This window comes from Tiliqua scincoides, chromosome 1 (assembly GCF_035046505.1).
Source record: "Tiliqua scincoides isolate rTilSci1 chromosome 1, rTilSci1.hap2, whole genome shotgun sequence".
In the NCBI taxonomy this organism is placed as follows: Eukaryota; Metazoa; Chordata; class Lepidosauria; order Squamata; family Scincidae; genus Tiliqua; species Tiliqua scincoides.
In genome coordinates, this window is record NC_089821.1 from 102382315 (window position 1) to 102526493 (window position 144179).

At 43.6% G+C, this 144179-nt stretch overlaps 1 protein-coding gene and 1 pseudogene across 8 annotated transcripts; one reads left to right on the forward strand and one right to left on the reverse strand.

Moving 5' to 3' along the window:
* Positions 1-39569: 39569 nt before the first annotated feature.
* LOC136657639 (sodium channel protein type 3 subunit alpha) lies at positions 39570-108562 on the reverse strand. Of its 8 annotated transcripts, none has more exons than XM_066634663.1 (27): positions 108296-108562; positions 105589-105707; positions 102927-103016; positions 97732-97860; positions 96941-97032; positions 95886-96064; positions 95455-95482; positions 94808-94871; positions 89931-90072; positions 89021-89230; positions 86436-86708; positions 84241-84591; positions 81900-82032; positions 79292-79530; positions 75964-76137; positions 71978-72334; positions 70315-70800; positions 58682-58802; positions 56738-56892; positions 55984-56157; positions 50845-50967; positions 48015-48296; positions 45558-45611; positions 45099-45236; positions 43706-43810; positions 42562-42832; positions 39570-40762 (listed from the first exon to the last, which is right to left on the reverse strand). In XM_066634663.1, exons 1-27 carry the CDS (start codon positions 108560-108562, stop codon positions 39570-39572), a joined length of 5949 nt encoding a protein of 1982 aa, XP_066490760.1. The 8 variants fall into 8 exon arrangements, with proteins under 8 accessions (XP_066490760.1, XP_066490715.1, XP_066490769.1 ...); XM_066634618.1 differs by lacking the exon at positions 95455-95482 and adding an exon at positions 86226-86249 and having other exon boundaries at positions 89024-89230; positions 95789-96064; positions 102927-103020; positions 105584-105707; XM_066634672.1 differs by lacking the exon at positions 95455-95482 and having other exon boundaries at positions 45099-45232; positions 45554-45611; positions 84388-84591; positions 89024-89230; positions 95789-96064.
* LOC136637134 (5S ribosomal RNA) lies at positions 65788-65904 on the forward strand (annotated as a pseudogene).
* Positions 108563-144179: the final 35617 nt, after the last annotated feature.

Here is a 144179-nt window from a genome sequence, read left to right on the forward strand (position 1 = left end):
CTAAAAGTGAGAGATCACCAGAAGTGATGTCATGACTGGAAGTGACATCACCGAGTACAAAAATTTTTAATAATCCTAGGCTGCAATCCTACCCACACTTACCCAGGAGTCAGTTCCATTTACTATCATTGTTAAAAGCATATACATAGTAGCCTGTTAAAAGTACAGAGCTGTAACATTTCCCCAAATGCAGTCACATACCATGGCAGCATCAAGTCTAAAATATTAAAAATAAAATATTGAAATGAATGGGGACCCACCTGAAGTTGGCTCGCGACCCAACTAGTGGGTCCTGACCCACAGTTTGAGAAACACTGGTGTACATAGTTCCTCCCCCCTTTTGCCTTCACAACAATCCTGTGAGGTAGGTGAGGCCAAGAGAGCAACTGGTCCAGGGACACCCAGGAAGCTTCATGGCTAAGCAGGGATTTCAACCTGGATCTTCCAGTCCAGCTCCTGAACTGTAATACCTCACTACCTCATACACCATCCTGGCTCTCATACCTTCATAACAATCTGATCATTGGTCTGAACATATACTGTACATATTTCAGTGCTTCTTTCTCACCTTCTGTTTTTATTTAGTCTTTCCTCTTTTTTATGATCGCTCTTCTCATGTGCTGTATAAAATCACCCTGATTTTATCATGGATTTCATCTCCTTCCCTCCCCAAAACAGGGCTCTGCTCTGCCCCACAGGTAAATGGGGGATTCCTTGGTGCTCAGTACAGCTATCAGTGCAGCCATGCATTAAATGTGGGGCCCTTGATACTTACAAATACAGAGAGAACAATCTATGAGCAGATTGCCTCCCTGGATTGGGGCCTATATCACATCCCCCCCCCCTCCCAGTAACCTAACTATAAACAGGTCAGATCCTAATCAGCTCAATTCAAAGGAACACACTATGTGTGACCAGTCAGCTGACAGGCTAAGACTCTAAGGAAAACTTTTCACTTGGCAGCAACTTTTCCCCCCAAAGCACATAAAGATTCCCACTGTTATTATACATGGTTGACATATGTCCGACTACAGAGGTCAAGATGGAATTGCTTCACACAAATCAAATGGCTTTAAAGTAGCGTGAAGCAAAGATTCCAAACTGATTTTCTGATTTAGAAAACCTGAGCTTGGTGTGTTTTGCAGTAAGTGTGATGCTGCTGCCTAATTGTGATGTCTGCTGTGTTTTCATCACAAAGGTCCCCTGAGCCAATCAGGGCTAGGCCCTTTGTTGTGTCAGAGGGTTCTTCCTTGGAAAGGTGAATTTGGCAACAGCCGGAAAACTCTTTGGAGCCCAGGTCTACCTGCCTGTGCAGCATTGGCAGCTCCAGTAATATTTATTTATTTATTTATTTATATCCCACCTTTCTCCCACACCAAAGGGACTAACAATGTGGCTGACAATGCAAAAACATAAAACCAATACAGAAAACCAAACACACTCCTAAGTCTCTCTAAATTCTTTTAAATATAGAAAATCATTGCAGAGAATAAGCATCATCATACTTAGGCTCACACTAGAATGGGAAGTGTTTACACCAAAACATCTGCAGAAGCTGTAGTCCTGCAGCAGTGCCCCTGAGCTCCTATACACTTCTTCATGGCAAGTGGATCTACATGCCAAAGAGTTACTGTAGTAGGCTGGATTCCTCCCAGACTTGACACACATTCCTTGGCCCAGCGCATATGGCTTTTGGTAGCAGCAACAGCCATGCACCCAGCATCCCATGCGGGCAGTGAGTCCAGGTGAGGTAGGAAAATATAAGATTTCAGGTAATGTCTGGGCCCCCATCTTTGGCTCCTGGGCCCCCTTTTTGACCCTGGGCCCAGGTACAAATTACCCCCTTTACCACCTTCTCATGGGCTCTGCATTTTACTTCTGGTTGAAGAGTGGCAGCTGCTGGAGACAGATAACCTCTGTTAAATCCCACAGACTTCCAAAAGACTCTTCTGTTTCTAAGTTACCACTTGCTTACTGCATTAGTCACTTCTGCCAGCTGCCCACTCTACTGATATTTTTATTTCTGGTATGTGTGTGTGCATGTGTGTCTTTTCCATTGTTCTCCATTGGTTCCATTTCTGAAACTGGAAAGGAAGTGCTATACTCCAGGCATTGCGGCCCACACAATGATCAAAAATACTGTAGTTTTCAGATTCTGTCTTTTCTATTTTACCATCTTTCAGGCACCCCCCCCCCCCCGGCAAGGCACTTTTGCCAGTTGTTATTTTGAGCACCCAATTAAATTAGGTGGTTTGTTGTGACTGAAGAATGAAAAACAAAATACTGAGGAATTCAGCATTTACATTCAAGTAACGAATTATGTTCAAGTTAACAAGCAGGTTGAAGAGTAGAATTCTGCCTGGTGCTGGAGCAGAGATGGAGAGGGAACTCTTAGCTTCATTTTTATTCAAGAACAGTCAAACAGCGCCAAGGACAAACTGGTTGGCTGAGACGTCCTGGTCCATCATCTGTTATCATGTCTTATCACCAGTTTCATGGGCGTTAGGACACCAAGAACATTGTTGCTCGTGCCTAACCTTCCCTTGGTTTCTCCAAAAACATTTTATGATGTTTATGCTACAGTCAACAGACAGTGCAGTTCTGTTCACTTCAAGTAGTAACTTAACCACAACAATTATAATATCAGTATTTATATACCACCTTTCTTGTTATTGGATTTCTCCTCCGACTTTAATCCAAGGCTGTTTACATAGGCAGGTTTTCTAAATCCCCATATAGGGATTTTTACAATTACACGTTCTAATCTTTCATAGAACACCTTCATTCCAGGTGGAATTCTTCATAGTCTTGTATCTTTCTGGCTGCGTTCTCCTCCACGCTGATGGCACTCCTTCACTCTCACTGAAGGCTGGGGTCATCCTCTCACCAGCTGGGATGACTCATCTTTAGAGTATATGGGTTAAGGTAGGAGCAGTACCATAGCCAGGGGGGTTAGTGCAGTACGCACTGCAGGTACCTCAATGTAGCACGTAAATAGCCCCTTCCATTCACTGTAAGAGCCATTTGGGGCAGCCATGACAAAGGCTTGAGTGTCTGCGCATTGCCACAGCTGCCCCGAATGGCTCCACCTTTGAGTGAGAGGAGCTGCTTACACATCACATAGCAGCACCTGCTGTATTTACTGCGCCACTGCTTCCTTTGGCTATGTTACTGGGCAGAAGTATATGAGCATCCCCAAAAAAGTCCACGTGGACTGTTGCACACATTACATGAAGCCTGAGTTGGCCATTCAATGTATGCTCTACTGGGAGCCACAGCCAATATGGTGTGAAGTCTCTGTTTTCAAACCCTTTTCACACTTTATATTGTTAGCTCTTACCCCTCACACTCTTACCCCTGCTAATTGGGTAAGAGGCACTTTTTCGAGTGGGTGCTCCTTTTTTTAGCAGGGGGAGAGTAACTGGCCCATCTCACTCCAGCAGTGTCTGTTCTGGTGGCTGTCTGCTGGTATTCTTTTGCCTCTTTAGATTGTGAGCCCTTTTGGGACAGGGAGCCATTTAGTTATTTGATTTTTCTCTGTAAACCGCTTTGTGAACTTTTAGTTGAAAAGCGGTATATAAATACTGTTAATAATAATAATAATAATAATAATAATAATAATAATAATAATAATAATAATAATAATAATAATAATAGGTATATGCACCTACAAACAGGATGTGTGGAAAAGACCCTGAGAGTAGAGATGAGCCATTTTGGGTTTCTCTTCCCCACTGAGCCTGCTGCCAATTCAGCTGGCAAGAAGCACTGAAGAAGTGCTTTCCACAGGGTAGCACAGGATCTAAAGAGCCCACCTTCTTCCAATGCACTCCCACCTTTCTGCCTGAATATTACACACCATCTAAATGGGACCATCTGAAACGGCCAATGTTCATGACTTATGTTGCCCTCCAGCATAGGACCAGTTGGTTGCTTTCTCCACATATCCCAAACTGTTCGTGTGTGTGTGTGTGACGGCATCAACAGAAGGTGACTTGACATGTAGGAATTAAGGGGAAATGGCAAAGAAATTTGGTCATTTGTATATGAAATGCTGCATTACTGGAAATACATTGGAAAGGTGCCATAAAATGGAATTTATTTATTTTATTTATTTGAAAAATTTATATCCTGCCTTTCCCATGCTAAAACACATGCCCAAGGAAGCTTACAAAGCCCCACAATAAAAGTACAGTATAATGTATCACTACAGTAAGTAGAAAACATCCCAAAGGTGGCATAGATCTGAAGAGTTCCATAGTGGGCCATGTAGTAGCAATACAGAGGTAATACAGAGGTAACTTATTCACGCTTTCTTCCCCTGCTCAGCCTCTACCCCCAAGGTATGCTGGCAGCCCTTTATCCCTCACGTCATCCCAGGATATGATTAGGCCATAAAATCCATTTCCTATGCAAGCACCATTTACTTTGGTTATATTTTAGTTAAGAAGACCCATTAAGGAATATACTCCCCTCCAAAATTGTGTGTCATAATGGCACACACTATATTAACAACATGTGCTATGTTCTAATTATTTCTGTGTCATTCACTACCAAAAGCAGGTGAGAAAGAAACAAAAATCTCCTTCTCTCTTCTCTCATCACATGGCTTGGCATCTCATGAGTTACATTCAGAGGCCACTTGTATCTTGTCATCTTCCTTCCTTACATTACCCTTAATGTCTCATGCCTTCAGACTTTCAGATCTTCTGCGTGATGTTATATAAACAACTCCATTATTGATTTTGACCCATTTTTTTAAAGTTCCCTTCGTCCTGCTATCCTGCACCTTGCTCTCAGTGAACAAATTAATTGCTTGTGATATGATAGTCTTTTATGTGACACACTCAGAAATCCCAACCACATGCTGAGTAAAAATGCCCCAGCTGCCATGTTATTTGCTAACGATACATGTTAATGATACACCTTAGAAAAGATACACTGTCTTCTGGGGGGATACGATGGCTAAGGTATAACTCTGTTTTGGCTTTATTTACTGGATTTTTCTCACATACAGAGTAGCACCTCACTCTTACCATTGGTATATTGACTTTTGGATACAAAAAGGAAACTCGCACAAACACTGACTCTTAAGAGATGCCAAACTATGAATTTCTCCCTGTTCCTAGATCCAGCAGAGCAGCTTGATCCGTAGATATTAGCAGATGATTTCTCTGTGCACAAACATCATCTGCTGTTTTCTGTGGATCAAACTGCAGTCATAGGCCCAGAAGCAGGTCAGGCCTAGTCCTTCTAGTCAGGTGGCCTGTATATCCTGCTCTGCGGCGATGTTTTCCCCTCCGGCAAAGCATCAAAGTCTGCAGTGATTTTAAAAGAAGGTACCGGCTGCTACCTTCTTTGAAGTTCAAACTCCAGACCTTCAGATGATGGCACTGATGTGCTGTCCGTCACAGAAGCAGGGCATCACACCTTCACTCTGGTAAAAGTCTTCTCTGACTGGGAACTCAATCCAGGGTGCAGAGATGAATAATGCTGACTGCCGACCACCAGACTACTTAGAGCTGGCCCATCCATGTGGCCAATTGAAGCCTCAGGCAGCAGGTTGGTGGGCAGTACCCATCTCTATTCACAGCTTCTCCTTCTCCTTTTCCTGGAATGAAAAAGGAAGAGAGGGACAGAGAGGAACAGGAAAGGTGAAGATAAGGAAAGTGTTGAGTGACCTTGGAGAGTGGGGAGGCTGGCACTTCATCAGGTGGGGGGGGCAGCATGCCACCTCAGGTGCCAGGAAGCCTCAGGTAATTCCCCTTACCCTATGTCACGTTGCAGCAGCCCCAATGGGTTTACCTGGATCTGTGCCACCTGAAGAGGTGGCGCAAATTTGAGCAGCCCCCAGCTGCCCCAGACTGTCCAGGAACAGGGCTAGGATTCAGCATAAGTGCCTGATCTTGACTCCGCCCCCACTTCACTGCCCCCACCCATGGGACCGCCTACTGCCCGCCCTCCCTGCCTCGAAATGCCTGATTTCCCCATGGCCCGTGTCCTGCACTACTCCCCCGACTCACAAGTTGGCGCAAACTTATGGCATGTTTGTGATAGTCCCAACCCAAGGACACATTTGGATTGCACTCTTATATTTTTAAGTCATGTGCCCTAAGCCTGTGGATGTGGGACACCATAACAAATAGTGCAACCAGTGGATACCTCCTGGTTTTGCTTACAATATGTTACCTTAGGGCCTAATACTACCCAACTTTCCAGCACCGATACAGCTGTGCCAATGGGGCATACAAGGCCTCCTCAAGGTAAGGGAATGTTTTTCCCTTACCTCAGGGCTGCATTGTGGCTGCAAAGGTTGGATAGGATAGGGCACTTAATCTACGTGTCTGCTGAAGGTTCTAGCAGAGATATGAGCAATGGTGTGCTCTCTCTCTTCCTCCCCACCCCCATTAAATAATGATAATGACATGTTGGAAGAACTTGAGTAAGGAATCTGTGCTCCTTTTCTTTTGAGTCACTAGAGGGCAACGTTTGCTTTCTTTTCTTCCTCAGCAGCAAGTTCAAGTTAACAGATCCATCTAAGCCCCCAAGATCAGCTTGCTTTTATTTAATCCCCACTCTCTACATCAGTGAAAAGATTTCCGTATGTACAATTGAGTGCTGAAAAAGATCTTCTTTAGGCAGACGAGCACAAATGCAAATGAAAACTGAAATTAAAAAAGAATCTGAGAAACAAATCCTATGTTGTCTCATATATTGATGATGAAATAAGTTCAATAATCCATTTTGGGATTTTTGCACTGAAGTGTCCCGGGGTGGTATTGTCAGCTCTTTTGTCTCTAACACAGTGTTTCTCAAACTGTGGGTTGGGACCCACTAGGTGGGTCATGGGCCAATTTAAGGTGGGTCCCCATTCATTTTAATATTTTATTTTTAATATGTTGGACTCATTGCTACCATAGTTCGTGACTGCATTTGGGGAAGAGACCTGTACTTTTATCAAGCTACTATATATATATAGAATATATATTCTTTTAACAATTATAGTAAATGGGACTTACTTCTGGGTAAGTGTGGGTAGGATTGCAGCCTAGGAAAAATTTTCCTGCTTGATGATGTCACTTCTGGTCATGACATTACTTCTGGTGGGTCCTGATAGATTCTCATTCTAAAAAGTGGGTCCTGATGCTAAATGTGTGAGAACCACTGCTCTAGCAAGTCTTGACTTGAGTCTGTTCGAGTCTTTTTATTTTTAGGATAAAACCCCCAAGTCCTGAGTCAGTGCCCAAGTTTTTGACACATGTGACTCGAGTTCAGACAAGTCACAAAAATGTGTGCTTTCATGACTGAAGTCTGAGTCATCCAAGTCTTGGCTCTTCCCTGGAAGAAGATCATCCATGCCAAAGGGGCAAGGGACATGTAAAGAACATTTGGGAGTGTTTCAGAATGGTCCCAAAACTGTACACTTCCAGAGGCTGATGAGAACTTAAAATCAAGGAACGGGCACACATCCCATGGAAGAGAGGGAACCAGCCACATTAATCAACAAAGCTCAACAAAGTGACACTGCGGCAGTGTCACCCAGGGACTTAACCTGGGCAGCGATCCACAGTGGGGAAAAAGGAGGCCAAAGGAGGGGGAGATGAAGGAGGGGGAGCACAGCCCCAGGGAACTGGCAGGGGAATACCCTGGGAGGACAAGGGGCCAGCCAGAGAGGGTAAGGCCCCTGGGCCATCACTACAGCCACCTACTCACCCATTGGGCGGGGCAGGGGCCTCCCCCGAAACATGGCAGCCCGGTTGCAGCTACCCCTTTTAACAGGTAGGGTCGGGCCTGCAGGAGGAGGACTTGAGATCTCATAAGATTTCAGACCCAGGCGGGGCCAGGAAGAGGCGGGGCTAGAAGGGCTGCCCAGGAGGATAAGAGGAGACCAGGCAGCCAAAGGAGGAGAAAGCACCTTCCTGAGCTCTAGGAGGGAGGAGCTAGAGAAGGCAAAAGAGAGGAGGAAGGCCGTGCCTCTTGCAGCTTCGAGGCAGACACAGCCGGGAGGCAGCCACAGGCCGGCCGAGGCCAGGGACTACGGCTCAGAGACGGCAGAGTCTCCCCAGGGCTATGGGAGAACCCCAACAGCAGAGGACCCCAGGAGCATATCTAGGCTGACCCCACTTACCTGGAGGGAGGACTATTCCCCATCTGGCCGGACAAGGAACCTTGAGACCCCTAGGCTAGAAACTACCTGGGAGATCGAGAATGAGAGGAAAATGCAATCCCGACCCTTCTCGTTCCAAGGAGACTGCCCTGGCGCACGGACCTTCTAGCAGGGAGCACAATGTACCCGGCACAACTCTTGGTGAGGATTGCTGGAGAGGGGGTCCATGAGGTAACTGGCCCCCTTTTCGGGGATTGTTATGGACTGTAACTGACACTGTACGGGGGATGCCTCGGAGGTTCCTGTGAGGAAACAGGGCCCCTCAGATGAAGGTAAAAAACACCACCAAAGTGAAAAAGGTCAACAAACCCCTTTTTGCGGCTCCCCGTTCTTTGCACCGGCCAGGGAGAGACTGGGCAGGCCTGAGCTGCACAGTAGACACAGCACCCTTGACTCCGCCCCCAAGATGGACATCACAGGCTGAAACGGTGCTGCTGAAAGGGCTGCACACACAATAATTAGGCTGTCCCATATCTTGAAAATATGATCAAGACTTGCACATTTTCTCTTCTGTCATTTGCAGTTAATGGGTCCATCTGACTGGATGGTTTATGAGCATTTGGGCGTCCTTCCACACCCTTCAACCTGCTCAGGTGTGCTTGGTTGGCCAATCAGCTGTTGCATTCCAATCCCAGCTGGTGGACTGAACCAGGCTGTGTTGTGTTAGCTGGATTCAGGCAACGGAGACAAGCAATTGCAACATTGAGGCGCTTCGGAAAACAGGCCACATTGCCACAAGATCAGTCTAGCTTTCAACTGTCCAGATGGCAATCTTATGCTGGTGTCACAAAGCATTCACAGAACTCCCACTGACTGGCCTTGAGGTGCTGATGTAGTAGCAACATCTGCACCTTTCTTTCCCTCAAAGGCCTGGCCCAGCCCTGCTGTTGCCTCTTCTTCTCCCTTCTACCGCTACTGCTGGACTTAAGTTGCTCTCTCTCACCCCCTACAGTTCTTCTCCCAGCCACCCACTCTGCTGAAAAGGCTGAGGATCAGGGACCAGGGATAGAGTAGTGGCTAAGGCCTCCACTCCTTCCAGTCCCCATTTTGCCCTCTGTTCAAAACAGAACAAATAGCTAGGAATGAGGAAAGGAGCCTGGTGCCAGTAATGGCCACCGCTGAAAGAAAAGAAGAAAGGAACCAGAAATGAAAAGCAGGTGAACCTATCGGGGCTTGAGTCTTAGTGTGCACCAAGGACAACAAAACATTGGGGTTCGGGTGCACTCCATGCAGTGGTACCACTGACAGAGGCGTAGCTAGGTCATTTGACACCCGGAGCCCATAAAATTTTGTCACCCCACACAATGTAATCAATCAATCAATCAATCAATCAATCAATCAATTATGTTATATTAATTAATTCACATTTTTATACCACCCTCCTCTAAGCAGCTCAGGGTGGTGTACATGGTTCCTCCCCTTACTTGTCCTCACAACAACCCTGTGAGGTAGGTGAGAGTGAGAGATAGTAACAGTGATGATATGAAATTTATAATAATAATTGCCAGAAAATAAATGCAGTGAATATTTCCCCACAAGCAATGGATGAAATTCTGCATAAAATGTTATATAACATTAGAAGCCTCCTGAAATGCACAAGGGTAAAAAAAAATTCTGTTCTAGGTTTGCTTTATTTAAATCGCAATCCTTGACTCTAAGAAAAGCACTCTTCATAATTATAGGTGACATTTTTCATAATTATGGGGCCACCCAGCCCTGCTTGATCGCTTTGGATGGCTTGTTTTTCAAATGCGTCATTTTCCCTCATATTTTTGCAGGTCTATCAGAATGATGAAAGCCCTCTCAACACTGTCAAGGGATGGCTTTGATTATTTAATCATTTTATGCAGTCTGACAACACGATATAAGCCAACAATGGATATTGCACAGCTGCTATGCTAACTTTGTAATTATACATTAAGTAGGTAGCTTACATTCAAAAGGAGGCAAATAAAGCCAAGAGGCAGGAGTTACTGTTGTGTTGTCAGTGCTTCCCAAGGGCCTGCATAATTCCCTTGTTCTTTTGTGTGGCTTCACTATGTACAATGGCAGAAACGCCTGATATTGACAGGGAGCTGTTAATAATTTGGAAGCCAGAGATGGTTGGCTTGTTTAACACTGATGAAATCATGAAACTTAAAAATGTAAGTATGTCAAACATGAAAAAGCATTTAGAATGTTTTGCCAAGATACTGGTATAATGAACATATGAATGGCCTTTGAAATATCTATGGGCCTTGACTAATAACAGGGAGTGACATTCTTGTTTTAGCCATACCTGCATTTGTTCTGGAGCCAATAGGAGCCTGTAATGGAAGATCAGAAGATCATCAGGTGGATGATGTGGTGTTGACAGCGATTCCATGTTTTGACAGCTGGTTGACAGCTCTGGGAAGGGCAGGGCTGGCTCCACAGCTGTAATCAATCAAGGCCAATGGAGACCTGGTTGGACACATGAGCTTCATTTGACCTGGATGGGACCCGAGCTAACGAGGTAGCTCACAGCCGAGCTGCATTTGGACTTAACAAGGGGCTGCAGGATAAAAGGCAGCTTCAGAAGGAGCAAAGGGCTGACCAGAGCGGGATGCTGACCCAGCCAGGAGCGGGACACTGACCCGGAGGGAGGACCCTGACCCGGAGGGACACCCGGACGGACTCACACTGGGAGAAGGGGACTGCCAGAACTCTGCTGGAGGACACGCAGAGGAGAGGACTGCCAGGACCCTGCTGGAGGAGACACTCTTCTGGAGAAGATAGAGGAAGGGACTGCTGAGACTCTGCTGGACACACACTCTGCTGCATTGGACTGCTACTGGGAAGATTTGACTGGGAATACTGGACTGGGAAGATTGGACTGCTTTGGAGATTGAACTGGGGACTTGGACTGGAGGCGTCAAACCTTCACCCACTGAGTTAAGTGGAGTTTTGGGGAGGGAAAGCCTCTGGACAAGAGGACTTGCAGGGAGTGTCTGTGTTTGTAGCAATAAATTCTTGTTAATTGCTATAGATAAGGAGTTCTGTGTTCATTCCTTTGCACATCACAGCTGTTGTTTCTTGGAAAAGGAGGGTGTTAATTAGCCAAAAAGCAGGCATTAGAAGGGAGTTGGGATATTTGGACGGGACAAATTGGCGTAGTCGGCAGGAGTCAAAAATTAGGATAGGACAGAGCCTATTTCAAAAATCATTACTGTGGCCTTTTGGAACACCCCATCTTCTCTGATGCTAACTAGATTTTCAGAATATGAGATCCAAGCATTGTCTAGGACACACTAATACTATTCAAAAGCAATCTGCCTGGACATGTGGATGAGCAAATGATGATGGGACAAATAGACACTCCATAACAGTATATTTGTAGACCTCTCAACAGGATAAAAATAAACCCTCTGCTGTTAGTGTGACCAGGAATTGAATCACAGCTTGGGACACTGAGCAGGCTGAATTTGGAAGAATTAGCAGTAGGGAAAAGATCCATCAGGTACCTCTTTAGACCCTGACTTCTATTCAGTCATTTCATATATTTATCTCCTACCCTATGGCCACAAGAGGTCTTAGGCCCCAATACTGCTGGCAATGTTCTCACAGTGCAAGGTCTTTTCCTAGTAGTCCAGCAGCACAAGGCCTTTCTGGTAGCACAAAAGCTGGGTTGATGCTATAAACTGCTGTACCTTGGAGGGCAAGGGTTGCAAATGCCCCAAATGGCACAGGGGAGGGAGTACCAACTCCATCCACTCTCCACCCCTCCCCACATTCTGTATGGAGACCATGTTCAGAGGCCTAGGGAAGACTGGGGGAAGACGTGTGTGGCCTCTGTGTTGCAGGGTGAACCAGGATCAAGGCAGACACCACAGAGGTCAAGGAGCAAACTTGATTCCCATTGCTATTCCCATTGATTCCCATTGATGATCACATTCCAAGACCAAGTGGTCCTGCTGCCTTATTTGAAAAATAAAATTTATTTTCAACATGGGAGTGTGTAATAGATTCCTCATTAGATTTTAATAGCTGTTCCAATTTCATTTTAGTCCTGTTCCTTTGGGAGAAAACCTTGCGTGGGAAACTATCTGAGCAAAGTTAGAACTTGTTGATGTAGGGCCTGGATGTAGTTTCTAAAAAAGAAGGCTATGTAGGAAGAGCCTGTAATTTTCAGTGCTATCTTTGGGCTTGGAGGAATGCCCAGGATAGTGACAAACTCAATTGTCACTCTGAGAAATTCACTACTAACATGGGTCTCATTTTTGATAGCGACTTTAAAATAACTTTAAAATTCTTGTAGCTATTAAAAATATTTTTTATCTTTTTTCTTGCTATATTTTTCTTGCCTCCAAATACGAAAAGGGGATTTTTTTTTCCTGCACTGAAAAGAGTTATTAAGGTTTGAGACTTATTAACCTCCTGCTAACATTTGTAGCCTTTTCCCATTTTAATATGGAGCTGTCAAAAGGTATGAAATCCCCTCTAAAAATGATAAAGAGCAGCCAGGATGGTGCAGTGGTCCTGGAGTCAGATTTGGAAGATGCAGGTTCAAAGCCCTGCTCAGCCACGAAACTTCCTGAGTGACATTCAACCAGTCACTTTCTCTCAGCACCTACCTCACAGGGTTGTTGTGAGGACAAAAGGTGGGGAGGAACTATGTACACCACCCTGATCTCCTTGGAGGAAGGGCGGTTTAAAAATGTGGAAAATAAATAGGGATCCCCTTCCTGTCTGTGATTCACATTCCCAGATCATGTAAATGAAACATTTTTGGATGATTTTTTGAGTATAATCCGGAGGACATGGTGTGGGCAAAGTTAGGCATGCACTTCCGAAGTGTGGAGAAGCACACAAAAGACAGACAGCAGAGTTTACTCTTGCCAACAGACTACTCCCTGGTTGCAACAAATGCATCATGTCCTCACTTTTTACCATTGGGCAAGAGCACTGGTCTCAGAGTTGCGTCACCTGGGGTGGAGGAACAGACTGGCTTTTCCCAATAGTGCTGCTGTCAAGCCACCCAGATGCTATGTTAGCTCCACCCTACAGAGCCAGTCCCTTGGTCCTTGTGGTGCCCCTTCCCCCTCTGGGTCATCTCAAGGGGCAGCCCTGCTGCGTTTGGTGAGGGATATCACATGACAAGCTTGGGGTTGACTTCCTGACATAATGATTACTTCAAGGAGACACAAAAAATGCAGCTTAAGGAAAGGAGAAGCTTAAGGGCAACTGTGGGAACAGGACAATTCTTCATTAAGAGTCGTTTTATACATTTTCACATTATGATTATCCCTCAATAGTGGTGTAGCCAGAGGGGGGCACAGTAAGTACTGCACTTACAATGCAGTAACGTGCGCTTACTGCAATGTGCAATGTAAGTGGCTCCTCTTACTCACTGTTGGAGCCATTCCAGGCAGTGATAGCAACATGCAGGTGTTCACTGAACCAAACGGCATCTCCTGTGCATTGCCTTTACCATCCGGAATGGCTCTGACACTGAGTCGGAGGGCGACTTACACAGTGTGTTGCAGCGCCTGCAGCACTTACCGGGTCACCCCCCCCGTAGCTACACCACTGTCCCTCAATGGCAAAAGGATATTACAGCCGTATGCTCATGATTGCTAGTGATACCAGATATTCCAGAATGGCTAAACAGATGGAAATTTGTTATACTACCATAAAGGTACATTCTGCATTAGTTACTGTCTTTTTGAAGTTTTCCAAAACAAAGTCATCACATAATTTGTTTAGGTATAGCAGTATTTCTCAAGGTTTGTCCTCCGCTGTACCACTTCACCTACAGCACTAATCCACCTAAAGTGCAATCCTGAGCTGCACTTGGGCCAGCGCAAGTCCCTTGCGCCAGTCCAGGAAGGTTTGCACCTCCCTGTGAGTTGGCAAGGCTGGTGCGCAGAGGTTTGCCAGCCTGCAGAGGCTGGAATAAGCCTCCGCACCGACGGAGGCTCCGAGTCTTACGTCGGCCAAGCTCGGCCGATGCAAGACTCTGGGGTGGGTGGGGAGGATGTGGGAGGGAAGCGTTCTGGGGCGGGAGGTGGGCAGGCAGGCGGCAGCCCTGGGGGCAGGCTGGTGGGGAGGAGGAGGCATGGCTGGGATCCGGCAGTTAAGCTGGATCCCAACTCCCGTTCCCAGGGAGTTCGGAGCTGCTTCAAGCACCACCTCAGGAGGTGGAACAAGTCCGAGGAGACCCATAGGTGCAAGGGTGGCTTACGTGTGGCAAGGGTGGCTTTTCCTTTACCTCTGGCTGAGCTGCTTTGGGCACCAATCCTGCGCTGGATACACCGCAAGCCTCTTGGCTTGCCTGTTCCAGCACAGTATAGGATTGTGCTCTTAATTTAAGTACCACCTGAAGTAACTGGCGTTGACATCATTGCCAGTTACTTCCTGGTTGGGAGGCCAGATGCAACACAATAAACACCAGTAAGAGGCTTAGAGTGGACAGGTGGGCTTTTTCAAGCACAAAAAAGCATGCTTTGGAGCTCTGCCCTCCAAGCCGAACCTCTGACTGCTGTTTGTTGTGTTGCGTTCTTGGTCTTGCTACCGGGTGGCAAGGATCCATGGGTCCTGCAAGTACCACCAGACACCACCTCAACTACCACCAGTGGTACATGTACCACTGGTTGAAAAACACTGAGGTATAGGGTTATGTACTATATACTCTTGTGCATGCAGTACCTTTTTACCATAATCTATTTTTCTCCTTTAACTGAAAAACAGCAGTTCCCAAACTTAACATGGTCACAGCGCCCTTCATTCATGGCAGCCTCTTCTTCCAGGCTCTCTCAGGTGCCACCGTCTTAGATCTTGCGAGATCTCATGTGATCCAAGACGGTGGCATGAGGGAAAGCTGGCAAAAGAGGCTGCCAAGGACATCCCGCAGCACCCCTGTGAATGCAGGTGCTGACAAAGGTTCCTCTGCAGGGGGCCTGCCTATCTTGGCCCACTCATCCCATCAGCTCACCCACTCTGAAGCTGCTGGAACACTTGGCTAACACCATGGCACGGATGGCTGCAGCTGGTGGGTAGAATAGAAGGGTGGAGTGGCCTGCAGGTGCAGATGGCTTCCCTTCTCTGTTCGGTGCACAATAGGAGTCACAGGTTCCCATCTTCTCATCTAACTACACCACTCCCATGAATGCATAGTTGACCTGAACGATGCCAGGACCAGATGGCTAAGCCATGGACTGCCCTTGTTATTCTGACCAGGCAGGGAGCTTCACTGAGCCACTATATGCCACTGGCATGCTCATGCCTTGTGATGGGATGACTGGGCACTGAACAGCACCACTTTCGGGGGGCACCAGGCACCACTGTCAAATATGATCTGAGTAGTCCGAACAAGATAGAAAGTTAAATAGACAGCACCTCCATTGCCTTAGGCACTTATTCTGTATTAACTCCCAAGTTATTCTCATCTGAAGGAACGCCGTGAAACAAACTAGCAACATTCTTAAAATATAAAATTTCAGTGATAAATGGGAACATAATGAATTGTTCCAGACATTAACTAATTTTGTTTGTAGTGCAAAGTACCAGGCTCAAGCTGATTGTTGACACAGATTCCTCCATGGTGGTAATAAAAACCTATTTGCAAGATAAAGCAGCTGGAAAAGATAACAGTTCTCTCTAGTACCTGGCACTGCTGCAGATGCAAGGCTTGGCGCTGGAGTCTTCTTTGTGAAGTGAGGAAGAATGAATAATATACCTGTGACTAATTATTAATGCTTTTGGGGGGAGAGAAATAGCACACTGTGTTGGGAGATGGAAGGTAGAATCATTTTAGTGTTGACAGCAAAGAGTCAAGCCCTGAAGAGATACAAAAGCTTTAGAAATCAAGTGGGTGGAAATACAAATAGAGGGGAGGTAAGGAGGTGGATCTGGAAAGAGGAACACCACGTAGAGAAATGGAATCCTTGGAAAAAAAAACTGCAATATTAAAAATTAAGGGTATAGATCTGTTCTGGGTGCTCGTATCTTCTTTGTAGTGCTATTGATGTAACAAGACTAGACTGACTTTTACAGAAATTACCTATATAAAGGCACTTGGGTCTAGAGACATAACCAAATCCTGGATTTGATGATACATTTGTGGTGTGTTGCTCCTTGAGTCCATTTTGGCCCAGACACTGGAACTGCTAGAATCTGTCAAAGTCTAAAATTGATCAAGGTTTTGCCAGGACTTGCTCAAAGATCTCTAGGTCCTGACATGTCCCAATAAGACCATGGCAGACACTAGGGTCAAGAAACTTCGGGGCTGTAGTTCACACTCACAGTAAGGAAGTAGCTCTTCCTGTGTCTCTGCAGAATCATTTAGGATTGGGGTATCAAACTTGTTTCACATACACTGAATCCTCCTTATCTACAGGCTTGGCATCCACGGATGCCGAGCCTGTGGCTGGAAAGCCTCAGAAGACCTCCTGGATGCAACTGGAAGTGCCTTCCAGTTCACACTGGTAACTTCTGGTTATGTCTTGAAGTGTTCTGAGGACACTGAGAGGATGCACATGATCTCTGGAGGGCCAGGCGCAGGCCCCAGGTAAGTTATTGCAGTGCCACACGAGCCCCCCCATGGGTTTAATTATCTGTGAATTTTGTTATCCATGGAAGGTCCTGGAATGAATTCCCCGTGAACACCAAGGGCTACTGTAGTGGGCTGAACAGCATCATGGCACCTGCTGAGGGCTGTAAGTGACATCATTAAGCAGGAAGTGATGTCATTAAGCAGATGATGGCCAGAAATAGGTACTCATGTCATACTATTTTGTTCATACCATTTTATTAATGATGTTCATAATGTTGACATACCATGCTGCTTGCAGCTCCCCTGCCATGTAAACAACAGGCTTGCCAGATCCTGAGAGGCCGATTTCAACAGAGACAACGTGCAAACATTTAGTGCAGGACCCTCAAAAATGTGAGGCCAATAGGCAGAGCCGTTGCTGGAGGCAGCAACACCTGGGTACAACAATGTTATGACGTCATTTCCAAGTTCCACTTGGAGGCACTTGCAGCAGCAAGACTGAGAACCTCAATGAGAGTCTCCAAAGGGATGGGGGCAGCGGCCAGACCACAGAGCCCCTGAAACACAAAGAGAAAGAGGAGGCAGCAGCCCCGCGATCCAGCCCTTCAAGGGCCACTAAGGCATGTATCCTACCTGCACGTTCCTAGATATACCTCTGCCCATAGCATATGCTACTTTTACTACTAGGTTAATTGGTAGTTGGTGCAGTCAAAGTGGACAGTGCTGATCAATTACTGGACAGTTAAGTGCCTGCAGACAATACTATCAGTTATACTCTGGCTTTCAAGGTATTAACAGATCTTAATTTCCTGGCAAATAAAATACAATACCCATTTCTTCATCATGAGAAGGCATGTTCTGCTCATAGGTAAGATATTCAAAGACTTATTTTGTCAAAATAATTTTTCCCCCCTATAGATAACATTTCTAACAAGTCAGCATGTTTGGGGCAAGAGTATTTCAGGCAGAGAGAAAAAAAAGAATACCGCGCTCTACTTTTATTGCTGCAAAGCATTTGCGATACACATTGAAGAGCGCATCAAATGTACATGAAGCCAGACACAGCAACATTCTTTCATCTTTTCTTGTGAAGTCTGTTTTGAAAGCTTGCTTCTTAAAACTGCTTATGAAACGGCAGAGCCCTCCAAAGCGTGCAGACCCTGAATCTTTTCATCATTTGCTAGCATTATTCTAGACATTTTCGACCCATTGATTTGAGTTCTCTGTGGAGCGATAGGGACGCAGCAGGATGCGTGACCAAGTTTCAGTGTTATTTCATGTGGTGTGTTAAAATCCCTTATCACAACCATGGGCCCCAACAACTATATATAAACCATGGATGCACCACTTCTTTAGCCAACATTAATAGCTGAGGGAGTCTTGAATTTGAGATGATTCTCTGAGTCCCACATGAGGCTTGATGACAATGCTTTCATTTGAGCCCAGTTTTCTATTGTCCAGGCAGAGGCAGCAGAACCTAGTGATGGGTCTCTATCCACCTTCTTCCCCTTTTGGAGGCTCAACAAGAGCCCCCAAAGAAGAAGGAACAGGGCAGCAGCTAGATTGCAAAGAAGTCTCCCCTCTTCCTCACGTTTCAGGGCGGCTTCTTTGCGATCAGGTGACATTGACAGGGGTGTGACCATGAAGGTGAGCATGTGTGTTGGGCTGGCTGCAGTGGACCTGCCTGCCCTGGTGCGCCTGCCTTCAGCTATTGGCTGGAGAGTGGAGCCTCAGCCATCCAAAGGCAGGCCTGCTGCAGCCAGCCTGATGCACAATCCCTACCTCCACAGTCACATCCCCTCAAAGATGCTGTTGCCTCATTTCCTGCTGGGGCACGCGCATGGCCTCACCTCGTGCCCCTCCTTCCTGCTGAGCCCCTTCCTGCTGGTGGCAGTGGCAGCTCCAAAGTGACTCGGCCAATCTTGGCTCCAATGAGCCTAGTCAACTCAGCCAAGTTGCTTTGCAGCTGCTACTTCTTCTGAGTCCTGCTTCTGTCATCTTGGTTGGTCCTCACATGGCACTTCCTTGAAGCCTTGTACCCATGCCAGACTGCACCCTTTGCCACACCACTGTGTCCAGGCTCAACATTATTACTATCAGTGCATATGGCTAATGTGTAGGTTGTATTGTATTTACATTCTTACAGGCTGCAATAGCTATGAAGAAGGAAAGTCAAACTACCCCCAAGCAGGGCCTGGGGGGGGGGTAAATGGGGTAATCCCAGGGTCAAAAAGGAGGCCCAGAAATCTCCTGGGATCTTACATTTTCCTATTTACTCAGACTTGTTGCTTGCACAGGATGCTGAAGATACTACCATGAGCAAGTTGCTGCAGCTACTGCAGCTACTGGCAAGCTATATATGCTGGGCTGAGGAATACATTCATGATACTGCTCAAAACAGTGTCAAATCTGGGAGGAAACTGGTTGGCTGCAGTACTTCTTTGCAGTGGTGTAGCTAACGAATGTGTAGCCTGGTGCAGAGCTCAAAATGATGCCCCGGAAGTGATGTCACAACCGGAAGTGACATCATGCCCAGGCTTTGCAAATTGGGGGGAGCCTGCTTCCTCCCCCCCCTGCAGTTTACCACCCACTTGATCTGTCACCTCTTCCTAGGCAGTGGTATAGCTAAGGCATCTATCTGCTACCTGGGATCAAAGAAGATTTTGTAGCCCCGCCCCATGACAAAAAATCAAATTTAAGTAAGTAAAAAAATAAATAAAAAGTGTGCCCCTTATTGGTTAGAGACACTGTGCTGGGGTGAAGAGGGACTGTTATTCTCTCCCTGCTACATATAAAAGGAGCACTACTTGAAAAAGTGCCTTTTTACAAGTTAGCAGAGTAGCTGTATTACGATACATGGAAATGAGAGCTGTCTCATATTAACACCTTATTGGTTCCATGCTGTATCATAGTAACATCTCATAGGCTATCAGAACAATCTGTCTTATAGGTTGGTTTTGAGTTACGAAAATCCACTTTTTGTTGCTTAAGGCAGTTGTGTTTTCGTTTGCTGGTTAATTGACCATAACGTTTGATAGAAAACAGATATCCTAATGTGGTTTGTTTCATTGCATTCTGCATTAAATTACCTTTCCAATGATATAGAACATGATGGTATTATTCATACATACCAAGATTTTCACAATTTTGGCCACTAGTGTCAAGCTCAGCTTGTTGCCCCCCTAAAGCTTGTTGCCCCCCTAAAGCTTGTTGCCCCCCTAAAGCTTGTTGCCCGGTGCGACTGCTACCCCCTGCACCCCCTTAGCTATGCCACTGGTTCTTTGACTTGTGGATCTGCTTACTGTGAAGGAGTGTATAGGAGCTCTGGGACACAATTGCAAAACTACAGCTGCTGCAGAAGCAAGTTTTGTTTCGCAGAAGACACTTTCCATTCTAGTGTGAGTCTAAATATGATGATGTTAATTTTCTGCATGATTTTCTGTATTTAGAAGATTTTAGAGAGACTGAGGAGTGTGTATGGTTTTCTATATGGGTGTCAGCCACATGGGTGGGTACACCTGAGCTCAAAAACTTTTCCAGCTGTTTCCACCCTACTCCACCCCGTTTTGCCCCTCCCTTCCCCCATTCTGCTCACCCGTCACCACCATACCCCACTCTTTCATTCCTCCCCCTTTGCAAAGGGGCCCAAAAGAAACTTTGATAAAGTTCCTCTCAGAGGCCGTGCCCCCAAGTTCCTAAGTCTTGTTCAAATGCACGCATAGCAGGATAGGGAGTATGAGTGCACAGCCTTCATATGTGTGTGTCATAACAGGTAAGGCAGTGGTTAGGTCCACTCGTAATTACACATGTAGGCCTGATTCTAGAACTCCATTAAATAAAGAGGCGGAGGAAATGTGGAAATTGAGCTTATGCATGTATGTAGTACAAGCAAGGAACCTACCTGACATGTTAAGTCAAGTGCACATGCTAGTCAAACACACATACAAGACTTGCAGATAGAATCCCCACAAGGAGTCCTAGATTGGAACCACGTGAACCACAGGCCACAATGCACAACAACAGTTCAGTGGCAGAGCAAACACTGTGCATGCAGAAAGTCCCAGTTTCAATTCTTGGCATTTCCAGCTAGTGGATCTCAGATAATCAAGTCACCTTTCTGAGACTTTGGAGAGCCACTGACAGTCAGAATTGACAGCATTGGATTTGATCAACCAGTGGTCTGACTCGGTAAAAGACTTTAAAGGTACCCTACAGACCAATCTAGGGTGGCGAGGGATCATAGCATTCAATCCTATTTTCAGATCTGCTGCAGTTCAAAATGCATGATATAATCTGAATAGAAATGATTTGGACCATGTGTGCTCAGTCATGATACAAGCTGTAGACTTCCATCCTCTGCTGCAGTGGTTCTCAAACTTTTCAGTCTCTGGAACCCTTTAACAGCCTCAACAGAGTCTTGGGGAGCCCCACCGCTCCATGTGTGGAGTCTCAGGGAGCAGACAGGCACAGCACTGAGCAGGTGGAAGACGCTTTGGGAAATGCTGCTCTGCTGTAATACTTGAAGCACTACTGAGAACTACTCCCTCCCTTATGGCTTTTCAGCAACGGCTCAAAACACACCTGTTTCTTCTGGCATTTGGTTGCCGAGTGGATATCTGTGCTCTGAAATACTGCAGTGGCTTGGCTGTTTCCTTGGACCAGTGGCGTTCCCTGGACTGCTTCCCTGGACCAGCCGCTAGGGCTTGAGTCACCTGATGTGAGAGGCCAGCATCCATAATGGACCTCCTCCCATGCAGGCAATGCCCTGGGCGATGGGCATGGTGACATATCATTGCCTTACCCCTCATGGTTTTTTGGCTATATCTTTTGATTTTGGCCAGTAGTAGTGACACCCCCCTCCGTGTGTGTCACCCAGTGAGGCTCGCACCCCCCCCCACCACTGCCCTGGACTAATTTGATCCCCCAATGGCTCAATGTTAGGTGTTAGGTTTTGCTTTGTTCTGTTTTAATGTTTCACTGTTTAATGTTAAAATTAATGCTTTAATGCTTTGTTTGATGTTTTCTACCTGTTGTGATAGTTTGTACATTTATTATGGAGCTTTGTAAGCCACCTTGGGCATTTGCTTCACCCTGCAAAAGGCAGGATATAAATTTCTCAATAAAATTTTCTCAATAGATTTCTCAATAAAATAAAATAAATACTCATGAACTCTGGTGCAAAAATGTGGGTTTTGGAAAGGGGAATTCCTGCCTCAATTGCCTAGAATCAGAGCTGTGGCATTCATAAATACTTGTTGAAATGTAAACTATTGATTTCTTGAAAAATAGCGTAGGATTTTAAAATGCCTTTTATTTGTGGCTGTGAATGTGACTTGACTGTAAACGGTACAGAACTTTTCTAGTTCACTTCTTGTCATATTTTATCTTGATCCTATAGCATAAGCAAACTTTGTTTTAAAACATTCTTTAGTTATAACTCTTCTTTAGTGAGGAAATAGAGAGGTGACTGAGCACAAAGTTGATTACCCTTGGGAAAATGACATCATGTACACTTACCCCAAGAGGGTTTTCTAGCTTGAAACATCCCCTTGTTCTTACACATCTCTTATTTGAGCACGTGAACTAAGGGTTAATTTGATGCAGAAGTTAGTTGAAAACAGTTGACTGACTGTTGTTTCATGTAGAGACAAAAAGCAAGGCATATGCATGTGTGTATGTATGTTGTGTGTATACATGTGTGTGTGTGTGTGTGTGTAAATTGTCTCAGATATGCCAATTTGGTTGAATTCAACAACTTTTACACACAGGTATTGGATATTGCCCCCAAAAGGTGCAATTAATGCCCTAGGATACCAAAGTGTGTAAACAAGGGCTCTTAATTCAAAATAACAACCCTGAATCAACAGAATATATGTGATAATATCAATAAGTGGTATTAAATCAATGGAGATGTTTATTAAATGGTCTTAATTTTTCCTGATGAAATGTTCTGATAACCTAAACAGCTTCATCAAATCACCTTACCTGTGATTGGGAGAGTAAATTTTTTAAAAAGTCTATAGGATAAAGGCAGGTTGATTGCTATGAGTGCAAAAATAATAAGCACTGAATAAAAAAAATTGCATCAACATCAAAGGATTTACATTGAGAATTAGTTACCAGATTTTGTGCTTGAGAGCCGACCAGCCAAAAGGGTAAAATCGAAAGCTTAAAAAGTTCAAATATTCACATGTGTATTATGTTCATGACAATGTCTTTATTAAATCAGGGATTTTTAAAATCTCGTGGTAAGTATATATAAAGCATCAGTTTTCTGCAAGACTAACTATACATTTTCTACGCTTGTTATCTGCTGCCAGTGGTTGAGCCACTGGCTGTAGATAATGGTTTAAGCATTTGCATCAGTGAGCACATTTCACAAGCACTTAGAACTATTCGACCATACAGCCATTCATTCGTTCAAGAGGAATGTTGCATCTGTTTTGACCACACACTGAATTTACTGGCGCCGAATTTACTCTTCATTTTATTTTATTTTATTTTTTTAAAGAACATCGAAGGGCATCTGCCAGATTCAGGGTTTTAGGATTGGCAAAATTTCTCATGTCAGGAAAAGCAGGGAGCTATTTCATTTCATAAAATCTCTCCCCTGAAACACAGTCTTTTCTTTCTTTTTTTAAAGCTGCAGTAACATTGCTTTCAAGTGGAGTGCTTGTGTGCAGTATGTCAGGCTTCAGCCTCAGGTTAATTTAGCACCAAGCTTTTAGTCTTGCAAAATATATTCTGCATTGAAAATGGCAATTAAGCCTCATCACCCCATCCACTGAGTCATAATGTAAGCAAGACAGCAATATATAGAACATACGACAGGGCTATGTTGTTGCTGTATACATTTACAGCTGCGCAACAGAACACGCGTTCCACCAGCGCATACTGTTGCCAAAGCTGTGCTTTGCAACAGTGCAGAACCTTCCCATATGTCCCAATGCCTGTCAGGACACCTGCCTGACCAGGTCAGTCCAGTAAAGGGGGCGAGGGTGCGGAGGGGGCTGTACGCAAGATCCACTATCATGAAGGTTCCATAGGATTGGGCCATATAGCAGTATGAGGAGGCCTCTACTAAAAGATAAAATAACAGTCTTCGCCAGAAGACTACACGCTAAGTAAGTTAACACCAGGTGAGTGTCCTGGGGGGGGGGAGCATGAATGTGAAGATGAAGTGAGAGCAGATGATCCTGCTGTAGTTTATCATGCTGGGTCTCTTGAGCAAGCTGTTTCAAAGTCATGATGGAGTTTGAACTAACTTGCAATTTGTCAGTACATAACACTCCTTGATACCGCTCCGTATCAGCTTTTCTTGGTGTGTGTGTGTGTGTGCCCCTTCCTGCTCTCCACAGAAACTGCACATTAAGAACATAAGAACAGCCCCACTGGATTAGGATAGCCCCTGCCATTAGGCAGGGACCAAGCCGATATGCACCTGTGAATGTACAACTCGGGCCTGCTGAACAGACGAATGTGGAATGGTCACAAGGCTAAGACTATTTCAGCCAGCTGGCAGCTCAGTCCAGCTGCGCAAAAGTGATGGAAACCGAGTCAAATGGACATGTCTGGAACTTGCCTGCCTAGAGGGCCAAGTCACCAGTCTATCTGGAGAAAGTCAGCCTGGAGAGGACCAGCGTGCTAAATTCATTTTCCCAAGGGGAAGGAACCTCAGGGAAAGAATCCACTGATTGATCGGTGTCGGAATGTTTGTAAATCATCCATCATCAGGCTTTCTATAGAGTCTGACCAGTGGGATAAAGGGCAAACAGGAGCAAAGGCATTTTGCCCCTAGTGAGGCTATGTAAGACTGAGTGTTTTCTTCATCCTTTAAGGGCTTCATATGATAGAAATGGCTGGAAGTTCCACATGCTGTAGCGAGATCCTGTTCAAGAATAAGCCAGGAAAAGAGATGGCTGTATGTATTATTTTTACAAATTCCATGGTAGGCATGACAAGTTGGGGGGAGGGGATTAACCCAGGATATTTGAGCATGGATGTTAAAGCCAACCTTTTTATTAACGTTCTGATTCAGCCATTTCTTTCCATGGGTAGGCGAAAGTAGCCTTTTAGTTGCTCAGCCAGGGCACCACGCAGGATGGCAATTTATTTTAGCTAATGCAATCAGCTTGAAATCTCAGACTTATAGAACATGTGCGCGGGACCTGCCTTGCCAAGCTCTGTGCAGCTGCCAAGTGTATGAAATGCTCCCAAGGGAAATGTAGATCCCAGTTAGCCTAAGATTTTCAGAGCAAGGTTAGCTCTGGGGTTTCATCACTGGCTGCTCCCTCGCCTTCAAGAATCCATTGTGTTGTGCGCACTGGGGGTGGTGGTGGTGGTGGTGGTGGTGGTGGTGGTTTCCATTAAAAGTGTAGGCAGTTGAGCAGCACACAGAGCGCTTTTTGTAGCAAGCTGATGGCATTAGGATATTAAGAACATAAGAACAGCCCCACTGGATCAGGCCATAGGCCCATCTAGTCCAGCTTCCTGTATCTCACAGCGGCCCACCAAATGCCCCAGGGAGCACACCAGATAGCACACCAAATATTTAAACTTAGGAAGGTGCTTCATCCGGAGTCAGACCACTGATCTATCTATATGGCCATAATCTAGGACTGGCTCGTCCTTGAGGCCAAGTGAAGGAGTCACCCCAGGTAGCAGTTTGGTGGTGGGGGACACTAATCTCTGTCTGCCTACTTGCCCCCACTACTCCTCTTTCCACTGCGTGGATCGGAAAAGGATGGAGACACTGAGGAAGAGAAAATGTGGAGGGGAGTGGTGAGATAGAACATTTGAGAGTGGGAGGAACAGAGGCTGGCACAGCATTGAGTGGGGGGGGGGCAGCATTTGGCATGCTGGGAGAGAAGGGGCTGCCTTTGCTGAGCCTCAGTACCTCTGAGCCTCAGCCTCAGAGTGGAGGGCTGGCAAGTGCTCCTGCAGCACCAGCAGGAGGTAAGTATTTTCAGGAGGGGGAGGAGGCAGAGAGTGGTTGGAACAGGGTGGGGGAGGGCAGGGCGGGAGGGGGTTGGGACCAGCGGAGCCCTGTTCTGCCCATCATATCCTCCATGTTGGGTTGTAAAGCCCAACACATGCTCTCAAGTCTGCGCTGGCAACATAGCTTGAGAAGCCCCATTGCAGGGCCTAGGAATTTCCCAGGGGAAGGGTACAAAAGTCAAAATGTTCAAAATGGGACAGATCGGGCCTGGGAAGGGGTGGGGGTGGTGGATCAGGCCCCCACCTCATCATAAACCCCATCCCAGGCCTACCAGCGTTATATAAGACTACTAAATTCGGTCAGATTCAAGTAGCCCCAGTAAGCCCCAATGGTGTGGCCCTGATGCACCAGCATTGAAGTGGATTGGATTGGGCTGTTAATCTCATTCTTCAATTTTCCTTCCCTGTGCATCTGATAAATTCCTGGGAGTCCATAGGGACCCATTACAACAATGTACAAGTTAATATGCTCCTCACTCCCCTTTTGACTTATGAATCAGGGGGTGTCTTTTTCCACGCATATTGTGGCAATCTAAATCAAAATTAGCGCATATTCTAAAGAGGATATATATTTATATATATTTCATATACATAGTGTTTAGTTGAATATGTAGTTCATTGCCTTCTGTTAACAGAGAACATCTGGCTTTGTGTTGAGCATTCATGTACACCTAGGTATCTCCTGCAGAAATTCACAGAAACTAAAAGGGACTCTTCGCTAGCATTTGTTTAAATTTTAATTGCCTTTTCTGTAACAAACAAGCTGTGAGCGAAGACTTGCAGATGTTGAAAACTAGGTCATCTTCTTGTGTAAATTGTGCTTTCCATACTGAACAAATGATGGTTTGAAACGCATGAAATAGTGAGATTTTTCCAGGATGTCACAAGCGCAAAAATGTTTGCAGGCCCCTCACTGTATGTGACCAGAGATGAGTCAGTGATATTTCATGGTTTGTGTAAGCAATTTACAGGCACTTTGGTTAAGTCACTTTGGGTTAAGTCAGAATGCCAGATGTAGGGGAGAGCACCAGGATGAGGTCTCTTGTTATCTGATGTGCTCCCTGGGGCATTTGGTGGGCCGCTGTGAGATACAGGAAGCTGGACTAGATGGGCCTATGGCCTGATCCAGTGGGGCTGTTCTTATGTTCTTATGTTCTTATGGTTTGTTATGCATACACCTAGATTTATAATAACGAACTAGTGAGTGATAACTGCGTTCTGGTCTCGTGTGGGAGAAAGTCTCAGGATTAAAGAAGTAAAACCTCTCACAACCCAATCCTGTGCAGGATTGGGCTGCCGTGCAGAGCCTATTACATCCGCTGTCACTTCCACTGTTGTAAATCACAATCGACCTTTATTAGGCATAAAACTTAACAGTTGCCTGAGCAGCTTACACAAGAAGTTGCATGCACTGTTGTAAAATGGCTGCCGAAGGAACACGCAGCCGTATCCACCAGCTGCATCCACCAGGCGAGGTAAGGCAGTGGTGGGGGTTGGGCAGACCAGTAGCAAAACTGAACAGGGAGAAAGAGAATCGGAGGTGGCTAGGCAGCAGAGCAGTGGATATGGCAGCAATGGCACACACCGGATTCTACCCCCTGCATTGTGGAGCTCCTTACCCTTGCACTCCTTGAAGACATGCACCACCAAAAGTGGTGGCATATGATTAAGGAGACCCATAGATGGCATAGATTACAGGGAGTTAGGTATACATGTTTTATACTCACCTCCCCTCCCTCCTCTTTCTTCTTTTTGTTAAACAGATGCGTGGATGATCTAGTCTAAGCGGTAGTTGTGAGGCTGATGAAGATTGGAATGTGCTACATGTGTAACCAATGTGTCAGGCACACTGTGGAACTTACAGCCAACAAGGTGAGGTGAGGCAAAGCAGTCATCTCTGGCTGTGCTTGCAGGGATGGTGGGAGCGCTGCTTGCCATCACAGGTACCATCCTTTCTGCGCACCTGGCCCCATTCCTCTGTCTCCCCTTCCCCACCTCCTGGCTGGCCTCTGATCACCTGATCTGGCTACATGCTAATGACATGGTGTGCTGGCCATTGCTACCATAATTCCTTCTCCTTCTTCTCCCAACCCAGATGAAAGTGGGGTCCAGAGAAGAGTGGAGTACTGCCTGTGGGGTGGGGTGGGAGAAAACCTTTACTTGAGCTGACCCCTGCACTGATGCCTCCATGTAAACAGCACAACTAAAGTGATGACTTACTGCTGTGCTCTCTGGGAATGTCCACCAGTTCAACACTGAAAAAGCAGTGACTAGACCAGGGGTGTCAAACAAAAGGCCCAGGGGCCGGATACGGCCCGCAGAAGCTTTTTATACAGCCCTCAGGCTTTCAGCTGCTGAGTAGTGCTGAGGTTTTACTGCTGAAAGGGCAGCCCAGCATGAAAATTGGGCTCTCCCATATCTTGAAATATGATCAAGATTCATGTATTTTCTCTTTTGTTATTTGCAGCTAATGAGTTCCTAAGTGAGAAAAAAGTGTTTATTTTTGGTTATGACCTGTTTAATGACATCACTTCTTTCCTAATGACATCACTTCCGGCCCTCAGCAGGCATCATGAATGCTATGTGGCCCTCCGTATGAAATATGTTTGACACCCCTGGACTAGACACAATTGCTGCTGGGCTATGCCAGAAAAGAACTCACCAAAAGGATACTTGGTGTAAGGTAAATGATGCAAAATTGTGTTCTGTGTTACATACACTCTTTGGTGCATAGAAGATCCAGATACGCTACACCTGTTTGCCATAGCAACAGTATCCCTGGGCAATTGTTGTCTTCTCTTTGTGTGACTTGCTCCTGACAGTTTCCAGAATCTTTTTGCTGAACCTTTTCCACATGCTAACGGAAAGGTATTGATGCCTGAACATGTAGGAGTTGCAAACAGGAGAGAGGCTTACCAAAAATTTCAGCTAAAAATACTCAGGAAGGTTACATTCTATAATATTCTGAACACAAAGGTGCCTGTTGAAAGCACCACAGGGTAGGAGAAACAAGCAAGGAATTACTATTATTGTTTTCCAGAGGCGTTCCATTCAGAAACAATTGCAATTTGTTACTAAATCAATACTATCAATCCAGTTTTATCTGTGACTTCCTTCTTAATTGATCTTAGCAATTGTCATATCCTCATAATATTCCCTTTCCTTGACTGGAATATTTTGTCCAATCCATATTAGATGCTTATTAGACAGTCTTGGTATCCTTCAGTCTCGGAAGACTATGGTATCACACTCTGAATGGTGGTTCCGAAACAGAGTGTCCTCTCCAGTGCACGAAGCCTGGGTAAAGTAGGTATGGAGGATAGACTGTTTCCCATGCAGCAAATCCCCACATCGCTGAAATGGTCCAATGGAAAGGCAGAGGCCAATACGGTTGGTTCCAGCGGCGTCGCAGGAGTTGCCAGAACATGACTGTGTTCAGCCATGAACTGCCTCAGGGACTCCGGCTCCGGATTTTGCCTCGAGGTTGACTCCTGAAGCCTCTTCCATAACTGGATGTAGCCACAAGGCAGTGGAGGTTTGGGAATCAGAGTTTTCCTTCTCTCAGATGAGCTGCCTTCCCAGGCTAACGAGTCCCATCTACCCAGTGGCTGTTTAGTCGCCTCTTATGACAAGTACAGCCAAACTTATCCCCATATTCTTATCCCCAGCCCCCAGGGGAAAGACAATGATGATAGCCATTCTGAGCATTTTTTGTAAGTGGAAAAAAGTACTTAGTTAAATGAATGAATAAGAAACTAGTCCATCAAAGAGAGGGGTATGCTGAACCTTTCTGCTTGATAGTTATATACATGAAATTATACACCCACAATGAATATTATATAGGGCCAGAGCTTGATAAGAAGGTCTGACTCTGCATACCTGTATAGATTGGAAACGCCATTTAATTCAACAATTCTGCCTTGAGGATCCTCATCCATCAGAATCAGAGGATCCTATGTCCAAAGTGTCCATCCTCTTATGGGCATCACATTCCTTGACAAGTTGCTCTGAAATCTAATAAAATCAAAGTTCCTCACCAAACCAATCACAACTTAACTGGTCTCACTTTTGGACATCTGAGCCAATATAGAGGCCCAAGCAGTTATAGAAACGGCATGTCTGGGTCCTGCCACACCATTCTCTGTCAAAAATCAGAGAAAATAATTTAAGTACCCTCTTCTACTAGTTGGTTCATGCTTTTCCAGGTAGGACTGACTGCTGGTAGGAACCAGGAGCTGAAATGAGTGTGTTTTAGGAAGGCTAGATTTTTCACAATCACAAACACTTGGGAGTCCATGAACAACCACATACACAGTCTTCATGTCTTAGATTCACATGCCAATTTCCAGCATGAACCCAAGTGGATTACTACCCTGCCATGCCTGTCATATCAAGGTGATTCCTCTAGCCCCGTACATCCCCTGGGTTTGCTTCATCAGTAGTACCATGTAATTGGCTTAAGGCCCCTTCCTGGTTCCAAAGTTAATTCTAACCCAGGTTTCCCTCTCCCTCTAGCCCAGTGATTTTCAACCTTTTTCATCTCGTGGCACACTGGCAAGGCACTAAAATGGTCAAGGCACACCATCAGCTTTTTGACAATTGACAAGTCGCACTGTGCTGTCAAAGGGGGCTCACATTCCCTAATGGTCCTATTGCTAAATGACATCCCTAATGCTCCCTAATTCCCGTGGCACACCTGGGGGCCATTCCTGGCACACCAGTGAGCCACGGCACAGTGGTCCTATTGATAAATGACCCTCTCCCTAATTCCTGCGGCACACCTAGAAGCCATTTGCAGCACACCAGTGCGCCATGGCACAGTGGTTGAAAATGGCTGCTCTAGCCAGAAAGTCACTGATGAAATGCAGTTTGGAAACAAGATTCCATCTAAGGGAGATCTCATGGAACAGCAGGGATCCTTTTTGCTCCCTTTTGGAGCACCCTCTGTCCTATTCTATCTCCTCGGTGCTTCTCTCCCCTCTCTGGGCTGGCACTACCTAGAAATGGGCTTGGAGTTGGTTCTACCAGACCGCACTTTTGAATGCTCACACAAAGATTTGTGTCCCACCCAGCAGCAGAGGCTTAGCCATGGCCCTGTGGTCTGACTCCATGGCTAAACAGCAGTTAAGCAGTTGGCATCATATTGATAAGATCCCTGGAGAGACATTAAATCAACAGCTGAGGGAGATAATACTGACCCCATCACCCTCTTAAAGTTAGAAGGACTTACCTAACCATTTACTTCAGACTTCTCAGCAACAGATGCAGTTTCTGTCTGATCACAGGTGGTTTGCCCAGGTGCAGTGTAAGCCGCAGAAATTTAGGGCACAATCCTAACCAGGTCTACTCAGAAGTAAGTCCTATTTTGTTCAATGGGGCTTACTCTCAGGAAAGTGTGGTTAGGATTGCAGCCTTAGTTACCCGAACAGTGAAGTACATAGCGCAACAAAAGATTGTGGACAGAGTCAGGGTCGGCCTTAAGCCAACTGGACCAATTGCACCCTGTGCTAAAGGGTGCGCTGTGCTACAGTAATCTAGTATGCCCTTTTATATCAAAATATGCTTAGATCCATTTGGTCCATTAACTCACATGCATTTTTAAGTGCACTTTTTGGTTGCTGTCCATTTTACCATAGATATATAAAATCTATAATAAATTGTATTTATATCTTGATGACTCTATAGACCTTGGATGTGAATTTGGGGTCCCCACAAAAAACCGTTTCCAGTTGAGCCCGTAGCTCCTAAGACTGGCCTTGGACGGGGTGTAGCTAAAAGCTTCTGAGGAAAAAGCTGCAATAGTAGCACGGGCTGCTTTGTGGTCAGCCTGTTTTACAGCAGCAGATGTCCACAAGGTGGCAGAGTTCAGCTGAACATTCTGTCATTACTGTTCTCAATGTAACTGTGTGACTGGCAAAGCCAGGATCACACACTGCATTGTTCAGACCAGTTCCTTTTTGAGGTGGTTCTTCAGCTCTATCTATATCTATACTTGCAAAGTGAAGCTCCAAATGTCTTGTGACATTTGAAGACCTGTGCCTACAGACCAAACTAGATGTGATCTCAGGAGACCCATGATCAGATCTCCTGTAGACTTTCCAAAAAGGCAAATGCAGTCCCAGAGAGAAGTCTGCCAGAAACCCTGGGTCACAGAAATGAGCTCAAGGGCTTCTTTCTTCAGCCCTATATGTGTTAATGGAATTTATGAGAAGAGTCGTCTCTTCAAACGGGGTCAGGCTGTGGCAGACCTCTTTTTAGTCTCTGCTGTCTGGGCTTGCTGCTTTGTGGTCGCTGCAGAATCTGTTTTGAACACTTGTAATGCTGTACTGTTGCAAGTCTTTGCCGGGAGTCACTTTGGGTTACGTTTGTAAGAGAGGCAGGCGAGAAATGTTTAAAATGAGGAGCTTAGTAGCCTTCATGGTTGTTTCTGCTCACTTGTGATTGGAACAATGTGGCAGGGCTTGGATTTTTCCCATAGCAGACCAAGCTTCTAAAACAAGCCTCTTCCCAATCCGAGTAGGCACCAACTTCTTACTCTTAAGCTCTTCTGTCCTTTGGAAGGACTACAGGACTTGCCATCTCTGCGGTTTTAACCAATGCTATGCAATGCACCTTCTACCAAGGGAATGCCTGTAAATTAACACAACCATTCTGATTATTGGCCTTGAGGTTTGCCTGGCTGCAATTTCTCCCCATTCACTCTCACTCTCATCCACCTGGTGGAAAAGCTTCAATGAATCGCTCAGTCTTTGATTTTACACACACATATAAGGGAGAACTGGAGATATAGAGAAACCACATTTCAATGACCTGGATTGGTTTGGATGGCACTCTAGTTCACAACACCCATTGATCAATCACTTGGCCCAGAAAACAGCTTCCCATGAAACAAATGGTAACTATAGCATTTCTTTACCAAAATGCTCAGGAGGATGGGCACAAAAAGTCTCCCCCAAGGATCTCATAGTGCAATATTAATCATCTTTTGGACCAGGTCATGTGTGTGCACACACATCTGGTTGGATAATACTAGAAGAGCAAGGGTCACACAGACTTCTGGCAGGCTGCACTTCTCCAAGCACCTTATCCGTATCTTTGGACTGTGGCAGCTGGCATGTTTTGCATGTGCCTGAGCACATGTTCCTAAGCCAGTTGGTACTTGTTGCCATTGAAAGGGTCAACTGATATTCCTTAGACTGCCACACCTGCTACGCACTACTCCTGATTAAGTTCCAGCATGAACTGCACAATAAGCTGATTGTATTGTATTGGGGAGTGAAGCAGGGCTGTGTTCTTGCACCAACCTTGTTTGGGATTTTCTTCGCTGTCCTGCTGAAGCAGGCCTTTGGAACTGCAACAGAAGGCATCTATCTCCGGACCAGATCAGACGGAAAGCTCTTCAACCTCTCCAGACTGAGAGCAAAATCCAAAGTCCAGCTGAAATGTCTGCGTGACTTCCTCTTTGCTGACGATGCAGCTGTCACTACCCACTCTGCCAAAGATCTCCAGCAGCTCATGGATCGTTTTAGCAAGGCCTGCCAAGATTTTGGACTGACGATCAGCCTGAAGAAAACACAGGTCATGGTTCAGGATGTGGACTCACCTCCCTGCATTACAATCTCTGAGCATGAACTGGAGGTTGTCCATGACTTTGTGTACCTTGGCTCAACGATCTCCGACACTCATTCTCTCGATACCGAGCTAAACAAGTGCATCGGTAAAGCAGCTACCACGTTTTCCAGACTCACAAAGAGAGTCTGGTCCAACAAGAAGCTGACAGAACATACCAAGATCCAGGTCTACAGAGCTTGCGTCCTGAGTACACTTCTGTACTGCAGCGAGTCATGGACTCTTCGCTCACAACAGGAGAGGAAACTGAGCGCTTTCCACATGCGCTGCCTCCGACGCATCCTCGGCATCACCTGGCAGGACAAAGTTCCAAACAACACAGTCCTGGAACGTGCTGGAATCCCTAGCATGTATTCACTGCTGAAACAGAGACGCCTGCGTTGGCTTGGTCATGTCGTGAGAATGGATGATGGCCGGATCCCAAAGGATCTCCTCTATGGAGAACTCGTGCAAGGAAAGCGCCCTACAGGTAGACCACAGCTGCGATACAAGGACATCTGCAAGAGGGATCTGAAGGCCTTAGGGATGGACCTCAACAAGTGGGAAACCCTGGCCTCTGAGCGGCCCGCTTGGAGGCAGGCTGTGCAGCATGGCCTTTCCCAGTTTGAAGAGACACTTTGCCAACAGTCTGAGGCTAAGAGGCAAAGAAGGAAGGCCCATAGCCAGGGAGACAGACCAGGGACAGACTGCACTTGCTCCCGGTGTGGAAGGGATTGTCACTCCCGGATTGGCCTTTTCAGCCACACTAGACGCTGTGCCAGAACCACCTTTCAGAGCGCGATACCATAGTCTTTCGAGACTGAAGGTTGCCAATATATTTTCATATTTCTCTGAAAAGCACAATAGTATACCGGCACTGCAAGAGTGACTAAAGTTCATTAAGTCATCACAGCTCTGACCTTCACATTGCAAGCACCTCAGAGACCTGCACAGATTCTGCTGGATATGATAATCCGCATGAGTCACTCCATCAAGCAATGGTTTGAGGCTGCTGCCTGATTTATAAATGCCAAGGAGTGTGGCTATTATGGTGATTGGACAGCAGTGCTCCCCCCCTTAGCAGTTTCTAACCCTTGATGCACATTGCCTACTCTGCCCTGTCAGTTTTGCAAACCACCAAAAAACGGGGTCATGTGTGTCCCGGACCTGCAGTTTGAGAACTATTGCAATCAGCTTGATTGGTGTTGTCGATGTGAGACCCCTCTTCAGTGGCATCACTAGGGTTCACGTCACCTGGTGCAGGATGCCAGAGCTTCACCCCCATGCAGTGGGCGGGGCAACACCCAGGTGTTGGGCATGGTGATGTACCATCATCCTCACTGTTTTTTTTTTGGCTATACCTTTGGATAGAACACATTCTGCATGAAATTACGCATTGATTGATATATAACATGATGGTATTATTCCTCCAAACTGTGATTTTAGTGATTTTGATCACTAGTGGTGTCACACACAGACACCCCTTCCCGGGTGTCAGCTTACTAACACCTTATTTCAGCAGTTCTCAAACTTTTAGCACTGGGACCCACTTTTTAGAATGACAGTCTGTCCAAGACCCACCAGAAGTGATGTCGTGGTGGAAGTGACAGCATCAGACAAATTAAAATAAATCAGTATAAATAATTAAAGTAAAACAAATAATTAAATAAGCAGAAGCCAGCCCTGGTCCACCAAGTGAATTTCCTCTGAGGCCTGCCTGCAATAACACCCCCTCCAAAACCAGTAAGGTTTTCAGCCCTACCCAGTGCCCAGTTCAATTTAAGAACTTCTGTTTAAACCAGATCACTGTCAGGATCCACCTGGCTTTGCAAGTCTCAAAAAAGTTCACTATCAGCTGAAGCTTCTGTTTTGATCCTTTTTAGTGGGTGGGGGAGGCTGCCTTCTGGAGCATTTGTTGAGCTCCAGTTCCATCAGATCAGGACCATTCTGATGGCTTCACATTCCCCTTTGCCTGGCCTGACCAGCAGCCAAGGCATGTTTGCTTACTTGCGAGTAAACGCGACCGCGAGGCTGTTTCGCTTTCTATAGGGCTCAGTACATTCATCTGCTTGGAGGGAGGGACTTCCTTCTCAGGTGTTTTTGGGGGCTGCATTCATTGGATGAGAACCTTTCTGGAGTTGTTGGATTCCTCTCAGCCTGCCCTTTCTGATGGACTAAGGCAAGTTTGCTTATCCAGGGGTAAACGCACGATACGGCTCAGTTTCATTTTCCATAGAATCCAGCTTTATGCAGAATCCAGCTTTATGCATTTTGTGTTCTCTGGTTTTTTAGCCATAACTTTTGATAGAAAGGAGATACTTTACTCTAGTTTTTTGCATTGCCTTCCACTGGAAATTCCGCATCCAACGGAATAGAACATGATGGTATTACTTCTAACCACCGTGATTTTAACGTGTCCCCCCAGTGCACATCACCCCCCGTGAACATCACCTGGTGCGGCCCGCACCCCCCTGCAACCCCTAGCGATGCCACTGCCCCTCTTTTAAGGGTTTTGCACCTGAAACAGCAGTGTCCACCAAGAGTGCAAGCTCTGAATGTTGCTGGATGTGCTCCCTTCAAGAAAAATGTAATAAGCCAAAGGATCTCCACATGAAATTCACTGGCTGCCCATGCTTGAGCAGGGTACCTTTTTTAGTGGTAAATAGACCCGTGATTGTACTCAAGCCCAGATAATGTGATGAAAATTTTTGGAGGGCCTAGTCCGAGGGGGGGGGGCATATGAGAGCAGCTACTGTGCTGAAGTTTTGGGGATTGTCAGTGCCCAGATGGATGATTTCCTGGAAGCCCCATAGAGGCGAACGTTAGTTCTGTGGCATAGGGAATATAAACGTTAACAAAAAGAAAAAGAAAAACCAGGCATGTGATTATATTTACTGAATTACAACTTCACGCTGTGAAATTCTGTTTTGCAAACGATATTTTTCCACAATGTTTTTTCTTTGCTTGTATTGGACATGGGAGTGGCTCTTTTGACAGAATTGATTTTTGGTCTTCACTCAAGTGAATGTGTGAATGCAGACCTTAAAGCACCGTTGCTTAAGACTATGAGCCGACTTAAGTGTAGAGCATGTGGCACGCCTGCCTGCCTGCCTGCTTGTTATAAATTGTTCATGATATGTCTTCCCATATATGCATCAAACCTACTTCTTGCAGATTGCCTTCTCTCCTGAGAAATTATAATGCACTTCAATTCGCTCTGCTTAGGATACTGCAATATAATTTGTTTCCTTAGTCTGCCTAAGCTTCAGACACTGCTCTGCACACTGCAAGGACACTGCTCTCTAGTGGACCAGCAAGATACATGTGCTTTGCAGCATTTTGCTATGATAAATTAACACGTCAAAGTGTTCTTCCTCCAGCCCCCCACTCAAAGTGACATCAACCAGCAAGAGCAATAAATAATGGTTTTTCACTCAGTTCCAAGTTAAAAGGAGATAATGAGGAGCAGTGCTTGAACTGAAAGTAAACATGCAAGCGTACTGCCCCATCTAACAAGCAACAAGGACAACTCTAGCAACGCACAGCATTGGATGCTAGCATTCTGATGCCAAAAGTAGGAGCCAAGTCTTGTAGTGGGGCTGGGTGTAAACCCCGCCACAAATACAATGCAGGAATACTATCAGCAGCAGCGTCACCAGGGGCCATGGAGCTTGGGGCAGCAATGTTGTGATGTCATGTGACACTGCAGTGTCACTTCCAGGTTCTCCAACTGGAGGCAGCCTCCTTCTCTTCATCTTTGGTGAACTGGAAGAGGAGTAGCTTATGTTTTGTATGATGACTTTCTAACACAATTCACTTACACATTGTAAGGTGAAACCTTTTGAAAACAGATAGCCTGGTTTCTGTTTTTAACTATTAAAAACATAGTCTGTGCAAAATAAATGTATTCCTGATATATGTACCACTTTGCCTTGATATTATTGAGAAAACACTGTAGATTCCACATTGTATTTTAAAAAGGTTAGTTAGTTCAATATGTTCCAAACATAGGAGCAGATGATGGGAATAAATACATGAAAAAGGAGATTAAGGATGCCCTACCTCACTCTCATGTCAAAGGCATGTTTACGAACTACTTAGTGGCTCACACACAGGCACAGTTCAATGTGTTAGGAACTTAGTAGATCAAAACTGGTAGTGCCTTCACACTCATGAGAGTCGTCTACACCTGCTTCTTGAATGGGCAGGTTTTCGCACATAGAGGAAAATAATTAACTTGAGCCAGGATCTTGAGAGGCTTATGCACATATGCAATGCAGTGGTAGCGACCATTTTTGTGTCTGGAGGCAGGGCCCTGTGCATCATGGGATGCTGCTTCAGAGCACTTTTGGAAGCTACCCCTGGAAAGAGGGGGGGCATGTGGCCTTCTGGACTGCACCCTGGCCGGTCATTTTATATACACACATTCTTTCACACCAAAATGCCAGATCAGAATTTGTTCTCAACCAAAGTAATCAACAAATGCTCACGTGTCTTTATTTTTTTGTATTGTGGAGGTCTCGATTGAAAGTTACAACGAATGTAAAGTAAACAAAGTGACTGTGGAAAAGAAAATTACATGAATCTGAAGATAATTTTATGTACATAAATGCTGCCATTTCTTTTTCTTTTTCTTTTTTTTTTTACATTATTTATAAACGCTAACCACATTGTGAACAGGTTAAACAGCTTGCAGTATTCCCTATATAATCTTGGTCTACACCATATAATAGCCACTTCTCAAAGGCAAAATAATAATTAAAAAAGCTCACGAATAACTGCGAACTATTGCTCAGTGATATGAAGAAATGAGGCTATTTCATTCACTTCACTACTTCCAATAGAAAATAAATTTGGCCAGTGGAAGGAGCAAGGTACAGCAGTAGCAAAGGCAATATTGACATGCATCGACACCCTCCAAATCATCTATAATGGTACAGAATACAAGATATTACCTGTCGAGAGCTTGCAAGCTAGACCTGCTGTGGCACATAACTGCAGAAATATCTGGTGGCAGGACCATTTGTTTGTACTTTCAAATATGTACAACTGTGTAAAATCACTATTTACATCACATTTTGAACTATTTTTTTAAAATAATTTGGGCATGAACAGTGCTGAGAGCAGATGGCTATGCAGTACTTTAAGACCAAGTAGAATTTAAGAACCTACCCTTTTTCTCCATTGCCCTTTAAAAAAAAAAATCCAGTATCTAGGTACTGTTTAAATAGTGTTTATGTACTATTGTAGTCCTTGGGCCATCTGATCAATGTCTTGAATTGGTAGGCACCTATGGTATGGGGCACTTTGTCCATACTTCCTGCTGGTGGCATACTAGAATTGTGATACTACAGGTTAATCTCGATTGGGAATTGATCAGTGATGCAGGCAACGTTCAATGCAGAAGTGATCCCACCTTTGGTAAGGGTTGGATCTCAATGAATTCCAAGGGCTAACTGTGTGTATGTGTGTTGCATGGAATTAGTGATCAATATGAAAATGTTTAGAAATTGCAAGCAGAAGATCTGCCTTATCTGTCAACAGAGGGTGTAAAATCTCTTTAAAAAAAAATCAGAGAGCCAAGATGGAATACGGAAGTCGCTTAAAATTCTGCAAGATGATGTCATGTTGATTCCATGCATGGTCCATTAAGTGTGGCATGCCGTCATGCTAATTGCTTCTCTGCCTGTACATTATAGAGAAATCAGAGAGTAGAACACCTGGTCCTGGTATACCCGCCCCCTCCCTCCCACCACAACAGAAAACCCCTTTACAAAAATAGTTACATATAATAGTAAACACCCTGCAAATTTAAAAAAAATGATAAATTCACCATCCTTATTTTTTTTTTTTTTGTAAAAATATGGCAAATGTGGCAGTTGAAATACACACAGTGGAAACACTTACTCAACTAAGTGTCTTGCAATATAGTAAACGTGCCAGGTTATAGCCTTGCACACCTTACTCCTCATGGTCCAAGCAATCATATTGTCTCTATCCTCTTCTGCAACGTCAGCCATAGTAAAAACAGTAACTACCAAGGCCGTTACACCCTGTTTTACAGAGTTACAGTCTGAAGACGAGGGGTCACTGTCTCGTGATAGGCACTAACCTTTAGAGAGATTATCTATCTATCTTATATACTATATATATGTATATTATTTATAAGGTAAAAATGGACATTTTGGCATAAATCTCCATTGACTGGAGTCCTGCTGATAAATACATCCCTTTCAAATGCTGTAAACAAATTTTGCACATAAAACAGAATTCAAATGGTTTGTTTCATTTTTTGCTAGCCCTGACTTCTTTACCTTTGTAGTCTCTGTCTGTTTTGCCCTTTTCAAATTTCTCTTGGTCTGGCTTTGTGACACTATCATAGGAAGGTGGGGAGGTTGTGGAAGAACTCTCATCGGTCTTTTCTGGAGTCGAGTTCCCATTAAACTTCACAGTTATCATGTCTTTGATGGGCAGGTCTACACCATCTTTGCATTTCTCTTTATTATACATGGGGACCACTTTTTTAACTTTCTGCTTTAAGAGGAAGCGTCTGAAGGCCCCCTGAATGATGGTAGCAGACACTTCCTCTTGCTTTCGTTTCAATGTGGTTGTAATTGGTTCATAGGAAACTTTGGAAGGATTGGCTGCCATAAACCGATCTTCCATTTGGACCCTAAGTAAATCCATTTCCTCACTTTCGCCCAAAACGCGTTTTGTAAAGGCAAACAAGATGTCAAGGCAGTGAATTCTGTCACCACTGACCATGGGCAGATCCATCGCAATAAGCTGAACATGGTTTGGTTTTGCAATTAGAAGAGGAGGATCCAGTGAAGCTGCAAAATCAGACAGTTTACTATATTCTATGAACTGGGATGCATCTGGATCAAACTTTTCCCAGACTTCATAGAACATCTCAAAGTCATCCTCACTCAAAGGCTCAGCACTTTCTTCTGTAGCAACACTGAAGTTCTCCAAAATAACAGCAATATACATGTTTACTACAACTAAAAATGATATGATGATGTAGCTAACAAAGAAGAAAATCCCAACAGAAGGGTTGCCGCAGTCTCCTTTGACCGAGCTTCCTGGATGGTCTATTTCAGGGTCACAATCTGGCACTCCACTGTTAAGAATGGGCGCTAGCAAGCCATCCCAGCCTGCAGAGGTGGTAATCTGAAAGAGGCAGAGCATGCTGTTGCCAAACGTTTCAAAGTTGAACATGTCATCAATCCCAACTTCTCTTTTGACATAGGCAAAGTTGGACATTCCAAATATAGCGTAGATGAACATGACCAGGAAAAGCAGGAGACCAATGTTAAACAAGGCAGGGAGAGACATCATCAAGGCAAAGAGCAGAGTGCGGATCCCTTTAGCGCCCTTGATTAGACGCAGAATTCGACCTATCCTGGCAAGTCGGATAACTCGGAACAAAGTGGGGGACACAAAATATTTCTCAATGATCTCTGCCAGGAACATACCTGCAAAAGACAATATCTAAATGAATCACTAATTTTACAGTTCAGTTACTTATTTTCATTGCGGGAGCATGATTTGGTCATTAAAGTCAAGATTCAAGGTATTAAAAATCTAAAGTAAAATCCTTTCATTTCTACGTGATCTTCTTAGTCAAAGAAAAAGACAACATTGCATGGATATGGTCTCATGAACATCATTTAATGTGTTGGGAGCTTAAAGCAAATCATGTATTAAACTATTTACTAATCTTCTGTTATCCTAAGTACATTTTGAAGTTGTTGATTTGATATAGTAACTGTTATCAACTAGTAACATTGTCTCTCTAAAATGTAACTGAGCTTGACACTAAAAGTGTTAGAGATTGACAGTAAAAGACCATTCAAACTAATTGGTTTGGGTTATATATAGTCCAATCCTATCCCCCCCCCACCAGCACATAGTATGCAGCACCTCCAAGAGATCACACAAATCATGCTATGGTGGGGGAGGGGAGACCTGACAGCCCGGGGGTGGTAAGTAAAAATCTTTCTTATGGCACAGTTCTATTGTTTGAATATTATCTGTAAAGCATGTTGCGACAGCATAGGAATTAGTAGTGCCGATGGGAAGGACTACACCATCTTGCTGGCACCAGTGTAGGCCTAATTGTATGCTAGAGCAGTTATGCTCTAAGCAGTGGAGAGGTGGGGAATGTAACAGGGCGGGAGAGGGTGGACAGAATGGTCCTGGGAGGTCCAGGGCAGGTATGATGCCACTGTTGTCACTGTATTTGAGATGGGGAATTTCAATAGGATTGGGCTGCCCTTTGTCTCTCTGTAGGCTGCTTGGCCGCCAATGAGTCTTCTCCTATTTAGCTACTTGATGTACCTCCCATTTCCATTGGACAGTAGATGAGCTGGGACACACTTTTGTACAATTAAGATGGGAACAGGCATCCCTAATCATTGGCTGGGCTGTGCATGATTATGACCCAGTTCACATGTAATACCAAACCTCAGCTTGCCAAAACATGAATGAGCTTTGAGATGGTGGACTCTCTCTTCTCCTCTCACTCACAAGCTCTGATTTACTTCAGCGTGAACCACAGTTTGCTGTTACATCAAAACTAGTAAATTCATTTGCCTTCCAAACCAGAATTGGAAACCATGTTCACACTGAAGGAATTCTAATGAACTGGAGCATTTACTGGAATGAACTGGAGCATTTACTGGAGCATAACCCCTGCTAATTGGTTAAGAGGCACTTTTTCAAGTGGGTGCCCCTTTTTTTAGCAGGGGGAGAGTAACTGGCCCACCTCACCCCAGCACTGTCTGTTCTAGTGGCTGTCTGCTGGTATTCCCTGGCATCTTTTTAGATTGTGAGCCCTTTTGGGACAGGAAGCCATTTAGTTATTTGATTTTTCTCTGTAAACCGCTTTGTGAACTTTTAGTTGAAAAGCGGTATATAAATACTGTTAATAATAATAATAATAATAATAATAATAATAATAATAATAATAATAATAATAATAATAATAATAATAATAATAATAATAATATGAGGGGAAGAGAGAACACACGAATCTGAGGCTCACTCATGAGATGCTAAATCATGGTTTGCCATTACACTTGAACCTATTCAAGTCTATTCAAGAACCTATTCGGGTCTATTTCTGGATCAGTGCTCTCGTGGGGAAGAGCTGAACCGCATAAAACCCCCTACGTCAATCTTTTTAAAAACTGATTGAAATAAATATATACGGATACAGACGTATAAATTCCATTCTAGTTCCCTTTCATTCTTGAAAACAAGTTATTCTTACCTACAATGGAGAGTATGACAACTACGAAATCAAAAATGTTCCAGCCAATGGTGAAGTAATAATGACGGAGCGAAATCAGTTTCAGCACACATTCTCCAGTGAAAAGGATGATGAACACCAGATTAATCCTAGATAAAATGGTTTCCATTTCTTTACTTTGGTCATCGGTTTCCACCATCATGGTGACCATGTTAAGGCAAATAAGGATCATGATGCTGATGTCAAAGGCTTGCTTTGTTACAAGGTCAAAGACCAAGCCTTGGAATTTATTCTGTGAAAATTCAGAGCAAAACATTAATAATGTGAAAATAACTTTCTTCACATGTGCATAATAGCCCTATTGTTTCATCTTTTTCCTATACCCAAATTCTCTTCCTCTGAGAACAGGGGACTGGAATGTCTATTAAAAATATTTATATTATGCCTTTCCTTCTCAATACAGAATCTGCTTCTCAGTGTGTTTGTTTTCAGGAAACAAAAGGGCCCAATCCTATTTAATGCTCCAGTGCTAATGCAAGCATGCCATTGGGGTGCACACTGCATCCTGTGGTAGGGAAGAGCCATGGAGGCCTCCCCAAGGTAAGGGAATCTTTATTCCCTTACCTTGGGGCTCCATTGCAACTGCATCAGTGCTGGAAAGTTGGCTAGGATTGGACCCAAAGTTTACTATAGTTTTTACGTTATTGGAAAGCAACCATGCAAATTTCATCTGAACTGCTCTGAAATTCATGCATGTCATACAACAAAATACAAACCCTAGCAATGTTATCTATGGTTTCATATATTTAATTGCTCAGATATGAACAACAGTAATTTCATTCTGTGTTATCTGAATAAAAATATTACAAAAGAGAACATAATTTGAGTACATTTAGCAAATAGAGCAGAAAGGTAGCCAACACAGGGCCCAATCCTATCCAATTCTCCAGTGCCGGTGCATCTGTGCCAACGGGACATGCACTGCATCTTGCCGTGGGGCAGCAGTCACAGAGGCCTCCTCAAGGTAAGGAAACATCTGTTCCTTTACCTTGGGGCTGCATTGCAGCTGCATCAGTGCTGGAAAGCTGGATAGGATCCGGCCCACAGAAAGCTCTGTGAAGATACTCCACCACCACCACCCCCTCCCCAAAAAAGGTATTCTTACCCCTGGTCTAGGTATAGGTTTTTGAGGTTTTTTAGAGCCTAATTTTTTCATCGCATTGTAATATTTCTTCTGTTCCTCTGTCATAAAGATGTCTTGTCCTCCAAAGTAAAGATATGAAATCAAACATAGTTACAACCGTGTCCACAGGTGCCACTACATAGTGAACACTTTTTAGAGAGTACTCTGCCACTACCACAGTACAATTTTGGGCCTGTATTCAGGGAAAACTACATATTACTGCCTAATCAGGAAAACATAATGCACAAAGAAAAGGTCTTCCATGGTCTCTTTTACTCCAAGTTGCTATGAAAGAGAGGAGAACATTATGCAAGGCTGCTGTTTTCTGCTGTTTTTTGTGGCAGCCATATATTTGCGGTTACATCCAAACATGTCCTGATGATTCTGAGGATGAATAACAAAGGGGTGTGAATGTGAAAAGTAATCCAATAATTTAATATCCAGTTAAAAAAAACACCCTTTACATATGGCTTTCCAATTTCTTTCCTATTCAATAATGTTTTCACAAGAAATGGGTAGTGCTGTTAGGCAGGTCATTGCCTTCTTGCAATAACAGTCAACTTTATATAGAGAAGAAAAGAGCAATTTGGTAAACATAACTGAGAGCCAAGGTGGGGCAGTGGGTAAAATGCTGGACTTGGACTCCCCAGTTCAAAATCACCTTGTTCCCTGAAACTCACTGCATAGCCCTGAACAATTCACCCTCTTGCAGCTGCTTTAACCTATCTCACAGGGTTGCAGATAAATGGAATAAGCCCATGTAGGCTCTCCTGCAGAAAGGTGGGGACACAAATACAGATAAAGTGGAATACTAAACTCTGTTTCTACTTGTACTCCCTTGGCACATAAAGGTAAAAAGGGAAGAAATTACTGAAAAGGTTTTTCCCCCTTTTAAAGAAAAGCATATTGAACGTAGCCTTTGGCTTCCATCCAAGGGTCATGTGCAGACATTTCCTACATGCCAAATTGACTCCAGTATTTACACGAGGCTTCCATCTACCCAGACCCAAGCCAAGCTTTTCTCCCAAATTACCTTTCCTCAGAACTGTGCAGATTCTCTTGCCTGGGCCAGGTTGTGGAAGAAAGGGGGATGCTTGTAAGGGGCACCTTTGGCTTTGGGGACCACTACCTTAGCAGTTCACTTTGGGGAACTTGAAAAAAGGGGAAGGAGCCAGGATGATTAGCCTCTCTTGAACCGTTTCCACTATGAACTGTTGGGTAGATCCAGAGGGCCACCCTAACGAGTTGCACCCACAATCCTTATAGTCCTTGGAATGCCACCTGGTAACAAGGTGGCTCCCAGTGAGGGCTGCAATGCCCCCTCCCCCCAATATAGATCCCATCCCAGAGCACAAAGAACACTTTGAATACTTATCTTCTTTTTTTGCTGATTGAAGTTATCTATGATTACACCAATGAAAAGATTCAAGGTAAAAAATGATCCAAAGATGATGAAGATAACAAAATACAGGTACATATACAGGTTGTCCTCATACTTGGGCTGGTCTTCTACCTATATAAAAATTATAGCATATTAGTATAAATGCTAGACATGTAACAATCCATTTCCTTCACAAAACAGCAATTCAGTACAAAGGAGACAACAGAGTTGATTGTTATGCAAGTAGAGTGTGACATTGCAAATGCTGCCTAAGACTTCATTTTTGAGTTCATGATGCTAGCATGATGCTATCTTAATGACATACTATGGATACACTCACAAGACTCTGGTGGCAGATATCAAACTCCTATGGCCTACAGACTGCCATGCATATATATAAAGCATTTATATATATATGTATTGTTTACCACTGGAATTTATAATGGTACTTACATCCCTTGAATCAACAGCGGCATACATAATATCCATCCAGCCTTTAAAAGTGGCCTAAAAGTACAATACAAACAGTAAGAGCACAGTTGTAAAAACACAGGCTTTAGATAGCAGACTCAACATTAAATGTAGTGATCTGCCACTTCTCACATGTATAGAGGAAATTTTCATGCTCCTATTTGTCAGAGGAGCTGTATCGAGTACTTTATGATTATGATTATTAAGAATATTTATATACCACTTTTCAACAACAAAAAAAACAGTTCACAAAGTGGTTCGTGTTGCACCTATTTCTATGCTTAAAATAAATTTAAAAAATCCCAAAGCTCAGTTCAACATGTGATGGCCTGGGTGCTCTCAGAGGCCCATTGATCTGACCACAGTGCTTTACCATCTGCAACGGCTCCCAGTATGTTTCAAGGTCCATTTCAAAGTGTTGGATGTGACATTTAAAGTCCTATACAGCTTAAGAGCTGGATACACGAAGGACTGCCCTCTGATACTCTGTCTGTGCTCTTCATCGGAGGCCTTGCTACAGGTTCCACTTCCCAGTGAGGCGTAAGTGATGGAAGCGAGGGGCAGAGCCTTTACAAGGCAGGCACCCAAGCTATGCAACTATGGAGGCCCAAACTGCTTGCTCAGACACTTTAGCTAATCTAAAACTTAGATTATATTATACACTACTATCTATATCTATATCTATATATTATATGTACTTAACCTTTATATGGACAAAATCTTTATACAACACTAGAGTATCACAGGGAAGCAGAATAGCAGATCAAGAAGTAGTTTAAGTTTATATTATCCAATTTGGATAATGATGTGGCTAATGTAACAAATAGCCTGATCCAAGAGCTCCTTCCATAACTGGGTGTTTCAGTGTACCCATGACTTCCCCACAGCTTTTAGCATTGGGGTCAGTTTCAGGCAAACACCATAAGAACAAATAGATCTGGAGCTCTGAAAGGCGAAAGTTTTGCATGGGTATTCTGGCATTTTCTTAATGGCCCAGTCCTATCCAGGAGAGCTTGCAGAGACTGAACTCACATTCAGTCAGCACAAGCCTGGGCCACTACTACAGCAACTTCTGTGACAGCACATGGTCTGGGCTGCCAGCACAACTGGCTGGTGGCTGCAAGTGCATACCAATTATTTCTGGATCCCCATTGGGACCCCCAGGGGAGAATTGGAGAGGGGATCAGGATAGCTAGGGGTGTGTAGAGGATGGACTGGGGCAGTTATTGGTGGCACTGATATCCTACACCCCGGCCCAGGCTTGACACGTCGTCGTCCCCAATCCTCTTGGATTTATGCCAGTTAAAGAGCTGGTGCAGATCCATGTAGGCCCACTGGGGAGAAGGCAACAGTGGAGTTTACTTAAGAACATAAGAACAGCCCCACTGGATCAGGCTATAGGCCCATCTAGTCCAGCTTCCTGTATCTCACAGCGGCCCACCAAATGCCCCAGGAAGCACACCAGATAACAAGAGACCTCATCCCGGTGCCCTCCCTTGCATTGGCATTCTGACATAACCCATTTCTAAAATTAGGAGGTTGCACATACACATCATGGCTTGTAACCCGCAATGGATTTTTCCTCCAGAAACTTGTCCAATCCCCTTTTAAAGGCATCCAGGCCAGATGCCATCACCACATCCTGTGGCGAGGAGTTCCACAGACCAATCACACGCTGAGTAAAGAAATATTTTCTTTTGTCTGTTCTAACTCTCCCAACACTCAATTTTAGTGGATGTCCCCTGGTTCTGGTGTTATGTGAGAGTGTAAAGAACATCTCTCTATCCACTCTGTCCATCCCCTGCATAATTTTGTATGTCTCAATCATGTCCCCCCTCAGGTGCCTCTTTTCTAGGCTGAAGAGGCCCAAACACCATAGCCTTTCCTCATAAGGAAGGTGCCCCAGCCCAGTACTCATCTTAGTCGCTCTCTTTTGCACCTTTTCCATTTCCACTATGTCTTTTTTGAGATGTGGCGACCAGAACTGGACACAATACTCCAGGTGTGGCCTTACGATAGATTTGTACAACAGCATTATAATATTAGCCGCTTTGTTCTCAATGCCTTTTCTAATGATCCCAAGCATAGAATTGGCCTTCTTCACTGCCGCCGCACACTGGGTCGACACTTTCATCGAGCTGTCCACCACCTCCCCAAGATCTCTCTCCTGATCTGTCACAGACAGCTCAGAACCCATTAGCCTATATGTGAAGTTTTGATTTTTTGCCCCAATGTGTATGACTTTACACTTACTGACATTGAAGTGCATCTGCCATTTTGCTGCCCTTAAGGTTTACTTATGTCCCTGTTGCTATCTTGTCCCCAAACAGACCACAGGATGAAGTAAAGACTGCACCAGTGCTATGGCATGTTTTGGACCAGCCCAGGATAGGATTGGCTGTAAATAATGATGGCTGTATAGAATGAAAAATTACTTACCACTTGAAGCAGAGCGAGATAACCAGCTCCAACGTTGTCAAAGTTTACTTTCACATTTTTCCACCGAGCAGTTTCATTGTTGTCTATCAGTTTTTCACATTCAGTTTTATTGTCAACCTCACTGACATTAAACATTTCACCCGTCGTGGTGTTAACACAATGGTAGAACTTGCCAGCAAACAGATTTACGCCCATGATACTGAAGATTAGCCAGAATATGAGACAAACGAGAAGCACATTCATGATGGAGGGAATTGCCCCTATCAGGGCGTTAACAACTACCTAGTGTGCAAAATTGAAGGGAAAAAAGAGAAAAAGATCCCAGCTTATCTTTTACAGCTTAAAAAATAAAGCCTTTTAACTTCTATTCACATCTTTACAACTCAACATTAAAACTATTTTTTATATCCAAATATCCATACATATGGAAAAATCATGCATGTTAACAAAACATTTTATGGTTTATAGTAAAGCATAACAAAAAAAGACAAAAGCAGGAACTAAACTCTATAAGGAAAGCAAAGAAGTGCAAAAAAATGAAAAGAAAACCTGGTAGTGGGTAAGATGGAATCATAACATTTGCGAACTCTAGAAATAAAAAGAGAGAAAAATTAAATACCAAGAATACAAATCAAAGAACAACAAACTATGACCACAAATAAAAGCAAGTCGGACATGAGAACACCGAGTAAGCAAAATTCATTAGCCCGCGAAGGAGTCAACAGCAATTCCTTGGGCTTCAAGAGTTCCGTGAAGTGACAATGAGAACAAATGCCAACATTTGTAAGGCCAACAAATCTTCACATCAATGGAAAGACAACTGCATTCACCTTCTTCTGGATGCATTGACTAAATAGTCAAATGAGACTTTTATATTTACCGAGCATTACAGAGGGAGGGAAGAAGGGAATAAGGAATGCACGTGTCCATTAATCTATCATTTCTTGGCTACACTGAATAATAGATTTCGGTGTGTGGAGAAATCAAATGTGTGCCAGGAATTGATTTTGTTCTACATAGAGATGCAGTTTCTGAGGAAAAGCTAAGCCTTTATGTGCAGTCCCTTTTTTTCAATCTAGTCAAGGTTTTGTGGAGATTAACATGTGGATTTTCTCCCAACTTTTTGTGCATGGAATGTAAGGAAGCAGGAGAAACCATTTCAATGGACCCACAGCAAGCCAGACAAGATAAATCCTGATGCAGCTCCCATATCAGGCAAACATGAAGCACATGTTTATGATTATGCCATACTGGACCTATCATGTCATAGGAAGCCACTTCCTCTTGGGCAGCTAGTAGCCCATCACTTCCCATGTAAGCTGTTCCTGTCACAGTGTGATAGGCCCATGGAAGATGACAGGCAGCTGATCAAGTTGCTTACTGATGCTTTTTATAGAGACATTTTTCATTTTTCCTGAGTTCTCTACACAGTGACCAACATCCTTCATGACCAATTTGCTGGGTCGTGACCACATGACCACATGTGTGGTGGGTTGTGACTCCATGTGTGGTAGGCAACTTCAGTTTACTTCTGCCAACCATTTTGAGGCCTGTGGAGGTCAATAGAGTGAATTGTGGGCCTGGTGTAACCCGAATGAAGCCTCTAGGGCCATCTAAGAAGGCATTCCGGCACTACCAAGAGCTTCACATCACAACCCACTGCGGAGGACATTGTGGGTTGTGGAACTGAAGAGTGTGGGAACCACCACACTAGAATGTTAAGTCTTGTTTACACTGTTAAGCACTCTCTGCCAAGACTGCTGACATGAGAACACAGCACTCTTGGCAGTAACATAAGTACTATACAGGCCACCCCTTCACATATACTTACTTTCATCCATCTGTTGATGTGACAGCAGTAAGTCATCTTCACTTAAAATGCAGTGACCTCTACTGTTTCAAAGCGATGCTGTTACTAAAAACATGCTTTTTTTTTTTTTTTTTTTACTGAAAGCTTATAGCCACATCAGGAGTGTATGTATACAGGGCTACACGCACACCACAGTTCTGTGGGCATGCAGACCATGATATTTAGTACAGACTTTCTAGGTCTTCAGGCTGCACATATCCTGAAATGTGTGCTGGCAACATCAGCTGAAAGCTCGGAAGCCAGATAGGTGGCTGAACAAGTTTCCAGTAAGGCTTTAGTTCCATTTGTTGCTCATTATATCAGCCAAAAAAGAACAAATAAAAAAAAATAGCTAAAGAAAAAAGTTGAACACAAAAGTGCTTTGCACAATTTAGACTGCAATCCTATTCACACTAACCTGGTAGTAAGGCCCACTGACTATAATGGGAATTACTTATGAGTAGATGTGCTTTGGATTGGACTTCAAATCAAAATTCAGTTTTTTCAGATGAAAAATTTGCAAACTTGCCCAGCCTCAGCATCTTAGGCTACAATCCTAACCTCACTTTCCTGGGAGTAAGTCCCATTGAACACAATAGGACTTACTTCTGAGTAGACCTGCTTAGGACTGTGCCCTTATTTTTTTTAGTGGAGAGTGCCTGCAGCCCTGTGTGTATATGCAGACATAAATTCACACATGCATTTAACATTCTGCAGCATCTGACAACTACCAGTGCAAACCTGAAACCATGTTAGCTTACGGACATGCAAGGGACCAAGGTGGCTACAGTGATCCGAGAATTAGCTGAGAGAAAAACCTCCAAGGTTTGTAGAACTGATTATCTTTTAGAGACGCTGATGGCAGCGGCATGCAGTAGAACTTCAGTGCAACATTTCAACAGGGATTTGTCATTCCTTATTCTGCATGAACAGCCTTGTTTCATGCACATATTATTTCAGGTTCATTCATTGTTGTCTCACCCTCATTCCTTCAAATCGTGACAGGGCTCTCAATGGCCTCAAGGCCCTTAGTGTTCGAAGTGATTTAATGGCACCCAGTTCAGAATAGCCCAGAGCATTGGCTACTAAACTAACCAATGAAACCTGTGGGGGAAAAAAATTCAAACAAACAAATGTAGAACACATGATTGGGATTGCACATTATTAACACTGATACAAAAAATAAGGCTCTGCTATGCACAGATCTTGTTGAGAACCAGGATTTCATTAGAGCTCCGCACCAGTATGAGTATTCATGATAAAGCTCAGACCTTTAGTGGGTACACTAAGAACCTGGTCTGCATAGCTCGTGACCCATAGGTAGTCCAAGTCTATTCCCAGCCAACCCACAGCGCCAAAGCAAATGACAGGGGTGCGGCTTTGGAGCTGTCAGACTAATGGCAGCGATTGCAAGATCGCAAGCAGATCTGGCCACTGTAAGCCCCAGATAAGACTGAGGTACAACAACTCAAATATAGCCTACCAGCCATTGATTGTGGCCTGCCAGTTATCAGAAAATTCTCCTGTTTTTGTACCCAGATGCCTGACTTCCTTCCCTTCCTTTGCTAATCAACAAAGCAGAACTTCCTGCCTGTTGCCTCCTGTCCCAGTTTAAGCTCAGGAGTTCCAGTTCCTGTTGAAAACCCAGCTCTGACTCCTACTCTAACCCCAGCTCAAGAGCCACTTCTAGCACTGTGAAGACCTTAGTTTAGGAAACATACAGATTCAGGCCTAGTGATTGGCATGATTGCCCACAGCCCCTGCCTTGACACACAGGGTTAGAGACTGAGTAGTTCTTTGGACAGTTGCCTGGAAACTGTAACACTGCTGTTCCCTGCAGGGGAAAATGATGAGTTGCCCCTGGAGTCTGAAGCAAAGGTGGGAGGGGGGGTTTGGGAGGGGGGAACTGAGAATAGAGTAGCTGGAGTGGAGGCAAATAAATTATCTGATGCCATGAAAAGGAACAGCAAAGGAAACAGCCATAGACATCTCACTGACCTTCAACCAGCTTGTAGCCTGCAATAGGTCTACAACTGGCTGGCCAGCCAGAGAAGCAGCCCACATACTGGAGGCAGACAGTTGCATCTAGCAAAGAGGTCAGCCAAAAGTTCCACATCTGAATGCCTAATTGTGGGCATGCTGCCAGCTCAGAGAAAAGGCATACAGGAACTCTAATGCACTCCGTGTCCTGCAGTTTGTCTAACCTTTGTATTTACTGTTCCTCTTGATTCATCCTCACTTTCACTTTGTTAAATAAATATGGTTCTTTTTAGCTTTATGTACGTCAAGTCAAAGGATTAAAATTGTAAATGGGGGAGGGATATCTGGTTCTGGGGAGAATTCATCCGTTATGACTGATTTCCCACATATTTGGATGCTGGAAGCCTGGATGCTGGACACATCTTCAGCATAGGATACTGGAAGCATCTTCAATTTGGAACCTTTTGGCATTATCTTCCTCTCTGGACCCTACTTCATTTCAGAACCCAAGTCTCAAAGGTCCCCCTCCCATCTCCCAGTGGTGAGGTTACAGAAGCAGGCATGTTTTCCATTCACATTCTAACTAGGCTTCAATTTACTTAGCTTCCAAATTCAGGTAAGAATAGATGCGTTCAGAGTGATATATTCAAAGGAGGGAAAGAAAGAATCCCTTTCCCTAATGTGCCAACAGAAATCCGCTGACTGCCAACCCCTTTGAATTGTGGATATAGTCAAGGTGATCTTACAGTCTCACCTTCCACAGCGCAGGGGATGCCTTCCCTGAAAGATGAGTGTTTCGTAAAACAGTACTATAGGGAACATCGCTGAACTATGAGGCAGGAAACTAGTGCTGATTGGCTCTGTGCCACCCAGAATGCACTGCTCGTACTGTCAGTCTGTCAATCACAGCCAGGAAAAAGAGTGTTGTAGCAAAACATCGCTAAAGGAAGCTGTGTTATGGGAGATATTGCTGTAATTTACTTATTGCCTTGGCTTGCACTTTCTTTCTAGCTTTTTCTGGGTAATGGGGTGAAATGCAACAAAAAAAAAGCAACACTGGAGAAAAGACATAAGGCCCTGGCAGGTGAGAGGATTTAAAATAGCACAGTTTTTAATTAACTTAGGGTGCAATCCTAACTGTGCCCTATGCCAGCCCAAGTCTCAGGAAGAAGCCAGGCCAGTGCTCAAAAAAGCACCGGCCTGCGGGGGCCAACACAAGCCTCCGTATCGGCTTCCTCCATGCTTATTGTGTCGGCCCTGCTGGGCCGACACAACAAAGAAAGAAAGGTAGGCATGGGGAAGGCAGAGAGGGGGCAGGAGGAGGCATTCCTGGGTGGGGGAGGGCAGGCGGTGGGCAGCCCCAGGGGCGAGTGGGCAGGGAGAGGGAGGCAGGGCTGGGATCTGCAATTATGCTGGATTCCAACCCCCGTTCCCAGGGAGAACAGCTTGCAGCCACTCTGCTCTCCTCGGACTTGCAACACCTCAAGAGGTGTTGCAAGTCCGAGGAGACCCATTGGGGCCAGCAGGCCCTACCCAGAGGTAAGGGGAAATGTTTCCTCTTACCTCTGGCTGAGCTGCTTCTGGCCACTATCCTGCGCTGGATACAGCGCAATCCTCCTGACTTGCCTGTTCCAGCACAGGATAGGATTGCGCCCCTGCTTGCATTAGTTGTATTTAACAAACATCAAGAAAAATTAAAGATATGCCCATCACAAGACTGAAGCTAGCCTATTCTTTCTTTTGCCCCTATTTTGCAAGGAAGAAAACCAACCCTGCTCACTAGCTTCATGAATGATTTCATTGCGGGTGTCCATTACTTCCACTGTAGAAGCAAAAACTGGGAAACAAAACAACTTTCAGGTTGGTACATGGCAAAATGTCCACCTGACAACTTGAACACCTTGCTCAGTTGTCATTACCATTGAGCTTTACAGACCAGAGTTTAACTGCAAGATTAGTTCTGTCAGCCATTCTTCCCAGCTGAATGATGAGTATGTAAAAATTTATTTGGTACGCAAATAAAATATAGCTGGCCCAATCGTATCCAACTTTCCAGCACTGGTGCAGCTGCTATGCAGCCCTGACACATGTTCCCTTACCTTGAGGAGGCCTCTGTGACTGTCTCCCCGCCAAAGGATGCAGCCCATGCCTCAGTGGCATGGCTGCACTGGCACTGGAAATTGGATAGGATTGGGCCCTAAGATAGTATACGAGACTTCACAGTATCTTTGTCCTATAAGCATATTAAGAAGAAAATCTTACTGCCTACATTCAGTAACAAAATAGTATTATTATTCCTTGCTCTGGAAAGCGGATTTAATTATCACTAAAAAATAACTTGCACTGCATCATTGGTACCAGATTATAGATGTGACACAATTTTGAATGCATATTGATTAAAAGAAACATTTGACAACCTTTTTTGTGGACAATTATCATCAAATGCAAGTATGTACTAAGCACAACACTTTCCTTGGACATATAATCTTTAAATTGCTTTTTAAAAACCAAGTTCACCCACAGGTTTACAGCACACTACAACTGGCTTGGAATTGGTAAAGGGTTGGTTGTGGGAAAACCAACTGAAACTTACAGCCCAATCCTACTTACCTCCTCCTGCGCAGATTCAGCCATGTGCACTGAATCCTGCAGAAGAGTTTCAGATCTTGAAGGCCTCCCTGAGGTATGGGAACGTTTGTTGCCATGCCCCGGGGCAAGCCTCCGCTGCCCTGATGGGTCTACTTGGACCTAGAATAGTTCCTTTGATCATGCGACTCCATGACCAGGGTTGGAGGACTGAGGCTGGAAAGGGGGGTAGGATATTGGCAGCACTACTGCTGCCAACACCACCCTCTTCCTGGCCTTGATGTAGCACATGTGCAATAACTGTGGGAAATGCTGACTCCCACATGAGTTACCTGGGAGCAAGTGCCATAGTTCTCAAGACTTCCAAATAAATATGCACAATACGCACAAAACTGTGTCCAATTAATAAGGGGAGTTGTGTTTGTGCCTAAGGGAGTTCCGATGTGGGGATGGGTGATTTCAATCTTATCAGTGCAGCCACTTCAAAATGAGCATTTTCATTGAGACAGTTACAATTATAGTCCATGCAAAAGCTAATTCCCACATTCAGTTCCCTGCCAACTATCTACAAACCACACAATTTACAACATCCAACAAATGAGAATTGTGCCCATAATGTGAGTAGAAGAATCTTCACTCTTGTGATTTTCAGAGGTGCTTGCTTGGCTATGATTTTACAGGGCTCTGGGGTAAAACCTAATGCTGTGAATTCCTACAGTTCCTTTTCAAGATCTGTTAAAGACTTGTCCCAATTGTGCTCAAACTGTAAATATTGATGATTTTCTTTGTGCAGGTGCATAGATTGAATTAGTCAAAGCCTAACCATATAAGAAGCCATTGGAAAGTAGGTTATCATGAAAACACCTACAAAATGTGTGTGTTAATTAATTACACTGGTGATCCTGGCCCCTGTGCCGAGCATAGCATAGTCTAGACAAAAATGCTACAGTGTCAATTAGAAAGAAAGAAAGAAAGAAAGAAAGAAAGAAAGAAAGAAAGAAAGAAAGAAAGAAAGAAAGAAAGAAAGAAAGAAAGAAAGAAAGAAAGAAAGAAAGAACCTATAGGAAAATGGAGGACAGAGAGAGGAAGGAAATAGGTTTGCTCAAACTTCCAACAGTTTACAGTAAGTGAAAGTGAAGAGGAAGGGAAGGATTAGAGGTAGAAGTGTGCATGCTTTGAAGTTAAAAACTTCCCTTCTTACACTGCACAGGGATATTTCAGAAGGGGAGAACTTCCCCCTCCATCAGGCCCATTCAATGCCTGAATGCCACCAATTCTAGGCTGTCTGGAGCTCTGGACGAGGATATTCCCATTAAGAAGCTGAGAATACATTGCAACATATTGTTGCATGTCCCAATAATATATTGTCATGTATTAAATACGTACTTGTACTATGAACACTAGGAGGGACCTCTGCTTGTGGAACACTGGTTTTCTATTCCATCTGTAATTCTGCTAAAATTTATTTTTTAACCTGTTATTGTTATTTGAAAGATGTTTCATAATATGTAGAAATGCAGAAAAAAGGAAAACGCAAGGTTTTCAAGTACTCACATCAACAATGAGGAAATCTAGCCAACACCAGGCATTAGTGAAATACATTTGAAACCCATAGGCCACCCACTTCAGAAGCATTTCCAAAATAAAGATGTATGTGAAGACCTTGTCAGCATATTCCAGCACAGTCTTGATAGTCCTGCGCTGTTCAATATATATGTCTTCAAAGGCCTGAAGGAGAGGGTAAAAGCACTGCTTTATCGTTCAAGAAGTACATTGTATTTTGAAAATGCAGGTGTCAAATTTTACTTCTGCTTCATTTTCCACCAACATTTTAAATCAACGTTTCCCAAAATGTGGATTGTGACCCACTGGGGAGTTGTGAGCCCAAACAGAGTGGGTCACGATCTGGGCCCTCCTGCCCACCCTTTTGCTGGTTTGGCTCCATTTAGGAGCCATTCCAGAAGCACCAGTACTTACCAGAACCTCCAAGGAGTACTACGACCCACCGCAGGGGATGGCGTGGGTCGCAGCGCTGCAAAATTTGGGAACCTCTGTTTTAAATCAAAGCATTAGCAAGAAGAAAGAAATGCAGTATTTGATGTCTTTTTTTTCCTTTTCTAAAGTATACTCAGTTCTTACAGCCTAACATTGTGGTTGATTTCAAGAATGTCTGTCTCTCTGTCTATTAATCAAACATTCTAAAGTCTGAAAATAAAATATATGCTAGCCTCTGTACATAACATACATTTGACTAACACTGAAGTTCTTAACATTTTGAGATACGGTAAGTTCTTTTTTGCTCACTCACCAGAGCACCGCTGCTGAGGAGAATCATGAACACAATGAAGGTCTCAAACCAGTTGTGTTCAACTATGCTGTAGCAGGTCTTCCTAAAATTCCACCAGATTTTTCCTTTGCCATCTTCTATACTCACTTGACAACATGGAAATTTCTTGACACAGCCTGTTTACAGAGATGTTAAACTATTAAATACCAGAATGACATCTATTTTGATCTTTTCACATTTTTGCTTAATCCCATTTTGACTCAAGATGTGTAACTTTGGGTTAGCACATTTTATCCTCACGACAACCCTATGAGGCAAGAGGATACCTGATGTTATGGCATACTTTTAACAGCCAAATCAACAATCCAATTAAACCCATTTCTGCCCAGTTCACAGTTGTATGCATTTGATCCCTGTTGTGATTATGCAACATGGAGCAGAAATGGCTTTAAATGATCTATTTGTATTTAAGGGTCAAACTTAGAGTGAATTTAATCATGTTGCTGGCCTTGGGGTGCTCACTCCACCCCCACCCCCCCATTTCACACATGGAGAACATGATTTAGAATGTGATTGCAGTAGAGGTACAGAGGAGCTTTAACTTTACTATACCCATTGTCCTGATCTGAATTGTCCCTCCCCACCATATACTATTTACATTAAAAAAAATAAGCAAGCACATTAGAACTAACGACATTTGTTTGGCCCTTACGAAATGAAGGAAAGCCACATCTGTGTTGGTCCTTAAGTAATGAATTGTGCTGCAGTGGCAAATTAAGTGTGACTAAGCACACTTCTGCATCTTAACATGGAAGGAAATCACAGCTAATAGCAGCTTTCTACCACTTGTGCATTTGTCATTCATAACCCACTATATGTAGCAGGATAAATGCAATTTCCTGCAGAGAAGTGATGCTTGTGCAATAGATTTGTGCTGGGCCCAAAGAACTGTAGTATTAGTTTTAAGAACATAAGGAGAGCCTTACTAGGTCAGGGCAAGGGCCTCTCTAGTCCAGCTTCCTGTATCTCACAGTGGCCCACCACATGGCTAAGGGAGCACTCAAGACAACAAGGTACCTGCATCCTGTTGCCATTCCCTTGCATTTGGGCATTCAGAGATAGGCTACCTCTAAAATCTGGAGGTTGCAAATAGTCATCATGGCTTATACACCCTCCGATAGACTTTTCCTCCATAGATCGTCCAATTCCTTTTTTAAAGACATCTAGGCCAGTTGCCATGACCTCATCCTGTGGCAAAGAGTGCTACAGATTGATTAGTCAATGGGTAAAGAAGCATCTTCTATTGTCTGTTCTGACGATCTCACTATTCAATTTTAGTGCATGTCCCCTAGTTCTGGTGTTGTGTGAGAGGGAAAAGAACTTTCCTTTGTCCATCGTATGTATACATTTATATGTTTCAATCATGTCCCCTCTCAGGCACTTTCTATCCAGAATGAAGAGCCCCAAACATTGTAGCCTTTCCTTGTAAGGGAGGTACTCCAGGCCACTAATGGCCAAAGGAACTTTGGACTTGTGGTTCTCAACACAACACATCCACAGTACGCTATGTCACATTGCAAACTGCTTTTGAAACTGAAATAATGCTCAAAACTTGTCTGTGCTACAGCATGCCCAAAATCTTGGGGGCATCTAAAGTAGCTATTTGGATCCTGGTCTTTATCTGGTAAGAAGCAGCCACAGGGGCCAAACAACATGTTGCATGTTGTTGTGTGTTTCTTTTTCCAACATTGTTTTTCTCTTGCAAAAACCAGCCATAAAGACTGCCACGAAGACTGAAAGTGTGGCAGGGGTACAGGCTGCTTAACTCAATCTCTTCCTGCCATTTCTAATCAACCCCCCCTGCCCCCCACTGCAGTTGAAGGAGAAAGGTTTTGCAGCAATCTAGAATGTTGGGTCAAGGAAACAGTGAATCTGACAAATACAGATCTTTGCTGTTCCCATTACCTTCTGTAAAACAGGCTTCTGGTTCAAGAGCCTCTTCCGGTTCAATCTCTGCCTGTTCACCCTCTCCAGGCGGGGCGATATCAACTGTGCTGCCTTCTGAGGAGCTGGTTGCATTGAGCTTCTGCAAATAAAACCCCACAGACAGGTTTTGTTCCCCTGCAAGTCTATGAAGCGCTCAAAAGGAGATACCAAGGCACGTCTGCACTCTTCAAATTTATACTGATAATACAGAGCAGTAAGCTGCTTTACGGTGAATAAAATCACAGCGCTAAAACTGCCAATACTGTATATTTTTATACTTACAACGCACCTGAACATTTTCGGAAAACAAACATTGTGGAAAAGCTTTATTTGGGTACAATAAAAAAATATATGATACAAGGAACCCTGAATACAATATTTGTAAAGGTCTTTCATTTTAAATTTAACAGTGTCTCTCAAGCACAGAATAAGCAAAAGAAAATACGACTACAAAATGACTGCTAAACACTATATGGGAAGATGGCAAGAAAATGATAGAGAATGACCCTTTGTCCAAACAGTCCTTATTAATTACAGAAACAGCAGAAATCAGTGCTACTTCAATGTATTACAAAAAAATAAATGGTAATGCCTTCACGAGACACTGATCTCTGAGTGGATATTCTTGAGCATGTGAATGGATGCCATAAAAATGCTATTCCTTCACAGTTGTACTGGATCACTGTAGTTGCATATCTACCAAAATGATAAATGGGTCAGCATAAGGTTCCCTGTATTGCTTCAACAGAGCAAATTAGCTTGAAAAGAATAATCACTTATTAAAATTATATTGGAAAACATTATTTGTTTGGGAAGTGATTCAAGCATCATATTTTAGATACACATAATATTTGGATAAATTACTGTTTCTTGTAACTTGCAGAGAATTGCATTTGAATGTCATGGAATAATTTTAAAGAAATTGTCTTTTTCCAATTGATAATAAAAGCAATGGCCCCAGAACTATGAAAACCTCCTGGTTTTGATTCTTCCCAAGAGTAAGCTCCCAACACAGCTTGCTTATTCGACCTAAATGATTGTGAGAATAACAGTTTGCCTTATAATTTGTGACTCTGCAAAGGGTGGTTCTCGATCACAGCAATAAACCTTTTATTAGACAACTCGTTGAAGAGAATTAAAATTGAAGTTATCAAGAATGTAACTTTATGGCAAGGAAACCTTATGAGGATACTTCTTTAGGAGCTAAATAGTAAGGATAAAAAGAGAAAGTTTAATGCAGGTAAGTTTATTGCACTCCTGGTTATCTCAACATGACTATGGGCCCAGAACTATCTAACTTTCCAGCACTGATGCAGCCACAATGCAGCCCTGATGTAAGGGAATAAAGTTCTCTTACCTTGAGGAGACCTCCATGACTGTTCCCTCACCACAGGATGCAGCACACACCCCATTGGCATGGCTGCACCAGTGCTGGAAAGCTGGATAGGATTGGTCCCTATGTCTCCATCTACTTGGCTGGGAAACAGGCACAAAGATTCACATTTCTTTCACTCTCGAATCAAGCTTATTTCTGGCAGCCATGATATAAACACCTTCTTTTTTTTTAAACTGACACCTGCTTATACGCTTAATCACATACAAATGAGCTCCCAATTAGCAATGCAATCTTTATAAAGCATGCAGTGTGGATACATAAAAATATATGCATAGGCTGCACTTTATATTTTGGAGCCAGTAGTTCTAAAAAGAGAAACATCAGTATTATTACTTCATTTAAAAAAAATATTATGGTGCAAATACATTCTCTGGCTCTGACAATTACAGCTGTATGCACAGGCATAGGATTCAATGGATCTTTCTCCACACCCTCCTCCCATTCCCCAGACGAGTAACAGTCAATGTGATCTGCATCTTTAAAATAACAAAATGTGGCAGCAACTTCGGATAATTCTATGTCCTAACAGATAAAATAAAACATACTTTGATGGCAAGTATGCTGTCGCTAGTTAAAACAGAAATCTTGCCTTAAGAGTTCATTTCTTAACCAATTAACAATTTGGAGTTGTGGCTGAAACAGCACAGAGTGGGGAAGCAAAAGATGCTTCCCCCCACCTTCAAGCAAAAGATGCTATATATTTCAATGACCCTGAAGGGCAAGCTATTGGCAAAATGTCTCCCTGAAATGAACAGGGATTATTATTATTTGCCTGGTGTTACACATTACAGTCAATCAGGATTTGAACATGGCCTCGAGAAGAACTCTGCAGTCATTAAGATTCAATGGGAGCCTTTTTACTCGCTTCAATGGGATTGCAGCCTTAAAACAGCAGCTTAATCAAGCCAAAGTACTAATATTTGCAATGATTATGGCCAATTATATAATTCCTAGGATTATAAAAAATTAAAATCTGGACATCACAATTATTATTATTATTATTATTTTTAAACCGTTTCTGACTCATAGAAACAGGCACACAGGTACAGGGTCACTGACAAGAATTCGTAATCCAACAACAACAACATGAGAAGAGAAAAGGTGTGGTGGGGAAGAGGGGGGAAAAGAATCTGTTGCACGACAACACAAATTGCTCTCTTACATAACATGTGAACAGCTTGACAAAGGTTATCAAACCGTTTTCTATTCAAGACTATTGTGCACTCATGGAGAGGGAAATCTTATCTGCAGGGACACACTGGAAAGCAGTTGTTAATGATGCAGCATTCCCAAGGCCTGAATCAGCAAAACAACATGCTTGGCTAGAGCAGAAGCCTGTGCAGTGCCCGTGGAAACCACACCAAGAAAAAGAAACCCACCTTTTTGGATTGTTTGTTTTAAAGTTGATCTGAAAAAATAATCGGAATTACCACTCTTGAATACAGGTCACATCTCAATTGACGCAGATGGCAATCGTACAACCACTGCTACTTAAGTGGTCTCTTTTTTGGACTGTAGAGCATCTCATGATTTTGCTAGCACAATAATCAACACAAGCTTTGCCCAACAGCATGTTAATGGGCCCATTTCCATTGTTGATGCATTCACTTAAGGCCCAGTCTTGCTCCCATTTGATTTTGTTTTTGCCTTTTGAATGGGAGCAGGAGCAGGCTACTATAAAATGTTAAGCTTGACAAACTGCTTCATGATTCAGGTGACACTAAAATAAAACAAAGGGATTCAGCCATTATAAATTGTCTGGAATAAGTCAGCATAATACACTGGTTCAACCATTCTCAATTGCTTGATAACTTGACAAACTCTCAAATAAACAATTCCCATTCTCCATGACAATTCCATCGTATTTTTGATGGCGGCCAAGGTTTTAGTTACACACTCAGCAAGAAAACAAGTTTCTCACTTCTACTGTTAATGCATTCCTTTGATGTTTTGGACAATTTGGAGCATATCTCAGCTGGCAGCGTTACATTCAAACTCCAAAGTTGAAAAAGATGAAAGCACTGAATCATATTCAAAGATTTGAGCTAATGCTTTAAACAAAAACAGCAATTAATATGAGTCTCAAAGTACCTTCCTTAGGTACAAAGACTGCCTTGTGACATTCACTATAGGTCACCCCCATGATGAAAATCCCACTCCCAGGGACTCTCAATTCCCACCCCATCATCTTTTAGAAGTAGTTGTATGAGTTAGCATCATTACACTTTGAATTTCTCCGTCCCTAAACCACAGTCATAGTGGACGTGAGGGAGCAGGCCCAGGGAGCAACAGCAACTCATGCAGTAAGTTCTAACAGCCCATAGATTCAGGATATCAGAAAGTTGCTTCTTTGGCTAAAGGGTAAACAAATGCATACTTTTAAAAACTAAACTAAACATCCTGGAAATTTTTGATCAACTAAACACAGCGGACCCTCGCTTTATGACAGGGTTCAGCATACAATGAAATCACTTTACGGTGGACTCTCCATGATAATACAAGCGTCACTATGTAATAAGTTATACATCTGATGACAAGAATACACAGGTTAAACCAAGGAGAGGAAGGGAAGAGGGAACAAATAATGGCAGTCAGTCAGTGTATGACTGAGCAAAGAAGCTCCTTGGGGCCTTGTTCCTCGCCCAGCAACAGTGCCACTCTGCAAAGCGGAGGTGGTGGGGCCAGTGACATCGTGTCCCTTTTTGGAGTGGCTGCAGCTGTGCTGATGAGAGATGGGCTAATAAACTGCCTGGTCACGGCACTGGCAGCAGCTGGGCAAGATAAGGATGGCTGTTGCAAGAGAGGGATATGAGAAATGAGGACTACAGGCCCAATCCTATTCCATTTTTCAGTGCCAGTGCAGCCATGCCACTGAGGCTTGCATTGCATCCTGCAGTGGGGAGGCAGTCACAGAGGCCTCCTCAAGGTATGGGAACATTTGTTTCCTTACCTCAGGGCTGCATTGTGGCAGCACCAGTGCTGGAAAGTTGGATAGGATTGGGCCCTACTTCTACTATGCTTGGCAGTGAGGGGTGGACTGGGATTCATAGCTTGATGCAGGGGAGGTCATTTGAGGTTGAATGGCTTCCAGGGTCAAACCACCAAAACTCAATGTATTATTGAGTTCACATTACAATATTTTCACAATACAATGAAGTCTCTAGAATGGATTAGTTAGTGTCATAAAGCGGGGATCCATTGTGTCAGATACTGAGCTGAATTCTAACTTTTGCTGGAGCACTGCTCAGTTGTTGGAAGCTCCATCTGGGAATGGAAAGAGAGTTCTGCTCACAGAAGGGGCCTCTCCACAATTGCAACTCTCTTTTTATTCTTGGAAGAAGCTTCTAATGAGAAAATTGCACTCTGCAAAAGTTTAGGATGCAACCCATTGACTGAAATTATTTACTCATTGTGATTTACCCCCAGCATATCAATATGGACATGTCAAAATCTTCACTTTTATCAGAAACTGTTTCTCCTTCTCAGTTTGTTTGGAGTGCACTTATTTGTTAGGACATTTAAATGAAAATTAATGTCTTTTTTTGCCTAAATCATGTCCTAATTCATAACATGCATAAAAATTCAAAATACTCCATACTCAAAAACAAAAACAAGAAGATTGGTCCAAAATGGGGAGAGCCTTGCATGACAACACTGTGAAAGAACTTTCAACAATTCCAAATACACAAACAGGAAAAAAAACAAAAACTAGGAAGCGATTAAATTTTGAAATCATGTGCATTTAAAGCCACCCCCCAAGGACAATATTATAGAAATACAGAACACCTCATTTATAAGGGCTGAATCAAAAAGGGTTGTTTTTATCATTTTTAAAAACTATGCATGCTCCCTTTTTTTCCCCTTGGCCTTCTGAGAGTTCAACAGTCTCATTACTTTATAATCCATCTTACAAAACCTCTAGGTCATGCAGTAGCTGTTCAAAGAACTGAGAATAAAATATATCTAGAAAAATCATCAGCAGAATCAAAATATATGTCGGGACTGCCAATCTCGCCTGACCATGCTGTGAAGTGAGTCACAGGACTCAGCAAAGAGCAGCTGTGCATGTCCGGACTATCTTGCAATGGACAGGGAAGGAAACATAGCTCAATAGCATGCAGGCCAATTCATATTCACCAGAAAGTGATTATATATGTCGAACTTGCTTCGGTAACCTGTACAATAGTGGTGATACGTTGAATCTACCTGGTTAAAAAGCACCAGAGCTGCATTCTCGATTGCTCCAGCTTGATTTTACCCCTGTGAGAAGTAAGAATGGTAGGCAATGAAGTTCATGATACAGTACACCTCTGGTCTTTTGCTCTTTGGAGGTTGGCATTCAAACAAGGCATTTTTTTGGGGGGGGGAGAGCTAGAACACCAACCTAACAAAAAGGGAGATAGTCGCTGATTATAAAATTTGACGCATATTCATAATGACAGTCTGCATAGTCTTATGCTCATATAATCAGTCCACCAGGCACTATCAAGAACCCTCATCTAGTTTAATCCTCATCATGCCCACTTCACACTTGCTTCGTTCTTTCTTCTGTGAGCTGGGATAGCGCACTCTTTCCTCATTTACTTGTCTCTTCTGAACTCAAGTACACCATCTGAGTTGGTGTCATCAGCACAGAATATCCCGTTGGCAACATTCTGATCCGGCAAAACCCTTTTCCCTGTAATGGGATCCTACGACCAACATCTATCCCTTGATTTCTTTATAATGTCAAAAACAGTGGTCAAATAATGGCTCTTTCATATAATAGACTCTTGAAATAAAGTCTAGTCAATTCATTGGTGTGCCATGAATGATCCCCAGGTGTGCCGCAGAAATGTGGGAGAGGCTCATTTATTTATTAGTGGGGCCACTGGGCGATGTGAGCCCCCTCATTGGCAGCACAGTGTGTCTTGTCAATTGTCCAACTACTGGTGGTGTGCCTTGACTATTCTAGTGCCTTGCCAGTGTGCCATGAGATGAAAAAGGTTGAAAATCTCTGCTCTATGGTTTCTGCTGAGAAGCAGTGGTTGATCTACACTTTGCACAGCAAAAGCAATCAGCCCTGGTGTAAACTCAAGGCATCAAGAGAGGAAAACAGAAAAGATGATTTTACTCAGTAACTGAGAAGTTTATTGATTGTTTCGGAGAGAAAGGGATGTTATTTCTTTTAGAAGGAAAACCTTTCATTTGCAAAGCAATAAAAATTTGCACAAACCCTGTTCAGAATTAACTGTTTGCTGTCTACCATTGGGCAAAATTAATAATCTTGCAAGAACTAGGTCTTCCTCACTTTGTGCCTCTAACTCCAAAGACACAAGAGAGACACATGCTTTCTTTCCTCTGCAAAGTCATGCAGGGTGCAATCCTAACCAATTTTCCAGCACCAAGGTAAGGTACAAAGTCACTCCTAGATAAGAGAACAAACATTGCCTTACCTTGAGGAGACCTCTGTGACTGCTCCCCAATTGCAGGATGCAGCACATACCCCACTGGCACAGCTATGCCAGTGCTGGAAAGTTGGTTAGGACTGTGCCCTCAGCCTCTCTTTTGCCCCAGCTCAGAGAAAACCTAGTTTCTCCCTGCTAAATTTATCTGGTAAATAAATGTTCTAAGGGCCCAATGCTATCCAACTTTCCAGCACTGATGCAGCTGCAATTTAGCTCCAAAGCAAGAAAATAAATGGTACCTTGACAGCAACTGTTACCCTGCACATGCCCAATCTCATCTGATCTTGGAAGCTAAGCAGGGTCAGGCCTGGTTAGTACTTGGATGGGAGACTGCCTGGGAATACTGGGTGCTGTAGGCTTATACCATAGTCTTTTGAGACTGAAGGTTGCCAACCAACCAAATGGTACCTTGGGGTGACGTCCAAGACTGCCCCCGCCCACTGCAGGATGCAGCGCATACCCCATTTGGCATACCTGCATCAGTGCTGGAAAGTTGAATAGCACTGGGCCCTAAATCCCTATGTTATACACTTTTTTTCATGGCACCCTTACTCCTGCAGGGTGGCTAGCTCGCCCACATCAGCTGACTAGCAGGAAAAGATTTTCCTTTCCTTGTTTTTTTGTTTTGCAATGTTCTGAAGTTCCAAGGTGGTGGGGTGGACAGGCTTTTCTTCCATCTTAATCACCAGAACTGTAGGGGAGTGAGAAAGACTCCCACCTAAGAAGTCAGCAGAAAAGTATCTGTAGATCCACTATTAAAAGCTTTAGGAGTACAATAATAGCAGTAGCACATCATTGTTAAGAGATAATTCAAAACCGCATCTGGTTTTAAGTTTTGACATAGCATTCTGTACTTACTAGAGTAACATTGGTTAAAGCAGCAATAGGGTAGCTATGATTCAGAGAAGACAATCTGCTATCTTAACACAAAAGCAAAAGAAAGCAACAGTTGCTTCTGTGAAACAGGAAAATCTTCATTAGCTTTAGAAACAGTTACACTCTCATGAAATCAGTTTGCAACTTTGGCAGCAGTTAACACATTTTGTGCAGTTTATTATATTTATCTGTAATCAGACATGGAGTAGAAAATCTCCCAAATCAGTGTAACCCAAAATCATAAGAACAGATGATTTGTCACTGGCTAAGTTTTTGATTGATAACCCCCAGGCGCAGCGGGCATACTCAGAGCCCGATTCTGGGCTTGGTACGCTGGCTCACCACCAGTGCACACTGTCAAAAACGTGCCGTAAGGCATATTTGCGCGTCCTACTGCTGGGCGAACGCTGGTGGTAGCCCAGCGCTGGCCAGTACAGGCACCCAACCACCACCGCTCAATGGTCATGCAGACCGCCAAGCAGTGGAGAGGTAAGCAGGGGCGTGGAGGGAGGTGGGGAGAAGGCGTTCTGGGGAGAGGGCAGGGGGGAGGCGGGCGGAGGGTGGGAAGAGGTTGGGGAGGTGTTCCAGGGAGGTGGGGAGAGGGGGGAAGGTGTGCCGGGGGGAGGGAGCGGGGAGGGAGGAAGGCAGGACTGTTGGAACAATGCTCCACCAGATCCAGAGCCTCAGTGTTATGCTCACTGGCTCTTGATTCACCGCCAACCTTTTCGTTGGTAGTGAGTAACCCACTGCGGGGTTACTCCCTTTATTGCGGGGAAGGAGATGAAAGTCCCCTTCTCCCAAGGAGCCGCCGCCGGCTGCCCAAAGCGTGTAGGATGCGGCAGTAGCCATTCCCTGGGCAGCTCAGGATTGGGCTGCCCGTGGCTAGATGTAATGCATTCCTGTCAAATATCCTCAAAGCCAGATTTAAAGGTCTGGGAGTCAGAGCTAAATGTTGTGCACGTAATGCGAAGAATCTTGAGACTGTGCTCCATATACTTTTGCACTGCCCTTGGTATAATGATCTACGACAATCAAATTTTTACCCATATTTACTCCACTCTGCCATGAACTCGGATACCTATATTATTCATACTTTGCTAGCAGCTGATGGTGAGGCATCTGTGTGTTCAATAGCGAATTATCTACAATTAGTTATGCAAAGGCGGACAGAATTGGTTAGAGCTCAGAAGGCTGCTTTACAATCTGAGGACTAGCCTACTATGTATTATATTAATTGTAAAAGATAGACTGTGTGATTTGCTTGAACTTCCTACATGGTGATGTTTCTTCTATGTCTATTATTTTTTATGGAAGTATTAATTCTATACCAGTAAAGGTTCAGTAACTAAGGAAGTACAGGTTAAGTAAATGAAACAGTCAGCCAAAAAATGAGCTCATTGCCAACTGCTAGAAAAGTATGACTTCACAACCTTGCTCAAATCCTAATGCTCTCAGGTCAAACATGAATGTAGGAAAGAACATGGGAGATCTTAGAAAAATGAACTAGGCACAGGAAAGAAATCTTTTCCTACAAAACTTGTTTTTACAGATCAAGTAACTTCTACTTTCCTAGTGTAAGCAAAAAAAGGTGCTGAGAATAAAATTATAAAGCATAAAAATATTGAAAAACATTTTAGTTTCACTTCTTTTAAAAACAACCTTAGAACATGTAAAGCAATTCCAGGGAAACCCTCTATAAATACTGCTATCAGAAGGTTCAGCTAATGGAAGGTAAGAAAATTTGCCCCTGTGCCAGAATACGGTCTGACTCATATTCTTATTCAGTCATGTCAGCCATGCAGTTTATGGTAACTTTAAGGTATGTCATTCCTTTGGTCATTCTGAATCTGGGCAGAATCTTAAAACATCATGGGCAGGAAAGATCAAGGTGACCCGTACTAGATGCTGTCATTATTCAAAATAATTCAAATAAATACCTGCCAATAACTGTGTGCGTCACTGAAGATCCAAGTATTTAATAATTCTACACTTAATGGGGAAAAAAATAACAAAAAACACATAGATCTAGCACAAAAGAACCAAATTTACAGAAACAAAACATAAAGAGAAAACTTGGCACTTTACAATATAATGCCTTAAACATCACGAAAGTCATCTATATCAATGGCAAGATGTTCTCAGACCCTAAACAGGTATACTCAAAGCCTGAGTTTTCTTGAATGTAGGTTTGTTTTTTCTTTTCCAAGAAGAATATGATGCTTTATTCAGGAATCTTTCTTTCCTGGATATTCCACTACTGGTCTAGATTAGATAATACTAAAAAATAATTTGAATCTTTTGCCCTTACATAATATTTATGAATTGAGATACCTCAAGGATTATTCACACTGGGCAGAATTCTGCTTACCTATGAAGGCTTTTCAGCAACACTCTTTCAGCAGCTGCAACCCTCTTACCCGCCCCCAGTACCCTCCAGAAAACCTCCGCTACGGGTCGTCAAAGTGTGGATTTGGATCCCAGTCAACGACAACAAATATGAAAAATCCTGTAGCCTGTACAAACTAATTAGTAAACAAACCACAATACCAAATCAGGATTTGTTAACTAATTATGTTTTGTACATGCAATAGTTTTCCGTATTTATTTAGATGAAATGGGAAACTGCTGTTAAGTACAACCAGAAACTTTAAATTTAGCTTCCCTTGTGCAAAGGAGTGATCCACTGTAGCAAATTTCCAGAAAAATACACCACACTCAGTTGTTATATCTGAATATGACCTCTGTGTTCCAAAAGACTTGCGGTTAGTATTCAACCTCCTTAAAACGTCACCTTTTTATGTTTCAAAAAAGGCAGACCAACCATTTCTCCTTTGCAGAAATGTTTTGTGACACGAAGGGGCCAATCGTATTCTTGTACCCCCCATGCCATTGCAGCGATGTCAAACTGGCAAACACTGCATCTATGGTGGGGGGGGGCACGCAAGCCAGAAGGCCTCAGCAGCATTGCCAGTGCAAGTCTGAGAAGAAAAACGGTGCAGGGAGGCTGCTGCCAAAAGGGATTAGAACCACTGTGGGTTGCCCATGATGGATGCTCCCTCTCCCGCGACCTCCCCACCCTGTTAAGTCTCCCTCCCCGCCTGGTTCTGCCTCCTCCCCACCTCCATTCCACCTTCCCTGCCATCCTTCCTCCTCTGGCAAGTGAGAATTCCTTTGCTGGCGAGGGCAGAATGGCACAGGTCTTTTCGCCAGTGCTCCAACAGCATGCTGACTCGCATGTGGTGGGAGCGCCTTTAACGACAGGTGCTGGCTGCCTTACAGCAGTTAGTGCTGTCATAGGAGCCTCACTGCCACTGGTCAGCGAGGTGAAGTTTGGGCTATCAGTCAGAAAAGTTGAGGTGTCATCCAACATGAGGAAAGAGGTGCAGAGTTGCTATTGCATGAATGCTCACAGAGACCCCTGTAGTTCAACCTTTTTGCGCGACTATGCTCTGAGTCAACCTAAGGGCTGGGTAAGTGCAATCACTGGTCCAAAATGTGTCTTGCTCAAGCTAACAGTGGTTTTTCCTTAACTTTTACATTAGCCACTGCGGCTTAGTCCAAGAAGGCCGGGTCAGCTTCCAGAATCAAAGCACCCAGATGGGCTAAGCCCTTCTCACAATAGTAGAAGTCTACTGCCCAACTGGATGTTCTGTTGACACTGCACAGGGTTGGATTGTTAGATCATAATAAGGCTCCACATGCAATAAAGAATGAACATAATGCTCACAAATGGCCCATTCTCACCATCTGCTGTTTTAACTATGGAATAGTTCTGTTATGTGTTGCAAACCATAAATAAGCCATCAAAATAAGACCCCTTCAGTATATTCCACTGAAACAGGTTTTCCATAATGGAATTAGTTTCTTGTATTTATAAACATAGAAAGTCCTACCTCTTTGCTCTCTCCAAGCTCGGATTCACTGCTAAATTCCTCTGTGTTTATATTTTCAAAATCTGACTCTCCGACAGCAATAGGTACAGTCACCGTAAGGCCTGGATTATTTATAAAAGACATATAGTCACTTTCATCAAGAATGCATTTTTCCACACCGCTGCCTGTGCCTACACCACTGGTAGTTCCATTCCCATCTCTCAGATAATTAACATCTTTGCATATTTCGACCACGGTATGGTTGGAAATGCAGATGTCTTTCTTGTGGTTTAGTTCTTCAAGTGCTTTGATCTCCTCGATAGCTTTCTGTTGTCTAACAAAGGCTTTTTGCACAAGTTCTCGCAATTTTTTCTTAACATAATCAATTCCTCTCTGAATTCTTGCCACAGCAACCTGTAGATTATTCATTTCATTGTCGTCATCTGTTGCAGCAAGGTTGTCTGAACTGAAGGAGCTCAGCAGCAAGGCTAGAAACAAGTTCAAAACCTAAATGTTGGGGAAAGAAAGAGAAAAATACTGTGGGCTTCTTGTATTTGGAAGAGGAACTGCCTTCTCCCCATTATACACATAAAAATCACTCTACTATATCAGTACACACAGTCTAGTAGGTAGACCCTAGTAGCTGAGAAAATCATAGAAGAGCACACAAGTTATGAATTTATGTAATGGAATTTTTAGCCCGCCTGACCCACAAATGCAACACAACAGTGTAGTGATTTTAAAACACTCCAGTTTTAGACCGCCTGGGAATACCGGGTGCTGTAGGCTTCTACCATGATCTCGGAAGCTAGGCAAGGTCAGGCCTGGTTAGTACTTGGATGGGAGACCACCTGGGAATACCGGGTGCTGTAGGCTTATACCATGATCTCGGAAGCTAAGCAGGGTCAGGCCTGGTTAGTACTTGGATGGGAGACCACCTGGGAATCCTGGGTGCTGTAGGCTTATACCATGATCTTGGAAGCTAAGCAAGGTCAGGGCTGGTTAGTACTTGGATGGGAGACCGCCTGGGAATACCGGGTGCTGTGGGCTTATACCATAGTCTTTCGAGACTGAAGGTTGCCAACCAGTTTTAGCCATTCACACCCAACCCCCTTCCAGAGACACACCCCTAAAAAGTTCACAGCAAGCCACAAAGACATTAAAGCAATATTTCTCAATGTTTGTCCCTTGCTGTACCACTTTGCATGGTTCACCTGTTGGCAGTCTCATCAGAAGGAACTGGGGATGACATCATCGCTGGTTGGGAGGCCAAATGAAACCTGGCAAACACCAGTAAGTGGCTCAAGGTGGATGGGTGGGCTTTTTCGAGAGCCTGAATAGCATGTTTCGGAGCTCTGCCTGCCAATCTTACTACTGCTGTTTGTCATGATACTGGTCTCAGTGCTGGGAGGCAGGTGTCTGGAGGTCCTGCACATACCACCATACATTATCTCAAGTACCAGTAGTGGTATCCATACCACTGGTTGAGAAACACTGCATTAAAGCATTCACAAAATCACTCACATTCACATCTCACATTACAAGAAGTTAATAACAATCACAAGTTAAACATGGGTATTAGCGATTCTTCTACAAAATAATAATTCAAACACATTTACCAGACACTACAATATTAAACACTGCAATTTTTATTTTTATTTTTTCAAAAAGACTGATTACTTACCACTAAGTTTCCAATCACCATGACCAACATGAAAACAATAAGGCACATGGTTTGGTCTGCCACCTCCATACAATCCCACATGGTCTCTATCCATTCACCACACAGAACTCGAAACACGATCAAGAAAGAATGGAAAAAGTCACTCATGTGCCAGCGAGGAAGTTCACAGTCTGTGGCAATTTTGCAGACACATTCCCTGTAGTTTTTCCCAAACAGCTGCATCCCAACCACAGCAAAGATAAAGACAATGATGGCCAGCACCAGGGTCAAATTCCCCAGAGCCCCAACTGAGTTGCCAATAATCTTGATCAGCATATTTAGCGTGGGCCATGATTTTGCTAATTTAAAAACACGGAGCTGGAAAACAACAGCAAGGAAACAACATTATTATTGTTCAAAATTATTCCTGATGAATTTTGAATAACAAAATAAAAGCAGACTACAATTTGTCCAGATTTTTGGGGGGGAGGTCGAAAGATGAAAGCACAATGCTACATTCAGCAGAGCGATGGATCTATATTAGGAACGGGCAGCTTAATGAGTTATGAGATCCACAAATGTTTGAGGATCTTCATTACACACAGATCTATATTATTTGTGATCATAATTCATTTATACTTCTCATTACATTTGACATTTACATGTGGCCACATCTGATAGATATGTCAAACTTACCCAAAAAAGAGACATTTGTGATTTGAACTAGAAACACTGGTTCTCAGGCGGCTATAGTATCAAATCACTTAAATAAATTCTCAGCCTATACATTAAAGTTCAATGAAAACATCTGCTCTCATTTGCACATTCTGCCAAGTACCGTAATTTAAAGTAGAGGTATGAGCTACTTAACAACAGGGATGTGTTCTCCAATTCCCACTGTTATGCGATTAAGGTCATTAAGTGACCATTCAGTTCAATCTACACCATGAAGGCAACAAACAGACACTCCCTGCCAGACACAACTGGTTGCACAGGCTACTGGAGATAGATTGCTTTTTCTTGCATTAGGAGCCTCTCTGTTGTGTAAACAGACACTCTGCTGCAGGCTATGGGAGATGTGATTGTCTCACAAACAGCATCTTTATTGTGCTTTGACCACTGTCATATATGTGGTCCGTCGTTAAGTGAACTATTTTTAAGCAGTGCATGCATGCATATCATAACAAATTTGTATTATTTTTTTCTATTTCGCCATAGCTCATGCTCCTTCATGGCATGCAGGAGGTTCCAGGTTCAATCTTTGCCTTATCCAAGTAGGACTTGGAGTTCAACCAGCAACATTAAGGGAAATAATAAAAGCTTCTTCAAATATGTTAGAAGCAGGAAACCTGCCAGAGAAGCGGTTGGCCCTCTGGATGGTGAGGGAGGGAAAGGGGAGATAAAAGGAGACTTAGAGATGGCAGAGAAATTAAATGAGTTCTTTGCATCTGCCTTCACGGCAGAAGACCTCGGGCAGATACCGCTGCCCGAACGGCCCCTCCTAACCGAGGAGTTAAGTCAGATAGAGGTTAAAAGAGAAGATGCTTCAGACCTCATTGATAAATTAAAGATCAATAAGTCACCGGGCCCTGATGGCATCCACCCAAGAGTTATTAAGGAATTGAAGAATGAAGTTGCAGATCTCTTGACTAAGGTATGCAACATGTCCCTCAAAACGGCCACAGTGCCAGAAGGTTGGAGGATAGCAAATGTCACGCCAATCTTTAAAAAAGGAAAGAGGGGGGACCCGGGAAACTATAGGCCGGTCAGCCTAACATCCATACCGGGTAAGATGGTGGAATGCCTCATCAAAGATAGGATCTCAAAACACGTAGATGAACAGGCCTTGCTGAAGGAGAATCAGCATGGCTTCTGTAAAGGTAAGTCTTGCCTCACAAACCTTTCAGAATTCTTTGAATAGGTCAACAGGCATGTGGATGCGGGAGAACCCGTGGACATTATATATCTGGACTTTCAGAAGGCGTTTGACACGGTCCCTCACCAAAGGCTACTAAAAAAACTCCACAATCAGGGAATTAGAGGACAGGTCCTCTCATGGATTGAGAACTGGTTGAAGACCAGGAAACAGAGAGTGGGTGTCAATGGGCAATTTTCACAATGGAGAGAAGTGAAAAGCGGTGTGCCCCAAGGATCTGTCCTGGGACTGGTGCTTTTCAACGTCTTCATAAATGACCTGGAGACAGGGTTGAGCAGTGAGGTGGCCAAGTTTGCAGATGACACCAAACTTTTCTGAGTGGTGAAGACCAGAAGTGTTTGTGAGGAGCTCCAGAAGGATCTCTCCAAACTGGCAGAATGAGCAGCAAAATGGCAGATGTGCTTCAGTGTCAGTAAGTGTAAAGTCATGCACATTGGGGCAAAAAATCAAAACTTCACATATAGGTTGATGGGCTCTGAGCTGTCTGTGACAGATCAGGAGAGAGATCTTGGGGTGGTGGTGGACAGGTCGATGAAAGTGTGGACCCAATGTGTGGCGGCAGTGAAGAAGGCCAATTCTATGCTTGGGATCATTAGAAAAGGTATTGAGAACAAAACAGCTAATATTATAATGCCGTTGTACAAATCGATGATAAGGCCACACCTGGAGTATTGTGTCCAGTTCTGGTGCCACATCTCAAAAAAGGCATAGTGGAAATGGAAAAGGTGCAAAAGAGAGCGACTAAGATGATTGCTGGACTGGAGCACCTTCCTTATGAGGAAAGGCTATGGTGTTTGGGCCTCTTCAGCCTAGAAAAGAGACGCCTGAGGGGGGACATGATTGAGACATACAAAATTATGCAGGGGATGGACAGAGTGGTTAGAGGGATGCTCTTTACACTCTCACATAACACCAGAACCAGGGGACATCCACTAAAATTGAGTGTTGGGAGAGTTAGGACAGACAAAAGAAAATATTTCTTGACTCAGCATATTGTTGGTCTGTGGAACTCCTTGCCACGGGATGTGGTGATGGCATCTGGCCTGGACGCCTTTAAAAGGGGATTGGACAAGTTTCTGGAGAAAAAATCCATTACGGGTTAAAAGCCATGATGCAACCTCCTGATTTTAGAAATGGGCTATGTCAGATGCAAGGGAGGGCACCAGGATGCAGGTCTCTTGTTATCTGGTGTGCTCCCTGGGGCATTTGGTGGGCCGCTGTGAGATACAGGAAGCTGGACTAGATGGGTCTATGGCCTGATCCAGTGGGGCTGTTCTTCTGTTCTTATGACTGGGAAAAGACTCCTTCCTGTAATCCAGAAGGCAACATTGACCTAGATGGATTGATGCTCTGACACTGCATAAGGCAGCTTCGTAGCTTCTATACAACAGATGATCAAAAGTATGCTTTTTATTTTGAAGTATTCTCTGGTGCATTCATGCATAGTTTTGGAGATGCTTTTTTCAGTTAGAAGATCATTCCTGCAGTGGGCTGTAACCTAACAGCACAATGCTATCAATGCATGTTTACTCAAAAGTCTCATTGAGTTGAATGGGACTTACTACCAGGCAAATGTGTATTGGATTGCAGACTCATGGCAAATCCTGAGTCAGCAATGCACATGCCACTCCAGTGCAGACCTGTCATACAGCACACTGTGACAGCACACAATGCTGGCTGAAATGCCTGCACTGTCCCACTGGCACCAGTGCAGAGAGCAGCATGCACCAGACATGGTAGTTCTGTGCCAGGCAGTGCAGGGGTGGGGGAAGGGCAGGGGAGCATGGGGAGGTGTAATGGGGTGGGGGAGGTTGACCACAGGGGTGGAGTTTGGGCAGATGAGGCCCAAGAGGGGGTGAAATTGGCAACAGCCACGTTTGTCATACATGCTGCATACATAACCCAGACAAGGAACTGCTTATGAAAATCCTATCACAGAAAAACATTAGAAATTGTGAACGATGCAAATTTAAAATTACTATTAAAAATTCAACAGATTGCTATTTCATATGCCAATACACATGCTGCCTATAAACACTGTACATTATGTAAAAAAACTCTATGAATTTACCAGTCTGAAGGATCTCAGGACTGACAATCCTTCCACATTTGCAAGACCCAGTTCCATTAAACTCAGGCTGACAATGATGCCATCAAATATATTCCAGCCTTCTTGGAAATAATAATAAGGATCCATGGCTATTATCTTGAGGACCATTTCTGCTGTGAAGATCCCAGTGAAAACCTAAGCACAAGCGTTAACGAATTAGCCTAAATTTGTTTTGGACTAGAACAATTTGAGCAATGTTTTATCCAAGTTAAAGGTCTCCCACATCTCTCATCAGATGCATCACCCTACATGCAAAACAGAGATAGGTACAGGAAAGCATTGCCTGCAAGCCTCCAGTCATCAAGGTCCATTACTAATACTGCAACCCAAATTATATGGAATTAAATAAGGGAATAGGTATCATTGACACCAAGGGGATGCATAAGTTTAATATAAGAAAGTCAGGATTGAGTGTTGTTTTTTTTTCCTATTCCACCGAATCCTCACTAGAATAGCATTCAGTTCCAAACATGATTACCATTCTATTATTTTCACATTATGAACTTGTACAAACAAAACTGGTTGCAGCTATTTTCAGCTAATGTAGCATTAAAAATAGTTGTCTCTCCCCAGCCTACCATATATATCAATGGGTGCAGTCCTAATCAACTTTCCAGCACTGACATAGCTATGCCAATGTAGCGTACACTGCATCCTGCAGTGGGGAAGCAATCAAGGTGGCCTCCTCAAGGTAAGGGCACGATTGTTACCTTACCTTGGGGCTCCACTGCAGCTAGATCAGTGCTGGAAAGTTGGTTAGGATTACACCCAATGTCATAGTTTTTCTATGAGATGTTATTTTCATAGAGACTTTTTCATAGAGATGTTATTCTTTCATCTTTGATGTTAATGTAATTTACCTTTCTTGGGTTAAAACAGTAGTATTTTAATTCAATATGACCAATTTTAAAATTATAGACTTGAACCATTCCTTTTCATCATAATTTCTTTTGCAAAAAGGGTGTTATTTGCCTGATCGTAAGCAATTCTCAAGCTACAAAACAATTCACCAGAAAAATGACAAATTAACTTTGGATGGAAACCAGCAAAATGAGGTTAACAGATTAAAAGGGCAAAAGATCTGAAGTTTTAAATTAGTATCAGCAGGGAGGACAGTACGACCTAGCATTCATTCCTAATTAAAGTTAATACAATCTGAAGACTGCTTCATACACTACGCTGGGCAAAAGCCACACTGCAAGGGAGCCACTGCTAGTCAGGAGTATCCTGTAGCATGTCACTATATTGCACACATTTTAAACATGTAATTGAAAACACAAATACTACATCTTTGCCATATTCAATATGAATGCATATTGAATACAAATTGTACATAATAGGCCAATGCATGTTGGCTCACACAAACAGTAAAGCTGTGCAGAGCCTCAAGAACTCAGCAGCTCCACCCACACCAGATGGGCACAGGTTGGGCCCAGTCCCAATGCATGTCTACTCAGAAGTAAGTCCACCGGGTTTAGTGGGACTTGCCCACAGGATTGCAGCCTAAAACAAGTGGGAAAGGGATTCAAAAAACTTTATGGTGCCGTTCTAGGGATTCTAGGTTCTTTGAAATGTCCCCCTCCCCCCCAAAAAGACTGGTCAGTGAAATATATAGCATAATCTGATTACGTCTGACATAGAGAGCAGTCTATAAACATGCTGTCTTTTTACTATATGTCCCTATAAACTGTGAAGGAATGAATTTATTTCCTGTCTGGGCTCACCCTTCATTCAGAAGTAAATTTTAGTAACAAAATGCTGACAACGAATTTGTTGTAAAGAACATTTTCAGAGGTATTACATTGCTAGGTAAATTTAAGGGAAGATTATTCCAAGAGGTATTGAAATGGCAAAGTGATTTAGAAGTTTTCAAGCATTAAAAACAATTCTGTAGAAAATGCAAAGGAACAAAGATGGAAGTACCAAATTAGCTTCTGTCAATTTATATAGGCTAAGCCTAAGAGATGTTCCAAGTGATCTCTGTAAAGCAGCTTAGCTACATCTAAGATTATATTATACATACTGTCAAATAATGATCTGTAATCGCATTTTCACTCCAAAGCAAGAGCTTGAAGGAGTAAAAGTAATAGCGGCCCCCATGGAAGGTAAATCTTTCATACAAGAGATCTGTGCAGTCTTCCTAAGCCACTGGTCATCCTCCCAGCTTTGCTAAAGATACTCACCTATGGAATGTTCATCTTCCAGATCCAACTCCTGCTTTACTAAGAAAGCCATTTGTTCACTTTTCAGCACAATCTTAACGCTGCCTTGAGCTGGCACAAGTCTCTTGTGCCAGATTCTGAGTATCACGAACATGCCCTAAAGCATACTTGCTGCTACTTGGGAGCATGCTGGGCCAGTGCACGGATATGCACTGGCCCAGCGGAGCTGCAGCAGCGCTAGAACAGTGTGAGTTTGTGCTGGTCCAGACAGACTAGCACAGGGGGTGGGACAGGACAGGGAGAGGAGGGAAGAATGGAGGCAGGGAGGGGGCATTTCAGGGTGCAGGGAAGGCAGCCTGGGGGGCGGATCAGGCCTGAGACAGGAGTGGGGCTGGCTGCGGTGACCAGAGTTACCATCCTGACCAGAGTTACTTGGACCATTCGGATATGAACCCGTGAAATTGTGGGTGCAGATCTGAGAAGCCTCCTAGGGCTGCCTGCAGTATTTTTCAAGGTAAGAGGAATAAAATCTCCTTCCTCTGAGTTGTGTTCCAGGCCACACCAAACCTGTGCTGGATACAGCACAGGCCAGTCAGCCTGCCTGTTCCAACACAGGTGAGGACAGTGCCCTTAGAGTACTCTACAATATTATATTGTTCTTAGGATCCATTGCCGGCAATCAGCTAGTATATTGGCAATTAATAGATGGTGGGTCCAAACCACAATTTTAGAATTGCTCTAAACTACTGTGAAAGACACTCATCCAAATTTAACCAAATTATTACAAAATATTTTCGATGGAAACACTACTCTGAGGTAAAGTTTTTTAAACGTGTATTATTTGACAGTGTGCTCGCCAGGACCCAATTTAAGATTTCCTAAGACCAGCAGGCAATCATCTCCTCAGTTATTAGTTTTAGATGGTAGTAAAAACCATATAGGCATTTTTAAGACATGCTGGGTGTGTGGATTCTGGAATACTTAACTGCTATTTCCCCCCCCCCTTATCTGACTTTTATTTTTATTGTCTTACATTTTAAACTTCTATACACATTCGTGTTGCACATTGCCCAAAAGATTCCTCTAAAAAGTATTACTTAAATAAGTTTTGTTTGATATATACATACCAGGTTTCCCACCAAAAGCACATGGTTGAAATAGGGAGTCATCGGATAATGCTCCATGGCCATAAACAGTGTATTTAAAACAATGCAGATAGTAATAGCCAGATCAACAAATGGATCCATAACTATCAAATTCACTATGTGTTTTATTTTTAACCAAGGAGTCCAGCAGTCCCAGATCAAGAATACATTTGCAAATCTGTACCAGCATGGTGGGCATTTTTGTCTGGACTCTTCAAGTTCTGGAGAAAAAGTAAAAATAAGATTTTACAGGCATTAATTTTGTCAATCCAGAAACTAAAAAGCTCATGTCCAACATTCTGGAATGATCTGGGTAGGTATATCCCTACACAAGCATACAAACACATCATTTTTAAAAAAATATATAGTGCATATGTTTAAGTATGACAACTCCCTTCTCCGTTCTGTGTTTCTTTATTTACATTGCTAATCGAAATGATTCCTGCCGTCAATAGATGTCTTCCAGTATACATAACAACTTGATAAATTTTAGATAAAAGATTTTGTCTGCAGACTTAACATTGAGAATTGCTTCACCATGCCTGTCCTACAGCATGAATTCTCCTGCTGACTCCTACTGCAGCAAACCATTTCATCGGCAGCACTGAACCACAGTTAGGGCAAAGCTGAATTTCCAGTTAGCCCAAAGTCCCACACTAGTTTAAACCACAATTTAAAGATCCTGGGTTGATCAGGAACCTTGCTTAATCCTAATGGACAGTTTCAGATGAGTTGCAGCCCATTGCATGAAGGGAAACCATAGAATTTCACATACACTTCCATCAAACTGGTGTGCCAGCCCCTCATGAACATGTAGGACTGGAATGTCAGAGCTCTCTCCAAACTGCGTGTTTTCAAGAATCCTTTAATGCAGTATTTAAACCCGCCCCCCCCTTAGAAGTTATTCCGGTACCCTACAGGAATGACATCAACTTGAGGGTACTGCTGTTCAATGGTTAAATGATTTAGGGTGCAATCCTAACCCACTTTCCAGCACCAACATATGGGTAATGCAACTTCAAGGTAAGGGAACAATCATTGCCATACCTTGAGGAGGCCTCCATGAGTGCCCCCCAACTGCACGATGCAGTACATGGCCCACTTGCACAGCTATGCCAGCGCTGGAAAGTTGGTTAGGATTGCACCCTTAGGTATTAGGCCACAGGTCTAATCGCTTAGTAACTGCTCATATATAACATATAACGAAATTTTATTTTTGATTTTATCCACTATGTTTTAATAACGGATTGCTTGTTGTTTTTATATATATTGTATAGTGTGCATTTTATATCATGATGCTGCATTTTGCCATACAATTAAATAAATAAATAAAAACACACAATTAGGGGGTCAGTTCACTTCTGGCCCCATGTACCCACGCAGGGACAGAAGTAGCAGGGGTGGATGGGTGGGTATCGGACCATGACTCAGATGATATTTTCCAAACAAATCCACTTAAATTTCACCCTGCTCTTGATGTAGCTGTTAGCCCTGTTTAGATCCAGCAGGGAGAACTGTGCCCTAGAAACAAGGAAATGGCAGAAGCAGCACACGACAGACTGTTCCGATTGCTCAGTACAACCATACTTGCTTTAAAGCGTGCAGCTATGGTGAGTTTTTGGCAGAGATTGTTAATTTTTATAGAATACTTTATTCTAACATCTCTGAATAACAGTTTGATCTTACACTGCTGCTTCATACATTAGCCTTGTATTTGCAAACACCAGCCTTTTCAGTTGGCAAGCAATCCTCCTGTCCTTTGCATTATTCCTATATGAAGCTAGGACTGTTCTCCCTAATCATGAATACCAGAGCCTTTGTGGATTAGCATTTTGATGGCATTCTGCTTGTGTAATTAAGCTAAACTGCAATAAAAAAAATTATGGGGAAAAAATAAGCACTAAGAATGAGCAGTGCTTTAAGACTCAGCGCAATTGCGTCGAGCCCTTCCATACTGCGCAGAGGTGAGGTGAGGTTCAGTCTTCCTGGCAGTTGGCAATGCTCTCATCACATCACCAACTTCCAGGTCAACAAATCTCTGAGATGTGCGGAGCTTGGTTGAGAGGTATGTAGCCACACAGCTGCGCTCCTTAGGAGAAACATTACTAAAGAGGGCCCAAAACGCCATCATTGGGAGCTGTTTGCAGTTGCACCTGAAAACCACATCAGCTGTTTGACAGAATAATCAAAATGTTTGAATGCCAAGCAGCCCAATCCTATCCCCACCAGTCTGCTCAGTGCAGTGGCGTGAGCTGCCATCACCCAGATCCTTCCCCGTCACCCCAGTTTGACCCAGTCTCTGCCCTGACCTTCCCCCAAATTACACCTGCGGCCACCTCACCTACTCAGTGGGGCATCTGGGAGCCACTGGCGCACGTGTGGAACCTCGGGCCATTTGCGCCAACGGCTCCGAAGTGTAAGAAAGTGGTGCAACTTTTGTACTGCTGGAAAAGGGTGGGTCATAGGTCCTGAATGGGCTTGAGCCAGAAAGGTTTTTGAACCAACAGTGCCTACTTGGAATTTCTGAAATCAAAAGTGACAGTGCTTTGCGTCAGAGGGCAACTGTACTATTATAGGAGCCTTGCCGTACCTTCCATTGTGTTTGTAAGTATGCTGGCTATGCTCATGGCTCTTTGTCTTGCTGCAGATTCTTCCAGCAGTTCCATAGAAATCTGATAAGAACTTAATCTTCTTTTTCTTATTTCTGTTTCAGTTGTGGTACCCTGAAAATACAATGGTGTTTAATAATTCCTACATCTCAAGTCATGAGCTTTATACCTTAGTGCTAGATTATTATTTTTTCCACTGTTTGTTAAATTTAGCAGCCCATCAGCCAAGGCATTTTAAATCCATTCAGTTTGAAAATTGGCTTACTAAATGGAATGGGATGCTGCTCAACATACACGAGCCCAAATTCCCTTTGGGTCCACACAGCTAATTGCAAGTGTCTTTGGATACAGTGTTCTCTTGGTAAAAAGGAATTCTTCAAAAAGGAAGACTCAAGAGTCATTTAACACATTATACAAATGCAAACCTAGGTTTGAAGCAGAGTACAGGATCCACGGATCCCGTATCCATGAATTCAGTTATCTGCAAATCGTGTCCGCCCCGCATACTGCCTCCAGAGGTGAGAGGAGCTCTGCTCCAGAGAGGCTTCTGAGCTCAGCACAGGCTTGGCAGCTCATAACAACATGACTTCCAGTTTCACAGAGAAACAGGAAGTGACTTTGTGTTCTCCAGTATCCATGGGGAACAGTGTTCTCCAGTATCCATGGTTTCAGCTTATCTGCAGGGGGTTCTAGAATGGAACCCCTGCAGATAAGGGGGCATGCCTTTGTACTCCAGAAAATGCTGCAGCCAGTTCTGGAATCCTGACAAGAATATGTTTGCAAAAACACATATGTTGCACTGACACTATATTTTCAAGTGTACTGTTAAAACATCTTAAATATACACCTAATAAAAAGTAATGCTGGAATTTAGCTGAAATGAAAAAGGTGATTCAACAGGCTAAAACAAGAGACTAGAAGTGCAAACCTAACAGCTCCGTGAGCTGGCTCAGAGTGTCGCAATCATGCCCTGAAGCATGTTTGCAACTACTCGTGAGCCAGCAGCGCCAGCTCAAAGGATTGCGCCAGCCTGCTAGCGCTGCATCCAAAGCAGCACCAGCTGCATGGGTAGGCTAGTGCTGATCGGTACAGGTGCATGGGGAAGGTGGTGGGAAAGTGGCTTCGGCTGGGGGGACAGCGGAATGGGGCGGATTGGGCCTGGGAGTGGTGGATTAGCAGAGGCCTCCTCCACCCTATACTAACCCCCTTCTTGACATTACACTGGTCTTTCTAGATTTGCACCAGCTAAATTGCTGGTGCAGATCCAAGAAACCCCATAGGGCCAGCTGAGGTTCAACATGGGGTAATGGGAAAAATATCTCCTTACCCCGACGAGACCTCCAGCTGCCTCCTAACCTGATTAGGATTGGGCTGTAGGATGAAATGATATTTTTCAAAGAAGATAGAATTTCTCGTCTTATTTTTTGGAAGACACATGGGCAGACATATGGATTTAATACTGAAATACTAGATGCAGTAAAGATGCTTGGTGTGTGGGTAGATGGACAGATAAGAGATACAATGAGTGAAGTATCCCTTGATTCCCATATGAAAGCAAGGGAACAATGGCAAAGCAAACTGATTTGCTAGGCCAGAATTTTAAATAATGAATTCAAGCTGTCATAAGAAGAGAACAGTAAAATTTACACAAAGACATAAATGGAGAGAAGAAAGGAACTTTCCTCTCAGGGAGGTCTTGGACAGTCTTGTTATAATGCTGGGGTTGTCTCTTTGGTTACTTATTGTTTCCTGCAATCTGTCTTTTTGATTGAATGTATTTTCATTAAATATGTTGACTTTTAATTACATCCCACAAATTTAGTATCTATTTTGTGTTCTAAACCACTGACAAGTGTACATATTAGAATAAAATAAAGTTAAATTGGCAGTTTAACCACCAGATGGATTGGATGACAGAGTAGCCAAGACCGCACAGTCATATCAAGATTGCACAACTGCTGTGTCAATGTTAATCAATGTCTATCGTTTTGTATGGTTGTTTTTTTGTGTGGTGTTTTACCAATGTGCAGGAGTGCACAGGTGCATTAACAAGACACCACACAAAAATTTTTTTATGCAGTCATATATATGATTACATAAGGGTTGCTTTTTTATCACTGTGCACTATACCATCCATGTACTACAGGGTTGCGTTAATGTGTTTTCCCATCGTTAAAGGGAAAGACACAAATGAACTAAAGAAAATGCATATTCTCCATCACAGAATGTATTTCCAAAGATCTCCTAATTAAACTGGAAGTATCAGCATTCGAAAATTGTAGGTGTTAGAAATCAAGTCAGACATGACGGATAGTTCATGACCTCTGGCAGAAACTGTCCGGTAGGTGAAGTGAGTGCTGGAGGTCCTCCCACTAAGGAAACCACTCCATTGCAATCCACTGTGCTGTGCATCTTCCCGTTTGCTGGAAGTGGGGGCACCATCCGTGATGACAGGCTCGCCTGGCTGGCATTACTGTTGCGGCGTTCAGTGTTGTGTCTGTTTGGAACAAAGAGGGAATCTCTTCTGCTCTCGTTGTCTTCGAGAGTGCTGTGCTCGTCATCAGCAAAGTCATTTTCCGATCCAATATCCCTTGCTCGGCCTCTGAAGCTGAAAATACTTGTTCGGCTATTGCGCCTTGGGGAAAACAGGGAGCCACGAAGGCTCAGCAAAGACTGTAAGGGAGAGTTGGGGGGGGGGGGGGAAGAAGGGATAAAAATCCAAGAACAGAGTATTTAGTAGTATTCACACATACTTTTCAAGGGCTAACCATACCAGCTCAATCAATTGAAACCGAGTCTTAAACCACTAACGCACAACTCTTCCGACAGGCAAACACGTGAAACCAAATCTGCGCTGACAAATCCTAACCATACCCTCTTGATTCAGTTTGGAAATGCTCTGGAGAAACCTGCTTTTGATAAAGCCTCATGAAATGCCTTTACAGTTTCTAAGTAGTATCAAGTAGGTATCAATTGAATGAATTAATGATTATTCTACATGCTCCATTTGCCTATTTTGACACAGATTCTACCACCCAAGGATGTCCCACCTTCATCTAAAACATCATGCAAGCCCGTATTAGCAGGCAATAAACCATACTTTGCAAAACATCCCAGAACCATTAATTCATAGTCATGACTACCCTGCTGTACCCTCAAGTGAGCCACTTCAATCATAAGAGAAACATGGAGAAACTAACCAGCTGTTGGTCACAACTAGGGGGAAAGCCCAATGGCTAGATCCATTTAATTGAGCTCCACTATTAATCTGCCATTTATTAATCACATCGTCTCATCAATTAATGCTTTCAGCAACATTCAACCACAAGAGACCCTAAGATTGTGACATTGCCACTGAGAACAAGAAAAATCAATTTTTGCTGGTTGTCCTATCTAATTGCACCACAAGAAAGTCCTTAATGGAATCTTTTGCTCCCTCTCTGCATATTTCATTAGCAGCACTCATGAATAAGTAACGCTATCGCTGGTGCTGCAGAAAACAACCCTTACATTAAGGTTTACTTACTCCTGCCCTTAAGCTTGTTTCAGATCTGAATATACTGCAATACTCAACCTCTGGACTGGGTTTCTGAAGAATACTTGGTTCAAAAGAATACTTGGAAATATAAGATTTACTCACAGTTCAACAACCTCATTTTAAGCCACCATTTTATATATTAAAAACATAATCTTTAGCTCAATAACAGCATTTACACTCAGTTCTGAGCACCCTGAGTGCTGTTTTAGAGGAAATTAAGAGGATATATGTTTCCCAAAGAGATATATAATAGGACATATGGAACTGACACTTAATATTCCAGCCATGACTCTAACCAGTGACAACAGGCTTTTGCTGGAAAATTATAGCTCAGACTTTGCCTCCGTTCATTGCATTTGCTCATAAGACAACATCGTATTCCTGCTATTTATTCTATGTACACATTTAAGTTTTAGCAGTTACAAAGAAAGCGCTTTAAATAAACCGGCAACAATTAGGAAGTGAAGTCCATTTGTACTACACTATAGCTGTAACACATGCGCCACACCCTCAGACACGATATTTGTATTTAACTTATATTAACCAATTTAACTATGGGCCACAATTTTATCAATTACCAATGATGACTTGCAAATCCCACAAAACAACTAAATCCCATTTCAACACGGGCAACTGTACCAAAGTGAAGGCTAGGCCTACAATTCTTGTCACTCACCTTTGTACTTCCATCCTGGCTGAAAGCATCAGATCAGTCTTTATCCTTCATGGCTTGCAACCATTAACTGTGTGTCAAGGAGGCCCTACCAACCTCCTTGTCAGTGCTGAGAACTTTCTGGACCCAAGGTTAGCCTACCCTCTTAAGACTCCTCAAGCAAGTCAGCTTTGTGGGGTTTGTTTGCCTAAGTTAGATGCCCCAGAATCTCCAGTAACCTCGAAAAATACATTAAAAAGTCCACCATGAAACTCCAACACTATATTTAAACTAGTTTCAACTATTTAAACTAGGTTGGTACTGCACCTGATGAGGTGAAGTCCTCTTTTCGTAGGGCAAGTGACCTTCCCTTCTGATACTGTCTTCTGATTCAGATTTGGGAAATGTTTCAACTTCTTCTCTTTCTTCAGCTTCCGGAAGGTCTTTCTGCCTTCTCCTTTTTCTTTTATTTCGTCTTTCTTTAGCACTCTTGGAGCTTAATTTAGATGCCTCAGAAGAACTTTCCAAGAGCTCCCCCAATCCACCCACGCCACTGAAATCTCTTGATGCGACTGATGCTGCTGCCACAGCTGCTGTTGTCTGTTGTGTTACAGTGTCAAGTAATTAGCATACATTGGATTACCACATGAATAATTTTAGAAAAATTCATTATTCTTTCACACACTCACAAAAGAATTAAGTAGAAATGCCAATAATTACTGCCCCTCATTCAACACATAATGAAAAAGAACATAGCACAGTTCTTTAGAAATACGGTCAGATGTCCCTAAGGTTTGTTATGGTTGCTCAGGTATGGAATTTTATGACCTGCCTGGTCATATTATACCTTGACCAACAGACCATTTGGGAAACAAGAGAACTCACCTCCATCAGCCCTAGTAGAAACTTCCTATAATGCAGTGTTTCTCAAAAGGTGGGTCGCAAGCCAATTTCAGGTGGGTCTCCATTCATTTCAATATTTTATTTTTAATATATTAGACTTGATGCTATCATTGTATGTGACTGCACTTGGGAAATGTTACAGACCTGTACTTTTAACAAGCTACTATGTATATTCTTTTAATAATGGTAGTCAATGGGACTTACTCCTGGGTAAATGTGAATAGGATTGCAGCCTAGGATTGTGAAAAGTGGTCCTGCTTCATGATGTCACTTCTGGTCATGACATCACTTCCAGTGTGTCCTGACAGGTTCTCATTCTAAAAAGTGGGTCCCGGTGCTAAATGTGTGAGAACCACTGCTATAATGTTTCCACAAAGCACAGTTTCCTAGAACTATTAGTGTCCTATATTGACTTTCTGTATCATTACAGTTCCTGCAATATCCCAGCCCAGTGGTTCTTAAACTTTTTAGAGGCCCTAGTGGCCTCTAAATGCCAAGGGGTGAGGCTATAATGGTGATTGAGTGGCAGTGTTTCCCCTCTCCCCCATAACAGCTTCTTTAACCTTTGATGCAAATAGCCTAATCTGCCCCGCTCATTTCAGGAACCACCAAAAATTGAATCACTAACCATTGGTAGGTCCTGGATCCACAGTTTGAGAACCACTGTCCTAGCCAATGTGAGCCTACTATTTAGGTGTTACTGATGTAAATTTTGAGGGGGGCCAATTGGTCATAAGTTCTTTGAAGGTTTCTTCTCTGGTGGGCTTCAAAACATACTACAGGGTACATGCAACAATGTAAAATGTTAGGAGAGCGCATATAGGACAGTTGAGTGCAGGGATGCAGAATTTTCAATGGAGGATCCTTGGAGCCCTTGATAGATTAATTGAAAAAGTAGAGAAGACAGGTAGCTCTGCTCCAACCAAACTATACAGACCCCACTTACACTTGGCCAATTGCCTTGAACCAGTGGAATCCTCAAGTCACCCAGGAGATGAATTGGCAGTGCCTCAGTCAGACTGAGCCAGTAATTAAGAGAGCAAAGGAAATGGAGGTAAGCTGAGTGTTCAACACTGGCAGTGGCGTTCCGGGGGAGGGAAGCACTAAATTTTGCAAGGTACCTCATCACATTCTATAGGCTGCCCTCCCCCTTGCAGTCGAAGCCATTCCTAACAATGTGAAGGAGATGCTCCATATTGCTCTTACCACTAGGAATGGCTCCAATGGCAAGGGAGAGTGGTAGCTTACAGGGTGCAATGAGGCACCTTGCAAAACTTAGTGCTTTGCCCCCCTCCTCTGAACACACTGAACACAGGGCAAACATTCAACTTTAGGGATCCTGGACCTTTAACAATTGTGTAGGAGAGAGGATTTCAGCAGGTGCAACTTGTCATCTGTGAGAAACTGCTTTTTATTGAGTCAGACCCTTCAACCATTTAAGTCAAGATTGTCTGCTCTGACCAGCAGTGATTCGCCAGGGTTTCAGTCTTTTCCCAGCCCTACCTGGAGACTGCAGGGATTGAACCTGGGAGCTTCTGCATGCAAAGCAGCTGTTCTACTATGGAGATACAGCCCCTAGCCATAAAAAGATTTATGTGGAGATAAAACCCCAAAGCCTACTATTCACTTTGCACTAAATAAATATTTAGCAGCAGCAGTTATAACCCTTCCAAGAGTATTCGAACCACTGTTTTGTTATAGCAGGGGTGGGCAAACTTTCAACTTTAGGGAACCTGAACCTTTAACAATTGAACAGAAGAAGGAATCTCAGCAGGTGCTGCTTGTCATCTCACAGATGCTGCACCTGCTGAAATTCTCTCTCCTACACAATTGTTAAAGGTTCAGGAACCCTAAAGTTGAAAGTTTGCCCACCCCTGTGTTATAGCTTCGGGGAGGCTCCAACATTTTTGTCCTTCACTGACAAGAGCACACTGGGATAAAACATGAGAAGGTATGACGTGTGCCAGTTCACATTATCAGACTCAAATGTACACGTTTCAGAATAAAGCTACCTGTGCTTCTTCTTGTTGTTTTTTCAGCTGCTCCAGCATCTGCTGAAACTCTGCTTCCTTCTGCTCAGCTTCTTCCATGGTGGCTTGATTCTGTTCTTCATAGGCCATGGCAACAACAGCCAAGATCAAGTTGATCAGGTAGAAAGAGCCCAGGAAAATCACCAGTACGAAAAAGATCATGTACGTTTTGCCAGCAGCTCGTAATGTCTGGAGGGGAAACAATCAGATTTTATCCATTTGGGTTTTTACTCATTATCAGAAAATACTACTTTGACTATTCATCCTCTTCAAAGTGTAGTAACACAAATATGCATTGATAATAATGTCAACGATTGAAGGAATAGAAAATATCAGGACATTCCTAGCAGGTTTTGAGTTAATACATTAGTCCTTGGAGTTACCCTGAAAACCTACATACACAAACACCCCAACCAGAAAAAAAAATCATCTCAACTACTTTATAAGTATTTTTTTAAATTCACAAGAAATATACTATATATTTGTTATAGAAGAAGAGGTTTTACACTCAAAACATGTCAGGCATTTTCAATAAGTGCCAGAGGAGTACAGTATTTACAGTGTTAGACTTAGAACCGGGTTCAAATCCCTGCTTACATGGAGATTTGGACTGGTCACATTCTCTCAGTCTAACCAACCTTACAGGGTTGTTGTGAGGACAGAAAGAGAGTACCAGAATCATGAATGCTACCCTGAGCATCTTGGAGGAAAGTTGGGATAGAAATGCAATGAACAAAAAAGATCTGTTTATTTTTTCCTGTTCATTAAATCAACTATTCATAGCATTTTTGAAATTTCTGCCTTGTTCCTAGACAAAATTTCTTGCTGCAGAAAGAACATCTCTGTTTCACTATCACACATATGAAATTTGCTCAGATCAGATTCTCACCAATTGGTAAAGATTTTCCCAGTAATCCTGAGTCATTAGACGGAAGAGTGACAAGAAGGCCCAGCTGAAGGTATCAAAGCTTGTGTAACCATAGTTGGGGTTTCTGCCAGCTTTCACACACGTATATCCTTCTGGACATTGTCTATGATGAAGTAAAGAATATTAAACATGATTTCACTTTTTTTCACTTAGAATGTTTTCAGAGTTACATTTTTATTCTTGACTCTTCTTCCTCCAAAGCAATTACTTTGTATCAGTCCACGAATGTAAGTATGAGACTGGAGTTATAGGTCAAAGGACATTTTGCAGCCACTTGCTAGCAGTGGGCTTTCTAAAACTTTTTGTTGTTATAGTCCTTAATTTGTCTTGAACGTGTAAAAGTGTCATCTTTCCTCTTTCATTCCAATTACATCCAATCTTCCACAACATTCATTGATGCTCATATGTTTATTTTACTTTTATTTCTGTTTATTTAGGTTTCACATGCATTTGCATGTGTTATATAGGGCACAATCCTAAGCCCTTATGTCAGTGCTTTCCAGCACTGACATAAGGGCAATGCAGCTCTGAGGTAAGGGAACAAACATTCCCTTCCTTTGAGAAGGCCTCCGTGAATGACACCCAACTGCAGAAAGCTGCACATGTCCCACTGGCACCGCTATGCCAGTGCTGGAAAGCACATAAGGGGTTAGAATTGCACCCATAGTTAGTTATGTATGTTTTTCACTGATCAAAATTAATTTGCAAGCTAAATAAGGTTATACTTTGACATTCATCATAAGAACATAAGAACATAAGAACAGCCCCACTGGATCAGGCCATAGGCCCATCTAGTCCAGCTTCCTGTATCTCACAGCGGCCCACCAAATGCCCCAGGGAGCACACCAGATAACAAGAGACCTCATCCTGGTGCTCTCCCCTACATCTGGCATTCTGACTTAACCCATTCCTAAAATCAGGAGGTTGCGCATACACATCATGGCTTGTACCCCATAATGGATTTTTCCTCCAGAAACTCATCCAATCCACTTTTAAAGGCGTCTAGGCTAGACGCCAGCACCACATCCTGTGGCAAGGAGTTCCACAGACCGACCACGCGCTGAGTAAAGAAATATTTTCTTTTGTCTGTCCTAACCCGCCCAACACTCAATTTTAGTGGATGTCCCCTGGTTCTGGTATTATGTGAGAGTGTAAAGAGCATCTCCCTATCCACTCTGTCCATCCCCTGCATAATTTTGTATGTCTCAATCATGTCCCCCCTCAAGCGTCTCTTTTCTAGGCTGAAGAGGCCCAAACGCCGTAGCCTTTCCTCATAAGGAAGGTGCCCCAGCCCCGTAATCAGCTTAGTCGCTCTCTTTTGCACCTTTTCCATTTCCACTATGTCTTTTTTGAGATGCGGCGACCAGAACTGGACACAATACTCCAGGTGTGGCCTTACCATCGATTTGTACAACGGCATTATAATACTAGCTGTTTTGTTCTCAATACCCTTCCTAATGATCCCAAGCATAGAATTGGCCTTCTTCACTGCCGCCGCACATTGGGTCGACACTTTCATCGACCTGTCCACCACCACCCCAAGATCTCTCTCCTGATCTGTCACAGACAGCTCAGAACCCATCAGCCTATATCTAAAGTTTTGATTTTTTGCCCCAATGTGCATGACTTTACACTTACTGACATTGAAGCGCATCTGCCATTTTGCTGCCCATTCTGCCAGTCTGGAGAGATCCTTCTGGAGCTCCTCACAATCACTTCTGGTCTTTACCACTCGGAAAAGTTTGGTGTCGTCTGCAAACTTAGCCACTTCACTGCTCAACCCTGTCTCCAGGTCATTTATGAAGAGGTTGAAAAGCACCGGTCCCAGGACAGATCCTTGGGGCACACCGCTTTTCACCTCTCTCCATTGTGAAAATTGCCCATTGACACCCACTCTCTGCTTCCTGGCCTCCAACCAGTTCTCAATCCACGAGAGGACCTGTCCTCTAATTCCCTGACTGTGGAGTTTTTTCAGTAGCCTTTGGTGAGGGACCGTGTCAAACGCCTTCTGAAAGTCCAGATATATAATGTCCACGGGTTCTCCCGCATCCACATGCCTGTTGACTTTTTCAAAGAATTCTATAAGGTTTGTGAGGCAAGACTTACCCTTACAGAAGCCATGCTGACTCTCCCTCAGCAAGGCCTGTTCATCTATGTGTTTTGAGATCCTATCTTTGATGAGGCATTCCACCATCTTACCCGGTATGGATGTTAGGCTGACCGGCCTATAGTTTCCCGGGTCCCCCCTCTTTCCCTTTTTAAAAATAGGCGTGACATTTGCTATCCTCCAATCTTCTGGCACCATGGCCGTTTTGAGGGACAAGTTGCATACCTTAGTCAAGAGATCTGCAACTTCATTCTTCAATTCCTTAATAACCCTTGGGTGTATGCCATCAGGGCCCGGTGACTTATTGATCTTTAATTTATCAATGAGGTCTGAAACATCTTCTCTTTTAACCTCTATCTGACTTAACTCCTCGGTCAGGAGGGGCCGTTCGGGCAGCGGTATCTGCCCGAGGTCTTCTGCCGTGAAGACAGATGCAAAGAACTCATTTAATTTCTCTGCCATCTCTAAGTCTCCTTTTATCTCCCCTTTCCCTCCCTCACCATCCAGAGGGCCAACCGCTTCTCTGGCGGGTTTCCTGCTTCTAACATATTTGAAGAAGCTTTTATTATTCCCCTTAATGTTGCTGGCCATGCGTTCCTCATAGTCTCGCTTGGCCTCCCCTATCACCTTCTTACATTTCTTTTGCCACAGTTTATGTTCCTTTTTATTCTCTTCATTAGGGCAAGACTTCCATTTACGGAAGGAAGCTTCCTTGCCCTTCACAGCCTCTCTAACTTGGCTGGTTAGCCATGCGGGCACCCTCCTGGATTTAGTGGAACCCTTCTTTCTTTGCGGTATACACCTCTGCTGGGCCTCTATTACTGTTGTTTTAAGCAGCCTCCATGCACTCTGGAGAGACTGGACTCTTTTTACCCTCCCTTTCAACCTCCTTCTAACCAGCCTCCTCATTTGAGGGAAGTCCGCCCGTCGGAAGTCAAGGGTTTTTGTGAGAGATTTGCCTGGTATTCTTCCCCCAACGTGCACGTCAAAACGGATCGCAGCATGATCACTGTTCCCCAATGGCTCAGTAACGTTTACATCTCTAACCAGGTCCTGCGTACCGCACAAAATTAAATCCAGAGTCACCTGTCCTCTGGTGGGCTCCGTGACTAGCTGATCCAAGCCACAGTCATTTAGCACGTCAAGAAATCCGGTTTCCTTATCGTGACCAGAACACAAATTGACCCAGTCAATATGAGGATAATTGAAGTCCCCCATGATTACAACCCTGTCCTTCCTTGTCACCTCCCTGATCTGTTTCCTCATTTCAAGGTCCCCATCAGATTTCTGGTCTGGAGGACGATAGCACGCCCCCAGTATTACATCACTGCACAAGCCTGGTAATTTAACCCACAGAGATTCTACGGTGGAGTCGGACCCACCTTCAATCTCTACTTTGCTGGATTCTATCCCTTCCTTAACATAAAGGGCCACCCCACCTCCAACACGCCCCTGCCTGTCCCTCCTGTAGAGTTTATAGCCCGGGATTGCGGTATCCCACTGATTCTCCGCATTCCACCAGGTTTCCGTTATGCCCACTATGTCAATATTTTCCCTTGTCACCAGACATTCCAGTTCTCCCACCTTTGCTCGTAGACTTCGGGCATTCGCATAAAAGCATTTATACACGGAATGCCCCAGGATGGGCTGCTTATTCGCTCCTTTGTCCCCGCATCCTCTCATTGTGCCAAACCGTCTATCACATCCCATCACCCTACCTTTCCCAATTTCTTCTCCTACCCTACCTTTGTCTTGTTGTTCTCTAACCTCCCCATCCCGAACCGGATGCCCCTCGGCTCCTGTCGGCCTTCCCCCAGGGATCAGTTTAAAAGCTGCTCTGCCACCTTTTTAATGTTATGCGCCAGCAGTCTGGTTCCATTCTGGTTCAAATGGAGCCCGTCCCTCTTGTACAGGCCCCGCTTGTCCCAAAACGTTCCCCAGTGCCTAACGAATCTAAACCCCTCCTCCCTACACCACCGTCTCATCCACGCATTGAGACCCCTGATCTCTGCCTGCCTAGCTGGCCCTGTGCGTGGAACAGGTAGCACTTCAGAGAACGCTACCTTTGAGGTCCTGGCTTTCAGCTTCCTGCCTAAAAGCCTAAATTTGGCCTCCAGGACCTCCCAGCTACACTTGCCCACGTCGTTGGTGCCGACATGCACCACAGCCGCTACCTCTCCCCCAGCACTGTCTACCAGCCTGTCTAGACGAGAAGTGATGTCCGCAACCTTCGCACCAGGCAGGCAAGTCACCATGCGGTCCTCACATCCGTCACAAACCCCCCTCTCTATGTTTCTAATAATCGAATCCCCCACTACAAGAAGCCCACGACCCCCCTCCCGCCGAGGAGTATCCCATCCATTTCTTACTTTCATCCGTGCTCTGGTCACTGACCAGATGAAAGTGCAATATATTGCTGCAATACCATTAACAACAACCCTGTATAATCTGACAGATATCTATTTACTTTACATTATTTCTAATCTAGTAGCTGTGAAAATATGGGAATGCCCCAAAAAATACCAAGCCCCACTGTCCCAAAACACATGCATAGTGTGTAAATGTGTGTGCTGGTATGCATGTGCACATGTGGGTGTGTACTTGAGGTCAGGTACACACCCACTCACACTGAAATTCTGTGAGAAAACTGAAGTGCACATGGAGCTCTGGATAGGGGGTTTATCATTCTATAGTTTTATTGCACCCGTAAAGGATTGTTAACCATTCTTACCCAGCATCTGAGCTGTTACCACAAAGCAGAGCATCTCTTTGTCCTTCCAAAACATAAAAATGACCTAATTTGAAGGAAAAAAGTAAAGAATAAATATTTGACCATTACTGCCAATGTTAAAACACAAATCTATATATGACAACATAGAAACCACCACCAAAAATCACACAGGCATATGAAAAAAGTGCACATAGATAAGGATGGCTCTCACTCTCAGGGATTGGAGGTAATTATTAATTGAGAGTAATACATAAATTAGAGTTTTCACCCAATTACAGAAATCATAGTTGATTAGTAATGTCGATTAAATTTACATAAATCTGTTCAGGAAAAAAACAGTTATGAAAGAAAAACTGTATGCTTCCTTTATTTTAAAGATACATGCATAAGTTGACATCTAAAGATGCATTCCCCCTTCTCTGACAGAAGGGGAAATGCTTCCTCTGAAGACCTTTTCCGCACATGGTTCTTATAAGTTGGAAAAAAAATTATAAAGCCTACGCATGACTAATTGTACAATTTTTTAAAATCTAATCCATGGGTCTCCAAACCCCGGCCCAGGGGCCAGATGCAACCCGCGGCAAGCCTCTATCCGGCCTGCGGCCAGCCTCTTGTCCCCTGAAAGTCTCTGGCCCACTTGGCCAAACATGACTGGAACTGTGCTCTGGTTGCATCTGGAGGGTGTTCTAAGGGCCAGAGAGTTTGAAGGAATGAGCCCATTCATTCATTTATTCACTCATCTAATACAATAAATTTTGTATTTAAATTTTTTTCCGGCCCTCAACACCATGCCAGATATTTGATGCGGCCCTCTGGTCAAAATGTTTGGAGACCCTTGATCTAATCCAAAAGTTTTAACTGATCTCATTACTAGGATAAATATCACATCTCAATGTTAACAATTAGGTTTATTTTCATTGTCTATACATCAGGATATACAGGGCACACGGAAAAGCATTTTGCGTAGTCATTCATTCTTACTTTCATCCTCAATGTACTCCTCCCAGTCAAATGTGCTCACTGTAGTGTTAACAAGAGTACCATTTTCTCCCATTGTGCTATTGAAGTAGGAAGTAAAATTTATTATTTCAAAAGTAGAATTGTCTGGTGGCCACAACAGACATTTGTGCCTCAAGTTGCCCATGAACAGCTGCAACCCTATTAGAGCAAATACACTCAGACAAAACACCGTCAGGATCATGACATCTGAGAGTTTCTTTACTGACTGAATTAGAGCTCCCACAATGGTCTTCAGGCCTGCAACAAAAAGGAATCCAGAGACATATTAACACATTTCATGTAGCCTGCTAACATATTTAAGTTGCCATGCAGAAACAGCAAACAATCTTTTGATTGTAAAAACAGTAAAGCCTCATGAACAGCACTAGCACTTGTGAGAATGCATGAAGAGCAAAAACCATCTGTTCATGAATGTGCAGGGTACATTTCACTAAATGTACATATTTTATTGCAAAACAGGAGTTTTATCAGTTATGGAATGCTTGCTAGGTAACAACAGCATCTAGGACAAATTTCCTCTTTATATTATTCTTTTCCTTCTCTTTGAACTGTATTTTCCATCAGTCATACTCCATGAAAAATACAGCACCCAAAACAGAGAGGAAATAGAAAAGAAAAAAAAAATAATAATTAAAGATTCCAGGTCATTTTCATTTGGACATTCATTAATATGCTCCCAAGCAATGTCCTTCTTTCCCTCTATTTAAATAAATTTGCTGAAAAAAATAGCTTTTAAAACTTAAAATTCAAAAAGTTGAGCCGAAACAACAAATGCTAAAATATACATCAGGACAAAAGCCATAACGCCTTAGCTTTTCAGTATGGAAAGAAAAATCTGTCTCCTTTTAATGCAAAAGAAGAGAAAAAAGCAGTCCCCCAAACAAAATATAATGCATAGGCTGTGAAATCTTAGATGTCTCATGCAATCGTCTGTTAAACTCAAAGGCTGATTTTGCAAACTAAAATAAATGTTACATTTGAAAAGACAAGGGATCTTTCAATTCCTTCCTTTCAGTAACATGAGCAGTGATTAAAGAGGCTTAGGCCTGAAAAAAGTGAACTCAGCTTCAATGGAACTAAAAAGTCAGCCTCCGTGTTTAACCTAGCTCTCACCTGGAATGACTGATATAGTTTTCAATGCCCGGAGAACTCTGAATGTTCTCAACGCTGAGACATTGCCCAGGTCCACAAACTCTGTCACATATCTGTAATAGGGGAGTTCACACACAAACACAATGACAGGATAAAAAGGAACAGTTGGGAGGTATAAGGGACCTAACACCTTACACCACTTACTTCTTACCTGGGATTACAGAAATAGTTTTCAAAGCTCTCAATACTCTGAAAGTTCGAAGAGCTGAAACATTGCCTAGGTTTACAAATTCTGTTACATACCTGTAGAATTAAATCACAGTTATTCAGAATTGAGGCAGAGCTTAATAATTACTTGGGGTCTTTCAACAAGACCACTTTGGTAATTTTACCTTTCACAGTACTTCACTTCACATAAGTTTACACGTATTAATTGTTATCTACATTTAAGTTTCATTGAAGTGAAACCCACATTTTATATTTGAAAAGCTGTGGTGAGTATAATTTAATACAGTGGCATGAAGTCCAATGATACAATTCTATTCTAGCACAGGACATGAAATTAGCATCCCTAAAAAGTGTATAAGTAAATAAATAATAAAAAACAATCCCTATAAAGTGAATGAAAGTGAACTATCATATACACTTTTGAAGAGTATTTTTTTCAGTCAACTGAAAACAGATAAAATGTAGGAAGTCTATTTGACTGCTAGCAGAATTTGCTTTTAGTTAATGCATGCCTGCTGGTATCCCAGCCATTGACACTAATTTCATGCCCTTATAAGATTTTTAAAAAGAGTTAAACCACTTACGCCATCAAAATGACACTGAAGTCGAGCCAGTTCCATGGGTCTCGAAGAAAAGTGAAACCTTCTAAACAGAAGCCCCTTGCAAGAATTTTTATAAGCGATTCAAAGGTATAAATTCCAGTGAATGTGTATCTAAAAGCATACAAACAAAATAAAAATTAGAATAGGTGCTGTTAGGTGCTCAGCAACATTCTTCTACACAGGTTCAACACATTGTTTTTGAAATATTAGATAATCTCATATACAATGTAATTGAGAGATAGTGAGGTGTAGTGGTTAGAGAAGCTATTTTCAACCGGTTGGCTGTGAATAGTCCACCGGTGTGCTGCAGGAGTTTGAGGGAGGGTCATTTATTGGTAGGTTCATTGGGGAATGTGAGCCCCCCCCCCCCCCACCAGCAGCATGGTGTCACTTGCCAATTGTTGAAAAGAATTGCTGGGTAAGGGCTGGGTAAGGGCTGCTGGGTTGTCACCCCTCAAGGGGTGGCGCAAGTCAGAGGAGACCCATAGGGACCAGCAGCCCTTACCTGGAGGTAAGGGGAAATGTTTTTCCTTACCTTTGGCTGAGCTGCTTCTGGCCACTATCCTGTGCTAGATACAGTGCAAGCCTCCTGGCTTGCCTGTTCCAGTGCAGGATAGGACTGCATCCTTAGTCTGTCAATACATACTCAAGTAATTACCATTTAATACATCCAAATTATGAACAAACATGTTCATCCATAAGGTGTTGTTACACGCTACAAAAGAAAACAACACTAGACACATGAGTGATAGCATACACTTTTCATGGATCTAACTCCCATCGAGAAAGCATGCACACAGATACATATCAACCCCATTAACTGTCATCATCTGATGTCCATGGTTCCTCCACCATCTAGCCTCGCACTTCTGTCATTCTTACCCACTCTCATACAGTTGAACACGAGTGCGTACAAATCTTCTACAACAGCAGCTGTAAAATTTCAATGTCTGGTCTTCCTACATAAATTCTGCTCTAACCCTGGAACAACCTGTGAAGCTGGTGGCTTATCGTCTTCTAGGGTGAAAAACTGTTGTTTTTGTATCTTCTCATCCATAACCTGCCTCTGGAGATGGAAAATTTTGATTCACAATTATATCATTTTTTCCACATACATTGGCTGCGTACCTGTTGTACAAAGAGTCAAAAAGTCAACCGTGTTGACGGTATCTTCGTTGACTCAGCAATTTTCTTCCGGAACACAGACCATCTGACATCTTCATCTCCAACATTAGTTTTTGTAGAGCTGAACAGCTTCTAAACAAAATGTAGTTATCGCAACACAGTATTTGTTGCATCTAATGGTGTTTATTCCAGTCAAAGGTCAGCAAAAGTCTTCATAGTGTTTTCATCCGTCTTCACAGCTGTATCAGTCCAAGTGGGCCGAGGTTGCATATCAAGGTTGCATCAACTGTATGCAGAGTCATTTAAATGTGGTGTCCCTTCATTAAGTGTGCACTCCCTTCATGGTCCAGCTGACAATGAGCAACTGTTGTTACCCATGTTATAAACTTACATGCTGTTGCTGTTTTCCACATTTGTCAGTGATCTTGTGTGTCAAGTATGCTATTAATTCTGCTCAGGGCTGCATGTTTGACAGCTAAATTTTCAGCGAGTCATTCTTATGCTCCTGCTGTCTGTGATGCAGTATGCAACTGACTCACTGCCTGCAAGGCGTTTGGTATTAGTAAAACATTTCATTGACATTGGAATGTTATACCTAAAATAGAGCTTGTATTTCATCATAGCAATCCTAGCAGGACTATAATTGGTCAAGGAAACAGTTGGCAACCCCTTCACGTGCATGAATTGAGGCTTATTGAGGTTTTGCAACAATGCCACACCATCAGAGGTTGACATCCACATGTGTTGTGACACATGTACATAATTTTGTTGCCATGAGAAGGCCACATTTAGCTGTGAAGTGTGTGCATGGAATTATGCCAAGTTCAGAATTGCTAGTAGCACCTTAGACTAGGCTTGGCAATCAACACTAACCTATGAACAATTTATGAGCCTCCTTTAGCGTCAAAGACTTTAGAAGGCAGTTTCATAAGTACGGTCTTTGAATTTGTCTTCCTTATGTTAAGTTTCATAAGAGTCCAAAAGCTGATGCCACTAGTTTTTATATGAGTTTCAACAAGGTAGCTGGGCATCAGTTATCTCTAGAGCTTCATGATCTTTTTCATTACATGCAACTTGTAGCCATTCTACAGAACACTGTATGCTGTTTATCTCATCTGGAGTAACAGCAACAAATCCATTGATATTCGGAGCCAACAGAACTTGGATAGTCATCAAAAGTGCATCTAATTCTTTTTACATTTCTCCTGCAGCAATGGCATTTGTTGTTGCTGATCCAAATAAATCACTTTTCACCCATGAAACATCAATGTTTCAAGGAAAGTACTGTCATACTGTTGTTGTATGCAGTTCATCTGGTTGAACAGCTAGACATTCCAGCTACTTCACAGGGGATTTCACGGACCCCCATCTCAGGTAATAACTAGTGATGTAGACTTGAGCTGATGGACTCAAGTCACTTCAATGACTCAATTTGGACTCAGCTTGGGCTTGAGATTTATATATTTTTAGCAACCGACTTGCTGGCCTTGGTTCAGAAACATAACACATTGTCCAGGGCTCTAAAATGCAATCTTGATAAATTTAATTAACAACACAGCTTTGTCTAAAAAAAATAAAAGCCTTGTTGAACTAACCTAAGATAATATTTTATTTAAACCTAAGTTTGTGCACATCTTCTTGATTTTCTAGTTATCAAAACTCACACATGCACACACACGCACCCTACTACCACTTCCTTTTTTACGTTAAAGTTGACTTCCAGATTTGTTTGAGACTCAAGACCTGAGACTTGACAGTATCTTGCAAGGACTTGAGACTTGAAGGCAGCAACTTGACTTGAGATGGAGTAGAAGACTTGAATACATCACTGGTAATAACAGTTTTCCCCAAGCCCTACTGGAATATTTATTTCTATCAACATCAGTATTTGATTTTCTCTGTTAATTTTTGGTTGAAGTAGAATATAAATATTCTTAATAATAATGTGATTCATTTTCTGTGCCTGCGTAGCTAAGTAAACAGCATAATCCATGGTGCTTATGATGCTGGTATGAATAGTGCTACATGTAACAGGTGCCATTTCTGGTTACTTTGTCTGGCAGTACGATTATAAATAAGGAAGACAGTGGTCAGTATTCTGGACAAAATTGAAGAGATTGAGAATGCCCCCCTCCTACTTCCTGTAGCACTTGTGAATGTGGAAACACGAATTCTAACTCATGGGAGGGAAGCAGGGACATCTTTGAGAAAAACAAACGCCCCAAATCTTCCATGACAAACCAATTGGTTCCCCTCTAACAATGCATTTAGCTCCTTGTGGGGGAAAAAAAATCACATACACAGCAATCCAAACATACAAAATCAGTTCTTATACCCATTCACATTACTTCCTTTCTGGTCAAGTTTCCTTTCTCTCTTTCACCTACTCTTATTTCCATATCTTGTGTCAATCCAGCCTCTTCCTTAGTGCTTTAACACATCTGTCATTGTACCTTCAAACAAAGACTGAAGGTGAGGGGAGGCTTCTGAGCGCACACATCAGCCCTCAAGCCCACTTGCCGTGGGGGTTTGCAGAGATTTGCAAGATTTATTTGAGAGCGCAACTGCTTCGTTTCAGGCTCAATAGATGCAGCTGGGAGGAAGGGTGGGAACTCCTTCTTGTGTTTTTTTGGCCGGCATTCATTGGATTGGGACCATTGTGGTGTTGTTGGATTCCTCTCAGCCTGCCCTTTCCGACCAACTATGGCAAGTATGCCTACTCACGAGTAAACATGCGATATGGCTCACTTTCATTTTCCATAGGGCTCCATGCATTTTTCTTTCCGGTATTTTGGCCATAACTTTTGAACAAAAGGAGCTATTTTAATTCTGATTTTTGCACTGCACTCCGCTGGACATTCTGCATCCAACGGTGTATAGCACGTTGGGGTAGCTCTGAAAGCTGTGAAGTTAGCATGTCCTCCCCAGGGCGTGTCACCCCCGGCGCATCACCTAGTGCGGCCCGCACCCCCCACACCCCACAGCAATGCCAGTGCATTCTAGTGAACGATATTTGTTCAATGAGAAATTTTAGGTTTTTTTATTTATGTAAATGTCTGGACTGCAGTATCTTGGAAGATGGGCTTTCCCTGGAAACTTTGTTTTTTAAAAATAAAAAATAAACTGTGGCATTTTTTGGGGGGGGGGGTACCATTTTTCCTACCACCCACCTCAAGGTTTTGAGGGTGGTCTTCCTCTCTGATTAGTTTGCTGTGGCCTCATGTGTGGGACCAACCATAGGCGTGTCATGTTTCTGTTAGCCCCAGTCAAGGTCAGTGAGGTCATTTATAACAAAAATGGTCTCAGTTTTTTTGGAAAATGACTCCCCCTTCAGGGGGATCCACTTGTACTTGTGAGGACAGAATCAAAAGATTCTAGTCCTGGACTTGCTATTGCAGGGTTTGAAAATGAAGGGGACTGGAGTTGCCATCTTGAGAAGGGCAAACCATCACACACACTGGCACGTGCACTCCCAATAAGCAGAACAGATGTGCCCTGGATGATTGTGGTGCTTGTGTTTCCAATGCACACAGAAAAGTCAAAGGCTTTGGTGTGTGGAATGTGTGCGTTTTGTGACACTATCCTTCTTTCTGCCATGTTCCCCACTGAGCAGTCTTCTTGGTCTTGTTGCACCCCTCAGAAGTTGTGACATGTGAAGTGAAGCAAAGGCACATTTGACCTGCCTCAATTGGGCATAAATATATTGCATTGGGATGACCTTTACCATAGGCCCTGCACCAGAGCTAGCCCAGTGCGAGTTCATGCTGGGTCAACTCCAAAGCAGGACTTGCTTTCTGCTGCCTGGTGGTCACCTGGGCCACCTGGTGGTGGAGAGGTGAGAAAAAAGGGATGGAAAATCCTAAAAATCACAGTGAGATTAACTTACTGACACAGCAAATCAAAATTCAAAAGATATTTGATTTTCTCTGTAAACCGCTTTGTGAACTTTTTGTTGAAAAACCGTATATAAATACTGTTAATAATAATGATAACGGAAATAATATCAGATCAAAATGTGAGATCACACCTTTTTTAAAAGAAAATTGACTTACTCTACATTCTTTGTCCAGTCTGGAGGGTTACTCATGGTCATAAATACACAGTTGGTCAAAATAGTGCACATAATAAGCATGCTGAATAATGTAAAGCGAAGTCAAGGAATGTTGGCATTAAATCAAATACTATACTATAAAACAAAGTCAAAGGCAGAACCCACTAAAATAATATTTTCAATAATCACTGAACTCACATGCATCTAAGGGTGCAATTCTAACATGCCCTTGGGCCAGCGGAAGTCCCTTGCGCCGGCTCAGGAGTGACATAAAAATGCTTCCCACTTGTTGGGAAGTGCTTCCCACAGGCTCCAGGGAGAGGGTGAGTTGCGTTGGCCAAGCTTGGCCAACCCAGGGTCAGGAGGTATGTGTGGGGAGGGTGGGGAAGAGTCAAGGGGGAGGCGTTTCAGGGCAGGAGACGGCAGATGGTGGGTGTTCCCAGGGGCAGACGGCTGAAGAGTAAGAGACAGGGCCAGGATCCAGAGGTTATGCTGGCTCCTAACTCCGTTCCCACATGGCCCGGGGCAGTCCCAGGCTGCTCAGATTAGTGCTACCTCTTGAGGAGGCGCAGATCCAAGTAACCCCTCTGGGGCTACTGCCGCTTTACCCTGGGTAAGGGGAAGCGACTTCCCTTGCCCTGGGTTGATCTGCTTTCAGCCCCAGTCCTGCCTTGGATGCAGCGCAGGCCTGCCTGCTCCAGGTAAGTTAGGATTGAGCTGTAACTCGGTAATCCCATATAAAATTCCAGGAAAAAATAGTCATGTTAAAGTCTGTTGCAGCAAACCAATGAAGATTTGTTGCAATTTTGAAATCAGATTTATTGCAACAAGAGTTTTGTTGGTACAACAAGTGAAGCAACTGAAATTGCAGAAGTTGCTTCCAGGTCACTGCAGATATATTGATCAATTTGATTACACAGGCCTACATACAATTTTACTATCTAAAAAGTTAGACCTATTCTTGAGTTTACTTGGGGTGCAGAATCCAAAAATGGCATCAGTTTTACCCGATTGGCTCTAGTTTTGGGGGTATAACATAGTCACCATATATGCTGATTCAAGCAGCGTTCTCATGAAGGAGTTGACACCATAGCTTACTCGCAAGTTGCTTGAATTGGCATAAGGGTGCTGTTCCATACCCTTAAAATGAGAGCCAATCAGGTCAAGCCGATGTCATTTTTGGACTCAACATCCCAAAAATATTCTAAATTCATACAAACATCCTTGAGAACTAAAAAAGAGGGTAATTTTTTTGTAGACCTGTGTTATGCTTGCAAATGTGTGCAGCAGAGGATAGCTCATAAGCAAAAGAGATTCTGGCCATGTGAACTAGCTCAAAATGGGGGCATAAGTTAATTTTAAAATATCAAATTAGCAATTACTGCATTATTCATCAGTTGGCCCTGTTCCTAATGCAGGCATGGTCACTTGCATTTCTGTGTGGAGTCAATGTATACACAGCAATGCATAGTGCTCTCTTCACATGATTGGAAACCCTAGAAAGCAGGATTCGCAATTATGGGGCAAATGCACAGAAAGGAGCCTCTGTGGCACGCTAGCAAAGATTGCCATGCCTGCACCACCTATCAGCCGGCAGCAGGGCTTTGCTGCTAGCTGATTGGCTGGCTGGCCTTAGGGGGCGGGACAATTGGGCTAGTGCTACCCGCCTGCCCTGCAGCCAGTCTGGGATTAGCTGGTCGCTCTCCGGAGGACCGGGTAGGAATTTTTTAATCATCAACTGATTGGCCCCATGATGGTGTTTGTTTTTGCCTACCTCAGACTGGCTATGGAGCACGTTTGGGTTTGCAATATACCTCTTTAATGCCCTGGTCACTGGTGGTAGAAGTGTGGGGTGGGTAGACAGAAGACCTTCTCGGTGTCCAATCTACGTCAGCAAGGACAGGGGTGAACCAGAACCACTCCCAAGATGCTTGACCGGCTTGGGGAGGCAGGCTGGCTAGCCCCTTGTCTGAACTTTGGGGCCTTGCAGGGGTGACCTGAAGGCATAGCAGTTCGGCTGACTTACCCTCTTCGGGCGACGGTGAAAGGCAGGCTTAATAACACTGAGCTACAATGGAGTCAGGTGGACGCCCTACGAGATTGGGGGGCGTAGACAGCTAGGGCCGTTTCCCCCACTTAGAACCCCGCACTGGAGATGGGTATTGTTTACCCTGTTGTTGCCTTGTTGCTATCTTGTTGTAATTCAATAAAGTGGCCATTTTAATCCCATACCTGTTGTTGGCTGTATTTATTTGGGGAATGCATGGTAATAGTACAGTATGTGTGTTGATGCCTTACCAACATTCAAGTGAATGCATGTAGGTTTCTCCTCTACACACATTCACTCCCCCCTCCCCCGGATATGTTGCAAGAAGTTGATTTTGAAAGTCAACGTGTATATTCTGTTTTAGGAATACTTGTATGCATATACCTTGCATGAGCTCTGAATGCACCCTGTGAACAAAACCCTTTGACTAGGACAGTCACTCACAGTTTAATCAGTAGGCATTTCTTAATTTAGACAGATACTATACAAATGCTGATGCTTCCAACTACCAACAAGGGACACTGAAAATACGGCAATCATTTTTCAAAATGACTTAGAACACATTTCAAGATTTCATTTCTGACATGTGAAAAAATCGGTTACATGAAAAGGATATGAATGTACCAAAATTTTAATAGCAATTTTTCTGAGAGGATTGAAAGGAGTTAAAATGTACAAGGCAGATGTGGCACTGAATCGGAAAATTGCTTTTCCTTTGTTCAATACTACGAAGGTCTGGAAAACAAAAAGAATGCACAGAGAAAAATGTCATTATGCATACCATGCAAACAATTACTTCCTCATTTTGTTGCTCTGTTAAGTTCAATGGAAGAGGAAGGCTCTAGTTGTTTATAGAAGTGTATATTTAGAAACTGGATTCAAACCTATGGCCCATTTAAAGTGATGGGAATTATCATTCATGGCAAGGGCATTTGGAATCACCACTGTTGCCATCACCGTGAACCAAGAACATCTCATCCAACACAGTTTACAAAAGTCAGCATGACCAATGCATTCTCATGACGAGAATGCATAACTATCTTAACTATTCTCATGACGAGATCATGATGTTCTCGCAAATTTTCCTAAGGTGGATTTGAGCAGAAATACGAAGACCCACAATCTTGGAGCAGGGTGAATCAAATGACCAATATAAAGCACAACTGGCGCTCCAACCACAGAGAGTTAGTTTGCAACATACAACTATAGAGCAGAGTTGATTCAGTGACTGATCCAGGCCCCAGTAATTCAACAGCACTAGTTCAATTGTTCATGTTTCTTCAACTCCAAAGACAATTCAGGAGTCATGGAAGACTCACCAGAACTACTGAATCAAAGCATGGGACCCTGATGTCTCAGGATTCCAGAGAGGCCAAAAGGAACTGACACATCATGGTGGAGACTATTAGATATCAGCCCCAGATGCTGACTGGGTCTTGCTGGTGCAACACTTCTTTGGGCTAAGTCCTTGTCTCTTGCCTCAAAGTCTAGCTACCTGGTTGTCACAGAAATTCTGCCTGGAAACTGCTCCTTGCTCTGCTGAAGCACTACTCCTTGTCTTGCAAATAAACAGTGAATCTGAGCCTCACACTTCCCGTATTTATAGGGGAAAAAAGACATTAATAGAAGTCTACCTGATATCTGCCTATCCAACTTCTATCAGTCTCAGAGAAATCCGTGTAGAAATGTGAGAGGCCCACAACCAATAAGTTAACTAGTTACTGGAAACAAATATATTTCACCTGTGAAGATCCTGGTCTCTCCACCTATTCTCACCTTCAGTTTTCCTTAACCTCTCTTCCCTCAACCAGTAGTTCTCAAACTGTTTTGCACTGAGACCTACTTTTTAGAATGGCAATCTGTCAGGATCCACCGTAAGTGATATCATTAACCTGGAAGTGATGTCATGGCCAGAAGTAACATCAAGAAAGAGGAAATTTTTCAACATCCCCTCATACAATCAAATCAATTAACAGTGCAAGCCTATGCATGTCTACTTAGAAGTCCCATTGTGTTCAATAGGGTTTATTTTTAGGAAAGTGTGTATAGGATTGCAGCCTATGTAAACTAAAAGTGTTCAATAAGTATAGGTTTAAAAATATATTTAAAATAAAGAAGAAATCTCTTAAGCAGTTGCTGATCTATTTTAAAAAAATTCCCCAAACATTGCAAAGGCTGCAATACTATTCACACTTACCTGGGAGTAAGCCCCATTGATTATATCCGTGTTATCAGCATATACATAGTAAGCCTGTGAAACATATAGATCTGTAACATTTCCCCAAATGCAGTCATATACTATGGTAGCACAAACTCTAATACAGTGTTTCTCAAACTGTGGGTTGTGACCCAATTTCAGGTGGGTTCCCATTCATTTCCATATTTTATTTTTAGTATATCAGACTTGATGCTACCATGGTACGTGACTGCATTTGGGGAAATGTTACAGATCTGTACTTTCAACAGGTAGGATTGCAGCCTAGGATTGTTAAAAATGTTCCTGCTTGATGACATCACTCCCGGTCATGACATCACTTCTGGTGGGTCCTGACAGATTCTCATTCTAAAAAGTGGGTGCCAATGCTAAAAATTTGAGAACCACTGCTCTATCAAAAATAATATATACATTGACATGAATGGGGACCCACCTGAAATTGGCATACAACCCACCTAGTATATCCCAACCCACAGTCTGAGAAACACTGCTCTAGATTTCTCATTCTTTTAAACCACTCCATGTTGAAATCCTAGTATCTCCCACCCATCCACCCAACAGCCCTTGGCCTGCTATAGTTGCCAGGCCACTGATGATTCCTTTCCAAGGCTCCTGCTCAATCTCTGTCTTTTCCTAGGACCTTCTGCCAAACCTGCCCTTCCAAGTAGTTAGAGCCAAAGGCAGTAAGAGGCTCTTAAAACAAGAGCCGATTAGTCAGTGGCAAACAGGAACCCTTAAGAATGGCCGCTCTACCAAAGGAAGTCAGAAACCTTTCCAATAAGGACCGATTGTCCTCTGTCACAATAAGGTTGCTGAGGCAATCACTGCTGTAGGCTTCACCACCATCACCAAATCCCAAGGTATTACAATATAGATAGCTAAATGGTGAACTATGATTAAAAAGCAGAAATGCTTATGCACTGTAGGTAAAATGATGATGCAAGTCGTTTTTTCAGCATATGAACTACAGTAGTTGAAATTTAAGAGTAAACAGAAAAAAAAAAATTTACTGAAATCAGAACACAGTGAGAAGACACCAGAGATTTAGGTAGATATTTACAAAAGCTAACAGACCACTACCATCCATGCTATCTCAATGAACACTCACTTTTTTATTGCTATAATACGGGTCGAGGTCCTCCAGAGGTTCAGACACCATTCCTGAAGGAATGTCTCCATATATAAATGGAAGTGTTTTTCCAGCTTCCAAGTCGCTGTTTGGCTTTGGGCCGTTTTCATCATCGTCATCGGCATGATCTTGTTTGGGCTTTTTGGCTTTCTCCTCTGCACAGCGCTTCTCAATAGCTGCAAGAGATTCTCTAGTAAAATAGCGGAAGCTGTCAGGTCCTGGTGGTACCAGCAGTGCCTGTGCCATTTTTTCATCCTGCACATTTAAATTACTTTTAGCCTATTGCATAAGAATGACCTGCAAAGAAGTTAAGAAAACACTCAGTGTCAATGTACCCCATCGTGTACTTTTGCAAACGAAAATGTAGCATGTTAAAATATGCAAAAACTATGTAACTTTTCTTTTTTCTTTTTTTTGCATAAAACAATAAACTTGCCTTTTCTTTAGTTCAAGCCCTATCAAGTAGCAAGCTGCTAAGGAAATAGGGAAAGAATTTGCCTAGGAGCTACTGTATCAATGCCAAGCATCAAACTTCTATTCCACTGACTCACAGATAAATCCCACAGAGTTCTAGAAACTAAATAGATTTGTATGTCTCTGATGACCTGCTGTCCCTACAGGTTTTGCTACCCTCACAAGTGAGCAAAATATAACAAGTCCCAATCTAATGGGTGCTGACCATGACCATGACCATGTTGGCATTTTGAATGACCACAACTGGAGTCTTAGGGTGCAATCCTAGAATTTAATTAGGCTGGCGCAAGTCCCTTGCACTGATCTGGGAGTGTCACAAAAGTGCTGTAAAGCACTTTTGCACCACTCGTTGGGGAGATAGGCTGATGCACAGATGTGCACCGGCCTCCCTGCACCGTCACAGGTCACAGGTAGCTTGACCAATGCAGGAATCGGGGCGGGGGGCATGGGGAGGGCTCGAAGAGGCAGAAGGGAAGGGTTTCGGGGTGGTAGGAGGGCAGGCAGCAGTGTGGTTGGGTGGGGGGAGCAGGAGGCAGGGCCAGGACCTGGCAGTTATGCCAGATCCTGACCCTGTTCCAGGTGGCCCAGGGCAGGCCTGGGCTGCTCAGATTTGCAGGTGTACAGGTGCAGCCTAAGTACAGTTGCAGCCTATTTAGCCAATAATTTTTTATCTGCGGATGGGGTGGGAAAACCAAAAGTCACACACACCTTTCACTCCTTTGCCACTGGCGTCTCGATCCATTTCCAGGCAGCCCAAAATAGGCAGCAAAAAGGCTCTGCCTCACCCAGGCAGGGAAATAGCCCTGGAAGGGGTTCCCCTTGCAAAGGAACAGTAACACTCCTGGAGCCCCTGAGCCAGCAAAGAGGCTGAAGAGGGGAAGGGGGGGCCGAAAATCTCTGTAGCCAGAACACATGCAGCAAAGTGGAGCACTCTCTCTCTCTCTCTTACTCACTCACACAGGGGCAGGTGTGGTAGCAACAGAGGGGATTGCTTTAAAAAACCCAGGGATTGCTTGCCAAATCCCCCCCATTGAGATGGTGCAGGCAGTCACCAACACAAGGAAGCCTTCCCACCAAGCAAAGCATGAGATATAACCTACAATCCTCTCCACACTTTCCTAGGAGTAAGTCCCATTGACTACAATGGGGCTTTAGAAACGCATAGGGCTGGACTCTTAAAAGATCAGCATCCCAACTGTGAAAAAGGCTGGGCAGCTGGCAACGGGGAAGGCTGAGTGGAGGGGATTGATAACAGCTGCCTTAGTTTCCTTCCATCCGGAAGTGTCAGGCTGCAGTGTATTTGCATAACTCTACGGAATTTAGCACAACACGTTTTTTGTTAATCACGCCGAGTCACAGAATGGAACTAACACAGTTAAATAGGCTCCACCTGTAGACTCATTGGGGCCACTGCAGTGTGACAGACACAGGGTAAGGAAAAATATTTCCCCTTGCCTCAGGCTGTGCCACCTTTCGCCCCAAACTTGCACTGGATGCAGCGTAGGCCCACTGGCCTGCCTGATTCCAGCACGAGTCGTGACTGTGCTATTATTGTGTTTGCACAGACAAGACTGAAATTACCATTAGGTGTCCATCCCTTGATACAGCAGCAGGAGGCTCTTCTGTTTTCTGAGCACTTTTAAGCATGTGCTTTTGGTGCTCAGGAAGGTCAAAGGAAGAAAAACAAAAGACTGGTAGCATAATGGCCAGTTAGGATTGGACTGCAAGTCTGAAACTGCAAACCTGTGACAGATCAAGAGGGCTATTGGGGGAAGGAGGGGTGGACAGGTCAGTGAAAGTGCCAGCCTGGTGTGAGGTAGCCATTGCATGGCCAAGAAGGCCAATTGCATGCTGGGGATAAATTATAAAAGGGATTGAGAATCAAACAGCCAATTTCATTCATTCATTCATTCACTCACTCATTTTCAACCCCACTTTTCTCCCTGGAGGGCACCCAAAGCAGCTTTCAGAGCCATAAAAAACATGTTTAAAATTAGAGTTTACAACATTAAAATAGCCTTTAAATATTTCAAATAAAACACAGGCCAGCAGCAGCCACCACCTCTTAAGAAAGGGCAATACCTATAAAATCTAATCTTCATGACATCCCAATAAAAAAAACCCCCACAGACATCTAATACAGTAGAACCTCTTTAAGTTGACCGCCCAAGGGACTGGAGGAAATTGGTCAACATAGGGAGGTGGTCAATATACGGGGAAAAAAGGCATTCAAATATTATCATGTTTAGCTCCCAGGACAACAAATGCAAGGCCAAGTTATTATTTAGATTGGATTTTTAAAAAGTTTTATTGCAAATATCAATGAGAATTGATCCTCTTGTGATGCTTACTATTTATATCATCTGTATCTAAGAGACAGATAATAAACAGCCCACAATCAGAGTTTTAAAAATCCCCTGAAAATTCATAAGCTTAAAAAAAATGGTAAGTTAAAAAAAACAAAACTTGGTTTCATAGCAGACAGGTAGACCAATGCTATCCCTTGGCAGCCCACAGCATGTAGCATGTTACATAGCCCCAACAGCTTAAAAAAACAAAACACTTTTTTTACTTAGGCTGCCTGGCCTCCACTGGGTCTCCTCAGATTCACTAAATGCGAGAAGGTGTTTGATACGGTCCCTCACTAAAAGCTGTGGAGAAAACTCCACAGTCAGGGAATAAGAGGACAGGTCCTCTCATGGATTGGGAACTGGTTGAGGACCAGGAAACAGAGACTGGGTGTCAATGGGCAATTGACAAAAAAAGTGGAGAGAGGTGGAAAGTGGAGTGCCTCAAGGATCTGTCCTGGGACTGGTGCTTTTCAACATCTTCATAAATGACCTGGAAAGAGGGATAAGCAGGGAGGTGGACAAGTTTGTGGATAACACTAAACTTTTCTGAGTGGACCAGAAGGGATTGTGAAGTATTCCAGAAGGATCTCTCCAAACCGGAAGAATAGGCAGAAAAACAGCAGTTGTGTTTCAATTTAAGTGCAAAGTAACTGCACTGGTGATGGGAACCAAAGTGAAAGGACAGTGGCTTCACTATGCACAAGCAGTATTGCATTCAGTGGGCAACTTACGGAGGGTAAATTAATGCAATGGTCGAAGTGATCAAGATACAACTTAAGGAGGTGGTCAATATAGAGAAGATGGTCTCCTATTGTGTATATGCAGTGTCTGCATACTGTGAAAATTAGGTCAACTTAAGGAGGTGGTCATTGTAGAGAGGTGGTCAACTTTGGAGGTTCTACTGTATTAAGAAACATGAACTCAGAAGGCTAGCCTGAAGAGAAATGTCTTTTTCAATTATGCCATTGTATAAAATCAATGCTAAGGCCACACCTGGAGTATTGTGTCCAATTCTGGTTTCCATATCTCAAAAAGGATACAGTGGAACTGGAAAAGATGCAGAAGAGGACAACCAAAATGATTACTGGGCCAGGGCATCTCCCTTAGAGGAAAGGCTAAGAAAGAAAGAAGGTGCCCAAGGAGAGACATGATTGCAGCATATAAAATTTGCATGGGATGGATAGAGGGACATTCTTTTCCCTCTCACAGAATACCAGAACCAAGAGTCATCCACTAAATGGACTGGGGGGGGGGGGGAATCAGAACAGACAAAAGGAAATATTTGTTTACAAAGGGTGTCATTAATCTTTGAAACTCCTTGCATCAGGATGTTGTGATGGTATCTGGTCTCAACTCAGTTGGCATCCTTCAGTCTCGGAAGACGATGGTATCGTGCTCTGAATAGTGGTTCTGGAACAGAGTGTCCTCTCCAGTGCACGAAGCCTGGGTAATGTAGATATGGAGGATAGACTGTTTCCCATGCAGCAAATCCCCCCTCTCCACGTCGCTGAAATGGTCCAATGGAAAGGCAGAGGCCAATACGGTTGGTTCCAGCGGGGTTGCAGGAGTTGCCAGAACGTGACTGTTCAGCCATGAACTTCCTCAGGGACTCCGGCTCCAGATTTTGCCTCGAGGTTGACTCCTGAAACCTTTTCCTTAACTGGATGTAGCCACAAGACAGTGGAGGTTTGGGATCAGAGTTTTCCTTCTCTCAGATGAGCTGCCTTCCCAGGCTAAGGAATCCCATCTACCCGGTGGCTGTTTAGTCGCCTCTTACGACAAGTACAGCCAAACTGAGGGCCTATTCTTATCCCCAGCCCCCAGGGGTACCTGGTCTAGATGCCTTTAAAAGGGAATTGGGCAAATTTGTGGAGGAAAAGTCCACCACAGGTTATAAATCATGATGACTGCAAGCAACCTCTTTGTTTTAGAGGTAGCCTATTTCTGAATGCCTGGGAATGCAAGGGAGTGGCAACAGGATACAGCTATCTTGTTGCCTTGTGTACTTGCAGAGGCATCTAGTAGGCCACAGTGAGATACAGGAAGCTGGACCAGATGGGCCCTTGGCATGATCCAGCAAAGCTCTTCTTATGTTAAGAGTTAGTTAACATGAGAGAGATTCAAGAAGAAATCTTGGAGGAGAACGTGAGGAATTCAGGCAAGATATGAATTTAAGTGGCTCAAAAGACAATTGCTGTCATGTAGAAAGGAGGAGCAAGAAGTCAATTCAACAGGTGCCAAATAACGGGTTGGGATGCAATAAGGAGAAGCTGGAGAACTCTCCCACCAAGATAAAAATGAAACATAACTGAATAATTGAGAGTGATGATGTGCCCTACCTTGATACTTCTGGACAATGTCAAACTAGAGCCACTGGACCCACAGGAATACTTCTCTCGATGGAATATGCAACAGCTGTGGACTACCAAATCTTCTCAAAACATCCCATCAAAACATCCCATCATTAACACTGGAATCAAAATACTTCTCCGGTCACCAGACCTTGCCACTTATGGCACACATAAACAGGGTCCTGACAGAGAGAGAGAGAGATGCATGGTTTCCTTGATGAAATTAGAATGGGGTGGATTTGGCATATTCAAATAACAAATATCACGTTTTCACAGACTCAGAGATCTTAATTTAAAGCCCAGTCCTAGTGCCGAAACAGCCCTGCCAACGAAGAATGGCTCTGAAATTCTGCAGGGGAGAGGGGGAGGAAGAGAGTCACTGCAGCCTCCTCAAAGTGGGGGAACATTTGTTCCCTTACCTTGGGCTGCACCAGTGCTGGCAAGTTGGTTAGGACTGGGTTGTAAGTTTGCAATATCTTGTTTATTAAAATCTCTGTTCTGGGAAGTTGGAACAGTATGGGTGGCATGATTCCTGGGGTGGCGCCCAGGTTCTGGAATTCTGTTCTTTTGGTGGAGCAGTTGATCCTCTCTGACACATTTCAAGCAGTGGCATCAGCAACTGGCTGGGTTGAGCAGTGACTGCAGGTCCACACTCACAGGAGGGAACTCCTGAACATCCCCGAAAATACTGTACCAGTGGGAGCAGTGTCCTGAAGCGGCTGAGAGACTTGCTCTGCTGCAGCTTCTGGAATCCTGCTCTAAAAATGGGGTGTCCCCTAGAGGCTCCAGCATCATCACAAAGCCTCTAGGGGACACTCTCATTGGCCAGTGGGAGGAAGAGCTGCTACCCAACACAGCCAGTAAGCTTCGTGGTGCCCAGTGCAAGGTTTTGCTCCAGGCCCCCAGCAAACTGAACACTTGCTTTCAGCAAGTGTTAGATCTTGAGGTCCACTGATTTATTCTTGACTTCATTGCCCTATGCTTCTTAAATTTTATTTCATTACTGCTGATTTATGAGACTTTGGCTGCAATCCTATGTGCACTTTCCTGGGAGTAAACCCCTTTGGAACTAACTTCTGAGTTGACATGCATAGGCTTGCACTGTTTATTAGTTTGTTGCTTTTATAGTTTTTATTTGGGTTTTTCTATTGGTTACTTGTTTGCGGGTATTTTTTTAAATTTCATTTCATTTTGACTTTGTTGTTATTCACCACCTTGGGAGTTCAGACAGACAGACAGACAGACAGACAGACAGACAGACAGACAGACAGACAGACAGACAGACAATTTTTAAACAAAGAAAAAAAGCATTTGCCCCTCAGTAAACACGAATTGTGGTACAACTGAGCAAAGACTCTCAGTACGAAAGAAAATAAAGCAATAGCATTCCAACAGTAAGAGAGGCCTCCAGTCAACATTCTTGGCATTTCAAATCACTATAGGAATGTCACCTTCTCCCAACTCTCCATCTCTCTGTTCATTCTTCTTCTTCTCAGTCTTCTGTCCCTCTCAAGCCTTATACTCCTCCCTAGCTTCCCCCCCTTTCCCATGTTTATGTGTGTGCATGCGTGTGTGTGTGTAAAATCATATAAATATCTAAAAATACCTGCTACCTGTGCGTAACATTTCATCCATCCAATGAAGTGTACAGTAGTCCATGAAAGCTTACACTGAATTTAGTTCGTCTTCAAGGTGCCACAAAACTCTTGTTTTCTTGCTTCAGATGCATACATAGTGCAAGTACCTGTTGAAATCATAACACATAAACTTAGTCTTCAACAGCTAGAGGAAGAATTTTAAAAAATGTGCTCCACTTTTCTTGCTTACCTATAGTATATCGATCACAACAATGCCTCTTCCCATCAGATCTCTTTCAAGAGTTCAGTGTATTAGCTAACGCAAAACTACTCCCGCTTACAGCCCAATTCTGAGCTACGCAGAGTGCAGGGTGGCACCAAAAATGGCTGCGTGGTATCTAGCGTGCCCCGGGCAGCTGCCATCAGCTCCTTGGGAGAAGGGGACTTTCATTCCCTTCCCCTGGATAAGGGAAGTAGTCTCGCAATGGGTCTACTCGATTCTGCGCCAGCTCTGAGCTCTGCTTGTCTCGCGCCCAGCCTGCCCCCTCTCCTGCCACGCCTCCTCCCCACCCTCCCCCATCTCCTCCCACCCCAGAGTGCTTCCTCCCTGCCTCCCCCCACTCACTCTCCGCCACCTGGCAGACTGGGCAAGGCGCCAGCCTCCCACCGGTGCTGGCCCATCATGGGCTCATGCTGGTACAGCTCCGGCACTAACCCTTGCAAACGTGCTTTATGGCACATTTGCAACAGTGTGCACTGGTGGTAAGCTGGCCTGCCAACTCTTAGCGGGGCACATATTTATTATACTAAATTATACAACATTAAGCTCCAAACACACATCTTCCTTGGCTTAAATTGTGGAAATGACCTTGCCTTCATTTCCTCTGGTTATTTTCAGACTTAGCCCACATAAATGAAGGGGGGGGGGAACAGCACCTTAAACACTTACAAACACTCATTTGTCAGAGACTTCGATAAAATCTCCAAAGGAGATGCAATCAATGCATAAAAATTCTCCAGTTCCACACACAATCCCCCATAACAGACATCCCTGGTCTGAAAAGGGTTTCACTAGATGTCTACTCTATACCATCCTTATTTTTAATTTTATTCAGGAAGACCTTGTAGATAACGGACATATTTGAATACTGTAAAAAAATACAAATACATATCATGTACAGTACATTTTGAATACTGTTCATATATACTGTACATATCATGTACAGTATTCAAAATTATCATTAATTAGAGAGTGACTTTTCACAGATCTCCAGAGGTTGATAAGATGGTTAAGGGTAACAGTAGTTTGTTTTGTTCTTCTTCTAGTTTACTGGATTACAGTTTGAATACATAAATTCCACAGTGATAGACCTTTTTAAAGTGGTTCTTCATTTTGGAATTAAACAGAGAAACCCTTTCCAGAATAATTTTGGTAGGAGCAACTCATCCCTCCCAGCACACAAGCCTTCTCCAGTACCACATTCATATATGTCTCAAGACAACTTTTTTTTAAAAAATAACTCACACCCATTAACTCACAGCCCAATCATATCCTCCCCCCCCCCCTCCATGATGCAGCCTTGCCAAAAAGGTTATGGTGCATCTGGGAGGAAGGGAATTGGGAGGCTTGGGAATGGTAAGGGAAAATATTTATCCTTACTTCCCTGGAAGCCTCTTGACTGACAATGGGTCTCCTTGGACCTGCAACAGCTCCTTAGCTGGTGCAAGTGTAAGGAGAGAAAGGAGTTGTGCTGGCTGTAATTGGAGGGGACAGCATCTGGATATGGGCTATGTCAGAATGCCAGATGCAAGGGAGGGCACCAGGATGCAGGTCTCTTGCTGTCTTGCTCCCTGGGGCATTTGGTGGGCCACCATGAGGTACAGGAAGCTGAACTAGATGGACCTATGGCCTGATCCAGCACGGCTGTTCTTATGGCACAAGCTGCCTGTGCTGGGTGCCCCCTCTTCCTGACTCCATCACACACCCCTGCCCTTCTCCTATTTTCCCCTCCCCCACCCCATTCTGCTCCCCCGCCAGCCAACCATCTCCCACCACCACACACAGGGCTGTGGGAGCCAGTAGCATGTGATGGCCGTAAAGTGTATTCCACCATTGGAACACTAGTATAGGATTGGACTGTCAGTTCCTTAATGATTTTCTTGCATCTTTCATATTAGGATTTAAAAAGACAGAGAATCCATTACATTAATTGCCTTTGCAATGACATATCAACCTCACATCTCAAAATGGTTGAAATGAGTTTCTATTTTGGATTTCTTTTGTCCAACCTTAACTTTTAGCTGTCTGCTTTTGTTACATCTTCTTCAGCAAGATGCAACTTCTTTAGACTTAGTGCTTTTTTATTTAGCATGTAGTCACTTGATGAAAATATTGCAAGGTACTGACATGGTCCATTTCATCTAATGAACCTTACTTTGCCCATGAGACTTCACTTGTAATGGTAGCCTTGCCAACTAAAATTGGTGGGTCATCTGGGGGAAGAGTCTTCCAACTTTTCCATCTCAGAACAATCTTTAGCCCCTACTGAACAGAATCCAATACTTAAATTCTGTTTTATCACACAGGTAACATCTATTTTTCTTTTTCTCTCCCTGGGCTGATTAATGTACCATGGTTTTTCACTACATGAGCATAGTTTCTAATTCTTCAGAGCCTAAGCACTACCTCCTCCCCTTATCACCTCAGACTTGTTGTGGAGTTGTGACATCAACAACCTAGTTTGTTTAAACTGAGGTTCTGTTGCTCACATGAAGGCGGGAAGTGCAATTTAACTTTCACTTTCAAACCAGGATATGAAGACAACCACAAATCTGTTTCGTTTCCTGGTGAAAGTCAGAGTTTAAACCACAATTGGCAGTTTTGCATGAACCACAAAACAATAAAATAAACTAGGATGTATATGCGCACAAGCCAAGGAAAAGGAGATCAGGGCAGGAAGCACACGGGCTTGCAAGGTTAGCAGCTATGTTTACAGAGCAGGAAAATCATGGTTTCCCCCTACATCTAAATTATGTAGATGTATCACCCCCCTTTTCCTTCTATTTAAAAAAGAGTCGTGCTGGCTGTAATTGGAGGGCATGGCATCTGACACAAGCTGCCTGTTCTGGGTACTCCCCTTCCTGTTTCCATCACACAACCCTGCCCTTCTCCCATTTTTCCCCTCCCCCACCCAATTCTGCTCCCCTGCCAACCAACCGGGTTTGGTGGGTGCTCCATCTTCTACCACCACACACAGGGCTGTTTTTAAGATGGTGGTAGTGCCCCAGCATAACCAACTTTAGGAAAGTTTGTGGGCCACACACCAATAGCGTGGGCCCCAACCCCCACAAAATTTGTGGGCCCCCAACCCACAGAAGACTCGTGATCAGGGCATACATATTAGGAGAGTCTTTGAGCAGGATGCAATGGATCAAATTTGAAAATGCAGTTCCCCAACAGAACCCAATTATAAAAATTGCCTTTCCCACTACCACTTGTCAAAAATGAAACTTATTTCAGAACAGGTTTCATTTCAGGTTTATGAAGTACTGACATTTCACCATCTCTTAGGCATAAGATGCATTTGCTTTTAAAGTATTACATAAAGGCAAAACTGAAAATATGGGAGAACTAACTCTCACAGGCTTAAACTCTGTGAAATATGAATCAAAATGCCCAAATACCACATGCATGCATGCTTGATGTCATGTGGCCCTGGATAAAATATGCCTCTGTGAATGTTTACGATTTTATGCAGCCTTAACACTACAAAACCCATGATGTGATGCAACAGCATTAAAAAATGCAGTGCTGACATCTAAGGCTTAGGTTACCTGAAACAGATGAGAAAGCCATAAACTACATAGGTTCACACAGAAATGGCCAGGCTTATTCCTCAATCCATTTTCCATGGAAACCTGTTGCTTGGAGCTGGGAATCCAACTAAGAATTAGAAGGTAGTGTTTCATCAACTGGCCAACTTGCTTTTCTGAGGCAACCTAGGCATGCTTATTTCGCTCGCAAACACACTGATTATAAGAATGAAAATAATTACATCAGTTCTAACTCCCACAGTCACCTCAAACATTAAGCAATGTGCAATTCCTTTTTCCTGTCTTAACTAAAAGAAGTAGGAATAATTAGTACATGTGATCAAATTCTGCAGTGCAGAAGATGAAATCACTTTAATTTAGACTCGACACAGTCATCACGAGAATAAGAAGGGGGAAAATTTGGAAAAAGCAGGCTCATAGAAAAATACCTGTTTAAGTGCAAAGCCACTCTTTGAAACAAACAGCTGTGAGAACTCAACATGAATATTTTTATAAAGTGCTCTGCAGTGCAGTTCTATCCATGTGCATTCCTGCATGAATGTGCAATATGCCAAATAATACAGTGGGCCAGCTGTATCTATGAATTCGGAACCTGTGGATTTCACTCTCTGTGGGTTCCAAACCCGTGGGGTTGGCCCTACATGGACCCTACAGGGGTGACCGGAGCTGTGCTTCGGTCACCTTGAGAGGGTGTTCTGAGGCTTTCAGGAGGCCTTAGAAGGTAACTTCCAGTTTTCAGGAAAAACTGGAAGTGATGTTTAAAAGGCCCAGGGAAGTCCTCCCTAAGAGGGAGATAGGGAGAGGGAGATCTCCCTAAGGGAAGATAAAAGGAGACTTAGAGATGGCAGAGAAATTAAATGAGTTCTTTGCATCTGTCTTCACGGCAGAAGACCTCGGGCAGATGCCGCTGCCCGAACGGCCCCTCCTAACCGAGGAGTTAAGTCAGATAGAGGTTAAAAGAGAAGATGTTTCAGACCTCATTGATAAATTAAAGATCAATAAGTCACCGGGCCCTGATGGCATCCACCCAAGGGTTATTAAGGAATTAAAGAATGAAGTTGCAGATCTCTTGACTAAGTTATGCAACTTGTCCCTCAAAACGGCCACGGTGCCAGAAGATTGGAGGATAGCAAATGTCACACCTATTTTTAAAAAGGGAAAGAGGGGGGACCCGGGAAACTATAGGCCGGTCAGCCTAACATCCATACCGGGTAAGATGGTGGAATGCCTCATCAAAGATAGGATCTCAAAACACATAGACGAACAGGCCTTGCTGAGGGAGAGTCAGCATGGCTTCTGTAAGGGTAAGTCTTGCCTCACGAACCTTATAGAATTCTTTGAAAAGGTCAACAGGCATGTGGATGTGGGAGAACCCATGGACATTATATATCTGGACTTTCAGAAGGCGTTTGACACGGTCCCTCACCAAAGGCTACTGAAAAAACTCCACAGTCAGGGAATTAGAGGACAGGTCCTCTCATGGATTGAGAACTGGTTGGAGGCCAGGAAGCAGAGAGTGGGTGTCAATGGGCAATTTTCACAATGGAGAGAGGTGAAAAGCGGTGTGCCCCAAGGATCTGTCCTGGGACCGGTGCTTTTCAACCTCTTCATAAATGACCTGGAGACAGGGTTGAGCAGTGAAGTGGCTAAGTTTGCAGATGACACCAAACTTTTCCGAGTGGTAAAGACCAGAAGTGATTGTGAGGAGCTCCAGAAGGATCTCTCCAGACTGGCAGAATGGGCAGCAAAATGGCAGATGCGCTTCAATGTCAGTAAGTGTAAAGTCATGCACATTGGGGCAAAAAATCAAAACTTTAGATATAGGCTGATGGGTTCTGAGCTGTCTGTGACAGATCAGGAGAGAGATCTTGGGGTGGTGGTGGACAGGTCGATGAAAGTGTCGACCCAATGTGCGGCAGCAGTGAAGAAGGTCAATTCTATGCTTGGGATCATTAGGAAGGGTATTGAGAACAAAACGGCTAGTATTATAATGTCATTGTACAAATCTATGGTAAGGCCACACCTGGAGTATTGTGACCAGTTCTGGTCGCCGCATCTCAAAAAAGACATAGTGGAAATGGAAAAGGTGCAAAAGAGAGCGACTAAGATGATTACGGGGCTGGGGCACCTTCTTTATGAGGAAAGGCTACAGCGTTTGGGCCTCTTCAGCCTAGAAAAGAGACGCTTGAGGGGGGACATGATTGAGACATACAAAATTATGCAGGGAATGGACAGAGTGGATAGGGAGATGCTCTTTACACTCTCACATAATACCAGAACCAGAGGACATCCACTAACATTGAGTGTTGGGTGGGTTAGGACAGACAAAAGAAAATATTTCTTTACTCAGCGTGTGGTCGGTCTGTGGAACTCCTTGCCACAGGATGTGGTGCTGGCGTCTACCCTAGACGCCTTTAAAAGGGGATTGGACAAGTTTCTGGAGGAAAAATCCATTTTGGGGTGCAAACCATGATGTGTATGCGCAACCTCCTGATTTTAGAAATGGGTTAAGTCAGAATGCCAGATGTAGGGGAGGGCACCAGGATGAGGTCTCTTGTTATCTGGTGTGCTCCCTGGGGCATTTGGTGGGCCGCTGTGAGATACAGGAAGCTGGACTAGATGGGCCTATGGCCTGATCCAGTGGGGCTGTTCTTATGTTCTTAAGAGGCCTGACTTCTGAGAAGATACACATAGAACTGGGCTCTTAAATAATAGAACAATCCTTATTCAGAAGCAAGTCCCATTGACTTCAAAGGATAAGTGTGCATAGGATTACAGCCTGACACTCATAACACACTTCCCCCCCCCCATTGGCTCATTATAATCCAATTCAGATGTTTCTGCATTATATATTACAATAAATAATATAAACCAACTTCCCTGTGTCAACCCAATACTACCACAGTGTTGCAGTGAAACTGGAATCTAAGCCCACAATAGGCTTGGATTCAATACAGTTTATGCCCCCAAAACATAACCTCTATTACAGGGATGCCCAAACCCCAGCCCTGGGGCCACATGTGGCCTTCGAGGCCTCTCAATGCGGCCCTCAGGGAGCCCCCAGTTTGCAATGAGCCTCTGGCCCTCCAGAGATTTGTTGGAGCCTGCTCACAGTGTGAGGGAGACTGTTTGACCTCTCGCGTGAGCTGTGGGATGAGGGCTTTCTCCACTGCTTGCTGTTTCATGTCTGTGATGCAGCAGCAGCAGCAAAGGAAAGGCCAGCCTTGCTTTGTGCAAGGCCTTTTATAGGCCTTGAGCTATTGCAAGACCTTCATTCATTCATATAAGTTCATCTTTAATATATTCATTTATGTAAACTTATGTAAACGTATTCAAATTTTAAATGTAAATTAATACTTTTTTCCCCTGGCCCCCAACACAGTGTCAGAGAGATGATGTGGCCCTCCTGCCCAAAACTTTGGACATCCCTGCCCTATAATGAAAAATAATTGTAACAAAGGCGCTGTTTTAATGACACCTCACTTTTACAGTTGCCACCCTTTAATTTTAACCTACCCAAAGACGTCACACAGCAGCCATTGAAAAACACAGTGGGACAGATGGAAATCCAACACATTGCTTGACCAGTTGAGCATGGCTGCCAACTGCTCAATGGGCTTTTAAGACATTCACCTTCCAGGTAACTGTCTCTTGGCATTCACAGGTTATTTCTGTAGTTGCAATGGGGAACACCCCATATACATTTTTCTGAACTAAGTGGAGGGAAAGAACTTCATGAATGAGAAAGATAAATAAATTACATGGACCAGACACACTTATTGGATAAGCAGGTAATATCCGTTTGAAAACTGTATGTCAATATGTGCAAAACCTGAAGCTACTGTCATGGCCTCAGATTCAAGTAGTGACCAGAACACACATTCCAAATGGGAGGCCTCCAGAAGTTGTGTGGAGCCCTGGAGTTCAGTGGTGTGGGCAACAGAGGTGTCAGGCACAGAGCCCAGTACTAGCCCAGAAGCAAATCACTTAAATCTCCCCACCATGAAACAGAGCCTCCTGAACCAATATACTCAAAGCAACCCTCTAGACTGGAACCTTCTAAAGAGCCACTGCTCTCATGCTCAAAGTCTTCCCAATCGCCACCTCCTACCTTACAAAGATGTCAACACAGCCAGCTAGATACAACAACGCCACATTTTCAGACATAACTGTCCCCTTAGAACATCATAATCTACCTCAGAAGGTTGGAGCCTGGGACAGATAGTCAGGCCCAGGAGGAAACAAGGACACAGCTGTTCTCTGACCCGTGTCGAATTGATTCTGTTGTAGAAGCAAATTGGCATTCTGTTGCTCCAATCCAACCCAAACCACCAACAGCTGAGTCCGCTCCCCCTATGAGCCTACTCTCAACCTGTACATGGTCCAGACAAGACAATGACAGAAGCTGCTCTACTCAAGAACAGGTTAGATTCCAGAAACCGATTTCTAAGGTGTTTTATTTTTAAGACTGACACCACTATTATCACAGAACATGTTGTGAAATGTGAAAAAATGTTTTTACAGCACACTTATAGAATACTATATATTCTGTTGTCTTACCTTGAAAAGCAAGCTAACAGGGCCTGCTGGGGCGGGCTGGCATATGATGGGGTACGTTCAGGAATGCTGGGAAAGGATGCTAACACAATTTATGGAAATATGGCTGGGCAAAGTTGCATCTTGAAAGATGAATGTTCTTAAGTTGGAGAGTTTCTGTAGTAACAGTAAATACAAACACTTCTAACATCGCTACTAATAACGGCAGACAGAAAAGAAATTGTATTCTTCTTGGGAGGCAAGAATTACACAAGAGCAAACAAGTTTAAGAAAGCCCTGGTGCATGCCAAAGCTGCTTTAAGTTACGTTCATAGCTTTCTCTCAATTCTGGGTTGGCTATGCAGCAGAATAGCATTTCATTTTAAGATACGTGAGCCTCAAGGCATTTATAAATTGGTGCCAGCTACTAATGGTCCCTAGAGGGCTACTGCTGCTACCAAGAGTCACCAGTCCCAGCTGCTTTTCCTACATCAATGGCAAGCAAGAGAGCAATTGCAAAGCTTAAACACAAGATATTTTTGTTCTCTGGACTGTATGATGATGCTCTCATAAGAAATACAGTGAGTACAATCCCCTCAGTGCTCTACATTAATGCAATACATCCTAGTATTCTTTGCTTAAAAATGATATATCAGTAGTGGCATCACTAGAGGGGTGCAGGCCACACCAGGTGACACGCACAGGGGGGCAACACCACTATTGGCCAAAATTGTTAAAATCATGGTCATGTTATATATCATTTGATGTGTAATTTCCTGCAGAATGCAATGAAACAAACCACATTGAAATATCTCTATTTTATCAAAAGCTATAGCAGGACGATGATGTATTGCATCGTTATCTGGATCCTTTTCAATCTGGTTTCAGGCCGGGCTTTGGGACGGAAACTGCCTTGGTCAATGACCTACGCCGGGGACTGGACAGGGGGAGTGCGTCCCTGTTGGTCCTGCTGGACCTCTCGGCGGCGTTCGATACCATTGACCATGGTATCCTTCTGGGCCGATTGGCCGAGTTGGGAGTTGGAGGCACTGTTTTGCGGTGGTTCCGCTCCTACTTGGAGGGTTGGTCCCAGATGGTGGTGCTGGGGGATGCCTGTTCGACACCCTGGACCTTGAGGTGCGGGGTGCCGCAGGGTTCAATTCTGTCCCCCATGCTATTTAATATCTACATGAAACCGCTGGGAGAGGTCATCCGGGGGTTTGGAGTGGGGTGTCATCAATATGCTGATGACACCCAGCTTTATCTCTCCTTTCTTCCAGACTCCAGGATGGCGGTTGAGGGCCTGGAGCGCTGTCTGGAAGCAGTGAGGATCTGGATGGGGGCTAACAAGCTGAAATTAAATCCGGATAAGACAGAGGCTCTCCTGGTACGGAAATCCTCGATGCAGGTGCTGGATTATCGGCTTGCTCTGAATGGGGTTGCACTCCCTCTGAAGGAGCAGGTCCGCAGCTTGGGGGTCCACCTGGATTCGCAGCTGCTCCTGGATTCCCAGGTGGCGGCTGTGGCTGGGGGGGGGGCCTTCGCTCAGCTTCAGCTGGTGCGCCAGCTGTGGCCGTACGTGGATTGTGCAGACCTGGCCACGGTGATCCATGCCATGGTGACATCGAGGTTATATTATTGCAACACGCTTTATGTGGGGCTGCCCCTGAAGACGGTTCGGAAACTGCAATTAGTGCAGAATGCGGCGGCCCGTGTGGTCACTGGAGCTAGGCGGTTTGACTGTCAGTCCGCTTCTCCGGGGGCTACATTGGCTGCCCATTCATTTCCGGACCCAATTCGAGGTGCTGGTTTTGACCTTTAAAGCCCTATACTGCTTTAGGCCAGGGTATCTTAGAGATCGCCTACTCCCGTACAATCCGGCTCGTCCTCTCAGGTCATCAGAGAAGGCCTTTTTACAAGTGCCGCCGCCTAAGGAGGTACGTGGGGCAGCGGCAAGAAACAGGGCCTTCTCAGTAGTGGCACCAATGTTATGGAACTCCCTTCCCCTTGACTTGAGAATGGCTCCCTCTCTTGAGACTTTTCGGCGAGGCCTGAAGACCCTGCTGTTTAAACAAGCCTTCTGACTTCGTGGCCTTTTTAACATCTTTTATACATTTTTTAGTTTTTTTTTTACAGGCCTGATTCCTCTATGAACTGCTGTTTTATGCTCTTTTTATTCTGACTTTTATCTGACTACTGTTTTTATGGTTTCTGTTAATGTGTTTTTAATATGTTTTTATCTGTTTGTTAAATTATGTTTTAATCTGTTTTTAATATGTTGTAAGCCGCCCTGGGTCCCTTTAGGGAGAAGGGCAGGATAGAAATAAAGTTTATTATTATTATTATTATTATTATTATTGTCATGCCCATTGCCCGGGGCATTGCCACATCCACTGCATGGAAAGTGGTCCACCATGGGGGTGACATGCTGGCCTCCCACACTGGTGACACAAACCCTAGTGAAACCACTGCTATCAGACTATCCTAATGCAGGGACGCACAAACCAGGATGGTTCCATGGGTGCTATCAGCAATGTCCTCACTGAGTCTGTCACACCGTGAGCAGGAGACATTCAAAAAGAAGCACTGGGCCCGATCTGCCATAAAGATAAACTGATTTCACTAAGAAACAGTTCCATTCCTTTCCACAAAAGTGCTGTTGGTTCATACCATCACATAGTAGACAGTGGAAAGATTCATCTCTTGTTAGTGATGCACCCAAGGGTGCAGAAGAAATATAATGCTGATCATGAATTGGTCTTTGGTCTTCAGTTGCCACCCCACCCCCCAACTCTGTGCCAACAAAGTAGCTTTCTATGATTACATATAGTCTTACTGGACAGATTCATAGCAGTCTCTTTCCACTTGAGACAGGAAAAATCTCACCCACGCTCAAACACCAGGGAAGCATTGGGGAAAATGAGAACTTTTCTCCCACAAATCAAGCATGCAGAGTTTTCAGCTAATGTTTAACTAGGACTAAGGTCCAAATACATGCAGAAAAAGTAGATCTTTCCAACTCTCACATTGTAAAACAGCCCTCCTCATTATGATTGCTAACTTTTTCTGTTCTTTTCCACACTTTTATGGCAGGCAGAAATCCAACAGATATAGGCATTCTGGTATGCTTTACATACTCAATGTCGCCTGCCATGCAGTTGCAAGCGGCGCAACAAGACAAGAACAAAAAATGGCCACCTCTTCCATAACAAACTTTTTCATCTTCAACGCATAATATCTTCAGATAGGCATCCACAGTTCTGTGACGTCAAGTATCAAAATTCAAAATAAGTGCCATAGTGCTATTATAATTTGTGATCTAGAATATTTCAAAACAGGAAACATTTCCAGTTATATGCAAAAGGACCAAAGACCATAAAGCATCAACATTCATCTCTTGTGTTTGTCAAGAATGTCATTCTCGCACAGCTGGTTTGTGAGCTTAGCCACAAAAGGTCTGTTCAAAAATACTGGAGCCAGCCACATTAGGTGCGGATATCATGAAGTAAATAATAAAGTAAACATTGTACAGTAACCCATATAAGCAAGATTTGGATGTTACATACCAAACATTATGTTTTTCAGATTCCTTGCGTAGTATTGTGCTTGTGGCAATGAAGTGTCAGCAGAAAAGGCACATGTGTCAGCTTGGGAGGAGGGGGTCTGAAACAGGCACCACATGAAAGAAAGATCTGGTGACAGCCTAATTCTATGCATGCTTACTAGAAAGTCTTCCATTGAAACGCAAGAGGGGGTTGCCGATAACGGCACATGGGATTGTGGCCTTCACTTGCTTCATACTCTCTGTCTCTGGGAGGAAAAAGGAGGCAAAGCTGCTACAGCTGATGCATCCCACCATTCAGCCCTCAGCAGTTGCAGCTGAACTGGCAAGGAAGCCCATTTGTCATTTGCCTGGGCACTAGCCACCTTAACAGCAGCTACTACCAGAGAAAACAAACTTCTTTCCAAAGCCAGATGTAACTGTTGACACAGCAGGAAAGGGCAGCAGCAAAGGTAAGCATTATGGCTGGGACCCCTATGCAATTACATGGAAATAAGCCCCGTTTAACACAGTGGGACTTCTAGTAAGCATACACAAGTTCAGACTGCAAACCTCTCTTGTCACACCCACAAGAGAGACGGGACATATTTGTCAGCCAAAACATTGGCTCTAGGCCTCTAGTAATTTTATAACAACATCCCACATGTCTGTGAGTCTGCTTTGTGTCACTTTATTCAATGCACTGAGGGGGTATGGGCAGAAGAGATACCATCAGAAAGCTAAAAGTGAAGGGGAAACCACCAGATTTGTGTTTGGGCTCCTTCAAACTTTCACAAGGGAGAAAGTTGCCCCCAAAGCCCCTTCCTCTAGGAACTACATAGGAATACACAGTACTAGTTTCCCCAGGGGGCTCAAATGTACTTGACAATTTATCACTGTAAGTGCATTTTTTATTCTCATAAAAGAGCCTCATTTGTCCATGGGTCATGGACAAGTTTGGAAAACAACAAGATGTTTTGCTGTTTTCTGAATCCCAGCACAACAGGGAGAATCCCAATCCCCCATCCAGCTTGCTGCTGTAACAGAAACTTGCCTTCAGTTAAGATCCTACCATGCTTGCTATTACAGAAGGGTCAGGGTTCATTATAAGCACATATTTTAAGACCAGAATACATTTGTGGATTTCCTCTTGCTTTAAGGCATCATCAGTGACATCAGCAGCCATTAGACCAAACCTTTACCTTCATCTAAGACCTATATCTAACAACCAGTATGCTAAGACAAAAAAGAGAATGACATGCTTAACAGGCTTGGAAGCAAACAAGTCAAGAATGAACGTGGGCACACAGAGGTGAGCAACAAACAGTACAGCTGTTGCCCAGAAACACAACCAAGCAGGATAGCGGATGACTTGGGAAGGCAAGAACACACTGTTCACAATTTGGAGCACATAAAACAAATCCTGCTTATACAAGGACACACATCACTCATGTGACCATCATCAAGGTCACATCTCCCTACACATTCTTAGCACACGGTGGGTATTTTGCGCACATACATGATAATGAACAAAAGCCACTTCTAGTGAAGGGATGAGTCTTTGAAAAATCCAGTTTGTTAACAAGGCTGTGAAGGCCTTAGCAGTACAAGCAATGACATAGTTGGCTTCTATTTATTTATAAGACGTATGCCTGAAAACAGTACAATACTGTCTTAAGAAGCAGCTAAATGTATGCAAAACTCTCAGTTTATCCACTTATCAGGTGCCTCTCAAAATGTACAGTTTAACTTCACATTAAGCTGTACATCTCTAACATCTCGCTAAGCAACAAGGCACATTTTATTGCTGCCTTGCTTCTCCAATTTCTCTTTGGAGGAGGACGTTTGGTAAAATTCTTGAGTTCGCAAAATTATAACCTACCAGCTTATCATAAAGTTACATGCACCCCAAAGTAAATTACAATTTCGTCAATGGTCTTGAGGTCATTGAGCTTCAGCTGTTGCGCCAGTCACTCTTACGCTGAACTCTTTTCCCCTTGCAGTCTATAGCACACATCACCCCTACAAAGCAAAGCTTTCCTATCCCACCCCAACCCCCTTGCAGCAAAAGTAGCCCTTCCTTCCATCCACATGTAGAATGAATATTACCCATGAATCAAAGCTTACAGATCTGCCATGAAAAGGATAAATGTGGTAGAGTCATGCCTTGAGCTGATCATCTGGACAAGTCCTTACACTAATTATCCTAGGAGTAATAATCCTCACTCAAGAAGATAAGGATCTGACAGAAAGCAGACATAACTAATTAGCGATGGATTCCCTTTGCTGATCCATGTTGCTTATAACACATTAGCTTTCTCTTGCCCTTGGGTTAAAAAGAAACCATGACACTAAGTGGAATGAAGGCAGCTCAAACAAACAAGAAAATCAATACAGACATGTAGGCCGCAGTCCTCCATGACACTGGTCAACTGCAGAACTCAGTCTGGAGAGAGCAGCTGGAAAACAGAAGCCACAACTTTTGTACATTCCGATACGAAAAGCATGAAGCACTACAAGCAGCACTGACTTCAAAGGAAAAGCAGGCCTAAAAGGCAGATGTATGAACAGAAAGTTGACATTGTTCAGGCTATTTTTTTATTCTGTGTCTTGTCTAATGTGTCTCGTGTCAGTGGAAACAAAATCAGGGCTATGTCTGAATGTGCATGTATTCATATATAATTATTGGCAACATTTTAAAAAAAATTCTCAAATTATGTGAGCTACTGGAAAATATCTACAAGTAAGATCTGTATGCCCTACCAAAAGGTATACAAACAAATTCCATTCATCCGCACAACCCATTTCAGAATTAACCTCAGAGGCTACTCTACAGAACCTACAACCAAGGCTATCTATCCAAAAACTCCTGTTGCTTATACAGGATGTGCTCCCCCTATTTTGGCAGCCATGTTCAACACACATTTATTTCAGAGTCAAACTGGAAAAAAAAAATTGTTTCTAGAAGAAAACAAAGCCACAAATTCAGTATCCACTGGTACAGTTGTTTTTATCTTATCAGCTACCTGGTTCAATCTATTAAATGTTTTTAGAAATCAAGTTAAGTAGCTTAGATACAATGCACAATTATGAATATCAAAGTATAAACGTTAACAGAAATATTAATACCATGGTGAAATAGTTGTGATGGCTTGCTTTCCTAGCAGGCCTAGGTCGAGGAGGGGTGTCATATTATGGACCGAAACAGGACCTTTTTATTATCTGGATGCCTGACTTCTAGATTCTCATATCCTTCCCTTCAGAAAACCCCATGTCACAATGGTAAAATAACCAGTATGGCATATATGCTCATGTATGTATGTATGTATATGTATGTATGGCACATATTATTAAAACATCCTGGAAATGTTAGGAAATTAGATCCTTCTGAAAACAACCTAGCTGAAAAGGAGATAATGCTAAATGCACATCTCTGTGTGATAATTGGATGCAAGAGCTTCTTCATCATCATCATACAAAAAAACAACAACTGGTTCTTTTTCAATGCCAAGTACTGATACATTCATAATTTTCCCCCTTAGGAGCAACATGACCTCTATCAGCGAACATTTCCTGTGTCTCTTGATTACAAACACATTTCCTTTTTTCAATTTAATCTCATTCACAGAGGAGAAAAAGAAAAACAATAAAACAGACACACACACAGTGCATAGTCTTAGGCCACTATAAGGCTATGAAGCAGGTAGAAAGGAGAAGGGGGGGAGCCCAGCCACCCACCCACCAGCACAGCATCCCTACAACTGGGCAGCACAAAATGGCTTTAAATTCTTTCCGCTCTTCTTTTGATGTGCCTGTATCAAGACCAAAGGCTAGCATCTGATTCACCATTTTCCTGTGAAGGGTGTCAGGTTGCTAAGGAAAGGCTCTGCAAGAGGAAAAGGCTTGCCAGCTTACCTGATGAAAAGGGAGTGACAAATCACAGCTCAGCACCCAGCCAGGAGAGAGAGAGCAATGCCTGCTCTTGCAGGGATCCAGGATTCTGACCACAGTGCTTGATGCCTTCATTATCATTTCAGCATCCTCAGTAGCAAAAGCACAGCAGAGACCTTTCCAGAATCCTCTTTGCTTCTGCCTCCGCTTCCTGTCCTCAATCTCACTCTATGGTACCCAACCTATATCAGAAAACAGCTCATGAGGAGGTGGGGAGGGGGGAGGTGGAGGAGAGAGAAAGGCGAGGGGGGGGGGAAGGCAGCACCTAACGTGACAGAGCCATCTACTGGTCAAGAGAACACACACACAGCCAAATTGACAGCAAAGGCAAAAGAAGCTGCAGAATATGCCCCAAGAGATTTTGAGGTAGTTCATTTGCTCCTGACAAACCCCTGGGCACATTGCTTTCCCTCCCCCCCAAAGCAAATTTACATGCTCACCCCCCACCTTTCTACGCTTTTGAAAGAGTAGAGCGGAAAATGGAGAGGTTGGCCACATACAGTATTTCAGGGTTAACTTAAGCAGGTGTGGTCCTCTTGCATACTGTACTTTGGGGGCTGTCTTTCCATTGCCCATCAATTAGTATGGGCTGAAAAGCAGATGCTGTCTTGACTTTTAGGCGCTACACGGACACAACAAAGAATTCAGAAATACTGTATGTGTGCAGTTGGGTTCCTGAACCTCAGCTGAAGGCTACAACGGGCTGTTCCAGGTGACAAGGGGACTCAGGTGAGCATGAAGCACAGCAGCCTACTTTTTTCAGTCTTTTCCCTCTCACACAACACCAGAACCAGGGGACATCCACTAAAATTGAGTGTTGGGAGAATTAGAACAACTAAAAGAACATATTTCTTTACCCATTGTGTAATTTGTCTGTGGAACTCCTTGACACAGGATGTGGTGATGGCGTCTGGCCCAGATGCCTTTAAAAGGGGACTGGACAAATTTCTGGAAGAAAAGTCCGCCACAGGTTACAAGCCATGATGGGTATGCGCAACATCCTGATTTTAGAAGTAGGTTACTTCAGAATGCTGGATGCAAGGTAGTGGCACCAGGATGCAGGTCTCTTGTTGTCTTGTGTGTTCCCTGAGGCATCTGGTGGGCCACTGTGAGATACTGGAAGCTGGACTAGATGGGCCTTTGGCCTGATTCAGCAGGGCTCTTCTTATGACTGTGGAAGCAGCTGTGCTAGGCAAAGTGAGAGACTGCCAGACCATGAATCAAGGCCATAGCTAGAGGGGGGTCAGGGTTGGCATTGCCCACCCTGAGTCAGCAGTTTGCCCACCCATTTTTTAGTTTGCCACCAAGTTTTTTTTATTTGTGAAAAAAAAAAATCAGTGGGGAAAAAGGAGTTGTGAGGACCAGGGAGGGATGTGTCATCCGCAAATGAAAGGCTTTCAATAAAAGTAAATACTACCTGCATCACAGTGATATCTGTTACTTCTGCAAGTCTGTGTATTACACTGGTGTGCAAAATGAAAGGACAGTTGCATGTTGCTTGAAAGGAAAGTTGCATGTTATTTCTATGTAGACAAATACATTTTACATTCCATACTGAAATGCAGTTATTCCAGGAGTGGATCCAAGGGAGAGTCATGGGTGCATGCCCACCCCAACTGTTGTGCCATCAGCGAAGAGCACCTGCCAGGATGGGGAGAAGCCGAAGCTCAGCTGGGAGCCCAGGTCTACCCCCCTGGAAGAGGCAGTTCCCTGGCAGGTAGATCAGGGTTCCAAGTCCAGACAGGAGCCCAGCTCTACACACTCAGCAAACCTTAGCCACAGAGGCCGGTAGATCTGGGCTCCAAATTCTGGCAGGAGCCCAGGTCTACCTGACCAGCAAACCTCAGTCACGGGGACCAAATTTCAACCTGGAAGACCAGATGGTCTCCCAGGTCTACCCCCCTGGTTGACCTGGGCTTTGGAGTTAAGGTAATGCTCATACCTCTACCAAAGAAACACTGGATCCACCCCTGATTTATTCTATGCAAATTATTGTTACGTTGCTTTACATATGATGAATGCATCATTCAAACCCCCCCCCCCCAAATTTTTTTTCTCCTCATGAAATTTGGGTGAGTTTTAGGTCTTTGATGTTTGTCCATACTTATCCTTTAATTGTGCACACCAGTATGTACACTCGACTTAATCGCCCACCCTGAAAAAATAATTGCCCACCCATTTCTAGAATCCTGACTATGGGCCTGCCATGAATAAGTGTTTTTGCTGAGGGGGCAAACAGGAAGAGATGGATTCTTACATCATTGTGAAGGAAGAAATAACATGAATTGGTGACGGACTGATATTGGAAGAAAAGGAGGGAGATGTGTCAATGATAAAGCCAAAACTATGTGCCTGACCTATAGATTGGATGGTGACATTGACAGTGGATGAGGAGTGGGTGCGAGGGAAAGAGTGCTTATGGGTAAAGATAATGCGTACAGCAGCGATTTTCAACATTTTTCTCCTCACTGCACACTGACCACTATGGTCTTCTCCAGGGGTGCCCAAACCCCTGTCCGGTGGCCCATCTGCAGCCCTTGGGCACTCCCAATCTGGCCTGCAGAGAGCCCCCAATATCCAATGAGCCTCTGGCCCTCCAGAGACTTGCTGGAGCCCGTGCTGGCCTGACACAACTACTCTCAGTGTGAAGGTGACTGTTTGACCTCCCGCGTGAGTGATGGGACAAGGGCTCCATCCACTGCTTGTTGTTTCATGCCTGTGATGCAGCAGCGGCAGCGAAGGAAAGGCCAGCCTTGCTTTGTGCAAGGCCTTTTGTAGGCCATAAGCTATTGCAAGACCTTCATTCATTCATATAAGTTCAATCGCTAATACATTCATATATGTAAATGTAAGTAAATTTTTTCACATTTGAAATGTAAATTAATTCTTTTTTCCCCCTGGCCCTTGACACAGTATCTGAGAGGTGATGTGGCCTGCCTGCCAACAAGTTTGGACACTCCTGGTCTTCTCTATGGTCTTCACCTCTTGTGATGTCATTTTGGCTTCCAGGCAATTCTTCTGGGTTCTGCAGCTCTGTTTCTAGGGAAACTGTCCATAGTAATGAATTGTCTGTCCCTCTTCAGCTCTGCTTTACATAGCTCTACTGTGGAGGGGGAGGAAGAGGGACAGACAATTTGTTACTACAGACAGTTGCTCTAGAAACAGATCTGCAGAACCCAGAAGAGTTTTTCAGCTATTTTGAATTTCTGTGTTCCAAACTCCTGTGGCATACTTGCAGACCTTTCACGGCATACCAATGTGCCATGGCTGAATAGCAAGGGGCTAAGAACAGAGTCTTGATGTATGCCAACAGAGAGAGGAAAGAGGCAGGAGAGGTTCCACCTGTGGAGCCATGGAACAAGTAATTAGAAAAGTAAGAAGGAACCATTTGAGGCAGAATCACAGAGATAATAGAATTTCAAAACTTGCAAGTGGACGTTTGATTTCCTGGTAGGTCTGATTTCCTCATAAATTGCTGTTACTCTATGAGCCCACCACTGGTGGAGCCCACCCAACTCTTGATTGTCCCTGCAGCAGAGACACTGAATTTGATTCCTAAATAAGAGGAATTCAGTGGAGCCGAAAACCAGACCAAGTTCCATCAAGCCTTTACACAATGTTCAACACTGGATCCTTACACTTTATTTATCCAACACAGTGCAAAGTCTACTTACAAAGCATACTGGAGAAAAGCCACAAGAGGTAATCCCTTTAAATCTGACATGAGGTAATGCCAGTTGCATATTATAAAATTAATTAACCTATCTGGCTTATTGCTAGATGCAAATTAATCCAGGGGGTTTAGTGAATCTTAATTTGCATGAGAACCAGAATAGGCAGTTGTAGTTCGAGGTTAGCCCAGGCTGGGGCTCAAGAAATCTTTTTCAGCCACTGGCATCGCCACAGACTTCATTGTGAACATTGGTAAATTATGTATACACCTCTGTGTCCCAGTTTTCCATCGCGTATCATACTGATACAGACCTGTGTTTTGAGAATGCGGGTTCTTTCAGTAAAGGCAAATGAGCAGAGGTGCCTGGATCAAGAGGTTGAATGAGAATTTCAGGTTGAGAGGTAAGCTCAAATGACGGAAGGAAGGTGGTGTGACAAGCCTGAAGAGAGGATTGGGGAGAAGAAAGAAGTTGTAAGAGGGAAGGATGAGCAGGTTCTGTAAGCTGCACAGAAAAAAGTAGTCAGCAAAAAGACTCTTAGGAAGGGGAAGTTGATACAGAGAAAGGAATTGACAGGAACCAATCATGAGGGAGATTGGTTGAGTGAGGCAAATAGCTGGTGGAAAGCTACATTCCACAGCACTAGGACTGCATGCTATACACACTTTCCTGTCAAGCCCTATTGAAAGCAGTGGGACAACTTCTGAAAAGAAATGCCTAGGATTGCACTGGAACAGCCTCATCCTACATGTCTGCTCAAAAGTAAGTCCTATTGGGTTCAGTAGGACCTTCTTCCAAGTAAGTGTGTATAGTATTGCAGCCTAACAGCCCAATCCTAACCACACTTTCCTGGGAGTAAGCCCCATTAACTCTAATGGGACTTACTTCTGAGTATACATGCCTAGGATTGGGCTGTAAGTGTCCTTGCAATGTCATCCCAATGTTTACTTTATTTGCAAGTATATCAGCAGAGCACATTGGAAGCAAAAATAACTCACTCATTCAGCAGGTAGCAGATGCTCAAAGGGCAGGTTGTGGAGTTCCTTTCCCATCTGTGGCTGCACCCACAACTTCAACCAAAAATTACCCTCTCTTCTCAGCAGGAGACGCATCACCTTCTCCAACTTCTGGTCCATTCCAAATGCTGGACATTCAGGAGCTTTTCTGTCAATAGCTCAAATTGATGAAACAACAAGTAATTGTTAATCACTGTGAGCTATTTAGCCAGCAGTCAACCCAACAAAGGATTGGTCAGCAAAAAGCCACAGGTGATGGCTACATGTGTTAAGGAGATTCACCAAGGTCAGCAGAAGGGCAGTGGCTCTAATAATTTGTGTTCTATCTCCACATTCCAAACAGCTATGAGCAGTGCAGGCGTGGCAGGGGAGGCAGCAACGCCCTGCCAGCGTTCTTCAAAAAGTGCCTCTGCCTCAGCTGTGAGTGTGCAAACACAACACAAATGCTTGAAGCCTTTGCATTATGAGTGTGAGCACTCACAGTTTCAGCGGCAGCACTTTTGGGAGAACTCAGCAAGATGTTGCTGCCTCACCTGCCACCCCTGCACTGTCCTTCGCTGATTCCAAAGGTTCCAAAGGCAGTGGTTCTCACACTTTTAAGAGGTCCTACAGTGATTTTAACCCCTGGGGGCTGGGGACAAGAATAGGCCCTCAGTTTGGCTGTACTCGTCATAAGAGGCGACTAAACAGCCACCGGGTAGATGGGACTCATCAGCCTGGGAAGGCAGCTCATCTGAGAGAAGGAAAACTCTGATCCCAAACCTCCACTGCTTTGTGGCTACATCCAGTTATGGAAGAGGCTTCAGGAGTCAACCTCGAGGCAAAATCCAGAGCTGGAGTCCCTGAGGCAGTTCGCGGCTGTATGCAGTCATGCTCTGGCAACTCCTGCGACGCCACTGGAACCAACCATACTGGCTTCTGCCTTTCCATTGGACCATTTCAGCGACGTGCAGAGGGGGGATTTGCTGCATGGGTAACAGTCTATCCTCCATATCTACATTACCCAGGCTTCGCGCTCTGGAGAGGACACTCTGTTCCAGAACCACCATTCAGAGCGCGATACCATAGTCTTCCAAGACTGAAGGATGCCAACAACAACAGTGATTTTCAACCATTCAACCAATGTGCTAAGTGTGCACATTGGTGCGCTGCAAATGGTCTGCAGGTGTGCTGTGGAAGTTTGGGGGGGGATCATTTATTAGTCAGGTCATTGTGGGATGTGAGCCCCCCCACCAGCAGTGTGGTGTGCCTTATCAGTTGTCCAAAAATTGGTGGTGTATTCTAAAAACTTTGGTGTCTTGTCTGTGTGCTGTGAGACGAAAAAGGTTGAAAATTGCTGCCCTAGAGCAGGGGTGCTCAATAGGTGGATCGCGATCTACCGGTAGATCGCGAGGCAAAATGAGTAGATCGCGGAGCCCTGTCTCTCCAAACTGTTAATATGTCAGTTTCGTCTAGTGACTAGACGAAACTGACATATTTAGCTGACACTAAACTGACACTGAAACTGACACTTTAGCTGCTCTTCAGGCATGCAGCAACAAAACTGACGAAACTGACTAGACTCCAGCAGGGGCTCCATACATTAAAGGGGGTGTCTGTCAGACGCTTCCTTCCCCCCTGGTAGATCTCCGGGCCTTGCTGGGTTTCAAAGTAGCTCTCGAGCCAAAAAAGTGTGAGCACCCCTGCTCTAGAGGCTTGCTGCCTGATTTATAATGTGGCTATAATGGTGATTGGGCAGCCATGCTCCCCCACATAACTTGATGCACATAGCCTAATCTGCCCTGTCAGTTTCGTGAACCATCAAAATTTGGGTCACAACCCACTGGTGGCTCCTGTATCCACAGTTTGAGAACTGCTGGTCTAGATGTTCAAGTCTGCCTTAGGGCACAGCTCCTGACAAATATTTGCTTGCCTAATAGAAGCCTGGGTCAAGTGCTTCTTTATTATGCTATCATATTGCGCATAGGTGGAATGTGTGGGAAAGGATAGATCTATGTGTAAAAATGTAAGAGCAATAATATGAATCAAGTAATACAACAGCAGCAATTACAGCTGTGAATCTAATAGCTTTTAAATCTGATAATGCTCTCCCAAGACACACAAATAAAAAGATTCCTTTCACACACACATCTATTCCATTTATTGCCACAGAATTATGTGGTTTAATTGGTCAGGCTAACTGTAATCAGCCTTTAGAAAGTAGGTGAGGTTTTGTTAAGCAAACCCTCACTTATGATTTATTTATTTGCAAACTCTTTTTAAAAAACATGACTAAGTGAACAAAAATGACTCTGCAAGAAATTTCTCTTCAACGCTTTTCATCAAAAGTGAGCACACAACTCACATCATAATATATGTATTTTTTTAAATTTAGAGAAGAACACTTTGATCATTGAGTTTTAAAGATATGCTAACCAAGGTAAAAGTGAATGAATGGCCAAGGATCTTCAGTTATCTCAAATCTTCAGATAAGATGCATAACTAAGATGCAGGTTTGAAGATGCATAACTACTCTAGTGACAATTTCATCTGTGTTTGACTTTAGATGGCAGAGCAAGATGGGCAGACTCCAAAATTGCAAGATTGCAATTGGTTTTTACTAAATACTTTCACACCAACAACCAGAACTTACTACAGTGTAGTTACTCCAGGGAGGGGCTGGCAAGTTACACAATTAGAATCAAGAAACAGGGTGCAACCTGAGCACATACTCAGTTCAATAATTCATTTTTTGTACCAGAACTGAGCTCACCATCCTTTCACCATGCAATCCATTCCTAATTTCCATCCCAACTTTATTCATTTCAGATGACTAATTAAGGCCACAGAAGCAGGGTAAGTCTCCTTGTGTTTGGTGGGGCTTGCTCCCAGGAAAGTATATATAGGACTGAAGCCTTAGAGTGGCTGAGAAGAGTTTTGTTGTTGTTGCTATTGTTAAAACATTGGAGGTCAGAAGTCTTTGCAAATCTACAGTGAATCACCCAGAGACCCACCAGTAGCTCCTGATAACTTTCCTGCTCACTGCTGTGGAAAAGTATATCCAGTAATTCTGTTCTTTAACCATTTAAAAGCCCAACACAATGATAATTACACCTACACCTACACCAAGCCTATTACACTATGGGCGCAATCCTAACCCCTTATGTCAGTGCTTTCCAGCCCTGACTTAAGGGCAATGCAGCTCTGAGGTAAGGGAACAAACATTCCCTCACTTTGAGAAGGCCTCCGTGAGTGACATCCAACTGCAGGATGCAGCACATGTCCCATTGGCACTACTATGCCAGTGCTGGAAAGCACTGACATAAGGGGTTAGGATTACGCCCTATATAAACTAAATGGTTTCATCTATTTTACCAAAAAGAATAGACGCATTTTGGAAGCCATGGGTGGGGAGTTTTTTGGCAAATGTCTGGAATTCTGTATTGGGCAAATTAAAAAATCCAAAAGATGCTCTAATGAATAAGGCAGAGTTTAAGATCTAATAAAGAGTTAGCAATATTATTTAGCAAGAACTTCCAGTGTGTGATTATTCATATAGTTCAAGGGTGGCCAACCTTTAAACTTTAGGGCTCCTGGACCTTTAACAATTGTGTAGAGAAGGAAATTTCAGCTGGTGCAGCTTTTCATCTTGCCCTGCAGGATACAGTGATGACTGTTTTGGTGCTGCTGTACCACAGGATGGACAATCCAGATAGGAATGGGCCGCCCATCATGTCACCTTTTTTCCAAGCTAAAAAGTCCCAAATGTTGTAGCCTCATTCAGCTTCTCTGCAGTCTCCATATCCTGTTTAACCCACCTTGTTATCTACCAGTACAACTACCTTCCTGGCAGGTTTCCTATTTTTGGTGAATTTCAATAAGTTTCTATTATTTGCCTTGATGTTTTCAGTCATGCACTCCTCATATTCTTTTTTTGCATCTTACATTTTGTCAGCTTACATTTCTTTTGCTAGAGTTTGTGTGGGTGGAAACACTTCACCCATTAGGGATTTTTTTTTTAGGTTCCTTTAAAAAAAAGAAAGAAAACCCTCTCCAAAAACTCAGCTCCCCCCCCCCCAAGCATTCCCCAGGAAAGTTAAAAACAAAAACTTGAATGTGTTTCAAGGAGAGCTGCCAGGAGTTCACTCCTCAATACTTCTGGAAGCCTGAACTATGCTTGATAATTATACCTTAGCTGAACAGTAAGACAGGCATCTACCTAGACAATCCTGTATCTGCGCTAATTTTGTGATATTGTACTTCTCTATAATAAACTAGTTTTATTTTCTGAGAGCATGATTTAAAAGGATACAAGTTTGATACCCTTGTTTTAGGAAAGAGCTTCCCTACATCCCTTATCTACAAATGCTCATGCCCAGAGTAGTAAGAGGAACCCATAACTTTGACTTCATTGATTTCCCATGGTTTATCTCAAACCATTCATGTGGTCCTCAACTTCCTTTCTAGATGATCAAAACATGGACATTTCTTAGGCTGAGAGATTTTGAATCCTGGATTTTGATGCAAATACATCAAAAAAAATTAACAATAAGATAAAACCCATTACATAGATATATGTGGAAGAGCTATGTCACAGCTAGCATAGACCCAGGCCAGATTAGGCCTAAATATAAATTCCAAGGCCTTGAATTTAGCTTGGAAAAAACCAGCTGCATCTCTGGTAGCTAACGAAGTTCTTTTAGAACTGATCTTATGGTGTATTTTAAAATGTTCTGCCATATGTGGCATTCAAGGCAGGTCACCAATTCACCAAAAAAATAAGAATTATAGTAAAAGCATTAAACATCAGAAAATGCCATTGCATAGCAAATATGTAACGCAAATAAATTACAGCATGTTCTAGAGCCAAGTCAGGCAGACTGGCATGGCAAATACCAAAGCAAACAATACAACAACTTCATTAACCACCAAGTGCTCCCAGTGGCTCATCAGGACTAGTGAGTTGCTTTATTCAGACCAGCCCACATTTCTGAATGGTCTTCAAGGACGGCCTTATGTAAGGCACTTTACAACAGTCAAGTCATGAGATTATAAGAGCATGCAAAAGATGGCAAATCTCTGTGATGTGAAACCAGTTAAAATCAGCAAACCAGATCAGCTAACATTACTGTATGGTTGATTGTACTATGTGATCCACATAGGAAAGAGTTTGAACACACTTATTGTTGACCTGTATACCCAATATGACCTTTCATTGTGAAGGACCAGAGCCAGTATTCAAGAGTTAGGTTGGGAATAAATGGAAAATGCTAACCTAGCATAAACTGGTCAGTGTGAGAATCATTGGGCACAAGCCTAACCAGGTCTACTCAGAAGTAAGTTCTATTTTGTTCAATGGGGCTTACTCTCAGGAAAGTGTGGTTGGAATTGCAGCCATTGCCCAACAAGATAGACCACAAAGGATTCAACAATGGTCTGTCTGGACAGTGGTCATGTCTTATAAGGAGCTACCTTGCATTATATACTGGGAAGGGTGAACAAACTTTCAGCGCAATCCTATGCATGATTACTTGGAAGTAAGTCCACGTGGTGATATATATTCATCATTCATCAGAGCTTACTCCCAAGTAAATGTGCATAGGATTGTAACCTTAAACTTAAGAAGCAGACTATATTTCCCAGGAAATCTTTGGAGAAAATGGGAAAGGATGAGGGCAAAACAATGCTCTGAGAGTCAACTTAGATTAGATGTTTGCTGTGTTTGGCAGATGTGGGTCTCATCTCTTCTTATCTAAATAGCCTATCTAAATCGGGTCCCAATCCAGTGGGGTGTGCGCGTGTGAAATCTTTTACTCCCAGTGAACTCCTGATTCATGCTGGCTCCCTTTCAGCTATTGTTTTGCCACAGAAAGGAGACATTCCTGTGGATTTGTTAAATATATTGTAATGAGTGAGAACTGATTATTATAAAAATGTATAAATGATTAAGAGCCCAATCCAGGTCACCAGACCCTAATGCCGGGCAAACACCAGTGGTAGCCCGGCGCTGGCCAGCACCAGGCTACCACTGAGCGGGCGCCCAACCTCCGCTGCTCAGCGGTCGCACGGACCACCAAACAGTGGAGAGGTAAGCGGGGGTGTGGGGGAAGGCGGGGAGGTGGGGAGGAGGCATTCTGGGGAGAGGGGAGGCAGGGGGAGGGTGGGGAGAGGGCGGGGAGGAGGCATTCCAGGGAGGTGGGAAGAGGGCAGGGGGAGCTGTGCCGGGGAGGGAGCGAGGCAGGACTGGTGGAGCGATGCCCCACTGGATCCAAAGCCTCCATGTTGGGCTCACCGCCCAACACAGAGGCACTTGATTCACTGCCAACCTTTTTGTTGGTGGTGAATTGAGTAGCCCCATTGCGGGGATAGTCCATTTACCTGAGGAAAGGGGACAAAAGTTCCCTTCTTCTGAGGTGCAGCCCATGGCTGCTTGAAGCGTGCAGGATGCGGTCGTGGGCATTTTCAGCACCACCACAGTCCCACGCCCCGGGCAGCTCGGGAGTGGGCTGTCAGGAATGTATTTTCTAACTGTAGCATTAAAAACAGGAGAATGAAGTTATTGGAACTTCAGAGATCAAAGTTATGTTCCTAGTTGTAAGCTTCCTGTCTTAATAAGCCTTAATTCTACATAAGTGGATGTGGCCCAAACCAATTGTTTGACAAAAATAATTTTGTCTTTGTCATTTCCCTAAAACAACATATTTCTTCAAGGAATAGTACAAATCTCTCGCTTCAGGGGTTCACGGAGTGGAACTAACTATTCTTGAAAGTTCCTTGCAGTTTAGGAATGGAAAGCTAAACTTCATTCTTTTACTCAAAGTTAGTCATGACTAAGCACAACTAAAATCAATGAGACAAGTTAGTCATGACTAACTGAACACCCATTAATTTCCATTCCCTACCCCCATTTCTGATAACACCTAGTGTAGATAATCAAATTCTAGATGGAGTAACAGTGCTTCAACCCAGAAGAAACTCGATGGTTATATAGATTTCATATATATATGAAATTCATATATATATATATATGGTTATATAGAAAGAGGTTCACTCTTCTCAAGGTCAAAGATAAAGAAAACTCACATCATGATTTGCCAATGGTTTCAATAGACTTTGAGGGTCCAATCCTATCCAACATTCCAGCACTGATGCAGCCACAATGTAACTCTGAGGTAAGGGAACAAACATTCCCTTACCTTAAAGAGGCCTGACTGCCTCCCGACCACAGAATGCAGCGCATGCTCCATTGATATGGCTGCATCAGTGCTGGAAAGTTATATAGGATTCAACCCTTGCAGAAGTAGAAATCAGCCACCTTCAGAAGTACAAAAGTCCAGCCTTTGAGAGGAAGGGAGAATCCCAAAATGACTGAACAGCTTTGGCTTTGGAGTTACTTTGTCAATAACTGCTCAAATACCACTCAGAAGATGAGAGAATCATTGTCAAGATTTCAGATTCTGTTGTGTGATAAAACTGGTGCAAAATGGTGGCACTTATTCACTGTTTTGAGAATATTAAATTATATCTAGGAGGCACACAAAAGGGCAATTGTAGACAAAAGTCCTCTGGCTACAGCAACTAGCATAACCAGTCTTTAATCTTCATGTGCTATGGGCAGCAGAAGCTAAAATCTGACCTTTCGTTCCATGTCTTAAGTAAATGTTTTTGCATGATTTAATAGAAAGTTTTATTTGCTATGCAGATGACTCTCAGCCATGCTCTGAGATTTGATGCAAAGAGAGATTTCGAGTAGAAACCAGTACTTCCAGCATGCTTGAATAAGCAGAAAAATTCTTCCAGCTATCCTGGAATTGAGACACTTTAACCAATTAAAAAAAACAAAACTGAAAATGAGATTTCTTCAAGTGACATTTACATTCATCCAAGCAGTGATAACTAATTAAATCAGAAACAAAACCCATAGCCCAATTTCTAACCCACACTGGAACAGGGAGGCCGACTGGTCTGCCCCATATCCAGCACAAGATTGGTCCCTCTGTCGGCACGGAGGCTGAATTCAGCCTCTGTGAGCCGGCGTGCCTCTGCGCACCAGCCTAACCGACTCACCAGGAGGCGTAAATGTGCCTTACGGCACATTTGCGACCCTCCTGGGCCAGCGCAAGGGACTTGCACCGGCCCAAGGTCACCTCAGGATTGCACCCAAAGAAGAATATATACCGTTTTTTAAACAACAAATAGTTCACAAAACAGATTACATGGCAAAGAAATTAAATGCCTGCCTCAAAAGTGCTCACAACCTAACAAGACAAAAGAGGCACTAGCAAACAGCCACTGGAAAAATGTGTTACGGGGGGATGCATAGGGACAACTGCTCTCTCCCTTAACAGCATGAAAGTCACTACAGAGGTCTTTTGTTACTACTCCGGTAATGCCAGTTGCCCCACATCAGTTAAGTGAAGATAGCAACATGGCTGCTTCCCACACTAGTATCACCACTCCTGATAGTTGGAGTAATGCTGCTATTTGGAGAGGCTGCATTGTGAAACCTTCCACATGTCATGCACCTTCTCATATTACTAGAGTGGTGTGTGAAGGAGGCATGCTGCAGTGGCTGTCATGCC

Excerpts from the sequence above, each read along its gene's own strand:
- LOC136657639 (XM_066634618.1), bottom strand. The coding sequence starts at position 108,562 with ATGGCACAGGCACTGCTGGTACCACCAGGACCTGACAGCTTCCGCTAT. Across the intron at positions 82,033-84,240 it reads CCGGACAGTTTCTGCCAGAG|GGTACCACAACTGAAACAGA; the intron begins GTCATGAACTAT and ends TTGTATTTTCAG. Across the intron at positions 43,811-45,098 it reads TCAATCAGCAAAAAAAGAAG|TTTGGAGGACAAGACATCTT; the intron begins ATAAGTATTCAA and ends TCATATCTTTAC.